The sequence below is a fragment of the Sorex araneus genome, chromosome 1 (assembly GCF_027595985.1).
Source record: "Sorex araneus isolate mSorAra2 chromosome 1, mSorAra2.pri, whole genome shotgun sequence".
In the NCBI taxonomy this organism is placed as follows: domain Eukaryota; kingdom Metazoa; phylum Chordata; class Mammalia; order Eulipotyphla; family Soricidae; genus Sorex; species Sorex araneus.
Window position 1 is genome coordinate 9,904,165 of NC_073302.1, and position 144,179 is coordinate 10,048,343.

The 144,179-nt window shown below is 38.5% G+C and overlaps 6 protein-coding genes and 1 non-coding gene across 7 annotated transcripts in view; 3 read left to right on the forward strand and 4 right to left on the reverse strand.

Annotated features, from left to right (window-relative positions):
* Positions 1 to 987: 987 nt before the first annotated feature.
* Positions 988 to 1,950, reverse strand: LOC129401910 (olfactory receptor 1J4-like). Its single transcript, XM_055125007.1, has one exon. The coding sequence runs from the start codon at positions 1,948 to 1,950 to the stop codon at positions 988 to 990; it is 963 nt and encodes a 320-aa protein (XP_054980982.1).
* A 7,738-nt stretch (positions 1,951 to 9,688) lies between these two features.
* On the reverse strand, positions 9,689 to 19,333 carry LOC129401919 (olfactory receptor 1J4-like). The gene is made up of 3 exons (XM_055125104.1): positions 18,839 to 19,333; positions 17,303 to 17,315; positions 9,689 to 10,632 (listed from the first exon to the last, which is right to left on the reverse strand). The coding sequence occupies exons 1-3, from the start codon at positions 19,331 to 19,333 to the stop codon at positions 9,689 to 9,691; spliced, it is 1,452 nt and encodes a 483-aa protein (XP_054981079.1).
* Positions 19,334 to 27,075: 7,742 nt separating this feature from the next.
* LOC129401927 (olfactory receptor 1J4-like) lies at positions 27,076 to 95,285 on the reverse strand. Its single transcript, XM_055125224.1, has 2 exons — positions 94,780 to 95,285; positions 27,076 to 28,030 (listed from the first exon to the last, which is right to left on the reverse strand). Exons 1-2 carry the CDS (start codon positions 95,283 to 95,285, stop codon positions 27,076 to 27,078), a joined length of 1,461 nt encoding a protein of 486 aa, XP_054981199.1.
* A 9,300-nt stretch (positions 95,286 to 104,585) lies between these two features.
* LOC101541623 (olfactory receptor 1J4-like) lies at positions 104,586 to 105,548 on the reverse strand. The gene has a single exon (XM_004613533.2). The coding sequence runs from the start codon at positions 105,546 to 105,548 to the stop codon at positions 104,586 to 104,588; it is 963 nt and encodes a 320-aa protein (XP_004613590.2).
* A 5,858-nt stretch (positions 105,549 to 111,406) lies between these two features.
* LOC129401322 (U6 spliceosomal RNA) lies at positions 111,407 to 111,515 on the forward strand. Its single transcript, XR_008628253.1, has one exon. It is a non-coding gene; the product is annotated as a U6 spliceosomal RNA (small nuclear RNA).
* Positions 111,516 to 119,237: 7,722 nt separating this feature from the next.
* Positions 119,238 to 120,185, forward strand: LOC101541886 (olfactory receptor 1J4-like). The gene has a single exon (XM_004613534.2). The coding sequence runs from the start codon at positions 119,238 to 119,240 to the stop codon at positions 120,183 to 120,185; it is 948 nt and encodes a 315-aa protein (XP_004613591.2).
* Positions 120,186 to 133,917: 13,732 nt separating this feature from the next.
* The window catches only part of LOC101542415 (olfactory receptor 1J4-like), a 12,876-nt gene continuing 2,614 nt past the window's right edge, over positions 133,918 to 144,179 (forward strand). Inside the window, exons 1-2 of the mRNA XM_004613536.3 lie at positions 133,918 to 134,412; positions 141,924 to 141,934. Of these exons, the coding sequence (XP_004613593.3) occupies positions 133,918 to 134,412; positions 141,924 to 141,934 (506 nt within the window). The remainder of the gene's footprint in view (positions 134,413 to 141,923; positions 141,935 to 144,179) is intronic.

Genomic DNA, 144,179 nt, shown 5'->3' on the forward strand with positions numbered 1-144,179 from the left:
AAAAACATTAATTTAGTGCATAAATTTCATGTGTAGAGTGTTGAATTTTTCTAAATGTAACTTTCTATATCATACCTCATCGATGAAGATGTTTAATATTCTAAAATTCCCAAAGAAATGGTTATTAGAAGAAAAGGATATGTTTAATAGAGAGTATATTTTCAAAACCTGCATAATTTATAGGGACCGGAACAATAGTACAGCAGGTAGAGTGTTAACCTGGGTTAAATCCCCGGCATCCCATATGTTTTCCCAAGCGTCATCAGGAGGAATTGCTGAGTGCTGAGCTAGAGTAACCCCTGAGCACTGCTGAGTGTGACTCCAAACGTAAAATAAATAAACAACTTGTATCATTAAATATTATTGAATGCAAGTAAATTTATGTGAACCCATAATTTTTAGAAAGTCTACCACAGCCAGTGCTAGGAGTGACCCCAGAGCCACTCCTTTAACTTTTGGCTAGAGGAGAGCCTAACTTTTAAATAAATGGGTCTGACAATTCTGAGCTACTCTGCCTCGAGATGAACCACACTTAGAAGGAAATGAAGTTAGGAGTCACTGAAAATTTACTACTAGGTATGAAAGAATTGAACATATTAGAAATCTAAATTATAAAAGCAGAAACTTTTTTCCACTTTCTTTCTTTGATAGTAAGAATCTGAATAAATTCGGTTGATCTCTCATGAAGCTGTAGATAAAGAGAAACTTCTTTTTCATTCCTGCCAGTTATCATCTTTACCACTTTCCCATTTCTAAACTCAACAAGCTGAAATACGGCACTATGAACTCTATGTATTGGTATGAACATCCCCCAGTATGTGAAATCTGATGGAGTAATGAAATCTGTCAGAGGAATGTCAGAATATGTGACATGAGAATCCCAACCAACCTGATATGTGGGTGAAGACAATTTCATCAGAACAGTCAGAACATCAGAGCTGAGAGAGTAACTTCCATGTTCATCTGACTGTATATTTGAAAACGCATTTATATTAAGTTATTTGAGCTACAAGATTTCATTCTGTTAACAAATAATTTGAGGGCCTGTTTTATATCTCTGTTTCTTAGGCTATAGATGAAAGGGTTCAGCATGGGGGTGACTATCATATACATCACAGAAGCAGCTATGTCTTTATTACTGGACATGGAGGAAGAGGAGAAAAAGTACACTTCTGCAATGGTTCCATAGAATAAAGACACAACGAGGAGATGTGAACCACAGGTAGAAAGGACTTTGAAGAATCTCTTAGCTGAAGGATCCTTCAGCACAGTGGCCCATATGCAAATATAAGAGCCCACAATAATGATAAAAGGCAGGAAAACAATTATTCCAGCCTCAATGAAGAGAAACCATTCATTGAGTGAGATATCAGAACAGCTCATCTTCAAGAGAACAGTGAGTTCACAGAAGAAGTGCCGGATGGTAATATCATCACAAAAGGACACTCGAACCAAGAGGAGGGTGTGCAGCAGAGAGCGGAGAGAACAGTAGATCCAGGATGCAGAAACTAATGAGACACATTTCTCTTGCCTCATGATAGTGGCATAGTGGAGAGGCTGACAGATGGCCACATACCTGTCATAGGCCATCAATGCAAGAAGTAAGTTGTCGACACAACCAAACCACATGAAAAAATACATCTGTGACATGCACCCTGAATAGGGGATGGATTTGTGAATGCTCTGCATGTCCACCAGCATTTTGGGCACAGTGACAGATGAGAAGGACACGTCAGTGAGAGCCAAGTGGCTGAGGAAGAAGTACATGGGGGTGTGGAGACGAGAGTCCATCCGGATGAGCAGGATGATGAGCAGGTTCCCCAGCACCGTGGCCAGGTACATGACCAGGAATAAGGTGAAGAACAAAGCCTGATGTTCTGGAGGTATGGGGAGTCCCAGAAGCAAAAATTCAGACACAGTGGTCTTATTATCTCTTTGTATGCTGCTCATGTTTCTGCTGGGAATGTAATAAAGAGATAAAGTCTGGAACTTTTATAGACATAACCTTATAATAATGCCATTTTTATATGAAAGTCTTACATTAAAACATGTCTCCTATCTATTGCTCATACCAGTGGTCGTATAAACCAGATTCTGTACCATTCAAATGTAAATGATATATCACTTCACTATGACAAACAAATTTCCTTCTTAAACAGGAGTATAATTTTCTTTTTCTCAGAAAACAAGCATCAAACTATATCTTTGTGTCCAGGTACTACATAAAGCTCTCTGAGCTTAACACGGTCTCAATGTTGAATGATTGTATACCTTGTGTCATGCTGGTCAAACTTAGCAATTCACTATGATAACATAAATATGGGTGGAGTGATAGCACAGTGGGTAGGGGATAATCCTTGAGTGTGGTCATCCCAGGTTCAATTCCTACATCCCCCTCGGAGAGCCTGGCAAGCTACCAAGACTACCTCACCAGCACAATATTCGATATTCCAAAAACATAATATCATTTCTTTCAACGGAGACATTTCTGGTATCCACTTGAGCAGCTCCATTATCAACTAGATTGCAGCGACATGACAGTGACAACATAAGTATATAGACATCCAGAAAGGTGGCACGTGTGGCATACTGATTTCAATCCCCAGGACCTCCGATGTCTCTCTGAACACTGCCAGGAGTAAACCCAGGCACAACAGGACAGGCCACAGAACAAAACAAAGCAAAATACCTGAACATCAGATGATAACTTTCATCAGTTACCATTAAAATAATGTGAAACTATGTTTGGATAGAATAACTACCATGAAAATTGTTAGATTTTCACTGGTCAAAGATATCCAGATAGTATTTTCTTTACCAAAAGTGACTATAGACATTAATAATAGATATTGACCTTCTATAGACACTAATGTAAAGATCATTCCAAGAGATTTATATCACTGTATCACTGTCATCCCGTTGCTTATCAATTTGTTCGAGATGGCACCAGTAATGACTTCATTTTGAGACTTGTTATTACTGTTTGGGGCATATTTTATATGCAATTTAATATATAAAACCTCAACAGAGCACAAAGAAGCAGCATTTAATACATTTTAATATCTGGGAACAATAGATATGTTATCTAAATGTGCAAAGTCACATCATTCATAAGTAAGATAGGTGAAAATATATCTTTTAGGGATAATCCATCTCCTTACCACTGTATATAATTCTTTGTGTTATGATGAAAAACATACTTTGTAATATCACTTCACATCTGAGGTGATCACATTTATCGATCATTTAATCCCCAGTGTTTTAAAAACTTTAATTTCAAATAAATATGTATTTTTGCTATATGATATATACGGCAACTTAAATGGTATATATAGCAGCATCATTTCAAAGATATGAACAACATGGTAATTTAGAAAAAATGGAAAAAACCTTTGACCACAGCTCTCTGATGGTGGACTCTAAACTCAATATTTCCTTAGAAGCTCTAAGTTAGAGCTTAGAATTGCCAAACACATAGTGCCAAGAATGAACCATACTGACCTTTGTATTCACGTATACCATAAGAAGGACAAGCCCACTAGGAATCATTATATTCCTTAGGGACACTGGATATCTTGGTTCATGTCCACCTGGGATGACAGTGACTTGAGCCTTCCATCAAGGCCAGGATGCTCATGGACATGTTCTGTGAATGTCCTCCCTGGAAGAAACTAGAAGAAAATTGGCAGACCATTGTGGGAGATTTGATGCAGGCAAAACCTCAGAAGACAGCACAGCACAAGGGGGAAATGTCAGGCTGTGTCCAAGATTGTGAGAAGGGCCTGTATAGGAGTTTTCTTAAATTCCTTAGCTTTTTAACCTATGTTTACTCAGACATTGATGAAATAAGAACCTTGATGGCAATAACACTGCAATTGGGGAGAGATAATGGTTATACTTCATCTTCTTTGAGAACTTATTGTATTTCAGACATGATACTAAATTACTTGTGTACATTTTTCATTTGAAGTTTGATATTGTATTATGATCAAATATTTACCCCTTAAAACTGGAAATTATTTCAGATACAGTTTGTAAGTATCAGTCTTCAGATAATATCCTAATATTACCTATTGAGGCACTGGCACAGTAGTTATAATGTAATACTTTCCTAGAGGTGGAAACACACATGAACATATTTAATCAGTGCAGTAATTTAATCACTATTGGTAGTCGAATAGATATGCACCGGTGAGATATGTCTTTCTTGTCATTCACTTACACCACCACTACTCTGACAAAGACATGAGCAAATACAAGCAATATAATAAATTAAATACTCAATAAGTCAATATTTAACATCTCACATCACGAAGTGTCTTGAGTCTTTTAAGTATTTTGAGTCTTTTTTCCCATGCTCGTTATTGACATATTTAGAATACTGCCCTCTGTAGCTACACACAAATTTGTCTGATCAGACACTTCAGTTTCATATTTAAATATTAGATCTGCACACAGAGGAGAACATGTAAATCACTGAAGGAGAACAGAGTAGGTTTTGTTCACACATCCCAAATCACACTCAGAACTTCTCTTCGTGTATTTAATGGAAATTTATTCTGCTCTGTGCTTTCTGATCTATGAGAGGAAAGTATCCAATCATGTATATCATGCATCTTCCACAGTCACTACATCCATGTCTCTTCTTATCTCCTGTTTTTCTCCACTTTTCTTTCTATATAAGGAGATATATCACACACATCCAACATAATTTTTGAAGAAATATACAAATATTCACATCACACCAACATGAATCAAGACACAGACTCACATGCCTATCACACAGCTTTCCAAACACACAGAGACACATCTTGCTCTCCTAGAATTCAACCTCACTCCTCATTCTGGACTCAGCACTCGTGGGTACCTCGTTTCTAAGTCACCACCTTCTATAATAGACATCAGAATAAAAAGAGTAGAAAGAAATATTCATGAGTCCCTCACCTCCTGAACTTTCTGTTCTGATACCCAGAACAATAAGAAGAGTACCACTTTGTAGATCTTATAGAGAAGATCAAGCAATTTTCCCTAAGCTCCTGGTTAAGAAAAGAAAGTAGAGTAATTGCCTCCAGTGCAATCAGACCTTGGGGAATAGCCCGTGCAGGGACTGGAGAGAATGAGCTGCTTTGGCCACCTGAGACAAGGCTCCAGGTACCAAGGACATCTGGGATGTTCCCTGCCTGCTTAATTTTGGCTGAAGCAGAAATCACTGAGCTGCTCCTACACCAGCCAGTTCATAGGTCAGCCAGGGCTGGATGAAGGATCCACCACTCATTCACCGTTTTTTGTTAATTTTATTGAATCACCATGACATAGTTACAAGCTTTCATGTTTGGGTTACAATCTCCCAATGATCAAACACCCATCCCTCCACCAGTGCACACTCCCCACCACCAATATGCTGGGTACACCCCCCGTTTTTCACCCTCCCTCTGCCTCTTTGTCGACAATATTCCCCATACTCTCTCTCTATTTTGGGCATTATAGCTTGCAACACAGACACTGAGCGGTCATCATGTTTGGTCCATTATCTACCTTTGGCATGCATCTCCCATCCCAACTGGTTCCTCCAGCATCATTTTCTTCGTGATTTCTTCTCTATACCATCTGTTTCTCCCCTCCGCTCATGAAGCAGTCTTCCAGCTATGGAGCAATCCCCCTGGAGCTTGTACCTACTGTCCTTGGTTATCAGCCTCATGTGACATTATTTTATACTCCACAAATGAGTGCAGTTCCTCTATGTTTGTTCCTCCCTTTCTGTCTCATTTCATTTAGCAACATAATCTCCATGTTTATCCATTTATTAACAAATTTCATGACTTCAACTCACCCAACGGCTGCATAGTTTTCTACTATGTAGATGTACCAAAGTTTCTCTAACCAGTCATCTGTTTTAGGGCACTCGGGTTGTTTCCATATTTTGGCTATTGTGAACAGTGCTGCAATGAATATATAGCTACAGATGTCATTTCTGATGGGAATGTATTTTATTATTTGTGCCTCCAAATAACATCCTCCAAATAACACCCTCAATTTTCTGGACTCACCTACTTTGCTAGGAAAGTCTACTCTGTTTCTTAGTTATCTCGGCGTCAAAGGAGCACAAAGGACCCAGACACAGCAGCTCACGGCTGCTCTCCACACGCTCAGGTGGAGCCTCACCCAGAAGGGAATCTATTTCTGGATATCTCATACTTTACACCACTAATATTCCAAGACTATCACATCACATTTTATGAGATTTAAAGTTGAACTCAACCAATCTTAGGATAATATATATATATATTATATATAATATATAATATCTATATACACATAAGGCTTAACCTTTAACAAAATGTTAGTTATCTCTTATAGAAGGAATTACTGACTTCTGGGTGAAATACAACAGTCTCTACATATCTTACTCTAAGAAACCTTTTTTGGATCATTTCTGTAGTGTATTATTCATAACAATACAAAATAAATTATTTTGGTTCTTTTTTGGGGTCAGGGGTTGGGGCTCAGGATGGAAACATCCAAAATATAGTGTTGGAAAGGTATAATGGTGGTGGGATTGGTGTTCGATATTAAATGTAATCAAATATTGTGAACTACTTTATAAAAATAAAATTAAATTAAAAAACAAAAGTCTTTCTTATTTTCCAGTATGTGAATTCATAGAAAGTGATTCCAAGTGTTCACGTGGTATATCATTCTTCATTTCACTGCCTTAAGAGGCAGTTTTAAGCAACCATTTATAAATTCTGTTAACTTCTATTGATCTTACAATAAGTAAAAACATGTTGAAACTTTTTTAACCCATGACTTTTTTGTTGTATGTTATTTAAGATTATATAGCCATCTTTAAACATTTATATCTATTTTAATTTTATTGTAGTCAGAGAGCAAACTCTGTGTGATTTATAATGTTTCAAACATGGGTGTGTTTTATGACTTTGGATGTAAACTAGCTTATAGAATATTTATTCTGAATATTATAGAAATATGTTCCCTGATCATGTTGAGTGAGTGTTAAATAAACACAATTAGGTCTATTCAGTTGATTCATTTTACTATTTTGATGTTTAGCTACATCCTCATGTTTTTTTTTATCTGATCGACCACTCAGTTATTGAGGGTAGAGTGTTAAAATCCTTAATTAACTGAGTTTTTGTCTACTTATCACCTTTATGTTAGATTTTGGTAGTCTGAGTTATGTGTATACACATTTATTGCATTTTCAAAATAAATCTTCCTTTTCATAGTATGTATGTCTATTTTTATCTTCCTGGTAGGCCAATATTGTCTGAAATTTAAGCCACTCTAGTTTTCTTGGTAAGTGTTTATGTGGGATATCTTTTCTTCATTTCTTTACTATTGTTTTATGGCAAAATATGTATAACAATTAACAATAGAACCACTTTAATATAATTTGTGTTTGGCTTGAAGCATTTTGACATTGTTTTGCAATGATTACCAAAGATTACTGAACGTTTTCATCATCCGGTGTTGATGTTTTGCATCATTTCAACAGTGATTTTCAGTCCCTGCTTCCCTCGCCTGGGAAATATTATGGCATTTTGATTGTAAAGATGACACATAGAAGTGCCATCAGAAATATTTGTGTTTTTGTGCTTGTCATATCTCACATATTGTGTTACTTTTAAGGTTTATAAACATTTTACACAAAAATAATTTGTGGGGAAAATAGTTATTCTCTTTAAATGTGTGGGATGCATATATATATATGTATATATATATATATATATATATATATGATAGCACTGAAGCACTGTAGCACTGTCTTCCTGTTGTACATCGATTTGCTCGAGAGAGCACCAGTAACGACTCCATTATGAGACTTGTTGTTACAGTTTTGGGCATATCAAACACACCATGGGTAGTTTGCCAGGCTCTGCCATGAGGGCAGATATTCTAGGTACCTTGCCTGCTCCCAAGAGAGGCAGAGGAATCGAACCTGGGTTGGTCACGTGCAAGGTAAATGTCCTACCTGCTGTTCTAAGAAAAAGGAATGGTAAATATGTGCCCACTGAAAATGAACCAATTGGCAATTGCCCGATATATACGATAGAAAAAAGAAGAGCAATAAAATCAGTTAGGGGCCCCAGAGAGACTACTATGGCTAGGGCACTTATTTTTCAGGCAGCTGATCCAGGTTCCATCCCTGGGACCTCATCTGGTTCTCCAAGTTGACCAGGATTCATCCCTGAGTGCAGAGCCAGGAGTAAGCCCTGGACAACCTTGGGTGTAGCCCCCAAAAAGACACCTAAAAAACAAAAGAATCAGATAAACTGTGAAGAAATGAGAGACAAACTGAGTGGAGAGGAAATAACACAGTAGAAAACATAAGAATCTCTCAGAATAATTTCATTTATTTAGTATATATTGATGAATCATACAAATATATGGCACTTATTTGTATTTACTTATGAACATGTTTATTTGTAAATATAACTAATAGCTAAGCATATATGACTCTTGTGTGTGTTATTTCTCATATGTAAAAAATCACGTTTGCTATAAACATAGTCACCAATCCATGTAATTATATAAACATACACAAACATGGTACCATAACCTTTTCAGTAAGACAGTCATAGTTTTTTGCAGTTCCTCTGACCTCTGTTTTCATACTATTGTACAAAAACATTAATTTAGTGCATAAATTTCAAGTGTAGGGTGTTGAATTTTTCTAAATGTAACTCTCTACATCATACTTCATGGATGAAGATGTAAAATATTCTAAAATTACCAAAGAAATGATTATTAGAAGAAAAGGATTTATTGCATAGAGACTATAGTTTCAAATCCTGTATAATTTATAGAGACTGGAACATTAGTATAGCAGGTAGAGTGTTTGCCTTGCACTTGGTCTATCTGGGTTTGAATCCCCGGCATCCCATATGGTTTCCCAAGCATCATCAGGAGTAATTGCTGAGTGCAGAACTAGACTAACCCCTGAGCACCGGTGAGTGTGACCCCAAATGTAAAATAAATAAATAAATAAATAACTTGTATCATTATATATTATTGAAAATAAATAACTTTTCATTATATATTATTTAATGCAAGTAAATTTATATGAACCCATAATTTTTAGAAAGTCTACCACAGCCAGTGCTGGGAGTGACCCCAGAGCCACTCCTTTAATTTTTGGTTACAGGTGAGCCTAACTTTTAAATGAATGGGTCTGACAATTCTGAGCTGCTCTGCCTCAATTTGAACCCATACTTATAAGGAAATGAAGTTAGGAGTCACTGAGAAGTTACTAGTAGGATGACAGAATTGAAAATACTAGAAATCTGACTTATGAAAGCAGTAACTTGTTCTGCCACCGTCTTTCTTTGATGCTTAAAATCTGAAGAAATTAAGGCTGGTCTCTCATGAACTGTGGAAAAAGAGAAATTTCTTTTTCATTTCTACCAGTTATTATCTTTACCACTGTCATTCTTAACCACAACAAGCTGAAATATGGCAGCATGAATTCTATCCATTGGTATGAAAATCCCTCAGTCAGTGAAATCTGTTGGAATAATGAAATCTGTCTGAGAAATATTAGCAGAGTGTGACATGAGTTCCCAACCACTCTGATATTGTGTGAAGACAGTTTCTATCAGAACACTCAGAATGTCAGAGCTAAGATAGTAGCTTCCATGTTTATCTGACTATATATTTGAAAACGCATTCATGTTATATTATTTGAGCTACAAGACTTCATTCTGTTAACAAATAATTTGAAGGCCTGTTTTATATCTCTGTTTCTCAGGCTGTAGATGAAAGGGTTCAGCATGGGGGTGACTATCATATACATCACAGAAGCAGCTATTTCTTTAGCACTGGACATGGATGGCGAGGAGAAAACGTATACTTCCGCAATGGATCCATAGAATAAAGACACAACGAGGAGATGGGAACCACAGGTAGAAAGGACTTTGAAGAATCTCTTAGCAGAAGGATCCTTCAGCACAGTGGCCCATATGCGGATATAAGAGCCCACAATAGCGATGAAAGGAAGGAAAGCATCTATTCCAACCTCAAAGAAGAGAACCCATTCATTGAGTGAGACATCCGAACAGCTCATCTTCAAAAGAACAGGGAGTTCACAGAAGAAGTGGGGGATGGTAATGTCATCACAAAAGGACACTCGAACCAAGAGGAGGGTGTGCAACAGAGATCTGAGAGAACCATAGACCCAGGATGCAGAAACTAATGAGACACATTTCTCTTGCCTCATGATAGTGGCATAGTGTAGCGGCTGACAGATGGCCACATACCTGTCATAGGCCATCAATGCAAGAAGTAAATTGTCGACACTGCCAAACCATATGAAAAAATACATCTGTGACATGCACCCTGCATAGGAGATGGATTTGTGAATGCTCTGCATGTCCTTCAACATTTTGGGCACAGTGACAGATGAGAAGGACACGTCAGTGATTGCCAAGTGGCTGAGGAAGAAGTACATGGGGGTGTGGAGACGAGAGTCCATCCGGATGAGCAGGATGATGAGCAGGTTCCCCAGCACCGTGGCCAGGTACATGACCAGGAATAAGGTGAAGAACAAACCCTGATGTTCTGGAGGTATAGGGAGTCCCATAAGCAAAAATTCAGACACACTACTCTTATTACCTCTTTTTATGCTGCTCATGTTTTCGCTGGGAATGAAATAAAGAGAGAAAAATCCGGAACTTTTATAGCCATAACCTTATAATAATGCCATTTTTATATGAAAGTCTTACATTCAAACAAGTCTCCTGTCTATTTCTCAAATCAGCGGATGCATAGAACAGAGTCTATACCATTCAGATGCCTATAGTATATCACTTCACTATGAAAAACATACTTCCTTCTTGAACAGGAGGATAATTTTCTTTTTCTCAGAAAAAAAAGCTTCAAACTATATCGTTGTGTCCCAGGTACTACATAAAGCTCTCTGAGCATAACGCGGTCTCAATGTTGAATGATTTTATACCTTGTATCATGCAGGTCAAACTTAGTAATTTACTATGATAATATAAATATGGGTTGGAGTGATAACACAGTGGATAGGGCGTAAGCGTTGTATGTGGTCAACCCAGGTTCAATTCCTACATCCCTCTTGGAGAGCCAGCAAGCTACCAGGAGTATCTTGCCTGCATAGTATTTGATATTCCAAAAACAGTAATAACATTTCTCACAATCTGACATTAATGGTGCCCACTTGAGCAACTCCATGAGCTACTGGATGGTATTGACATTACAGTGACAACATAAAGATATGGACATTCAGAGAGGTAGCATGTGTGTCATACTGATTTCAATCCCCAGGACCTCAGATTGCTCTCTGAACTCTGCCATGTGTAAACCCAGGCACAGCAGGATGTGCCACAGAACAAAACAAAGCAAAATGCCTGAGTATCAGAAGATAACTTTCATCAGTTACCATTAAAATAATGTGAAACTTCCTTGGGATAGAATAACTACCATAAAAATTATTGGATCTGCACTGGTCAGAGATATCCAGCTAGTATTTTCTTTACCAAAAGTGACTATCAACATTAATAATAGTGGCAAATATTGATCCTTTATAGACACTATGCAAAGATCATTGCAAGAGATTTATATCACTGTATCACTGTCATCCCATTGCTCATCGATTTCTTTGAGATGGCACCAGTAACGACTCTATTTTGAGACTTGTTTTCACTGTTTGGGGCGTATTTTATATGCAATTTAATTTATAAAACCTCAGCAGAGCATAAAAAAGCAGTATTTGATCCATTTTCAAAACTGGGAACAATAGATATGTTATCTAAATTTGGAAAGTTATGTCATTCATAAGTAAAATAGCTGAAAATATAACTTTTAGGGATAATCCATCACCTAGCCACTGTATATAATTGTCATTATTCTTTCTTATAATAAAAAGACATGCATTGTAATATCACTTCACATCTAAAGAAATTACACTTATAGATCATTTAATCCCCATTTTTTAAACAGTTTAATTTCAAATAAATATGCATTTGTGCTGTATGATATATACGGAAACTTAAATGGTATATATAGCAGCATCATTTCAAAGATATGAACAACCTGATAATTTAGAAGTAGTGGAAAAAACCTTTGACCACAGCTCTCTGATGGTAGACTCTAAATTCAATATTCCCTTAGAAACTCTAAGTTAGAAGTTAGAATTGCCAAACACATACTGTCAAGAATGAACCATACTGACCTTTGTATTCAGGTATAGGAGAAGAAGGACAAGTCCAATAGGAACTGTTATATTCCTTTGGGAAACTGGCTATCTTGGTTCATGTCCACCTTGGATGACAATGACTTGAGCCTTCCATCAAGCCCAGGATGCTCATGTAAATGTTCTGTGTATGTCCTGCCTGGAAGAAACTAGAAAAAAATTAGCAGGCCATTGTGGGAGATGTGATGCAGGCGAGTCCTCAGAAGACAGTTAACACAAGCAGGAAATGTCAGGCCATGTCCAAGATTGTGAGAAGGGCCTGTGTAGGAGTTTTCTTAAATTCCTTAGTTTTTTAACCTATGTTTACTCAGACATTGAAGAAATAAGAATCTTGATGTCAATAACACTACAATTGGGGAGAGATAATGGTTATACTGCATCTTTCTTTGAGAACTTATTGTATGTCAGACATGATACTAAATAACTTGTGTACATTTTTCATTTGATGTTTTGATATTGTATTATGATCAAATATTTACCCTATATAAGTAAAAACTATTTCAGATACAGATATGTAAGTATCAGTCTTCAGATAATATACTAATATTACCTATTGTGGCACTGGCACAGTAGGTATTATGTGATACTTTCCTAGAGGCGGAAACACACATGAACATATTTAATCAGTGCAGTAATGTAATCACTATTGATAGTGCACTAGATATGCACTGGTGAGATCGGTGCTTCCTAGTCATTCACTATCACCACCACTACTCTGACAAGGACATGAGCAAATACAAACATAATAACAAATGAAATACTCAATAAGTCAATATTCAACATTTCACATCACTAAGTGTTTTGAGTCTTTTGAGTATTTTGAGTCTTTTTTCCCATGCTCCATATTGACAAATTTAAAAAACTGCCCTCTGTAGCTGAACACAAATTTGTCTGATCAGACACTTCAGTCTCATATTTAAGTATTAGATCTGCACATAGAGGAGCATATGTAAGTCACTGAAGGAGAACAGATCAGGTTTTGACCACACATCCCAAATCACACTCAGTACTGCTCTTCATGTACTTAATGGAAATTTATTTGCCTCCGTGTTTTCTGACCAATGAGAGGAAAGAATCCAATCATGTATCTCATTCATTTTTCACAGTCACTACATCAATCTCTCTTCTTATCTCCTTCTGTTTTTCTCCATTTTTCTTTCTAAATAAGGAGATATATCACACACATCCAACACAATTTTTGGAGAAACATACAAATATTCACATCACACCAACAGGAATCAACACACAGACACACATGCCTATCACACAGCTTTCTAAACACACAGAGACACATCTTGCTCTCCTAGAATTCAACCTGACTCCTCACTCTGGCCTCAGCACTGGTGGGTAGCTCAGGCACCTTCCCATCTAGTTTCTGAGTCACCACCTTCTATCATAGGAGTCAGAATAAAAAGAGTAGAAAGAAGCATCCAAGAGTCCTTCACCTCCTGAACTTTCTGTTCTGATACCCAGAACAATAAGAAGAGCACCACTTTGTGGATCTTATAGAGAAGAGCAAGCAATTTTCCGTAAGCTCCTGGTTAGGAAAAGAAAGTAGATTAATTGCCTCAAGTGCAATCAGACCTTGGGGAACAGCCCGTGCAGGGACTGGAGAGAATGAGCTGCTCGGGCCACCTGAGAGAAGGTTCCAGGTATCAGGGGCATCTGGGCTGTTCCCTGCCTGCTCAATTCAGGCCAAAGCAGAAATCACTAGGCTGCTCCAACACCAGCCAGTGCATAGGTCAGCCAGGGCTGGATGCAGTATTCACCACTCATTCACTGTTTTTTTTTTTTTTTAAATTTTATTGAATCACCGTGAGATAGTTTTAAGCTTTCATGTTTGGGTTACAATCTCACAATGATCAAACAGTCATCCCTCCACCAGTGCACATTCCCCACCACCAATATCCCGGGTATACCCCCTCCCTTTATCACCCTGCCCCTACCTCTATGGCAAACAATATTCCCCATACTCTCTCTCTACTTTTGGGCTTTATAGCTTGCAACACAGACACTGAGAGGTCATCATGTTTGGTCCATTTTCTGCTTTGGCACACATCTCCCATCCCAACTGGTTCCTCCAGCCATCATTTTCTTAGTGATCCCTTCTCCATATCATCTGCCTTCTCTCCTCCGCTCACAAATCAGTCTTCCAGCTATGGGGCAACCCCCCTGGCCCTTGTATCTACTGTACTTGGTTGCCAGCCCCGTGTGACATTATTTTATACTTTTATACTCCACAAATGAGTGCAGTCCCTCTATGTCTGTCCCTCTCTTTCTGACTCATTTCACTTAGCATCATACTCTCCATATTTATCCATTTATTAACAAATTTCATGACTTCATCTCACCTAACAGCTGCATAGTTTTCCACTGTTTAGATGTACCAAAGTTTCTGGTTTAAGGCACTCGGGTTGTTTCCATTTTTTTGCTATTGTGAACAGTGCTGCAATGAATTTATAGGTACAGATGTTATTTGTGATGGGAATGTATTTTATTATTTGTGCCTCCAAATAACATCCTCCAAAAAACATCCTCAAGTTCCTCAAGTCACCCACTTTGCTTGGAAAGTCTACTCTGTTTCTTAGTTATCCGGGCATCAAAGAGCCCAAAGGACCCAGCTCAGCAGTTCACGGCTGCTCTTCACATGTTCAGGTGGAGCCCCACCCATGAGTGAATCTATTCCTGGACATCTCATACTTTACACCAGTAATATTCCAAGACTAGCACACCACATTTTATGAGGTTTAAAGTCGAAGGCAACCAATCTTAGGGGAATATATATATATATTATATGTAATATATATATGCACACAAGGCTTAACCTTTAACAAAATGTTAGTTATCTCTTATAGAAGGGATTACTGTCTTCTGGGAGAAATACAACAATCTTCACATATCTTCCTCTAAGAAACCTTTTTTGGATCATTTCTGTAGCGAATTATTCATAACAATACAAAATAAATTATTTTGGTTCTTCTTTGGGGAAGTGGTCGGAAGCATCCAAAATATGGTGTTGGAAACTTGTAATGGTGGTGGGATTGGTGTCAGATATTAAATGTAATCAAATATTGGGAACTACTTTATAAAAATAAAATTAAATTAAAAAACAAAAGTCTTTCTTATTTTCCAGTATGTGAATTCAAAGAAAGTGATTCCAAGTGTTCATGTGGTATATCATTCTTCATTTCACTGCCTTAAGAGGCAGTTGTAAGCAACCATTTATAAATTCTGTTAATTTTTATTGATCTTAAAATAAGTATAAACATGTTGAGACTTTTATTAAACCATGAATTTTTTGATGTATGTTATTTAAGATTTTACAGCCATCTTTAAACATTTATATCTAGTTTAATTTTATTGTAGTCAGAGAGCAAACTCTGTGTGATTTATAATATTTTAAACATGGGTGGTTTTATGACTTTGGATGTAAACAAGCTTATAGAATATTTATTCTGAATATGATAAACATGTTCCCTGATCTTGTTGGGTGAGTGTTTAATAAAGATAATTAGGTTTATCTAGTTTATTCATTTTACTATTTTGATGTTTAGCTACATCCTCATGGTTTTTTTTTTAATCAGATTAACCACTCAGTTATTGATGGTAGAATGTTAAAATCCTTAATCAAACTGAGTTTTTGTCTACTTATCACCTTTATCTTACTTTTTGGTAGTCTGAGTTATGTGTATACACATTTATTGCATTTTCAAAAAAAAAATCTTCCTTTTTATAGTATGCATCTCTAAGTATTTTTATCTTCCTGGTAGGCCAATATTGTCCGAAATTTAAGCCACTCTAGCTTTCTTGGTAAGTGTTTATGTGGGATACCTTTCCTTCATTTCTTTACTATTGTGTTATGGCAAAATATGTATAACATTTAACAACAGAACCACTCTACTGTAATTTGTGTTTGGCTTGAAGCGTTTTGACATTGTTTTGCAATGATTACCAAAGATTACGGAACCTTTTCATCATCCAGTATTGATGTTTTGCATCATTTCAACGGTGATTTCCACATCCTGCTTCCCTCTCACCTGGGAAATATTATGGCATTTTGTTTGTAAAGATGACACATAGAAGTGACATCTGTAATATTTGTGATTTTGTGCTTGGCATATCTCACATATTGTATTATCTTCAAGGTTCATAGACATTTTACACAGAAAAAATTTGTGGGGAAATGTTTATTCTCTTTAAATGTGAGGGAGTCGTGTATATATATATATATATACATACATATATATATATATATTAGCACTGTAGCACTGTCTTCCCATTGTATATTGATTTGCTTGAGTGGGCATCAATAATGACTCAATTGTGAGACTTCTTGTTACTATTTCGGGAATATCAAGTACACCATGGGTAGCTTGCCAGGCTCTGCCATTTGGGCAGGATACTCTCAGTAGCTTGCTGGCTCCCAAGAGGGGCGGAGGAATAGAAACTTGGTTGGCTGTGTGCAAGGTAAATGCCCTACCTGCTGTGCTAAGGAAAAGGAATGGGAAATATGTGCCCACTGAAAATGAACTAATTTACAATTGCCCTATATATATGATAAAAAAAGAAAAACAAAAAATCAGTTAGGGGCTCCAGAGAGATAATTCTATGGCTAGGGCACTTATTTTTCAGGCAGCCGATCCAGGTTTCATTCCTGGTACCTATTCTGGTTCTCCAAGTTGACCAGGATTCATCCCTGAGTGCAGAGCCAGGATTAAACCCTGGACAACCCATGGTGTAGCCCCCATAAAGAAACCAAAAAAAAAAACAAAACAAAAAGATAAAATGTGAAGAAATGAGAGAAAAATTGAGTGGAGAGGAAATAACACAGTAGAAAACATAAGAACATCTCATAGAATAATTTCATTTATTTAGTATATACAGAGGTGAATCATATAAACATATGGCACTTATTTGTATTTACTTATGGGCATGTATATATGTAAATAAAACTAATAGCTAAGCATATATGACTCTTGTGTGTCATTTCTCATATGCAAATATATCATATGTTTACTATAAACATAGTTACAGAACCATGTAATTATTTAACCATACACATACATGGCACCATAACCTTTCCAGGAAGACAGTCATAGTTTTTTGCAGTTCCTCTGACCTCCATTTTTATACTATTGTACAAAAACATTCATTTAGTGCATAAATTTCAGGTGTAGAGTGTTGAATTTTCGAAATGTAACTTTTTAAATCATATCTCATGGATGAAGATATAAAATATTCTAAAATTCCCAAAGAAATAATTATTAGAAGCAAAGGATATATTGAATAAAGAGTATATTTTCAAAACCTGTATAATTTGTAGGGACTGGAACAATAGTATAGCAGGTAGAGTGTTTGCCTTGTACGTGGTCAACCAGGGTTCAATCCCCGGCATTCCATATGGTTTCCCAATCATCATCAGGAGTAATTGCTGAGTGCAGAGCTAGAGTAACCCCTGAGCACTGCTGAGTGTGACCCCCAAATGCAAAATAAATCAACAAATAACTTTTACCATTATATATTACTGAATGCAATTAAATTTATGTGAACCCAAAATTTTTAGAAAGTCTACGACAACAAGTGCTTTGCGTGACTCCAGAGGCACTCCTGCAATTTTGGGTTAGGGTTGAGCCTAACATTTAAATGAATGGGTCTGACAAATGTGAGCTGCTCTGCCCCAAGATGAACCTATACTTGTAAGGAAATGAAGTTAAAAGTTACTGAAAAGTTACTACTAGGGATGACAGAATTGAAAATATTAGAAATCTGACTTATGTAAGCAGTAAGTTTTTCTGCCACCATTTTTCTTTGATGCTAAGAATCTGAAGAAATTAAGGCTGTTCTCACATGAAGCGGTGGAAAAAAGACAAACTTCTTTTTCATTCCTGCCAGTTATCATCTTTACCACTATCCCATTCCTCAACTCAACAAGCTGATATATGACACCATGAATTCTACTCAATGGTATGAAAATCCACCAGTCAGTGAAAATGGAGTAATGAAATCTCTCTGAGGAATGTCAGCAGAGTGTGACATGAGAATCCCAACTACTCTGATATTGGGTGAAGACAGTTTCATCAGAACACTAAGAGCTAAGATAATAGCTTCCATGTTCATCTGACTGTATATTTGAAAACGCATTCATATTAAGTTATTTGAGCTACAAGACTTCATTTTGTTAACAAATAATTTTAGGGCCTGTTTTATATCTCTGTTTCTCAGACTGTAGATGAAAGGGTTCAGCATGGGGGTGACTATCATATACATCACAGAAGCAGCTATTTCTTTAGCACTGGACACGGATGGCGAGGAGAAAACGTATACTTCTGCAACAGTTCCATAGAATAAAGACACAACGAGGAGATGGGAACCACAGGTAGAAAGGACTTTGAAGAATCTCTTAGCAGAAGGATCCTTCAGCACAGTGGCCCATATGTGAATATAAGAGCCCACAATAGCCATAAACGGTAAAAAAACATCTATTCCAACCTCAATGAAGAGAACCCATTCATTGAGTGAGACATCTGAACAGCTGATTTTCAAGAGAACAGGGAGTTCACAGAAGAAGTGTGGGATGGTATTGTTATCACAAAAGGAAACTCGAATCAAGAGGAGGGTGTGCAACAGAGATCGGAGAGAACAGTAGATCCAGGATGCAGTAACTAATGAGACACATTTCTCGTGCCTCATAATGGTGGTATAGTGGAGTGGCTGACAGATAGCCACATACCTGTCATAGGCCATCACTGCAAGAAGTATGTTGTCAACCGAACCAAACCACATGAAAAAGTACATCTGTGACATGCACCCTGCATAGGGGATGGACTTGTGAATGCTCTGCATGTCCTTCAACATTTTGGGCACAGTGACAGATGAGAAGGACACGTCAGTGAGAGCCAAGTGGCTGAGGAAGAAGTACATGGGGGTGTGGAGACGAGAGTCCATCCGGATGAGCAGGATGATGAGCAGGTTCCCCAGCACCGTGGCCATGTACATGACTAGGAATAAGGTGAAGAACAAATCCTGATGTTCTGTAGGTATGGGGAGTCCTAGTAGCAGAAATTCAGACACAGTGGTCTTATTATCTCTTTTCATGCTGCTCATGTTTCTCCTGGGAATGAAATAAAGAGAGAAAAGTCTGTAACTTTCATAGCAATAACCTTAAAATAAAGCCATTTTATATTAAACTGTTACATTGAAACAAGTCTCCTGTCTATTTCTCAAAATACCAGATGCATACACCATAGTCTGTACCGTTCAGATGCCAATGATATATCTCTCACTATGACTAACAGACAGCAGAGTGGGTAGGGCATCATTAGCCCTCCATGCAGCCAACCCAAGTTCAATTTCTACATCCATCTCAGAGAGCCCAGTAAGCTACTGGGAGTATCTCACCTACACAATACTCGATATGCCAAATGCAGTAACAAAATTTCTCACAATGAAAACGTTACTGGTGCCTGCTTGAGTAAATCCTTGAGCAACTGGATGGCAAGGACATGACAGTGACAAATTAAGATATGGAGATCCAGAGAGGTAGCACGTGTGTCACACTGATGTTCAATCCCCAGGACCCCAATGGCTCTCTGAACACTGCTAGGAGAAAGCCCGGGTACGGCAGGAGTTGCCACAGAACAAAACAAAGCAAAATACCAGAACAGGAGATAATTTTCATCATTTACCACTAAAATAATGTGAAACTATGTTGGGATAGAATAACTACCATGAAAATTGTTGGATCCTCACTGGTCAGAGATATCCAGATAGTATTTTCTTCACCAAAAGTGACAATCAACATTAACAATAGTGGCAGATATTTATCTTTTATAGACACTATGCACACATCATTCCAAGGGATTTATAACACTGTGTCACTGTCATACTGTTGCTCATCGATTTGCTCGAGTGGACACCAGTAACATCTGCATTGTGAGACTTGTTGTTACTGTTTGGGGCATATTTTATATGCAATTTCATTTATAAAACCTCAGCACAGCACAAAGAAGCAGCATTTAATCCATTTTAATAACTCAGAACAATAGATTTGTTATCTCAATGTGCAAAGTTACATCATTCATAAGTAAAATAGGTGAAAATATATCTTTAAGGGATAATCCATCACCTAACCACTGTATATAATTCTTCCTGTTATCATAAAAAGACATACATTGTAATATCACTTCACATCTAAAGAAATTACACTTATAGATAATTTAATCCCCATTGTTTTAAACACTTCAATTTCAAATAAATATGTATTTGGTGCTGTATGATATATACGGCAACTTAAATGGTATATATAGCAGCATCATTTTATTTTATTTTATTTTTTTTTCTTTTTGGGTCACACCCGGCGATGCACAGGGGTCACTCCTGGCTCATGCACTCAGGAATCACCCCTGGCGGTGCTCAGGGGACCATATGGGATGCTGGGATTCGAACCCGGGTCGGCCGCGTGCAAGGCAAACGCCCTACCCGCTGTGCTACCACTCCAGCCCCTAGCAGCATCATTTTAAAGATATGAATAACCTGGTAATTTAGAAGTAGTGGAAAAAACCTTTGACCCCAGCTCTCTGATGATAGACTCTAAATTCAATATTCCTTTAGAAGCTCTAAGTTAGAGCTTAGAATTGCCAAACACATACTGCCAAGAATGAACCATACTGACCTTTGTATTCAGGTATAGAAGAAGAAGAACAAGTCCAGTAGGAACTGTTATATTCCTTAGGGACACTGGTTATCTTGGTTCATGTCCACCTGGGATGACAATGACTTGAGCCTTCCATCAAGCTCAGGATGCTCATGGACATGTTCTGTGTATGTCCTGCCTGGAAGAAACTAGAAGAAAATTAGCAGACCGTTGTGGGAGATTTGATGCAGACAAGACCTCAGAAGACAGTTCAGCACAAGCAGGAAATGTCAGGCCATGTCCAAGATAGTGAGAAGGGCTTGTGTAGGAGTTTTCTTAAATTCCTGAGCTTTTTAACCTACATTTACTCAGTTATTGGAGAAATTAGAATCTTGATTACAACAAACTTCAATTAGGAAGAGATAATGGTTATACTTCATCTTCTTGGAGAAATTATTGTATGTCAGACATGACACTAAATAACTTGTGTACATTTTTCATTTTAAGTTTTATATTGTATTATTGTCCAATATTTACCCTTTATATGTGGAAATTATTTCAGATACAGATATGTAAGTATCAATCTTAAGATAATATCCTAATATTGACTTTTGAGGCACTGGCACAGTAGGTATTATGTGATAATTTCCTAGAGGTGGAAACACACATGAACATATTTAATCAGTGCAGTAATGTAATCACTATTGACAGTCCACTGAATATGCATTCGTGAGATTGGTGCTTCTTAGTCATTCACTTACACAACCACTACTTTGACAAAGACATGAGCAAATACAAACAGAATAATAAATGAAATACTCAATAAGTCAATATTCAACATCTCACATCACTAAATATTTTGAGTGTTTTGATTATTTTGAGTCTTTTTACCCATGTTGGTAATTGGCAAATTTAGAAAAACTGCCCTCTGTAGCTGGACACAAATTTGTCTGATCAGACACTTCAGTCTCATATTTAAATATTAGATCTGCATATAGAGGAGAATATGTAAGTTATTGAAGGAGAACAGAGTAGGTTTTGAGCACACATCTCAAATCACACTCAGAACTTCTCTTCATGTACTTAATGGAAATTTATTTGGCTCCGTGTTTTCTGACCAATGAGACGAAATATTCCAGTCATGTATAGCATGCATCTTCCACAGTCTCTACATTCATGTCTCTTCTTATCTCCTATTTTTCTCCATTTCCTTTCTATATAAGGAGATATATCATACACATCCAACACAATTTTTGAAGTAACATACAAATATTCACATCACATCAATAGGAATCATCGCACAGATTCACATGCCTATCACACAGCTTTCTAAACACACAGAGACACATCTTGCTCTCCTAGAATTCAACCTCACTCCTCACTCTTGCCTCAGCACTCATGGGTAGCTCAGGCACCTTCCCATCTAGTTTCTGAGTCACCACCTTCTATCATAGACATCAGAATAAAAAGAGTAGAAAGAAGCATTCATGAGTCCCTCACCTCCTGAACTTTCTGTTCTGATACCCAGAACAATAAGAAGAGCATCACTGTAGATCTTATAGAGAAGAGCAAGCAAATTTCCCTAATTTCCTGGTTAAGAAAAGAAAGTAGCGTAATTGCCTCAGTGCAAACAGACCTTGGGGAATAGACTGTGCAGGGATTGGAGAGACTGAGCTGCTTGGGCCACATGAGAGAAAGTCCCAGGTATCAGGTGCATCGGGCTGTTCCCTGCCTGATCAATTCTAACCAAAGCAGAAATCGCTGAGCTGCTCCAACACCATCTAATGCACAGGAGAGCCAGGGCTTGATGCAGGATCCGCCACTCATTCACTTTTTTTTTTAATTTTATTGAATCACTGTGAGATAGATACAAGCTTTCATGTTTGGGTTATAATCTCACAATGATCAAACACCCATCCCTCCACCAGTGCACATTCCCCACCACCAACATCCCGGGTATATTCCCCCTTTCCCACCTGCCTCTATGGCAGACAATATTCCCCATACTCTCTTTCTCTACTTTTTGGCGTTATAGCTTGCAACACAGACACTGAGAGGTCATCATATTTGGTCCATTATCTACTTTTGGCATGCATCTCCCATCCTAACTGGTTCCTCCAGCCATCATTTTCTTTGTGATCCCTTCTCTATTCCATCTGCCTTATCCCCTCCACTCATGAAGCAGTCTTCCAGCTATGGAGCAATCCCCCTGGCTCTTGTAACTACTGTCCTTGTTTGTCAGCCTCGTGTGGCATTATTTTATACTCCACAAATGAGTGCAGTCCCTCTATGTCTGTCCCTCTCTTTCTGACTCATTTCACTTAGCATCATATCCTCCATGTTTATCCTTTTATAAGAAAATTTCATGACTTCATCTCACCTAACAGCTGCATAGTTTTCCACTGTGTAGATGTACCAAAGTTTCTCTAACCAGTCATCTGGTTTAAGGGACTCGGTTTGTTTCCATATTTTGGCTGTTGTGAATCGTGCTGCAATGAATATATAGGTACAGATATCATTTCTGATGGTAATGTATTGTATTATTTGTGCCTCCAAATAACATCCTCCAAATAACATCGTCACGTTCCTCTAGTCAGTCACTTTGCTTGGAAAGTCTACTCTGTTTCTTAGCTATCTGGGTATCTAAGGACCCCAAAGGACCCAGCCCCAGGAGCTCACGGCTACTCTCCACACGCTCACGTGGAGCCTCACCCATGAGTGAATCTATTGCTGGAAATCTCATACTTTACACCACTAATATTCCAACACTCGCACACCACAATTTATGAGATTTAAAGTTGAACGTAACCAATCTTAGGGGAATATATATTATATATGTTATATATGTTACATATAATATATGTATGCAGACAAGGCTTAACCTTTAACAAAATGTTAGTTATCTCTTATAGAAGGGGTTAATGGCTTCTGGGTGAAATACAACAGTCTCTACATATCTTCCTCTAAGAAAACCTTTTTGGATTATTTCTTTAGCGGATTATTCATAACAATACAAAATGAATTATTTTAGTTCTGCTTTGGGGGCAGAGGTTGGGGATCTAAATGGAAACATCCAAAATATGGTGTTGGAAAGGTGTAATGCTGGTTGAATTGGTGTTCGATATTAAATGTAATCAAATATTGTGAACTACTTTATAAAAATAAAATTAAATTAAAATAACAAAAGTCTTTCTTATTTTCCAGTATGTGAATTCGAAGAAAGTGATTCCAAGTGTTCATGGGGTCTATCATTCTTCATTTCACTGCCTTAAGAGGCAGTTGTAAGCAATGTTTTTTTAATTCAGTTAATTTTTATTGATTTTAAAATAAGTAAAAACGTGTTAAGACTTTTTTTAAACCATGAGTTGTTTTGATGTATGTTATTTAAGATTTTACAGTCAGCCTTAAACATTTATATCTAGTTTAATTTTATTGTAGTCAGAGAGCAAACTCTGTGTTGTTTATAATATTTTAAACATGGGTGGTTTTCTGACATTGGATGTAAAATAGCTTATGGAATATTTATTCTGAATATGATAAAAATATGTTCCCTGATCTTTTTGGGTTAGTGTTTAATAAACATAATTTGTTCCATCCAATTGATTCATTTTACTATTTTGATGTTTAGCTACACCTGTATGTTTTATTTTTCTGATTGCCCACTCAGTTATTGATGGTAGAGTGTTAAAATCTTTAATCAAACTGAGTTTTTGTCTACTTATCACCTTTATGTTACATTTTGATAGTCTGAGTTATGTGTATACACATTTATTCCATTTTCAAAATAATTCTTCCTTTTTATAGTATGTATCTCTAAGTATTTTTATCTTCCTGTTAAGCCAACTTTGCCTGAAATTTAAGCCACTCTAGTTTCTTGGTAAGTGTTTATGAGGGATATCTTTTCTTCATTTCTTTACTATTGTTTTATGGCAAAATATGTATAACATTTAACAACAGAACCACTTTAATGTAATTTTTGTTTGGCTTGAAGCGTGCTGACATTGTTTTGCAATGATTACCAAAGATTACTGAACTTTTTTATCATCCAGTGTTGATGTTTTGCATCATTTCAACAGTGATTTCTACTTTCTGCTTCCCTCTCACCTGGGAAATATTATGGCATTTTGTTTGTAAAGATGACACATAGAAGTGACATCAGTAATATTTGTGTTTTTGTGCTTGGCATATCTCACCTATTGTGTTATATTCAAGGTTTATCAACATTTTACACAGAAAAAAATTTGTGGAAAAATGGTTATTCTCTTTAAATGTGAGGGATTCGTGTATATATAAATATATATAATAGCACTGTAGCACTATAGCACTGTCTTCCCGTTGTATATCGATTTGCCCACTGAGTGGGCACCAATAACGACTCCATTTTCAGACTTGTTGTTACTATTTCAGGCATATCAAGTACACTATGGGTAGCCTGCCAGGCTCTGCCATGCGGGCAGGATAGTCTCGGTATCTTGCCAGCTCCGAAGAGGGTCAGAGTAATTGAACGTGGATTGGCTGCGTGCAAGGTAAATGCCCTACCTGTTCTGCTAAGGAAAAGGAATGGGAAATATGTGCCCACTGAAAATGAAGTAATTGACAATTGCCCTATATATGTGATAAAAAAAAGAAAAACAAAAAAATCAGTTACGGGCCCCAGAGAGATAATAATATGGTTTGGGCACGTATTTTTCAGGCAGCTGACCCAGGTTCCATTCCTGGGACCTATTCTGGTTCTCCAAGTTGACGAGGATACATCTCTGAGTGCAGAGCCAGGAGTAAGCCCTGGACAACCCTGGGTGTAGCCCCCCAAAAGTCACCTAAAAAACAAAAGAATCAGATAAACTGTGAATAAATGAGGGAAAAAATTGAGTGGAGAGGAAATAACACAGTAGAAAACATAAGAACCTCTCATAGAATAATTTCATTTATTTAGTATATACAGATGAATCATATAAACATATGGCACTTATTTGTATTTACTTATAGACATGTATATATGTAACTATAACTAATAGCTGAGAATATATGACTCGTGTATGTTATTTCTCATATGCAAAAAAATCATATGTTTATAATAAACATAGTCACCAAACCATGTAATTACATAAACATACACAAACATGACACCATAACCTTTCCAGTAAGATAGTCATAGTTTTTTGCAGTTCCTCTGACCTCCGTCTTCAAGCTATTGTACAAAAACATTCATTTAGTGCATAAATTTGAAATGTAGAGTGTTGAATTTTTCTAAATGTAACTTTCTAAATCATACCTCACGAATGAAGATGTAAAATATACTAAAATTCCCAAATAAATAATTATTAGAAGCAAAGGATATATTGAATAGAGAGTATATTTTCAAAACCTGTATAATTTAAAGGGTCTGGAACAATAGTACAGCAGGTAGAGTGTTTGCCTTGCATTTGGTCAAACTGGGTTCAATCCCTGTCATCCCATATGGTTTCCCAAGCATCATCATCAGGAGTAATTGCTGAGTGCAGAGCTAGAGTAACCCCTAAGCACTGCTGAGTGAGACCCCAAATGTAAAATGAATAAATAAATAAACAAGTTGTATCATTATATATTATTGAATGCAAGTAAATTTATGTGAACCCAAAATTTTTAGAAAGTCTACCACAACCAGTGCTGGGAGTGACCCCAGGGGCACTCTGCAATTTTTGGTTAGAGTTGAGCTTAACATTTAAATGAATGGGTCTGACAATTCTGAGCTGCTCTGCCCCAAGATGAACCTATACTTGTAAGGAAATGAAGTTAGAACTCACTAAAAAGTTACTACTAGGGATGACAGAATTGAAAATATGACAAATCTGACTTATGTAAGCAGTAAGTTTTTCTGACACCTTCTTTCTTTGATGCTAAGAATGTGAAGAAATTAAAGCTGGTCTCACATGAAGCTGTGGAAAAAGAGAAACTTATTTTTCATTCCTGCCAGTTATCATCTTTACCACTATCCCATTCCTCAACTCAACAAGCTGATATATGACACCATGAATTCTATCCATTGGTATGAAAATCCCCAGTCCGTGAAATCTGATGGATTAATGAAATCTCTCTGAGGAATATCAGCAGAATGTGACACGAGAATCCCAACCACTCTGATATTGGGTGAAGACAGTTTCATCAGAATACTAAGAGCTGAAATAATAGCTTTCATGTTCATCTGACTATATATTTGAAAACGCATTCATATTAAGTTATTTGAGCTACATGACTTCATTCTGTTAACAAATAATTTTAGGGCCTGTTTTATATCTCTGTTTCTCAGACTGTAGATGAAAGGATTCAGCATGGGGGTGACTATCATATACATCACAGAAGCAGCTATTTCTTTAGCACTGGACACGGATGGCGAGGAGAAAACGTATACTTCTGTAATGGTTCCATAGAATAAAGACACAACAAGGAGATGGGAACCACAGGTAGAAAGGACTTTGAAGAATCTCTTCGCAGAAGGATCCTTCATAACAGTGGCCCATATGCGAATATATGAGCAAACAATAGTGATAAAAGGCAGGAAAACAAATGTTCCAACATCAATGAAGAGAAACCATTCATTGAGTGAGACATCTGAACAGCTCATCTTCAGGAGAACAGTGAGTTCACAGAAGAAGTGGGGGATGGTAATGTTATCACAAAAGGACACTCGAATCAAGAGGAGGGTGTGCAACAGAGAGCGGAGAGAACAGAAGACCCAGGATGCAGAAACTAATGAGACACATTTCTCTTGCCTCAGGATGGTGGCATAGTGGAGTGGCTGACAGATGGCCACATACCTGTCATAGGCCATCAATGCAAGAAGTATGTTGTCAACTGAACCAAACCACATGAAAAAATACATCTGTGACATGCACCCTGCATAGGGGATGGACTTGTGAATGCTCTGCATGTCCTTCAACATTTTGGGCACAGTGACAGATGAGAAGGACACGTCAGTGATTGCCAAGTGGCTGAGGAAGAAGTACATGGGGGTGTGGAGACGAGAGTCCATCCGGATGAGCAGGATGATGAGCAGGTTCCCCAGCACCGTGGCCAGGTACATGACCAGGAATAATGTGAAGAACAAACCCTGATGTTCTGGAGGTATGGGGAGTCCCAGAAGCAAAAATTCAGACACAGTGGTCTTATTATCTCTTTGTATGCTGCTCATGTTTCTTCTGGGAATGAAATAAAGAGAGAAAAGTCTGAAAAATTTATAGCCATAACCTTAGAATAATGCCATTTTATATGAAAGTGTTACATTGAAACTAGTCTCCTATTTCTCAAAGCAGCAGACGCATACACCATAGTCAGTACCGTTCAGATGCCAATGATATACCACTCACTATGACTAACAGATAGCACAGTGTGTAGGCATAAGCCTTGCATGCAGCCAACCCAGGTTCAATTTCTACACCCCTCTCGAGAGCCTGGCAAACTACCGGGAGTATCTCACCTGCACCATTTTCGATATGCCAAAAACAGTAACAACATTTCTCACAAGGGAGACGTTACTGGTGGCCGCTCGAGCAAATCCATGAGCAACTGGATGGCAGGGACATGACAGTGACAATACAAAGATATGGACATCCAGAGAGGTAGTACATGTGGCCTACTAATGTTCAATCTCCAGGACCCCGATGGCTCTCTGAACATTGCTAGGAGTAAGCCCGGGCACTGCAGGAGTCTCCATAGAACAAAACAAAGCAAAATACCTGAACAGGAGATAATTTTCATCATTTACCGTTAAAATAATGTGAAACTATGTTGGGTTAGAATAACTACCATGAAAATTGTTGGATCCTCACTGGTCAGAGATATCGAGATAGTATTTTCTTCACCAAAAGTGACAATCAACATTAATAATAGTGGCAGATATTTATCTTTTATAGACACTATGCACACATCATTCCAAGGGATTTACATCACTGTATCACTGTCATAATTTTGCTCATCGATTTGCTCGTGTGAACACCAGTAACATCTCCATTGTGAGACTTGTTACTGTTTTGGGCATATTTTATATATAATTTTATTTATTAAACCTCAGCAGAGCACAAAGAAGCAGCATTTAATCCATTTTAATAACTGAGGATAATAGATATATTATTTAAACGTGTAAAGTTACTTCATTCAAAAACAAAATTGGTCAAAATATATCTTTTAGGGATAATCGATCTCCAACCACTGTTTATAATTCTTTCTGTTATGATGAAAGACATGCTTTGTAATATCACACCATATCTAAAGTAATCACATTTATTGATCATAAATTCCCAGTGTTTTAAACCCTTTAATTTCATATAAATATGTATTTGATGCTTTATGATATATGGGAACTTAATTGGTATATATGGTAGCATCATTCAAAGATATGAACAACCAGATAGTTTAGACATAGTAGAAAAAAACTTTGACCATAGCTCTCTGATGGTAGACTCTAAATTCAATATTCCCTTAGGAGCTCTGAGTTAGAGGTTAGAATAGCCAAACACATACTGCCAAGAATGATCCATACTGACCTTTATATTCAGATTTAGTTGATGGACAAGTCCACTAGGAACCGTTATATTCCTTAGGGACACTGGCTATTCTGGTTCATGTCCACCTGGGATGACAATGACTTGAGCCTTCCATCCAGGCCAGGATGCTCATGGACATGTTCTGTGTATCCTCCCTGGAAGAAACTAGAAGAAAATTAGCAGACCATTGTGGGAGATTTGGTGCAGGCAACACCTCAGAAGACAGCTCAGCATGAGCTGGAAATGTCAGGCCATGTCCAAGATTTTAAGAATTGCCTGTGTAGGAGTTTTCTTAAATTCCTGAGATTTTTAAACTATGTTTACTCAGACATTGGAGAAATTAGAATCATGATTACAACGAACTTCAGTTGGGGAGAGATAATGTTTATACTTGATCTTCTTTGAGAACTTATTGTATGTCAGACATGATACTAAATAACTTGTGTGCATTTTTCATTTTAAGTATTGATATTGTATTATTATCAAATATTTACCCTTTATAAGTGAAAATTATTTCAGATACAGATATGTAAGTATCAGTCTTCAGATAATATACTAATATTACATGTTGAGGCACTGACACAGTAGGTATTATGTGATACTTTCCTAGAGGTGGAAACACACATGAACATATTAAATCAGTGCAGTAATGTAATCACTATTGACAGTTCACTGGATATGCATTAGTGAGATCAATGCTTCCTAGTCATTTACCTACACCACCACTACTTTGACAAAGACATAAGCAAATACAAACAGAATAATAAATGAAATACTCAATAAGTCAATGTTCAACATCTCACATCACTAAATATTTTGAGTTTTTTGATTATTTTGAGTCTTTTTACCCATGCTGGTTATTGGCAAATTTAGAAAACTGCGCTCAGTAGCTGGACACAAATTTGTCTGATCAGACACTTCAGTCTCATATTTAAATATTAGATCTGCACATAGAGGAGAATATGTAAGTAACTGAAGGAGAACAGAGCAGGTTTTGAGCACACATCCCAATTCACACTCAGAACTGCTCTTCATGTACTCAATGGAAATTTATTTGTCTCTGTGTTTCTGATAAATAAGAGAAAATATTCCAATCATGTATAGCATGCATCTCCCACAGTCTCTACATTCATGTCTCTTCTTATCTCCTATTTTTCTCCATTTCCTTTCTATATAAGCAGATATATCACATATCCAACACAATTTTTGAAGAAACATACAAATATTTACATCACATCAATAGGAATAAGCACACAGACTCACATGCCTATCACACAGCTTTCTAAACACACAGAGACACATCTTGCTCTCCTAGAATTGACACCTCACTGGTCACTCTGGCCTCAGCACTGGTGGGTAGCTCAGGCATCTTCTCATTTAATTTCTGAGTCACCACCTTCTATCATAGAAATCAGAATAAAAATAGTAGAAAGAAGCATCAATAATCCCATCACCTCCTGAACTTTCTGTTCTGATACTCAGAACAATAAGAAGAGCATCACTTTGTGGATCTTATAGAGAAGAGCAAGCAAATTTCCCTAAGCTCCTGGTTAAGAAAAGAAACTAGAGTAATTGACTCAGTGCAAACAGACCTTGGGGAATAGCCTGTGCAGGGATTGGAGAGAATGAGCTGCTTGGGCCACCTGAGAGAAAGTCCCAGGTATCAGGTGCATTGGGCTGTTCCCTGCCTGATCAATTCTAACCAAAGCAGAAATCGCTGAGCTGCTCCAACACCATCTAATGCACAGGAGAGCCAGGGCTTGATGCAGGATCCGCCACACATTCACTGTTTTGTTTTAATTTTATTGAATCACTGTGAGATAGTTACAAGCTTTCATGTTTGGGTTACAATCTCACAATGTTCAAGTACCCATCCCTCCACCAGTGCACATTCCCCACCACCAACATCCCTGGTATACCCACCCTTTCCCACTTTCCCCCTGTCAATATGGCAGACAATATTCCCCATACTCTCTCTCTACTCTGGGGCATTATGGATTACAACACAGACACTGAGCTGTCATCATGTTTGGTCCATTATCTACTTTTGGCATGCATCTCCCATCCCAACTGGTTCCTCCAGCCATCATTTTCTTAATGATCCCTTCCCTATACCATCTGCCTTCTGCCCTCCACTCATGAAGCAGTCTTCCAGCTATGGGGCAATCCCCCTGGCTCTTGTAACTACTGTCCTTGTTTGTCCGCTTCGTGTGACATTATTTTATACTCCACAAATTAATGCAGTTCCTCTATGTCTGTCCCTCTCTTTCTGACTCATTTCACTTAGCATCATACTCTCGATGTTTATCATTTATAAGCAAATTTCATGACTTCATCTCACCTAACAGCTGCATAGTTTTCCACTGTGTAGATGTACCAAAGTTTCTTTAACCAGTCATCTGTTTTAGGGTACTCGGGTTGTTTCCATATTTTGGCTATTGTGAACAGTGCTGCAATGAATATATAGGTACAGATGTCATTTCTACTGTGCTATTTTTTTATCCTCAGGATATGTTTCCAGAAGTGTTATTGTGGGGTCATATGGAAGCTCAATTTCTAGTTTTTGAAGGACTGTCCATATTGTTTTCCAGAAATGTTTGACCAGTCTGCATTCCCACCAACAGTGAAGGAGAGTCCCTTTTTCCCCATATCCACACCAGAACTGGTTGCCTTTGTAGTTTTGAATGTGTGCCAGTCTCTGTGGTGTGAGATGATATCTCATTGTTGTTTTTATTTGCATCTCTGTGATGACTAGCAATGTGGAGCATTTTTTCTAGTGCCTTTTGGCCATTTGTATTTCTTTTTTGAGGAAACATCTCTTTGTTTCTTCTCCCCATTTTTGATGGGGCTGGAGGTTTTTTTCTTATACAATTCTACAAGTGTCTTGTATATCCTGGATATTAATCCCCTACCAGATGGGTATTGAGTAAATATTCTTTCCCATTCTGTGGGCTCTTTCTTATTTTGGTCACTGTTTCTTTTGAAGTGCAGAAGCTTCTTAGTTTGACGTAGTCCCATTTGTTTATGTTTGCTTCCACTTGCATGGTCAGTGCTGTTCCGTACTTAAAGATGCTTTTAGCTTCAATGTCATGGAGAGTTCTGCCTACATATTCTTCTATGAACTTTAAAGATTCATGTCTGATATTGAGGTCTTTAATCCACTTTCACGTGATTTTTGTGCCTGGCATTAGACAGAAGTCAGAGTTCATTTTTTTTGTAGGTAGCTATCCAGTTTTCCCAGCACTACTTGTTGAAGAGGCTTTCTTTGTTCCACTTTGCATTTCTTGCTCCTTTGTCAAAGATTAAGTGGCCATATATTTGGGGGTATGTGACAATATATTCAGCTCTTTTCCATTGGTCTGCAGGTCTGTTTCTAGCCCAGTACCATGCCGTTTTAGTTACTACTGCTTTGTAGTAGAGTTTGACGTTGGGGAAGGTGACGCCACCCATCTTCTTTTTCCCAAGGATTGCTTTACTCTTCGTGGGGATTTATTGTTCTATATAAACTTCAGGAGTGTTTTTTCTATTTCTTTGAAAAATGTTATGGGTATCCTGATCAGGACTGCATTAAATTTGTGTAGAGCTTTGGGCAGTATTGCTATTTTGATACTGTTAATTCTGCCTATCCATGAGCAGTGGATGTGTCTCCATTTCCTAGTGTCCTCCTTTATTTATTTAAGTAGTGTTTTGTAATTTTCCTTGTATAGGTCCTTCGCCTCTTTGGTTAAGCTGATTCCAAGGTACTTGATTGCCTGCGGTACTATTGTGAATGGATTTTTTTTATTGTCTCTTTCCTCTCTTTCATTATTTGTATATAAGAAAGTCATGGACTTTTGAGTGTTGATTTTGTAGCCTTCCACTTTACTATATAAACTTATTGTATCTAGGAGCTTTTCTGTAGTCTTTAGGTTTTTCCAAGTATAGTATTATATCATCTGCAAATAGTGATAACTTGATCTCTTCCTTTCCTATCTGTATGTCCTTGATATTTTTTTCTTGTCTAACTGCTATGCCAGGACTTCCGGTACTATATTGAATAGGAGTGGCAAAGTCAGGCAACCTTGCTTTAGAGGGATCTTAGAGGGAAGGCTTTCAGTTTTTTCCCATTGAAAATGATACTTGCTGTATGCTTTTGGTAGATGCCTTTGACTATATTCAGGAAAGTTCCTCCGATGTCCATTCTGCTGAGAGTTTTCATCATAAATGGGTGCTGAATCTTGTCAAAAGCTTTCTCTGCATCTACTGATATGATTATATGGTTTTTATTATTTCTTTTATTAATATGATGAATTATGTTGATTGATTTGTGAATGTTAAACCATCCTTGCATCTCTGGAATGAATCCTACTTGGTCATGGTGTATGATATTTGATATTAAACATTAAATAAAAAGATTTACATTCAAAAAATTGATTTTTTTTTTGCTTTTTGGGTCACACCCAGCGATGCTCAGGGGTTACTCCTGGCTCTGCACTCAGGAATTACTCCTGGCAGTGCTTGGGGGACCATATGGGATGCCGGGGATCGAAGATCAAACCCGGGTTGGCCGCGTGCAAGGCAAAAGCCCTACCCGCTGTGCTATCGAATAAATCAGAATCTTTTTAAGTTCTATGAACTAATTTTAATTCCCCTATTGACAAAATCATACAATGACACTACTAAGATAGATAATTATTGGCCAATATCCCAAAAGACCATATATGCAAAATTCCTTAACAAAATCTTAACAAACAGAATAGAGCAGTGAAATTCATATAAAACTATTGTTTTTTTAAGGGACCAAGCCCAGGTGTACTTTGGGGCCTGGGCATTCCCAAAATTCTTGATTTGGGTGGGTTAAGTTCTTGGATCTAGCAATATGCAATCCACGGGCTACCATGACCACATACATGTAGGGAAATGAAGCTAGGATTAATTGAAATATTGTAACAGGAATGCCAGATTTTTTAAACTGGAAATCTGGTTAACATGACCAATTTTAAATGATAAAACTCATTTGAGTTGTCTCATTCCTTTAAGGAGAAGAATCTGAAAAATTAATGGAGGTCTACAGAGATTGTACATTGGGTAGGGTAATGGTCTTGCATGTGGCCAATCCAAGTTCAATCCATGTACCTGATACGTTCCCCTGAGCACTGCCAGGAGTGACCATTGAGCTCAGAGCCAGGAGTAAGCCATGATCACCATCGAATGTGGCCTAAAAATCATTGTACCAAAACAGAAAATATATAAAATTAAATAAAATGATATGGATTTACTTAGAGCTATTGGGATTAGAGGAGCTGACTTATTCACTGCTGCCAGTTGAAATCTTAACCACACCACACAGAGCCCAAATACCCCAAATTATTTCATGCAGACCTGAAATAAGGCATTATGGATGATAACCACTGATAAAAAATAATATCTGTCACTCAATATCAGTCTGGGTAATGAAAGCTGATAGCGTCACAGGAGAATTCCAACCTCATGAGATGTAAGGAGATAATTCCAATGGAATACTCAAAGTTCTGGAATAATTGTTATCTTGTTCATTTAAATATGCATACATATTAGCTAACACATTCACATTAAGTTGTTTGGCTTAAAGAACTTTAATTTTTTAAATTTTAGAACTTGTTTTATATCTTTGTTTCTCAGGCTGTAAATGAAAGGGTTCAGCATAGGGGTGACAATCATATACATGACTGAAGCAATTATATCTTTATTACTGGAGAGAGATGAAGAAGAGAAAATTAAACCTCTACAATGGTCCCATAGTACAAAGATACAACAAGGAGATGGGAAACACAGGTAGAAAGAACTTTGAAGAGTCTCTTAGCAGAGGGATTTCTTAGGACAGTGGCCCATATACAAATATAAGAGCCCACGACACTTATGACAGGTGGAAAACAACCACTATTCCCTCAGTGAAGACGGCCAGTTCATTGATTGAGACATCTGAACAGCTCATGTTCAGGAGGACCGTGAGTTCACAAGAGAAGTGGGACACGGCAATGTTGGGGTCAAGACATGTTGAAGGAAAACTTGAGAAAGATTGTGTGCATATAAGCTCTTCTCTGAAAAATCTTAATGGAGTCCACTTCCCTATAACTATAGATGCAGGTTAATATGTTATAGAAGGAGTGTTATTCTGACTGATATGCTGAATATTGCATCATATTGTTATGATATCTTGTGGGGACAGCTTAGGTTACTTTTAGGGGGTTTCATATAATGCTATCACTATCACTATCATCCTGCTGATCCATGATTTTCTCGAGCTGGCCCAGTAACATCTCCATTCGTCCTAACTGTGAGATTTTAACAGCCTCTCTTTATTCGTCCTTCCCAACAGTACAGCATTAGAGGCTTTTCAGGGTCAGGAGAATGAGACCCATCATTGTTACTGTATTTGGCATATGAATATACCATAGGGAGCTTGACAGGCTCTCCTACGGGGGCAGGAAAACTCTCTGTAGCTTGCCAGGTTCTCCGAGAGGGAGTACTATGCTATAAGATGTCGAGATTCCAGTAGCTTTGTTTTAAGGTCTCTGGATGTTGGCTGTTGATGGGATTCCACGGCGCTGGGGGCAATTTGCGGTTTTGACTGCCTAGCTAATGGAAAATGGGCGATCTGGGTGGAAGACGCCCAGTCCCAATCTGAGCAGGCTTGGAGATCTCAGCCCTTGGTCCGGCACACCTCGGTTCCTCTGCCGGTCCCTTCATTCATGAGGTTCGTCTGAACATGTGGGAGTGGCCTTGAGTATGACTGTGCTGGGTTCTGGAGTCTTGGCTTCTGGGGCTCTGCTTGGGGCGGGAAAATTCAACCCATCCACTCAGAGGAGCCCCGGTGAAGACAGCCAGGCACAGGAGGGAGAAGGCTCTCCGTCGCTCTCTTCTGGGAGCTTGTAGTCTCTGGATGTTGGCCGTTGATGATTCCACGGCGCTGGGGGGAGCGAGGGACGAGGAGGCAGTTTCTGGGTCTGACCGCCTAGCTACTGGAAAATGCGGGATCTGGGGGGAAGAGGCCTAGTCCCAATTCAAGCAGGCTTGGGAGATCTCAGCCCTGGGTCCCTGGGCAGGGGTGTGAGGAATTAAAAATAAAATAAAATGTTTATTAAAAACTGTCACAGTCAGTCATCCCCTTGCTCATCAATTCGCTCCAGCGGGATGTTTCTAGTGTGAGACTTGTCGTTTCTGTCTTTGGCATATCGAATCCACCACGGGTAGCTTTCCAGGCTCTGCCTTGCGGGCAAAATACTCTCAGTGGCTTGCCAGGCTCTCCGAGAGGGGCAGAAGAATCGAACCCCAGTAGGCTAGGAAATGCCTAAGTCTAAAAGACAAACTGTGATGTTCCGAAATTAACTGGCATCCTAGATGTTTTCTCTAACAAACTTCATAGCTGAACCTTATTCAACACTAATTCTCCTTTCAAATACCGACTGCTCTCAATGGTATTTGTATGAAAATTATTTTTTATTAAGAAATAAAAATTAATAGTCTGGTCAGTGGATGTTCCTCAAGGCATCCAGCTAGAGAAGAAGGCATTGCTTTATGTATACTGGCACCCTTAACAGAAGGACTCAAGAGACTGAAGATATAGTAGTATTTCTGTTAAAAGGAACACCTGTATGTGCTCAATTTCCTTCAACAAACTTAGTTTCAAAACACACTTTGGATCTTTAGAAGTAGTAACTTCTTTTTAAGCTTTAGGAAATTAATCAATAAAGTACCAAAAAAAATTTAAAAGTCGGGAACAAAATTTTTTTTTTTGGAGGGAAGTGTGGAATTGTCATACAGGATGTGCTCAGGGGACCATACAGGTCAAACTGATCAATTGGAAGGTCCTTCTCTGTTTCCAGGACACTGAGATTAAAAACTTCTATATCTATTAATGCTTATAAGTGTATTCATCTCTTGGTGTAATAAACTAAGTTAATGACACTCACAGTGGACATGCAATGTACACCTGTGTGCTTGAGCATTAATCATCTAAGTAAATGCTATCAAAGATTCAGTGGCATGCAAAAATAATTTGAGTTTTATAGCTTCAGAGACAAACCTGAGAGAAGTCACTTGACTTATTGAGAACCAAGAGTGAATGGCCGACAGACTCTGTCTGGAAAGGCATTGGCTGCCTTGAAGTTGGAGCATATCTCAGTATTCCTCCCTCCAGCTGGAACTCTGGGCAGGCAAACAGCTGCCAGGATACCCTGATACTTGGTCACTCTCAGGTGGCTTCACAGGCTCAGTGCCTCCAGTCCACACACAAGCTTCCTCCCAAGATCTCAGTGGACTGAGGCAATTATCCTACTTTTGTTCCTTAACCAGGAGCTTAGGGACCTTTCACTTAGCCTTCTCTATGTGTATAAAGTTCTATTCTTGTTTCTTTGGAGTCATGGATGGGCACATGAAGCCCAATCTTTTGTGGGTTCACAGAAGATTTCTTCTTGTTCTTTTTTTCCTGGTATATAGGACAGATACCAGGAGCTCGAGCAAACTGAAGATAAACAGGATGACAAGTGATATATGTGATAATTAATGGATATAATGTACATTTAAAGAATACAACACAATAATTTGGGCAGGAGCAATAGAACAGTGGGTAGGGCGTTTGCCTTGCAGGTGACCGACCTGGGTTTGATTCCTTCGTCCCTCTCGGAGAGCCTGATAAGCTATCCAGAGTATCTCGCCCAAATGGCAGAGCCTGGCAAGCTCCTGTGGAGTATTTGATATGCCAAAAAACAGTAACAAGTCTCACAATGGAGATGTTACCGGTGCCCGCTTGAGCAAATCGATGAGCAATGGGATGACAGTGATAGTTATCTAGGACAGAAACTGATCAGAATTTTAATAGGATGCAAGATCAGAGTTTGCTGAGCTTCCAAGATTTGCTGAAGCTGGAATGAGCTGGTTTCTAGGTGAGCAAAGTGTGTCTCATGTGCCTATAGGTCTGTACATGCTATGTGTTGATCCCTCCTGGGTGATGTGAATACAAAATGTTTCTTCAAAAGTTCTGTCTCCTCAACACCGCCTTATCACTTCTGGATAGATCAACAAGATCAAAACTCAGCAAGGAAACACTGGCCTTGAAGGAAGAAATAGAAGAGAGAGAGCTAATAGATATGTACAGGGCTTTGCATCCCCAAAAGAAAGAATACACATTCTTATCCAGTGCACATGGAACATTGTCCAAAATAGATCATGCACTGGGCCACAAGCATATATCCATAGAATCAGGAAGATAGAAGTTGTGTCATCTATCTTCTCACACATAAGACACACCGTAATACAATTAATAACCATTTTCCATAATTCCCGCACTATATTTGATAGGGTTCAAATATGGTGTGAACCATGGTAACACCTCTAAGGGTGATTGGAGACTGCCCTACAAGCCTCCATTCTTCTCGGAGAGCCTGGCAAGCTATTGAGGGTATCCCACCCAAAGGACAGAGCCTAGCAAGCTACCCATGGAATATTCGATATGACAAAACCAGTAACAACAATGAGCCTCGTTCACCTGACACAGAAAGAGCTCCCAACATGGCAGCGTTAAGAAAAATGAGCAAGGAGAGGCTGAAAAAATCTCAGGGATGAACTAGACTGCCAAAACAAAGAAAGACTAAAATGACTGTCTGCACTTTCAATGTACATATGCTGGTATCAGAAGCATCCATCGAGGACCTGATGGTGCAAGCACAGAAGATCAAGTTCGACATCATTGGTCTGACCCGAATGAGAAGACATCAATCACATCATGCCATTTTCAACTCTGGAAAAGAATTGTACCTCTGAACATGCAACAACAGAGGTGTCAGTGGCTTTGGTGTCCATGTAAACACGAACTTGGCCATGAGCATTGATTCATTCGAATACCTAACAACCCGATTCAGATGATTACGCTTGAATAGATATGGCTCACTGCCAGCAGTGTCTATCTTTGTCGTCTATGCACCAACATCCAACTACCATGAAGAAGAAATTTAGAAGTTCTATATAGAATTTGAGAGGTTCTATAAAGAAGACCACACCTTCTACAAGATCATCGTTGGTGATTTTAATGCCAAGATAGGACCGAGAAGGTCGCTCAAAGAACAGCCATGGCCTAGAATGGAAGGATCAGTCTGAGTTCATCATGTCGACCAAGACCATCCATGGTAACTCACAGTTCCAGAAGGCCAAATCTAAACGCTGGACATGGGAGTCTCCCAGTGGACAGTTCCACAATGAAATTGACCACATCATATTCAATCGAAGGTTTTGCCTGACCGATGTCGCTGTTGTTCCAAGATTCCAAACGGGATCGGACCACCATATCCTTTGTGCAAAATTATACTTCACAGAGCGGGAAGAAGCTCTGCAAAGTTTAAGTTTAAGAAAAGAACTCCCAGAATGACCATCAACTGGGAGCTCTTTGACATTATTGCAGTGACATGGGGAGATGCCATCCTTGACAACATCGACAAGGAATATGATCAACTGATTCAGCACCTCCATGACAGCGCGAAGAATGCTGAGGCTGAGAAAGCTACAAACAGTTCATGTGTCTTTGGAAACTCTTGAGCTCATTCATCAATGTGGTTTGCTGTGAGCCTCAGGCAACAACAAGCTAAGGTACGAGCTCCCAAAACTGTGGAGAGAAGCAATAAAGGAAGACCTGAAAGAGAGAAGAGCAGCAGTGTTGGACGATGCGGCAGAAGTCAAGAAAAGTATTCGCAATGCTCACCTGTCCTTCACAAACTACAAGACTAAGATGACTGCCCTCCAACATCCTGATGGATCTATTATATCTCCAGGAAGGTAATGGGGAGGATTGTTCACAACTTCTATTCGGATCTCTTTGACAGCCATGTCCACCTGCCCACATACCAAATTCCACAGGATGGATATGTCATTCCTAATGTCCTCCCTTCTGAAATCTGACATGCCATTTCTTTGGTAAAGACATGTACAGCACCTGGTCCGGACAAGGTCAGACCCAAACACCTGAAGAATCTGCCACCAGTACTCATCAATACACTGGCTTGGCTCTTCACATGCTACCTGTTTAAATGCAAGGTTCTGTCCCAGTGGAAAATCAGCAGGACTGTTCTGTTTACAAGAAGGGAGACATCCACGACATCGGCAACTATCACCCAATCTGCCTGCTGTCTGTCTTCTACAAGTTGTTCACTCATGTCATCCTGAATAGAATAGGCAGAACACTAGATGAAGAACAACCATGAGAGCAAGCCGGGTTCCTAAATGGATTCAGCATGACCGACCATATTCACACAGTTACCAAACTCATTGAAGTTTTCGCGCTAGTTCAAGATGCCACTCTCTCAAGCCTTCCTCGACTTAAAGAAGGCCTTTGATTCAGTTGAGACTGAAGCAGTCACAGAAGCCCTAGCTAAACAGGGCATTCAAACTCAGTACATGAGGATCCTCCGCGAGCTGTATTGCGGATTCACCACCAGTATTTCCCCATTCTACAAGGAAGTGATCATTGATGTAAAGAGAGGGGTTCGGCAGGGTGATACCATTTTACCGAAACTCTTCAGTGCCACTGAATTCAAGAATGTCATGTGATGACTTGAATGGGAAGGAATGGGAGTGAAGATAGACAGTTGGCAACTACACCACCTCTGTTTCACTGATGACATCTTTCTCATAACGCCAAACATTAGCCAAGTGGCACAAATGCTAGCCAACTTCAACCGGGAGCGTGGAAAGGTCGGACTGTAGCTGAACCTCAACAAGACGATGCTCATGAAAAACGAACTAGTCCCTGACGCTCTATTTTCTCTCAATGGAACGAAGATCTCCAAATGCAGCAGTTATGTGTTCCTGGGTCGAGAACTCAACATGAGGAATGACTTGGCACCAGAACTGCGCAGCTGGAAGATAGCAGCGTGGAACGCCTCCAAGAGCATAGAAGAAGTGGTTAACTCTGGACACATCTTTTTGAATCCACCATTCTTCCTGTGCTATCCTATGCCTCAGAGACCTGGGCCCTATGCAAACGAGGTGAGAATGCTATTTGGGTATCCCAAAGAGGAATACAAAGAGCTATGCTAGGAGTATCACATCTCACTCACGTGAGAGAAGGAATCCGGAGTTCCTACCTCCATCAATGATCAAGACTCAGGGACGCTGTCTCATTTGCCAGTGTCGAAAATCAGATGGGCCTGACACATAATGCGATTTAGAGACAACTGCTGTACTAGAGCTGTTACTGACTGGATTCCACAGGACGTCAAAAGACCGCGTGGCTGCCCACCTACAAGATGATCAGACTTCTTCGTCAAAACCCTAAATGAACCATTTGAGGCTCTTTCTGTTCCTGGAGTGAGCAGATATCATTGGGCTACATTAGCATGAGAAAGCATCAAATGGAGGTGTTACTGGCACCCACTCAAGCAAATCGAAGTTCAACAGGAAGACTAGTGATACAAGTGATCTTCCTACACCATGATGCACTGAAGATAGAAGTTAATCATGCAGAGATGCAGTGAACCAAATCATACACCTGGAAATTAAACAACTCAATGTTGAACAATGAGTGGAATAGGGAGGAAATCAAGAAAGAAATCAAAAGGTACCTGGAAAAAATGAGAATAAAGACACTAGTGGATTAAGGAAAGCCTCTTTAACAAATGGTGCTGACATCAGTGGACAGCTACATGCAAAAAAATGGGCTCAGACTTACACCTAACACCATGCACAAAAGTCAGATCAGAATGGATTAAAGCCCTCAACATTAGACCAGAATCCATAAGGTACATTGAAGACAAGGTCGGCAAACCCCTCCACGATATGAAACTACAGGTATCTTCAAAGAGGACTTGCCTCTGATCAGGCAAGTGGAAACAGATATAAACAAATGGGACTACCTTAAACTGAGGAGAAGCTTCTGTACCTCAAAAGATACAGCTACCAGAATACAAAGACAGTCTACAGAATGGGAAAGGATATTCACCCAATACCCAATTGATAAGGGGTTGATATCGAGGATTTACAAGATACATCTGATAAGGGGTTGATATCAAGGATTTACAAGGTACTGGTTGAACTCTACAAGAAGAAAACCAACCCCATTAGTAAATGGGGCAATGAAATAAACAGAAACTTTCTCAAGGAAGAAATTGGAATGACTAAAATACACATAAAATATGTTCCTCATCACTAATCATCAGGGTGATGCAGATCAAAACAACAATGAGATACCATCTCACACCACAAGAATTCTGGGAATGCCCAGGGCCTCAAAGTACATCTGGGGTTGGTCCCTTAAAAAAAACGATAGTTTCATATGAATTTCACTGCTCTATTCTGTTTGTTAAGTTTTTGTTGAGGAATTTTGCATATGTGGTCTTTGGGGATATTGACCTATAATTTTCTATCTTAGTAGTACCATTGTATGATTTTGTCATTAGGGGAATTAACATTAGCTTCATAGAATTTATTAAGATTCTAATTAATTCAATTTCTGTAAATGAAAATTCGTCACTGTCTCTGTCACTGTCATGTCATTGCTCATAGATTTTTTTGAGCGGGCACCAGTAAGAGACTTATTGTTACTGTTTTTGGCATATCCAATACGCCACGGGTAGCTTGCCAGGCACTGCCGTGTGGGCGCGATACTCTCAGTAGCTTGCCGGGCTCTCCAAGAGGGACGGAGGAATCTAACATGGGTCGGCTGCATGAAAGGCAAATGCCCTACCGCTGTGCTATCGCTCCAGCCAGTGAATGAAAATATTTTTATTTAATGGTTAGTATTTTTCATCTATATTCAATGGGAATTTAGTTTCTATGTTTTAAAAATAATATTTCTCATATTCTCACAAAAATCATATGTCTGCTTTTGTATTGGGGTAATTCAGACCTTAAAGGAAATATTAGGAAAGATTCCAGTTTTTACAAATTCTGGAAAAGCTTGCTTATTAAGGTAGTAAGTCTGTATTGAAGGTTCAGCAGCTCAAAACCCTAAAAAAGTAGCACTATTGTAATCATGTTACAGTAAACAATGGAAAAAAACATGTTACAAATGATTAGCCCTTGTTAAACTGTGGGTACCATACAGAGTGTACATGTTTGGAGAAGCAACAGTAAAATAATTTTGAGTGCATATTGACAAAAAAATAAAAAGAATTCCAAATCAATTGCACAGGGAATCCAAGTTGTTTCTGGCACTTCTCTCCCTGTTGAATTCTTCGGCAAAAAGAGATTGTGGTGGAAAAAGTTTAACAACCACGGGTTTAAGCCTTGTAGATTGATACCTCCAGTTCAAGTCTAATGCCATGTGGCTCCCTGAGCATCCCTGGAGCAGTCCTGAGGACACAGAGAACTCTCACTGTGGGTATGAAGGCATCTAAGCACAAGAGGAGTGCCCTGGCTAATCTCCAACACCACAGGGCCCGCATCTTTGGGTCGTCGAATTGAACTGACAGCCCTGATTAGCTATGATTTGCCATCAGGGACCATTGGCTCCCTTCCCAAGCACAAAATTGGAAACCCTCTCAAATTTAGAAGTTGAAACAAAAAAATTAATTAATTTTGTACTGCTCAAACACAATAAGTTTTATACTTTTCGGTGATAAAAGTTTGGATTCTTAGTACTACTGATAACAGGATGCATATTTTACAGGAAAAAGTATAAACCATTCTGCTATTATGTATGCCACAAGAAACTGAAATATAAATGAAAAAGGGAAACATGTATACTCTTCAGAAATAGTGCTGCATATGTTTTTATTTTTTATTTTTATTTCTTTATTCTTTTATTGAATCACCATGTGGAAAGTTACAAAGATTTCAGGTTTAAGTCTCAGTTACACAATGCTCAAACAACCAGCATATGTTTTTAAAGCAACAGAATACACACTCTTCTCGAGTAAACCTGGAAAATTCTGAAGAATAAATGTTATGTTGAGACAGGAAACAAATCTCAATAAATTTGAGAAAAAAATCATATCAATATTTAAGAAAAATTGTATGAAACTAGAAATTAATCAGAGAAATGCTTAACGAAATCACAAATATATGGAGAATAAGCAATATGGGCCTGAACAATAACTGTATCAATTAAAAACACAAACAATAAATGAAAAATGCCTGGAGACAAAGGAAATGAGATATAATGACCTCAAAAAACTTTTGGGATGCAGTAAATGTGAAAGTATGAGGCCCTTCCTCATAAAGAAAAATAAAAGCTTAAATAAGTTATCTAGATTTTTACTTAAAAAAAGTTCTTTAAATAAAAGCAAAAATCAACATCATAAAATAAAGATTTTTTTAAAACCCAATACAGGAAGTTTATTAAGAGATGGTTCTTTGAAATGACAAGTAAATTGACAAGTCTTTATCAGTAATCAAGAAAGAAGAGCACCTCCATCCAAAAGTTGTCTAGGAGATGACTTGAGGGTCTGGAGCACACGTTTCTTATGGAGGAGGTTCCTGTATACTTTCTAGAACTGCACAGTCCTCCAGGAACTTACAGGAGTGAATACCAACTACTGACCCAGGAGTATTTTCTAGGTATCACCACTTGTGCATCTATTACCCAAAATAAATAATAGTAGATTAGCCACTGGCAGTATAAAAATTGCTGTCCTGTAAGTCCTTTTAGTTCAGTTCCCTTTTGCACTTGGTACTAAGTTTCTGTCCAATACCAGCTCATCAGATTGCTGATCTCTTGCATTTTATGATCTCTGATTCTCCCCTTTCCTGATGTTATAGAAATGTTCCTTAGCTCAAATGTCCACAATTGTGACTTCTGTAGAGTTGAGATAATGGAAAAATCTTCTCATTCATTGAATATGGTGAACTTCTATGAATTTGTTCTTCATGATGCCTCACAGGATGTGGTGCAACCATTTAATGTTTATACGTTCTTTGTATTGATACCCTGGGAGCACTTACAAAACTGCTATTTTTGGACATCTTGACAATCTCTTTAAACTGTCTCTTTCTTCTCTTTCATTATTTGTATATAAGAAAGTCATGGATTTTGGGGTGTTGATTTTGTAGCCTGCCACTTTACTATGTTGACCTATTGATTCTAGGAGCTTTTCTGTAGAGTCTTTAGGGTTTTCTAAGTCATATCGCCTGCAAATAGTGATAATTTGACCTCTTCCTTTCCTATCTGTATGCCCTTGATATCTTTTTCTTTTCTAACTGCTATGCCAGGACTTCCAGTACTATATTGAATAGGAGTGGCCCAAGTGGGCTACCTTGTCTTGTGCCCAATCTTAGAGGGAAGGCTTTTAGTTTTTACCCATTGAGAATGATACCTGCCATGGGCTTATGGTAGATAGCTTTGACTATATTGAGGAAAGTTCTTCCAATGCCCAGTTTGAACTGAACATTTTTAATATCTGCAGCCTATTGTGTCAACTATGTTCAGATAAAGCTAGAAAGAAGAAATGGATGAGATAGTAGAGTTGAATAATCATAAACCAATAAAAGATATTTAATTAATTTTTATAAAGTAGATTTTAGACACAGATGCTTTCATGTATGAATTTTGACCATAATCCTAAGGGAAGAAATAGTACCAATTAACTGTGTCTAGAAATTTCTTGAAATTTTTTTTTTAGTACAAGTTTCCTATTTAGTTTTCAATTGTCTTTTGAAATTATTTTTAGATTTTCATTTCTAGACTTGGTTATGTGACTAAGCTATCTTTAAAAAATCAGTCTTGTCTACATAAATAAAGTGGGTCAAAAGCCTGAGCTAAAAAAAAACTTTAGTATTTATAAGTTATTTCTTTCCCTGGCTGAAAAGTTAAGAGAAGGTGAAAGAAGTGACACCTTTGGCAGGTATCAATATTGAGTTGACAGGGATGCTTGTGTACACTAAAAGAAACTTGCATAGACTAATAGAACCGGACCTCATGTGAACCTACTGACTTTCCAGGACTGTACTAAGCTCTGATAGGGGTATGAGAGAGAACAATCAGTTGCATATCCTCTGTGCTATTGGGAAATATTTTATTTTTGAGGTTGAGGGTACAAGAAACATATGCAAATGGTCTCTCATCAGTTAGTCTGAAAGTGGCCCAACCCCACTTCCAACATGTGGGATATGTGTCACTATATGTTAGATATAGATGAACTGTGTTAGATAAAGATGGCTGATTTTCTGAATACTTGTATCACAGAACTATATCTATTTGTAGGGATACTTAAATCTTTATTAATGAAGTAGGAGTTTGTAACTGAGGGAAATAATAACCAGTTGTCTGAGTGATTCAGTAACTCCAGTTGTTTAGCAATATCAAAGATCCTATATACATTGTTCTTTTGCTGGAATATACAAAGTGATAGAAACAGTGAACATGTGCTATGCATCTGAGTCCATAAGCATGATTGACCTCATTGACACTTAATAAAAACTTCATGATGATTTACTTATTACTCTCTGAATTTTATAACTGCTGGAACAAAGAATGGGGGAAGTAACTTTACCTATGTAGCATCAACAGTGAATGAGTTGTGGATCCTGCATCCAGCCCTGGCTGACCTATGCATTGGCTGGTGTTGGAGCAGCTCAGCCATTTCAGAATTGAGCAGGTAGGGAATAGTCCAGATTTCCCTGATACATGGGACCTTCTCTCAGGTGGCCCAAACAGCTCAGTCCCTCCAGCCCTTGCAGGAGCTATTCCCCAAGGTCTGAGTTCTCTGGAGCCAATTACTCTACTTTCTTACCTTAACCAGGAGCTTAGGGAGATTTGCTTGCTCTTCTCTATAAGATCCACAAAGTGGTGCTCTTCTTATTGTTCTGGGTATCAGAACAGAAAGTTCAGGAGGTGAGAGGCTTATTGATACTTCTTTCTACTTTTTTTATTCTGATATCTATGATAGAAGGTGGTGACTCAGAAACTAGATAGTAAGGTGCCTGAGCTATCCACGAGTGCTGAGGCCACAGTGAGGAGTGAGGTGTGAATTCTAGGAGAGCAAGATGTGTCTCTGTGTGTTTAGAAAGCTGTGTGATTTGTATGTGAGTCTGTGTGCTGATTCCTGTTAGTGTGATGTGAATATTTGTATATTTCTTCAAAAATTGTGTTGGATGTGTGTGATATATATCCTAATATTGAAAGGAAAATGGAGAAAAACAGAAGGAGAGAAGAAGAGATATGGATGTAGAGACTGTGGAAGATGCATGATATACATGATTGGATTCTTTCCTTTTATTGATCAGAAAACAGGGAGCCAAATAAATTTCCATTAATTACAAGAAGAGCAGTTCTGAGTGTGATTTGGGATGTTCGGTTAAAACCTGCTCTGTTCTCCTTCATTGACTTACATATTGTCCGATATTTGATATTGTAAACGTAATATTTAAATATGAGACTGAAGTGTCTGATCAGACAAATTTGTTTCCAACTACAGAGGGCAGTTTTCTAAATTTGCCAATAACCAGCATGGGGAAAAAAGGCTCAAAATACTTAGTGATGTGAGATCTTGAATATTGACTTATTGAGTATGTCATGCTTTTTTACACTGTTTGTATTTGCTCATGTCTTTGTAAAAGTAGTGGTGGTGTAAGTGTATGACTAGGAAGCACCGATCTCACCAGTGCATATCTAGTGGACTGTCAATAATTATTACATTACTGCACTGATTAAATATGATCATGTGTGTTTCCACCTCTAGGAAGGTATCACATAAAACCTACTGTGCCTGTGCCTCAATAGGTAATATTAGGATATTATTTGAAGACTAATTGTTACATATCTATATCTGAAATAGTTTCCAGTTACAAAGGGTAAATATTTGATCACAATACAATATGAAAACTTCAAATGAAAAATGAACACAAGTTATTTGTATCAAGTGTGGCATACAATAAATTCTAAAAGAAGATGACGAATAACCATGATCTCTCACCAAATAAAGTGTTACTGTCATCAAAATTCTTATTTCTCCAATATCTGAGTAAACATAGGTTAAATATCTAAGGAACTTAAGAAAACTCCTATACAGGCCCTTCTCACAATCTTGGACAGGGCCTTAACTTTCCCGCTTATGCTGAGCTGTCTTCTGAGGTCTTGCCTGTAACAAATCTCCCACAATGGTCTGCTAATTTTCTTCTAGTTTCTTCCAGGAAAGACATACAAGAACATGTCCATGAGCATCCTGACCTTGATGGAAGGCTCAAGTCATTGTCATCCCAGGTGGACATGAACCAAGACAGCCAGTGTCCCTTAGTAATATGATGGTTCCTAGTGGACTTGTCTATTTCTCCTATACCTCAAATACAAAGGTCAGTATGTTTCATTCTTGGCACTATATGTTTGGCAATTCTAACCTCTAACTTAGAGCTTCTAAGGGAATATTGATTTTGGAGCCTACCATTAGAGACCTGTGGGTCAAAGGTTTTTCCATTTATGTCTAAATTATCAGGTTTTTCATATCTTTGAAATGATGCTGCCATATATAACATTTAAGTTGCAGTATATATCATACTTAACCAAATACACATTATTTGAAATTAAAATGTTCAAAAACTGGGGATTATATGATCTATAAATATGATTACTTTAGATGTGAAGTGATATTACAAAGCATATATGGTTATGATAACAAAAATAATTATGAGAATTATATACATGGTTAGGAGATGGATTATCTCTAAAAGATATATTTTCACCTATTTTACTTAAGAATGATGTAACTTTGCACATTTAGATAACATATCTATTGTCCCAGTTATTAAAATGGATTAAATGCTGCTTCTTTGTTCTCTGCTGAGGTTTTATAAATAAAATTGGATATAAACTATGCCCAAAACAGTCACAAGTCTCACAATGGAGACGTTACTGGTGTCCAATCGAACAAATCAATGAGCAATGGGATGACAGTGATACAGTGGTATAAATTCTTTGGAATGATGTGTGCATAGTGTCTATAAAGGATCAATATCTGACACTATTATTAATGTTGATAGTCACTTTTGGTAAGGAAAATACTACCTAAATATCTCTGACCAGTGAGGATCCAACAAATTTCATGGAAGTAATTCTATCCCAATGTAGTTTCACATTATTTTAAAGGTATGTGATGAAAGGTAGCTCCTAATGTTCAGGTATTTTTTTTTTTTTGGCACATCCTGCTGTGCACGGACTTACTCCTGGCAGTGTTCAGAAAGCAATCTGAGGTCCTGGGGATTGAACATCAGTCTGCCACACATGCTACCCTTCCGGATATCCATATCTTTATGTTGTCACTGTCATGTCCCTGCCATCCAGTTGCTCATGGATTTGCTCAAGCGGTCACCAGTAATGTCTCCATTGTGAGAAATGTGTTACTGTTTTTGGAATATCGAATATTGTGAGGGCGAGATACTCTCGCTAGCTTGCCAGGCTCTCTGAGAGGGATGGAGGAATAAAACCCGGGTCAGCCGCATGCAAGATAAACGCCCTACCCGCTGTGCAATCATTCTAGCTCATTTTTATGTTATCATAGTAAATTACTAAGATTGATCAGGCATGACACAATGTATACGCTCATTCTACACTGAGACCGTGTTATGCACAAAGAGCTTTATGCAGTACCTGGGACACAAAGATAAAGTTTTATGCTTTTTTTCTGAGAAAAAAGAATATTATCCTCCCGTTCAAGAAGGAAATCTGTTAGTCATAGTGAAGTGATATATCATTGGCATCTGAATGGCACATACTCTGGTTTATGGATCCTCTAGTTAGAGAAATAGACAGGAGACTTGTATGAATATAAGACTTCCATACAAAAAGGCCATTATTATAAGTTTATGACTATAAAAGTTCAAGACTTTTCTATTTCATTTCCAGAGGAAACATGAGCAGTGTACAAAGAGATAATAAGACCACTGTGTCTGAATTTTTGCTTCTGGGACTCCCGATACCTCCAGAGCATCAGGGTTTGTTCTTCACCTTATTCCTGGTCATGTACCTGACCACGGTGCTGGGGAACCTGCTCATCATCCTGCTCATCCGGATGGACTCTCGTCTCCACACCCCCATGTACTTCTTTCTCAGCCACTTGGCTCTCACTGATGTGTCCTTCTCATCTGTCACTGTGCCCAAAATGTTGATGGACATGCAGAGCACTCACAAGTCCATCCCCTATGCAGGGTGCCTGTCACAGATATATTTTTTCATATGGTTTGGTAGTGTTGACATCTTAATTCTTGCAGTGATGGCCTATGACAGGTATGTGGCCATCTGTCAGCCACTCCACTATGCCACTATCATGAGGCAAGAGAAATGTGTCTCATTAGTTTCTGCATCCTGGATCTACTGTTCTCTCCGCTCTCTGTTGCACATCCTCCTCTTGGTTCGAGTGTCCTTTTGTGATGACATTACCATCCCCCACTTCTTCTGTGAACTGCCTGTTCTCTTGAAGATGAGCTGTTCAGACATCTCACTCAATGATTGGGTTCTCTTCATTGAGGGTGGATTAATTGTTGTCTTGCCTTTTATCACTATTGTGGGCTCTTATATTTGCATATGGGCCACTGTGCTGAAGGATCCTTCAGTTAAGAGATTCTTCAAAGTCCTTTCTACCTGTGGTTCCCATCTCCTCGTTGTGTCTTTGTTCTATGGAACCATTGCAGAAGTGTACTTTTTCTCCTCTCCATCCCTCTCCAGTAATAAAGACATAGCTGCTTCTGTGATGTATATGATAGTCACCCCCATGCTGAACCCGTTCATCTATAGCTTGAGAAATAGAGATATAAAACAGGCCCTAAAATTATTTGTTAACAGAATGAAGTCTTGTAGCTCCAGTAACTTAATATAAATGCATGTTCAAATATTCAGTCAGATGAACATGGAAGCTACTATCTCAGCTCTGGCATTCTGAGTGTTCTGATGAAACTGTCGTCACCCAATATCAGAGTGATTTGGATTCTCACGTCACATTCTTCTGACATTCCTCAGACAAATTTCATTACTAAGTCAGATTTCATTGACTGGGGGATTTTCATACCAATGGATACAATTCATGGTGCCGAATTTCAGCTTGTTGAGTTTAGGAATGGCAAAGAGTTAAAGATAAATGGCATGAATGAAAAAGAAGTTATTTTAAACTTCATAAAATGTGGTTTGCTAGTATTGGAATATTAGTGGTGTATAGCATGAGAGGTCCAGAAATAGATTCACTCATGGGTGAGGCTCTACCTGAGCGTGTGAAGAGTAGCCTCCAGCTGCTGGGGCTGGGTCCTCTGGGCTTCTTTGACAACCGGGTAACTAAGAAACAGAGTAGACTTTCAAAGCAAAGTGTGGTGACTCCAGGAACTTGAGAATGTTATTTGGAGGATGTTATTTGGAGGTACGAATCACAAAATACATTCCCATCAAAATCTGCAATTGAGATACCACTAAAGAAGATAATTGTGGTCTTGCTGTCCAGGGCACTAGAAGGAAAGAAAAATGTTGCTCATTTTATTTCTTAATTTTATTTTGGTTAAATCACCGTGATTTACAATTATTCGCAGTTGAGTTTTAGACATATTATGTTCCTGCTCTAACCCCATCCCCTATATCTCTACTCTTCCTTAGGTTTCCTTCCATTTCCCTCCTACACCTCCAGCCCTCCACCTAGGTGACAGGCATATTTTCAAGCATGTAAGTTTTAGTTTGGAGGTCTATTTTCAGAGTTGTCGTCTGTATGATACGGATATTTGGTTATACCATTTTTTTGAAGAGCAGCCCCTTGACCCTTTGCTGATTTCTATTGCTTCCCGTGAAGAACCACTCCCCTGTTTCAAGACTTAGCTTTGCTTAGCATCAGCACAGCCATTTCTGAAATCAACAGCTCTAACCAGCGCTCAGATGAACCTGCCTCACTCTGACAAACTTCAGTTGGACCAGACACTCTTTATGGGAATCAGATGAAATGGCAGAATTACCCTGCATGAATTCAAAGGCGATGACTACAGAACCGAGTCAGGAATAGTGTCACCAGGCTGTTGTATGAGATGATCAGGAAACCCGCTTGTCTTCTTAGAGCATAAAAGGACCCTGGAAACAGGGGAAGGGTCCCTCCTACTGGAGGGCATGGCCCACATGGGTCAGCTTTCTCAGCCTTCTCAGCTGTTTCAGCTTCTGAACTCAATGCTTTTTGACGTATAACGAATAAACTTTATACCGCAAAGCTTATTGTTTTGTGTGGTCTCTCAGAACCAGAACCCTAACACTTCTCATCTAGCTCTTCTCTTTGTTTTTTTCTACTTTGTTTCTTAGGTGAAAGAATGTATTGTACTCCAGAGTGCATGGAGAGTAGGAACAATGCTCAATCTAGGTTATATATATACATATTACATATGTATCTATGTAATAATATAGATTACATATTACAATGAAGGTGGTTCTGTGATAACGAATCTGGGGACCTTGAGGCCATTATATCTCCTGGCTATTTATCTGGTAATAATTATTTATTTTTTCCATTTCTTTCTATAACAGATATCATATTTAACAGGTTTGGGGGTTCTTTGGAAGAAAAAAGTCAAACAGGAAAAAAAGTACTAAGCTCTAATTATGTGTGTTGCAAACCATAATTCCCAAAAGTAGAGAGAGAGTCTGGGAGAAATTGTCTTCCATAGAGGTGGGGTGAGAGTTGGAATGGGGTTATAGTGGGGATACTAGTGGTAGAAGATGTGCACTGGTGCAGGGATAAGTGTATGATCATTATATGACTGAACTTTGAACATGAAATCTTTGTAACTGTATCTCACAGTGATCCAATGAAAAAATGAGCTACATAAAAAAGAAAAATAGAGAGCTAAGAAACATTTATTTATTCCTGCATACAAAACATTTTAGCCCATTTGCTGCTTCTTCAATGCAGTTTCTATAAAACCAGGGTGTGTGAGAGGTATTGCCATTGATCTATTCTCTCTGACAGGCCTGTGTCTTTAGAATCATATGTGGTGGTAATACCCATTAAGGTCATGGTTTCATGTCTAAAACAAATCAAATTGACCCTTTCAATCCCTGTACTGTGGGTCATTTGCAGGAATGAGACAGACAAACCACAGGGACTGTCCAAGCCTTAAGTCTCCTGGGAAGCCCATAGTGCTCTCATAGACTGTCCTTTATTCAGTACAATATCTCTCGATTCTCCGTCCCCTGAGCTGTTGTTGAAAGAGAGAAAAAAGGATAGTTGCTACACATATGAACATTCAATAGGTACATAAAGATCAGAGGCCGGGGTATTTTACTTAATGATAGAAGGCATCCTTACCATGTAAATTCTCAAGAGCTTCCTATTCCATTTTTGTCCATGATGTCACTCCATCTCTAAGACACCAAGAGTCACATTTTATACTTTCCTGGTACATTTCATGAAGCTTTTCCGCTATTCTATTCTTTCCTGTTATATTATTCTTTAAGGGGTTCATTTTTGCAACCTACTTGCATTCTAATAGCTAAAGGATCTTGTCTACCAGGGGTCATTTCCTTTTGGGCCTTATATTCTGCAATAAAGATAATGAAAGACTATCAAAGTAGGTAAAGATTATCCCTTTATCTACTTTCAACACTAAGTCCCTGTCCAAAATGATCATTCCCAACTTTTACTGTCATATTTGCCCTTTCTCTATCCAAACTTCCCTTCAAATCCCCCACTACCAGCCCATGCCCCCACCGATACCCCCTTCTTGTGGCAAGTTTGTGCAGGGAAACTTGACTGGCTTTTGGATTCATGTATTGGAGAAAGACAACAAGTATTTTAGTCCACAGAACTATGGACTGCTGAAGGCAGTGATACTCTCCATTAATGTCCTCTAAGGTAGACACTGTCTTATCATTGATTTGTGAATAGTGATAATAGCCTCACTGTGCGGAGGCTGAGAAACACAAAATCACTTAGTAGACTAAAGTAGACTATAGGCTGAACACGATGCCACTCAATACCTCTATTGAAAACTATAACATCATATGAGAGAAAACAAAAGGGAATGCCCTGTTGAAGAGGCAGTGTGGGGTGGTGGGGGTTTGGGTGGAGTGATGAGAGGGATACTGGGAACATTGGTGGAAGAGAATGGGCAATAGTGAAGGGATGAAAACCAAATGTAAACATGAAAGTTCATAATATTGTAACTGCACTACATAGTGATTCACTAATAAAAATTTTTTAAAAAGAGGTGATTCTTGAGTCAGATTCCTAGCAATGTTCAAGTGGATAGTGAGTAGGAGTGACTGAAGCAGGGCCATGCTCGGTGCCAGATAATCCTTTGCTGGAGTTCTGACACAGAGAAGCATGACCTTTGCTATGGGTAATCCAATTCCGGGTCAGAGCAGTAGTTTTTTAATTCTAGACACTTATATTAATAAATGAAGAGATTGTTAACCAATTCCTAATCATTCATTGGATTTACTTCACCTCAGTAGGAAGGATTTGACTTTATAATCCATTCAGATCAACACAATAGAATTGTGCCTTTTGGGTTATTTTGAAATAGGCAAATTTCTGTTGTTTCTCTGTTGGGAATTTTTCTCTTGAACAAAGTCTTTGAATAGAATTTTTTTTGGTTGTAACCCAAATATAAACACTATTTCCAGAAATTCTGAAACAATATTATATAAAAAAGAATTTTATGCCATTGATGCAGATTTCTGCATGTATAACCATGTCACCAAGAAAAGGGAAGATTTAGTTCAAAGTTTTCAAAACAAAGAATTTCAAAATACTTGTTTTTCTAGTGAAGTGTAAATTTCTCATAGAATTCTAAAACATAAATGCAGTACAAGGTTTTGATTTTCCTGATAAACTCTCTTTTACTCCATCCTGAAAAAAAATTTTCTGTTCCTCAATGCAATCATTCATTGCGATTTTTTCATTTTGGGTCACAGTTGGAGGTGCCTAGAACTTACTCCTGGCTCTGTGCTTAGGTATTACTCCTGAAAAGGTCAGGGGGCCATATAGGATGTGAGGGATTAAACAGGGGTCAATTGTGTGTGAGGCGAACACTGTACTGTCACTCCCATTCCTATTAATGGCATTTTATAACTGCTAAGAGAAGCCAGTTCACTTATTTAGAATCAATCATCAACAAAAACTTTGGGAAGAGCCTTACATCAAGTCTTATCTAACTTATGTATTGGCTACATTAGGTATTGGAGCATAACTCAGGTGTACCTACTTCCAGCTGGAACTCAGCATTTAGAGTATTCCATTGTGGCCCTGATACATGGGACACATCTCAGGTGGCTGCAGCATCTCAGTGCCTCCAGACCCTGATCCCCAAGGTCTGATTGGATTCAAAACAATTACCTTTCTTTCTTTCCTTAACCAGGAGCTTAGGGACTTTTTTTTTTGGTCGTCTCTGAGATGTATAAAGTGGTATTCTTCTTAAGTATTGTTTTGGTACTCAGGGACAGGTGCAGAAAGCTCAGGACAACTCACAGTCTTTCTTCCTGCTCTTGCTTTAATGATAAAAATTGAAGACCCAGAAACTGGATTAGAAGGAGCACGAGCTATAAAGGACTTTAGAGATCAGAATGAACTATGAGGGCAAGTGCACCTCTTGCCATAAAGGTCTGTACATGCATTCCATGTGGGCCTGTGTTCATTTCTTTCTTGGAACATCTGGGATTTGTATGTGCTTCTAAATTTGTGTTCAAGTCTAATTTGATCGCCACCATTGCATATGGACCTTGAAGCCTGCTTGGAGTTCCTGTGGAGAGAGTCAGGAGTTAAGCCCTAAGTACCACTGGGTGTAGCCCCCCAAATTTTTCAATTATTTTTTGAAAAAAATTTTCATCCTTTCCAAAAATTTTGTGTCTGTCTGTACCGTAAATATCTCTTGATATGTAGAGAAAGACAGAGAAGTGCAATGAGGCATAGACAAGAAAAAGACAAAGAGAGGTTAATGACTCATAGTGCTTATTTTCATCTCTTTGACCAGAAACCACAGTACAAACAGGCTCCTATTAAGCAATACAGAGCAGCTCTGAGTGTGATTTAGTCACATAATCAAATTTCTATCCCATTGTTTTTGAATCACTTCCTCATGCCTGTCATTGCATGGACATCACAATTAAATAATGCATTAGCAGAGTTTTAACAGACAGAGACAGTTTCCTGGTGTGGAGTAGACATTTCTTGAATTTATCCTTGATTATCAGAGGAGAGGAAGCATGGAATATTTACTCAAGCATATGGGTATTTGTGATTTTGTACTTTGTTTAGCATTTACATTTACATTTCACTTCAAGATTTGTTGTATTTGTGTGTGACTTTGTGATAGTAATTATCTTATTTGTTAGTGGTATTTTTGTGGGGTTACTTGTGAGAGAATGGGATACACATGCCATTCCCATAACAACCTAGAAGTTTTTCATGAGTTGCTGCATTACTGCATTGAACAAGCCAGTTGATGTGCACTTATATCAATAGGAAGGTTTTATGTACCAGTACCTCTAACCAATGTTTCAATTCATTATATTAGAGTCTATTTCTCAGCTAAGTAATTTTCTCTGAATTCAGTTTTTTTCTAGAGGGGAGCCATGCTGAATGAAGTAAGTCAAAAGGATAAGGAGAGATACAGAATGATCTCTCATATATAGGACATTAAGATTCCTAATATGGGAATAACAAATGGACAAAAGCACCAAAATCAGAGAACTGCTCTACATAACTGAGCTTACATGGTAAGGAAACTAGAGGGAGGGATTTGACTGGGGGAACGCTGAGACAATGATAGAAGGAAATGGACACTCTGATAGAGTATATAATATTAAAACGCTGTGGTAATGAAACCCTAAAAAAAAGAAATTCAGTTTTTTCACTGGTTGTTAATGGGTATTTAATCCTTGATCATAGTGTTGTATTTAATTAAGTTGGACAATATACAATTTTTTTTTGTTTTTTGTTTCTTTTGCTTTTTGGGTCACACCGGCCATGCACAGGGGTTACTCCTGGCTCTGCACTCAGGAATTACTTCTGGCGGGTTCTCAGGGGACCATATGGGATGCTGGGATTTGAACCCAGGTCAGCTGCATGCAAGGCAAATGCCCTACCCGCTGTGCTATCGCTCTAGCCCCAATATACAAAAATTGTTCAGCACTGTGCCTGACACGTAACGAGTATTCAGTAAAGAGTAAGCATTATTATCTTTCCCCAGGAAAGTGTATTTGTGACTGGAGATTGTTATTTATTCACTGTCTGAAGTATTACAGGTAGAGGCCTAAGAGAATCTGTCTGCACTGGCCCTTCCCACACTTTGTGAACACCGCCTTATCTCTTTTCTGAAGCTCATGCCTCGCTGTCTCACACAAAAGTTCCTGTTTGAATCAAGGTTCTCAGGTTGGTCATCACCTGTTTCTTTCATTTTGGTTTCTCAGTAAATGGCGAGTCAGCATATGTCAGTGAGTAACAAGGCCTTCAGAGGTGGGTCAGGTCACTGTTCTCCTTTTTGATCATGAATTGAGAGAATCAGTATCTCTGAGCAAGTTCTTGGTTCAAGTTCATGGTTCCTGAGGAGGACTTGCTGTACTTTGGGTTTTAAATGTGAATGTTGATCAAGATTGTCTCCTCAAAAGCACATTAAGAATCCTAAACTCTAACCTATCTTCCAAAGGAATACTGAATCTAGAGTCTACCTAGCACAGTGCTGGATCTCAGTTCTGTCATTTATGTTCTGAGGCCTAAGTTTTTCCACATCCACAAAGAACAGACACATATGTTGAGATATATCCACACAGTGGTTATTTACTTACTTGATATTTATTTATTTACTTACTTGACATTAAAAATAGTTGAACACACATAGTGATCTCCATGGTATTAAAACTGATAGCTTTTGGAGTTGTGGAGCAGTATCTTATCTTATCGCATGTCTTCTCATGTTAGCTAGTGAGAAGTATGATAACATGGTAATTAGGTGACAGACACTGTCCAGATAAATATTGTCTTACACTTTTAAAAATTTATGTATGCAGTACACATATATGCTTATATGAATAATGTGTTTATTGGTCCTCATAATTAAAGTGAATATAATACTAATTTTGTTGTACTTTCATGATGATTTAAGTAAATCTTATCTGCAATACATTGGAATATGCCCTGCTCAGTGTATGTTAATATGTACTTTGCATGATAATTATTATTTATGGACAATTTGGTGACAGAGAATATTAAATATCTGTGATCTCTTAGGATCCAGCCAGTTTTACTGTTATCTTGTCCTCGGTAAAGAGTTTCATGTCATTTTAAGGGAAAAATTATAGATATCTCTTAATGAATGTCTGTGTCTTTATGGTATTATAAAATTTATCAGGATGAAGAAGCATGATATAAAGGCTTACACATTTTAACATCAAGACTTTGATTTGTTTTGTCCTGTTTTGTACTTAGGGATTTGAGTTGAACTTGGGACAAAGCCATTGTTCAATTTATTTTTCTGGAGTAACAGAAAAATCCCTCCGGTGTCAGGAAAGAAACTCTAATTTATTGTGAGGCTGTGAATTCCAAAAAAGACTGTTATTCACACAATAAGTGAATATAAGAGCCCACAACACTGGTGAAAGGTAGGAAAACAGCCACTCTTCCCTCAGTGAAGATGGCCAGTTCATTGACTGAGATGTATGAACAGCTTGTTTTTCACACGATAAAATGAGTAGAAGTCTAGCTTAAACCTAACATTCTTAAATAAAAATGACAGTGTTTTCACTTTATGGATATTCAAGGCTCAGATTTTTCTAACTTTCATTCCCAGCAAACACATGAGCAACATGAAGAGAGATAATGAGACCAGCGTGTCCCAGTTCTTCCTCCGAGGACTCTCTGTAGCACCAGATCATCAGGGTTTGTTCTTCACCCTCTTCCTAGTGTCATACCTGGCCACGGTGCTTGGGAACCTGCTCATCATCCTGCTCATCAGAATGGACTCCCGCCTCCACACCCCCATGTACTTCTTCCTCAGCCACCTGGCTTTCACTGACGTGTCATTCTCATCTGTCACTATGCCCAAGATGTTGATGGACATGCAGACTAACGAAAAGTCCATCCCCTATGCAGGGTGTATTTCTCAGGTATTTTTTATAATATTTTGTGGGTGTATTGATGATTTCCTTCTTACAGTGATGGCGTATGACAGATATGTAGCCATCTGTCAGCCACTCCATTACACAACCATCATGAGGCAGGAGCGATGTGCCTTATTAGTAGGTTGGTCCTGGTTCCTCAGTTTTCTCCACGCTTTTTTACATGCTATTCTCTTGTCCCGGGTGTCATTTTGTTCCAACATTGTCGTGCCCCATTTCTCTTGTGAACTCACGGTCCTCCTTAACATGAGCTGTTCAGATATCTCTGTCAATGAACTGGCCATCTTCACAGAAGGAATAGTGGTTGTTTTCGTACCTTTCATAAGTGTCGTGGGCTCTTATGTTCGTATATGGGCCACTGTCCTAAGAAATCCCTCTGCTAAGAGACTCTTCAAAGTCCTTTCTACCTGTGGTTCCCATCTCCTTGTTGTATCTTTGTACTATGGGACCCTTGCAGAGGTTTATTTTTTCTCTTCTTCCTCTCTCTCCAGTAATAAAGATATAATTGCTTCCATCATGTATATGATTGTCACCCCTATGCTGAACCCTTTCATTTACAGTCTGAGAAACAAAGATATAAAACAGGCTCTAAAATTGTTTGTTAATAAGATGAAGTTCTTTAAGCCAAATAACTTAATGTGAATGTGTTAGCTAATATCTATGCATATTTAAATGAACAAGAAAACTAACATTCCAGAACTTTGAGATAGTTCCATTGGAACGATCTCCACACATCTCATGAGGTTGGAATTCTCCTGTGACATTATCAGTTTTCATTAACCAGACTGATGTTCAGGGAAAAATATTTATTTTTTACCAGTGATTATCTTCAATGATGCCTAATTTCAGCAAGTCTAGAACTTTGGGCTCTGCATGACGTAGTTAAGATTTCAACTGGCAGCAGTGAATACATTAGCTCCTCCAGTCCAAATAGCTCTAAGTAAATCCATTCCTTTTTATTTAATTTTATATATTTTCTGTTTTGGTTCATTGATTTTTAGGCCACATACAATGGTGATCATGTCTTACTCCTGCCTCTGAGCTCAGGGGTCACTCCTGGCAATGCTCAGGACCATATCAGGTACCAGGGATTGAACTTGGATTGTTTCATAAATTGTAGGTACCATACATAGTGTACATGTTGGGAGAAGCAACAGTAAAAGATTTCTGAGTGCATATTGACAAAAAAATGAATTCCAAATCAATTACACAGGGAATCCAAGGTGTTTGTGGCACTTGTCTCCCTATTGATTTCTTGGGCAAAAAGAACTTGTAATAGAAAAAGTTTAAGAACCATGAGTTTAAGGTTATGCATTGTAGATTGCTGCCTCCAGATCAATCCTAGTGCGTCGTGAATCCCTGAGCATCCCTGGGGAAGACCTGTGGGCCACAGAACACTGTCAGTGTAGGTATGAAGGCATCTAAGCACAAGTGGAGTGTCCTGGCTAATCTCCAACACCACAGGGCCAGCATCCTTGGGTCCTTGAATTTAACTGACAGCCCTGGTAAACTATGAATTGCCAGAAGGAACCCTTCGTTCCCTCTCCAAGCAGAAATTTGGAAACTCTCTCCAAATTTAGACGTTGAAACAAATAAATTAAATAATTTTGTTCTGCACAAACACTATAAATTTTATACTTTTTGGTAATAAAATTTTGGATTCTTACTACATTTGATAACAGTATGCATATCTTGCACAAATACAGTATAAACCATTCCACTACTATGTATACCACAAGATACTGAAATATAAATAAAAATGGGAAATATGTATACTCTTCTGAAATAGTGATGCATAAATTTATAAAGCAACAGAACACAGATTATTCTGGAGTTATCCTGGAAAATTCTGAAGAATAAATGTTATGTTGAGACAGGAAACAAATATCAATAAATTTAAGAAAAATTAAATCATATCAATATTTAAGCAAAATTGTATAAAACTAGAAATTAATCAGAGCAATGCTTAATGTAATCACAATTATATGGAGATTAAGCAATATGGTGCTGAACAATAACTCTATCTAAAGAAAAAAAACAGAGTAGGAATGCAAAAACCTAAAGACAAAGGAAGTGGAATATAATGACCTTCCTAAACTTCTGGACGCAGGAAATGTGAAAGTATGAGGTCCTTCCTCATAAAGAAAAATAAAAGCTTAAATACATGATCTAGCTTTTTACTTTAAAAGTTCTTTAAGTAAAAGCAAAAACCAACATTATAAAATAAAGATTTTTAGAAAACCCTATACAAGAAGTTTATTAAGAGATGGTTCTTTGAAATGACAACTAATATTGACAAGTGTTTAGCAATAGTCAAGAAAGAAGAGCACCTCCATCCATAAGGGGTCTAGGAGATGGCTTGAGGGTCTGGAGCACAAAATTCTTACACAGGAGGTTCGTGTACACTTTCTAGCACTACACAGTCCTCCAGGAACTTACAGGAGTGAATCTGAAATACTGTCACAGGAGTATTTTCTAAGTATCACCACTTGTGCATCTATTCTCCCAATTAAATAATAGTAGATTAGCCACTGGCAGCATAAAAATTGATGTCCTGTAATTCTTTTTATCTCAGTTCCCTTATGCCTTTGGTCAAACATTTCTGTCCAGTACCAGTTCATCAGATTGCTGATCTCTTGCATTTTATGATCTCTGATTCTCCCCTTTCCTGATGTTATAGAAATGTTTCTTAGCTCAAATGTGGTCAGTTGTGACTTCTGTAGAGTTGAGATAATGGAAAATCTTCTCATTCATTGAATATGGAGAACTTCTATGAATTTGCTCATCATGATGCTTCACAGGATGTTGTGCAACCATTTAATGTTTATATGTTCTTTGTGTAGATACTCCGGGAGCACTTACAAAACTGGTATCTTTGGCATTCCTGAGAAACTCTTCAAAATTAACATTTTAAATATCTGCAGCCTGTTGTGTCAACTATGTTCAGATAAAGCTAGAAAGAGGAAAGGGATGAGACAGTAAACTGGAATTATCCTAAATCAATAAAAGAAATAATTAATGTTTTTATAAAGTAGATTTCAGACACAGATGGTTTCATGTATGAATTTTGTCCATAATCATAAAGCAAAAAATAGTACCAATTAACTGTGACTAGAAATTTCTTGAACAATTATTTTGAGTTCTTGTTTTCCTATTTCTTTTTTCACTTATCTTTTCAAATTATTTTTAAATTATCATTTCTAGACTTGGTTATTTGACTAAACTATCTTTAACAAATCAACCTGTGTCTACATAAATAAAGTGGGTCAATACGGCTTGAACCAAGAAAAAGCTTTAGTATTTGTAAGTTCTCTCTTTCCCTGACTGAACAGTTAAAAGATGGTGAAAGAAGTGACGCCTTTGGCAGGTATCAATATTGAACCTACGGGGATGCTCGTATGCACAAAAAAAGAAGCTTATACAGACTAAAAGATCCTGATCAAATCTGAACCATACTGACTTTTCAGGACTGTGCTAGGCTATGATAGGTGTATGAGCACTGTGGCACTGTGCTTCCATTGTTCATCGATTTGCTCTAGCAGGCACCAGTAATGTCTCCATTTTGAGACATGTTGTTACTGTTTTTGGCATATCAAATATGCCACGGGTACCTGCCAGGCTCTGCTGTGTGGGGAGATACTCTGGAGAGCTAGCCAGGCTCTCCGAGAGGGGTGGAGGAATAGACCCTGGGTAGGCCACGTGCAAGGCAAACACCCTACCTGCTGTGCTATTGCTCCAGAGGTATGAGAGGGAAGAACAAGTTGTATATCTTCTGTGCTACTGGAAATGGGTTTTTTGGGAGGGAGGGGTACAAGATTCATATGCAAATGGTCTCTCTGCTGGGAATCTGAAAGTGGCCCAACCCCACCTCAAACATGAGGGATGTGTGGCACTATATGTTAGATATAGATGAACTATACTATACTATACTATACTATACTATACTATACTATACTATACTATACTATACTATACTATACTATATGCTAGATATAGATACAGATGGCTAATTTTCTGAATATTTGTATCACATAACTATGTCTATTTGTAGGCACAATTAAATCTTTATTAAGGAAGGAGGAGTTTGAAACTGACGGTGATAGTAACCAGTTGTCAGGGTGATTCAGTCACTCCGATTGTGTAGCAATATCAAGGATTTTATATGCATTATTCTTGTTTTGCAATATACAAAGTAATAGCAACAGTGAACATGTGTTATGCATCTGAGACCTTAAGCATGATTGACCTCATTCATACTTTATGAAAACTTCATGATGTTTTACTTTTCACTCTTTGCATTTTATAACTGCTGGAACAAAGGATGAGGGAAGTTACTTTACTTTTATAGGGTCAACAGTGAATGAGTGTCAGATCCTGCATCCAGCCCTGGCTGACCTATGCCTTGGCTGGCATTGAAGCAGCTTAGCAATTTCTGCTTCGGCCATAATTGAGCAGGCAGAGAGCAGACCAGATTTCTCTGATACCTTGTACCCTCTCTCTGGTGGCCCAAGCAGCTCAGTCCCTCCAGCCCCTGCATGGGCTATTCCCTAAGGTCTGATTGGACTGGAGGCAATTACGCTACTTTCTTGTCTTAACCAGGAGCTTAGGGAGATTTGCTTGCTCTTCTCTATAAGATCCACAAAGTGGTGCTCTTCTTATTGTTCTGGGTATCAGAACAGAAAGTTCAGAGGATTCAGGCTCGTGGATGCTTCTTTCTACTTTTTTTATTCTGATGTCTATGATAGAAGGTGGTGACTCAGAAACTGTTTGGGAAGGTGCCTGAGCTACCCACAAGTGCTGAGGCCAGAGTGAGGACTAAGGTGTGAATTCTAGGAGAGCAAGATGTGTCTCTGTGTGTTTAGAAAACTGTGTATTTTGCATATGAGTCTGTGTGCTGATTCCTGTTGGTGTGATGTGAATATTTGTATGTTTCTTCAAAAATTGTGTTGGATGTGTGTGATATATCTCCTTATATAGAAAGGAAAACAGACAATACAGGGGCAGTAAGGAAGAGACATGGCTGTAGAGACTGTGGAAGATGCATGATATGCATGACTGGATTCTTTCCTTTCATATTAGAGAACATGGAGCCAAATAAATTTACATTAAGTGTGCGAAGAGCAGTTCTGAGAATGATTTGTGTTGTATGGTCAAAACCTGCGCTGTACTCATTCAATGACTTTCATATTCTCCTCTGTGTACAGATATAATATTTAAATGTGAGACTGAGGTGTTTGATCAGAAAAATTTGTTTCCAGCTATGGATTGTGGTTTCCTAAATTTTCCAATAACCAGCATGGGGAAAAAGGCTCAAAATACTTAGTGATATGAGATCTTAAATATTGACATATTGAGTATTTCACTCTTTATTGCAATGTTTTCATTGGTTTGTGTCTTTTTAAATTAGTGGTTGTGTAATTGAGTGACTAGGAAGCACATCTCTCACCTATGAACATTTTGTGTGCTGTCAATAGTGATTACATTACTGCATTGATTAAGTATGTTCATGTGTGTTTCCACCTTTAGGAAGGTATCACATAATACCTACTCTGCCAGTGCCGCAATAGGTAATATTAGGATATTATCTGAAGACTGATACTTACATATCTGTATCTGAAATATTTTCCATTTATAAAGGGAAATATTTGATCACAATACAATATCAAAACTTCAAATAAAAATGTACACAAGTTATTTCGTATCATTTATTACATACAATAAGTTCTCCAAGAAGATGAAGTATAACCATTCTCTCTCCCGAATTGAAGTGTTATTGTCATCATGATTCTTATTTCTCCAATGTCTGAGTAAACATAGGTTAAAAAGCTAAGGAATCGAAGAAAACTCTTTTTTTTCTATTCTATTTATTTATTTATTCATTTATTTTATTAGACCCCCAGCACTGGTCCAAGTCTGTCTGGCACTATAGAGTCTGAGCAGCACCATACCCTTGGGTCCTTGTGCGGAATTAACAGTCCAGTTGACAAGAATCACTGTGGTGCTCTGGGACTTCCTGAGTTCCTCTTTTTTTTTTTCTTAAATTCTTTTATTAATTCACCATGTGGAAAGTTACAAAGCGTTCAGGTTAAAGTCTCAGTTATACAATGCTCAAACAACCATCCCTTCACCAGTGCACCTATTCCACCACCAAGAATCACGATATACCTCCCCCTTCCCCCCACCCCCCGACCCCCACCCCGCATGTGTAACTGGTAAATTTCACTTTACTTTCACTTTAATTACATTCAATATTTAAACAAAAAAAAATCACTGTTATTGATTTGTAGTTTCTCCCCCCTAAAGTCATTCTGCTGAAAAGAAAGCATTTGGTATTTTGTTTTCCATTGCTGAATGAAGAGCTATGAGGTCAGGAGACCGCACTAGCAGCAGCATAGTTTTGGATTTCTGTATTTTAGTATTTTAGTAACTAAGCCCAGAGAAATGTCTGCCAGGAATCGCAACATTGTAAGCTTGTACCTCTCAGCTACTTTATATTCCACATATGAGTGCGATCTTTCTATGTCTGTCTCTTTCTTTCTGACTCATTTTACTCAGCATGATACTTTCCATGTTGATCCACTTATATGCAAATTTCATGACTTCATGTTTTCTGACAGCTACGTAGTATTCCATTGTGTAAATATACCAGAGTTTCTTTAGCCAATCATCTGTTTTCAGGCACTCTGGTTTTTTCCATATTGTGGCTATTGTAAACAGAGCGGCAATGAGAATGGAAATGCAGATGTCATCTCTACTATACCTTTTTGCCTCTCCGGGATATATTCCCAGGAGTGGTATTGCTGGGTCAAATGGGAGCTCAATTTCTAACTTTTTGAGAATTGTCCATATTGTGTTCCAAAAGGGATGAACCAGTCGGCATTCCCACCAGCAGTGAAGGAGAGTCCCTTTCTCCCCACATTCACGCCAACACCGGTTGCTCTTGTTTTTTGGATGTGGGCCAGTCTCTATGGTGTGAGATGATATCTCATTGTTGTTTTGATCTGCATCTCCCTGATAATTAGTGATGTTGAACATTTTCTCATGTGCCTCTCAGCCATTCGGATTTCTTCTTTGGAAAAGTTTCTGTTCATTTCATCACCCCATTTTTTGATTGGGTTGGCAGTTTTCTTCTTGTGGAGTTCAACCAGTGCATTGTATACCCTTGTTATCAACCCTTTATCGGATGGGTACTGCATAAATATCCTTTCCCGTTTTGTAGATTGTCTTTGTATTTTGGTCACTGTTTCTTTTGAGTTGCAGAAGCTTCTTACTTTGATATAGTCTCATTTATTTACCTTTGTTTTCACGTGCTTGGCCAGTGGCGTGTCAGCTTTGAAGATACCTTTGGCTTCAATGTCGTGGAGGGTTTTGCCGACCTTATCTTCAATGTACCTTAGGGATTCTGGTCTGATGTTGAGGTCTTTAATCCACTTTGATCTGATTTTTGTACATGGTAATAGATGGAGGTCTAACCCATTTTTTTTTGCATGTAGCTGTCCAGTTTTGCCAGCACAATTTGTTAAACATGCTTTCCTTGCTTTATTTCACATTTCTTTCTCCCTTATCAAAGATTAGATGATCATATATTTGGGGGTGTATGTCAGAGTATTCTACCCTATTCCATTGGTCTGCAGCTCTGCCTTTGTTCCAATACCATGCTGTTTTAATGACTACCGCTTTGTAGTAGAGTTGGAAGTTGGGGAGGTTGATTCCTCCCATTTTCTTTTTCCCAAGGATTGCTTTAGCTATCCATGGGGGCTTATTGTTCCATATGAATTTCAGGAGCGCTTGCTCCATTTCTTTGAAGAATGTCAAGGGTATCCCTATAGGGATCGCATTGAATTTATACAATGCTTTGGGGAGAATTGCCATTTTGACAATATTAATTCTTCCAATCCATGAGCAGGAGATGTCTTTCAATTTCCTTTTATCCTCTTTTATTTCCTGAAGTAGTGTTTTATAGTTTTCATTATACAAGTCCTTTACCTTCTTTGTTAAGCTGATTCCGAGGTACTTGATTTTTTTGAGGCACAATTGTGAACGGGATTGCTTTTCTCAGGTCACTTTCTTCTCTCTCATTATTTGCATATAGGAAAGCAATGGACTTTTGGGTATTGATTCTATAGCCTGCAACTTTATTATACGACTCTATTGTTTCTAGGAGTTTCTTGGTAGAGGTTTTAGGGTTCTCTAGGTATAGTATCATCTGCGAATAGTGAGAGCTTCATTTCTTCCTTTCCTACCTGAATGCCCTTAATATCTTTATCTTGCCTAATCGCTATTGCAAGTACTTCCAGTACTATATTGAACAGACGTGGAGAGAGTGGGCATCCTTGTCTTGTCCCTGTTCTCAGAGGGAAGGCTCTTAGTTTTTCCCCATTGAGGACAATGCTTGCCATAGGCTTGTGATAAATGGCTTTGACTATATTGAGGAAGGTCCCTTCTATACCCATTTTGGCGAGTGTTTTCATCATAAACAGATGCTGGATCTTGTCAAATGCTTTCTCTGCATCTATTGATATGATTATATGATTTTTATCTTTTCTTTTGTTGATATGATGGATTATGTTGATTGATTTCCGGATGTTAAACCATACTTGCATCCCCGGGATGAATCCCACTTGGTCGTGGTGTGTGATCTTTTTGATGAGTTGTTGAATTCTATTCGCTAATATTTTGTTGAGGATCTTCGCATCTGTGTTCATCAGGGATATTGGCCTGTAGTTTTCTTTTTTTGTGGTGTCTTTGTTTGCTTTTGGTATTAGGGAGATATGAGCCTCATAGAAACTGTTTGGGAGGGTTTCTGTTTCTTCAATTTCCTTGAAAAGCTTGAGAAGGAATGGCAAAAGGTCCTCTTTAAATGTTTGGAAGAACTCGCTAGTGAATCCGTCTGGACCAGGGCTTTTGTTTTGGGGAATATTTTTGATTACCATTTCAATTTCTGTGATGTTAATTAGACTATTCAGGTACTCCAGGTCTTCTTGGTTCAGCCTTGGGAGATTATAGGAGTCGAGACATTTATCCATTTCTTCTAGGTTCTCTTGTTTTGTGGCATACAGATTTTCAAAGTAGTCTCTGATGATCTTTTGAATTTCATTGGTTTCTGTTGTGATGTCCCCCTTTTCATTTTTGATTCGTTTATAAGGGTTCTCTCTCTCTTTCTTTGTGAGTCTTGCTAGTGGTTTATCAATCTTGTTTATTTTCTCGAAGAACCAGCTCTTGGTTGCATTGATCTTTCGGATTGTCTTTTGGGTTTCCATGTCGTTAATTTCTGCTCTAAGTTTTATTATCTCTTTCCTTCTGCCTGGTTTGGGCTCCTTTTGTTGGTCCTTTTCTAACATCTTGAGCTGTGAAGTCAAGTTATTTATTAAGGCCCTTTCTTCCTTCCTGAGATATGCTTGCAGAGCTATAAATTTTCCCCTTAACAAGGCTTTAGCTGCAACCCGCGCTTTCCTCCCCTGCAGACTGCCGGCCAAGTGGCCAGCACGCAGACCCCAAGCGCCGCCGCCATTCTGTCTTGCGGCAAAGGTCCGATGCAGATTTCTGCATGAATAACCATGTCACCAAGAAAAGGGAAGATTTAGTTCAAAGATTTCAAAACAAAGAATTTCAAAATACTTGTTTTCCTAGTGAAATAGCAAATTTCTCATAGAATTCTAAAACATAAATGCAGTACAATGTTTTGATTTTCCTGATAAACTCTCTTTTACTCCATTCTGAAAAAAATTTTTTGTTCCTCAATGCAATCATTCATTGCAATTTTTTGGTTTTGGGTCACAGGTGGAGGTGCCTAGAACTTACTCCTGGCTCTGTGCTTAGGTATTACTCCTGAAAAGTTCAGGGGACCATATAGGATGCGAGGGATTAGACAGGGGTCATTTGTGTAAAAGGCAAACACTGTACTGTCACTCCCACTCCTATTAATGGCATTTTATAGCTGCTAAGAGAAGCCAGTTTACTTATTTAGGATCAACAATCATCATAAACTTTGCGAAGAGCCTTACATCAAGTCCTGTCTAACTTATGCATTGGCTACATTAGGTTTGGAGCATAACTCAGCTGTTCCTTCTTCCAGCTGGAACTCAGCATTTAGAGTATTCCATTGTGGCCCTGATACATGGGACACATCTCAGGTGGCTGCAGCATCTCAGTGCCTCCAGACCCTGATCCCCAAGGTCTGATTGGATTGAAAACAATTACCTTTCTTCCTTTCCTTAACCAGGAGCTTAGGGACTTTTTTTTGGTCGACTCTTAGATGTATAAAGTGGTATTCTTCTTAAGTATTGTTTTGGTACTCAGGGACAGGTGCAGAAAGCTCAGGACAACACACAGTCTTTCCTCCTGCTCTTGCATTAATGATAGAAATTGAGGACCCAGAAACTGGATTAGAAGGAACATGAGCTATAAAGGACTTTAGAGATCAGAAGGAACTATGAAGGCAAGTGCACCTCTTGCCTTAAAGGTCTGTACATGCATTCCATGTGGGCCTGTGTTCATTTCTTTCTTGGAATGTCTGGCTTTTTGTATGTATTTTTAAATTCGCATTCAAGTCTAATTTGATCCCCACCATTGCATATGGACCTTGAAGCCTGCCTGGAGTTCTTGTGGAGAGAGTCAGGAGTTAAGCCCTAAGTACCACTGGGTGTAGCCCCCAAAATTTTTCAATTATTTTTTGAAAAAAATTTTCATCCTTTCCAAAAATTTAGTGTCTGTCTGTACCGTAAATATCTCTTGATATGTAGAGAAAGACAGAGAAGTGCAATGATGCAGAGACAAGAAAGAGACAAAGAGAGGTTAATGACTCATAGTGCTTATTTTCATCTCTTTGACCAGAAACCACAGTAGAAACAGGCTCCCATTAAGCAATACAGAGCAGCTCTGAGTGTGATTTAGTCACATAATCAAATTTCTATCCCATTGTTTTTGAATCACTTCCACATGCCTGTCATTGCATGGACATCACAATTAAGTAATGCATTTGTAGAGTTTTAACAGACAGAGACAGTTTCCTGCTGTGGAGTAGATATTTCTTGAATTTATCCTTGATTATCAGAGGAGAGGAAGTATGGAATATTTACTCAAGCATATGGGTGTTTGCAATTTTGTACTTTGTTTAGCATTTACATTTACATTTCACTTCAAGATTTGTTGTGTTTGTGTGTGACTTCGTAATTATCTTATATGTTAGTGGTATTTTTGTGTGGTTACTTGTGAGAGAATGGGACACACATGCCGTTTCCTTAACAACCTAGAAGTTTCATGAGTTGCTGCATTACTGCATTGAACAAGCCAGTTGATGAGCACTTATATAAATAGGAAGGTTTTATGTACCAGTACCTCTAACCAATGTTTTACTTCATTATATTAGGGTCTATTTCTCAGCTAAGTAATTTTCTCTGAAATTCAGTTTTTTCTAGAGGGGAGCCATGCTGAATAAATTAAGTCAAAAGGATAAGGAGAGATACAGAATGATCTCTCATACATGGGACATTAAGAATCCTAATATGGGAGTAACAAATTGCCAAAAGCACCAAAATCAGAGAACTGCTCTACATAACTGAGCTTACATGGTAAGGAGACTGGAGGGAGGGATTTGACTGGGGGAACGCTGAGACAATGATAGAAGGAAATGGACACTCTGATAGAGTATATAATATTAAAACGCTGTGTTAATGAAACCCTAAAAAAAAAGAAATTCAGTTTTGTCACTGGTTGTTAATGGGTATTTAATCCTTGATCATAGTGCTGTATTTAATTAAGTTGGACAATATACAAATTTTTTTTTTTTATTTTTTGTTTCTTTTGCTTTTTGGGTCACACCCGGCCATGCACAGGGTTTACTGCTTGCTCTGTACTCAGGAATTACTCCTGGCGGGTTCTCAAGGGACCATATGGGATGCTGGGATTTGAACCCAGGTCAGCACATGCAAGGCAAATGCCCTACCTGCTGTGCTATCACTCCAGCTCCAATATACAAAAATTATTCAGCACTGTGCCTGACACGTAACGAGTACTCAGTAAAGAGTAAGCATTATTATCTTTCCCCAGGAAAGTGTATTTGTGACTGGAGATTGTTATTCATTCACTGTCTGAAGTACTGCAGGTAGAGGCCTAAGAAAATCTGTCTGCACTGGCCCTTCCCACACTTTGTGGACACTGCCTTATCTCTTTTCTGAAGCTCATGCCTCACTGTCTCACACACAAGTTCCTGTTTGAATCAAGGTTCTCAGGTTGGTCATCACCTGTTTCTTTCATTTTGATTTCTCAGTAAATGGCAAGTCAGTATATGTCAGTGAGTAACAAGGCCTTCAGAGGTGGGTCAGGTCACTGTTCTCCTTTTTGATCATGAATTGAGAGAATCAGTATCTCTGAGCAAGTTCTTGGTTCAAGTTCATGGTTCCTGAGGAGGACTTGCTGTACTTTTGGTTTTAAATGTGAATGTTGATCAAGATTTTCTCCTCACCAGTATGTTAAGAATCCTAACCTCTAACCTAACTTCCAAAAAAATATTGAACCTAGAGTCCACCTAGCACAGTGCTGGATCTCAGTTCTGTCATTTATGTTCTTAGGCCAAAGTTTCTCCAAGTCTACAAAGAGCAGACACATATGTTGAGATATATCCAAACAGTGGTTATTTACTTACTTGATATTTATTTATTTACTTACTTGACATTAAAAATAGTTGAACACACATAGTGAACTCCATGGTATTAAAACTGATAGCTTTTGGAGGTGTGGAGCAGTATCTTATCTTATGTCTACTCATGTTAGCTAGTGAGAAGTATGATAACATGATAATTAGGTGACAGATACTGGCCAGATAAATATTGTCTTACACTTTTAAAAATTTATGTATGAGGTACATATATATGCTTATATGAATAATGTGTTTATTGGTCCTCATAATTAAAATGAATATAATACTAATTTTGTTGCCCTTTCATGATGATTTAAATAAATCTTATCTGCAATACATTGGAATATGCCCTGCTCAGTGTATATTAGTAATTACTTTGCATGATAATTATTATTTATGGACAATTTGGTGACAGAGAATATTAAATATCTGTGATCTCTTAGGATCCAGACAGTTTTACCGTTATTCTAGTCCTTGGTAAAGAGTTTAATGTCATTTTAAGCTAAAAATTACTTATACCTCTTAATGAATGTCTGTGTCTTTATGGTATTATAAAATTTACCAGGATGAAGTAGCATGATATAAAGGCTTACACTTTTTAACATCAAGACTTTGATTTGTTTTGTCCTGTTTTGTACTTAGGGTTTTGACTTGTACTTGGGACAAAGCCATTGTTCAATTTATTTTTCTGGAGTAACAGAAAAGTACCCTCTGGTGTCAGGAAAGAAACTCTAATTTATTGTGAGGCTGTGAATTCCAAAAAAGACGGTTATTCACACAATAAGTGAATATAAGACGCCACAACACAGATGAAAGGTAGGAAAACAGCCACTCTTCTGTAAGTGAAGATGGCCAGTTCATTGACTGAGATGTATGAACAGTTTGTGTTTTACACGACAAAATGAGCAGAAGTCTAGCTTAAACCTAACATTCTTAAATAAAAATGACAGTGTTTTCACTTTATGGCTATTCAAGGCTCAGATTTTTCTTAATTTCATTCCCAGCAAACACATGAGCAACATGAAGAGAGATAATGAGACCAGCGTGTCCCAGTTCTTCCTCCGAGGACTCTCTGTAGCACCAGATCATCAGGGTTTGTTCTTCACCCTCTTCCTAGTGTCATACCTGGCCACGGTGCTGGGGAACCTGCTCATCATCCTGCTCATCAGAATGGACTCCCGCCTCCACACCCCCATGTACTTCTTCCTCAGCCACCTGGCCTTCAATGATGTGTCATTCTCATCTGTCACTATGCCCAAGATGTTGATGGACATGCAGACTAACGAAAAGTCCATCCCCTATGCAGGGTGTATTTCTCAGGTATTTTTTATAATATTTTGTGGGGGTATTGATAATTTCCTTCTTACAGTGATGGCGTATGACAGATATGTAGCCATCTGTCAGCCACTCCATTACACAACCATCATGAGGCAGGAGCGATGTGCCTTATTAGTAGGTTGGTCCTGGGTTTGCAGTTTTCTCCACGCTTTTTTACATGCTATTCTCTTGTCCCGGGTGTCATTTTGTTCCAACATTACTGTGCCCCACTTCTCTTGTGAACTCACGGTCCTCCTGAACATGTGCTGTTCAGATGTCTCAATCAATGAACTGGCCATCTTCACTGAAGGAATAGTGGTTGTTTTCGTACCTTTCATATGTGTCGTGGGATCTTATGTTCGTATATGGGCCACTGTCCTAAGAAATCCCTCTGCTAAGAGATTCTTCAAAGTCCTTTCTACCTGTGGTTCCCATCTCCTTGTTGTTTCTTTGTACTATGGGACCCTTGCAGAGGTTTATTTTTTCTCTTCATCTCTCTCCGGTAATAAAGATATAATTGCTTCCATCATGTATATGATTGTCACCCCTATGCTGAACCCTTTCATTTACAGTCTGAGAAACAAAGATATAAAACAGGCTCTAAAATTGTTTGTTAATAAGATGAAGTTCTTTAAGCCAAATAACTTAATGTGAATTTTTTAGCTAATATCTATGCATATTTAAATGAACAAGAAAACTAACATTCCAGAACTTTGAGATAGTTCCATTGGAACGATCTCCACACATCTCATGAAGTTGGAATTCTCCTGTGACATTATCAGCTTTCATTAACCAGACTGATGTTTAGTGATGGATACTTATGTTTTACCAGTGAATATCATCCATGATGCCTTATTTCAGCAAGTCTAGAACTTTGGACTCTGCAGGAAGTGGTTAAGTATTCAACTGGCAGCAGTGAATACATTAGCTCCTCCAGTCCCAATATCTCTAAGTAAATCCATTCTTTTTTATTTAATTTTATATATTTTCTGTTTTGGTACATTGATTTTTAGGCCACATACAATGGTGATCATGTCTTACTCCTGCCTCTGAGCTCAGGGGTAACTCCTGGCAATGCTCAGGACCATATCAGGTATTAGGGATTGAACTTGGATTGTTTCTTAAACTGTAGGTACCATACATAGTGTACATGTTGGGAGAAGCAACAGTAAAAGATTTCTGAGTGCATATTGACAAAAAAATGAATTCCAAATCAATTACACAGGGAATCCAAGGTGTTTCTGGCACTTGTCTCCCTGTTGAATTCTTGGGCAAAAAGAGCTTGTAATAGAAAAAGTTTAAGAACCATGAGTTTAAGGTTATGCATTGTAGATTGCTTCCTCCAGATCAATCCTAGTGCGTCGTGACTCCCTGAGCATCCCTGGGGAAGACCTGTGGGCCACAGAACACTGTCAGTGTAGGTATGAAGGCATGTAAGCACAAGTGGAGTGTCCTGGCTAATCTCCAAAACCACAGGGACAGCATCTTTGGGTCCTTGAATTTAACTGACAGCACTGGTAAACTATGAATTGCCAGGAGGAACCCTTCATTCCCTCTCCAAGCAGAAATTTGGAAACCCTCTCCAAGTTTAGAAGTTGAAACAAATAAATTAAATAATTTTGTTCTGCACAAACACTATAAGTTTTATACTTTTTGGTAATAAAATTTTGGATTCTTACTACATTTGATAACAGGATGTATATCTTGCACAAATACAGTATAAACCATTCCACTACTATGTATATCACAAGAAACTGAAATATCAATTAAAATGGGAAATATGTATACTCTTCTGAAATAGTGATTCATAAGTTTTTAAAGCAACAGAACACAGATTATTCTGTAGTTAACCTGGAAAATTCTGAAGAATAAATGTTATGTTGAGACAGGAAACAAATAACAATAAATGTATGAAAAATTAAATCATATCAATATTTAAGCAAAATTGTATAAAACTAGAAATTAATCAGAGCAATGCTTAATGTAATCACAAATATATGGAGATTAAGCAATATGGTGCTGAACAATAACTCTATTTAAAGAAAAAAAACATAGTAGGAATGAAAAAACCTAAAGACAAAGGAAGTGGAATATAATGACCTTCCTAAACTTCTGGACGCAGGAAATGTGAAAGTATGAGGTCCTTCCTCATAAAGAAAAATAAAAGCTTAAATACATGATCTAGCTTTTTACTTTAAAAGTTCTTTAAGTAAAAGCAAAAACCAACATTATAAAATAAAGACTTTTAGAAAACCCTATACAAGAAGTTTATTAAGAGATGGTTCTTTGAAATGACAACTAATATTGACAAGTGTTTAGCAATAGTCAAGAAAGAAGAGCACCTCCATCCATAAGGGGTCTAGGAGATGGCTTGAGGGTCTGGAGCACAAAATTCTTACACAGGAGGTTCGTGTACACTTTCTAGCACTACACAGTCCTCCAGGAACTTACAGGAGTGAATCCCAAATACTGTCACAGGAGTATTTTCTAAGCATCACCACTTGTGCATCTATTCCCCCAAATAAATAATAGTAGATTAGCCACTGGCAGTATAAAAATTGATGTCCAGTAATTCTTTTTATCTCAGTTCCCTTATGCCTTTGGTCAAACATTTCTGTCCAGTACCAGTTCATCAGATTGCTGATCTCTTGCATTTTATGATCTCTGATTCTCCCCTTTCCTGATGTTATAGAAATGTTCCTTAGCTCAAATGTGGACAGTTGTGACTTCTGTAGAGTTGAGGTAATGGAAAATCTTCTCATTCATTGAATATGGAGAACTTCATTGAATTTGCTCATCATGATGCTTCACAGGATATTGTGCAACCATTTAATGTTTATATGTTCTTTGTGTTGATACTCTGGGAGCACTTACAAAACTGGCATCTTTGGCAATCTTGAGAATCTCTTCAAAATTAACTTTTTTTTTGAAATCACAAGACCCAAACTTTAATGACCAAATTTAAAAAGGTGCTTGTCAAGAAGGCAGACTGGAGGTGTGGTGGGGATGCGTTTGTAGGAGAGGAACCTGGAAACACTGGTGGAGGGAGTTGATACTGGTAGAGGGATTAGTGCTGGAACATAGTACATCAAAAACCTAACGCTAACAGTGAATAACTTTGTAATTCTTGGTGTTTTAATAAAATAAAATTTTGAAAAAAAAAACAATGCTAGCAAAACATCTCCAGTGATTCCTTTTACTACAACCTCCTCCTCTTTGCAAATAAGGCATTTTAAAATCTGGTACCAACTCACCCCTCTAAATTTTTCATCTACAGGAGCCAGGAGATAGTACAGTGGGTAAAGCACTTGACTTACATGCATCTGCATGAATCTAGGGGCTTCAATCCCTACTACCCCATATGGTCCCCTGAACTGTGCCTGGAGTGATCCCTGAACAAATAGCAAAGAGCTAGCTCAATACAATACCAGGCATGTTCCCAAAACAGAAAAAATAAACTAAATCTCTCAGTTACAATTCTACTGTCTTTTATTATTAATGGCCTTTGCATATTTTTGGTGGGGAACACTCTGCAATGATGCTCAAGGGTTACTCCTGGCTCGGCATTCAGGAATTATTCCTGATGGTGCTTAGGAAAGCCCTGTGGAATGCCAAGGATCAAACCCTAGCGTGGTGGAAGGCAAATACCCTGGTACTATCGCTACAGCCCTGCCTTTGCATATTTTGTTTCCTCTGTTCAAATGATGTTATTTCTTTCATTAATGAACTGTGTTCATGATTTAGACTGATCTCTTTTTTTAATTTATTTTATTGAATCACCATGTGAAAAGTTACAAAGTTCTCAGGTTTATGTCTCAGTTATACAATGCTCAAACACCCGTCCCTTCACCAGTGCCCACATTCCACCACCAATAAAAAAATAAAAAATAAATAAAAAAATAAAAATAAAAAAAAAACAGTATACATCCCACCCCTCACCCCCCAAATGCCCCCCCTGCGTAACTGATAAATTTCACTTTCTTTTCTCTTTACCTTGATTGCATTCCATATTTCAACACAAAACTCACTATTGTTGTTGGAGTTTCAACACAGACTCACTATTTTTGTTGGGATTTATCTCCCAAGAATACAGCACCATTGACAAGGAAATATTTAATAATTAGTTTTCCACTGATGAGAATGAAGGATAAAAAGTCGCGCTGCCTCTGTAGCGGGTGTAGCGGTCGCGCGGTTTACAATTTCTGTATTTTAGTAATTAAGTCCAGGGAGATTTAAGTTGGAAATTGAATAATTTCCCTTCCTGGAGCAGCATGGAGCAAAACCTTAGTTCACAGTCTGGATACATGGTTGCAAGCACTCGCTGGAACTGCAAATAATATAGCTGGTTCTGGATCCTGCTCGTTCCGCAGCCACGCGGCTGTGCAAAGGCATGGCCACCCGGGTCCATTCTAGGCCGGAGCCTGAGCTCCGGCCCCACCCGAGACTTCCCAGGTGTCCAACCTTTTCAAGTTCAAAGCACACTTTTTTTTTCTGCGCCACAAAGTTCATACCTGCTCAAAGGACCCATAAAATGTCGGACACCACACCTCCTCCTCTGGGAGGGAAGAGAGACCAAGGAAGAAGGATATTTCCTTCCTTAGCTGGCGTGGGGCAAAAGCTTAGTTCACAGTCTGGATACATGGTTGCAAGCACTCGCTGGAACCCCAAGTCATATAGGTAACTCTGGCTCCTGCTCGTTCTGCAGCCACTCGGCTGTGCAAAGGCATGGCCACCCGGGTCGAATCTCGGCCGGAGCCCGAGCTCCGGCCCCGGCCCGAGACTCCAAAATTAACATTTTAAAATTCTGCAGCCTGTTGTGTCAACTATGATCAGATAAAGCTAGAAAGATGAAAGGGATGAGATAGTAAAATGTAATGATCCTAAATCAATAAAAGAAATTTAATTAATGTTTTTATAAAGTAGATTTCAAACACAGATGATTTCATGTATGAATTTTGTCCATAATCATAAAGGAAAAAAATAGTACCATTTAACTGTGACTAGAAATTTCTTGAACAATTATTTTGAGTTCTTGTTTTCCTATTTCTATTTTCACTTACCTTTAAAAATTATTTTTAGATTATCATTTCTAGACTTGGTTATTTGACTAAACTATCTTTAACAAATCAACCTGTGTCTACATAAATAAAGTGGGTCAATACAGCTTGAACTAGGAAAAAGCTTTAGTATTTGTAATTTCTCTCTTTCCCTGACTGAACAGTTAAAAGATGGTGAAAGAAGTGACGCCTTTGTCAGGTATCAACATTGAACCTACTGGGATGCTCGTATGCACTAAAAGAAGCTTATATAGACTAAAAGAACCTGATCAAATCTGAACCAAACTGACATTTCGGGGCTATGAGAGGGGTATGAGCACTGTAGCACTGCGCTTCCATTGTTCATTGATTTGCTCTAGCAGGCACCAGTAGTGTCTCCATTTTGAGACATGTTGTTACTGTTTTTGGCATATCAAATATGCCACGGGTACCTGCCAGGCTCTGCTGTGCCGGGAGATACTCTGGAGAGCTAGCCAGGCTCTCCAAAAGGGGTGGAGGAATAGAACCTGGGTAGGCCACGTGCAAGGCAAACACCCTACCTGCTGTGATTTTGCTCCAGAGGTATGAGAGGGAAGAACAAGTTGTATATCTTCTGTGCTACTGGAAATGTTTTTTTTGGGGGGTACAAGATTTATATGCAAATGGTCTCCCCCGGGATTCTGAAAGTGGCCCAACCCCACCTCCAACATGAGGGATGTGTGGGACTATATGTTAGATATAGATGAACTATACTATACTATACTATACTACACTATACTACACTACACTATTCTATACTATACTATATATTAGATATAGATACAGATGGCTGATTTTCTGAATATTTGTATCACATAACTATGTCTATTTGTAGGGAAAATTAAATCTTTATTAAGGAAGGAGGAGTTTGTAACTGACGGTGATAGTAACCAGTTGTCAGGGTGATTCAGTCACTCCAATTGTGTAGCAATATCAAGGATTCTATATGCATTATTCTTTTGTTGCAACATACAAAGTGATAGCAACAGTGAACATGTGTTATGCATCTGAGTCCTTAAGCATGATTGACCTCATTCATACTTCATGAAAACTTCATGATGATTTACTTTTCACTCTTTGCATTTTATAACTGCTGGAACAAAGGATGAGGGAAGTTACTTTACTTTTATAGGGTCAACAGTGAATGAGTGTCAGATCCTGCATACAGCACTGGCTGACCTATGCCTTGGCTGGCATTGAAGCAGCTCAACAATTTCTGCTTCAGCCATAATTGAGCAGGCAGAGAGCAGTCCAGATTTCTCTGATACCTCCTACCCTCTCTCAGGTGGCCCAAGCAGCTCAGTCCCTCCAGCCCCTGCACGGGCTATTCCCCAAGGTCTGATGGGACTGGAGGCAATTACTCTACTTTCTTTTCTTAACCAGGAGCTTAGGGAAATTTGCTTGCTCTTCTCTATAAGATCCACAAAGTGGTGCTCTTCTTATTGTTCTGGGTATCAGAACAGAAAGTTCAGAGGTGAAGGGCTCGTGGATGCTTCTTTCTACTTTTTTTATTGATGTCTATGATAGAAGGTGGTGACTCAGAAACTGTTTGGGAAGGTGCCTGAGCTACCCACAAGTGCTGAGGCCAGAGTGAGGACTAAGGTGTGAATTCTAGGAGAGCAAGATGTGTCCCTGTGTGTTTAGGAAACTGTGTATTTTGCATATGAGTCTGTGTTCTGATTCCTGTTGGTGTGATGTGAATATTTGTATATTTCTTCAAATATTGTGTTGGATGTGTGTGATATATCTCCTTATATAAAAAGGAAAACAGAAAATACAGGGGCAGTAAGGAAGTGACATGGCTTTAGAGACTGTGGAAGATGCATGATATGCATGATTGGATTCTTTCCTTTCATATTAGAGATCATGGAGCCAAATAAATTTACATTAAGTATTCAAAGAGCAGTTCTGAGAGTGATTTCTGTAGTATGGTCAAAACCTGCTCTGTACTCATTAAATGACTTCCATATTCTCCTCTATGTACAGATATAATATTTAAATGTGAGACTGAGGTTTTTAATAAGAAAAATTTATTTCCAGCTATGGATGGTGGTTTCCTAAATTTTCCAATAACCAGCATGGGAAAAAAGGCTCAAAATACTTAGTGAGATGAGATCTTGAATATTGACATGTTGAGTATTTCACTCTTTATTGCAATATTTTTATTGGTTTGTGTCTTTTTAAACGTAGTGGTTGTGTAATTAAGTGACTAGGAAGCACATCTCTCACCTATGAACATTTTGTGCACTGTCAATAGTGATTACATTACTGCATTGATTAAGTATGTTCATGTGTGTTTCCACCTTTAGGATGGTATCACATAATACCTACTTTGCCAGTGCCTCAATAGGTAATACTAGGATATTACCTGAAGACTGATACTTACATATCTGTATCTGAAATATTTTCCATTTATAAAGGGAAATATTTGATCACAATACAATATCAAAACTTCAAATAAAAATGTACACAAGTTATTTAGTATCATTTCTGACATACAATAAGTTCTCCAAGAAGATGAAGTATAACCATTCTCTCTCCCGAATTGAAGTGTTATTGTCATCATGATTCTTATTTCTCCAATGTCTGAGTAAACATAGGTTAAAAAGCTAAGGAATCGAAGAAAACTCCTATACAGGCCCTTCTCACGATCTTGGACACGGCCTGACATTTACACCTTATGCTGAGCTGTCTTCTGAGGTCTTGCCTGCATCAAATCTCCCACAACGGTCTGCTAATTTTCTTCTAGTTTCTTCCAGGGAGGACATACACAGAACATATTTATGAGCATCCTGGCTTTGATGGAAGGCTCAAGTCATTGTCATCCCAGGTGGACATGAACCAAGATAGCCAGTGTCTCTAAGTAATATAATGGTTCCTAGTGGACTTGTCCATCTTCTCCTATACTGGAATACAAAGGTCAGTATGGTTCATTCTTGGCAGTATGTGTTTGGCAATTATAACCTCTAACTTAGAGCTTCTAAGGGAATAATGAGTTTAGAGTCTACCATCAGAAACCTGTGGGTCAAAGGTTTTTCCACTCATGTCTAATTATCAGATTGTTCATACCTTTGAAATGAGGCTACAGTATATGCCAGTTAAATTTCTATATATATCATACAGAGTCAAATGAATATTTATTTGAAATTAAAGTGGTTAAAACACTGGGAACTATATGATCTATAAATATGATTACTTTAGATGTGAAATGATATTACAAGGCATATCTGATTATCAAACCAGAAATAATTATGACAATTATATACAGTGCTTAGGAGATGGATTATCCCTAAAAGATATATTTTCACCTATTTTCTTATGAATGATTTAACTTTGTGCATTTAGATAACATATCTATTGTCCCCAGTTATTAAAATGGATTAAATTCTGCTTCTTTGTGCTCTGCTGAGGTTTTATAAATAAACTGGATATAAAATATGCCCAAACCAGTAACAACAAATCATTCAATGGAGACTTTATTGGTGTCCACTTGAGCAAATCGATGAGCAATGGGATGACAGTGATACAGTGATATAAATCCCTTGGAATGATGTGTGCCTGCTATTTATAAAGTATCAATATCTGCCACTATTAATAATATTGATAGTCTCTTTTGGTAAGGGAAATACTATCTAGATCTCTGAACAATGATCATTCAGAAATTTTTAATGGTAGTTATTCTATCCCAATGTAGTTTCACATTATTTTAAAGGTAAATGATGAAAGCTATTTCCTGATGTTCATGTATTTGCTTTGTTTTGATTTGTGGCACATCCTGCTGTGACCAGGGATTACCTCTGGCTGTGTTCATAGAGCCATCTGTGGTCCTGGTATTGAACATCAGTATGTCACACATGCTACCTCTCTGGATGTCCATATCTTTATGTTATCATAGTAAATTACTAAGATTGACCAAGCATTACAAAAGGTATATGTTCATTCAACACTGAGACCGTGTTATGCTCAGAGAGCTTTATGTAGTACATGGGACACAAAGATATAGTTCAATAATTTTTTTCTGAGAAAAAGAAAATTATCCTTCTGTTCAAGAAGGAAATCTTGTTAGTCATAGTGAAGTGATATATCATTGGCATCTGAATGGTACAGAATATAGTTTATGCATCCTCTGGTTTGAGAAATAGACAGGCGGCTTGTTTCAGTGTAAGACTTTCATATAAAAATGGCATTATTATAACGTTATGGCTATAAAAGTTCCAGACTTATCTAACTTTATTCATTCCCAGAGAAAACATGAGCAGCATACAAAGAGATAATACGACCACTGTGTCTGAATTTCTGCTTCTGGGGCTCCCGATACCTCCAGAACATCAGGGTTTGTTCTTCACCTTATTCCTGGTCATGTACCTGGCCACAGTGCTGGGGAACCTGCTCATCATCCTGCTCATCCGGATGGACTCTCGTCTCCACACCCCCATGTACTTCTTCCTCAGCCACTTGGCTTTCACTGATGTCTCCTTCTCATCTGTCACTGTGCCCAAAATGTTAATGGATATGCAGAGCATTCACAAATCCATCCCCTATGCAGGGTGCATGTCACAGATGTATTTTTTTATATGGTTTGGTTGTGTCGACAACTTACTTCTTACAGTGATGGCCTATGACAGGTATGTGGCCATCTGTCAGCCACTCCACTATGCCACTATCATGAGGCAAGAGAAATGTGTCTCATTAGTTTCTGCATCCTGGATCTACTGTTCTCTCCGCTCTCTGCTGCACACCCTCCTCTTGGTTCGAGTGTCCTTTTGTGATAACAATACCATCCCCCACTTCTTCTGTGAACTCACTGTTCTTTTGAAGATGAGCTGTTCAGATGTCTCACTCAATGAATGGGTTCTCTTCATTGAGGCTGGAATAATTGTTTTCCTGCCTTTTATCACTATTGTGGGCTCTTATATTCGCATATGGGCCACTGTGCTGAAGGATCCTTCAGCTAAGAGATTCTTCAAAGTCCTTTCTACCTGTGGTTCCCATCTCCTCGTTGTGTCTTTATTCTATGGAACCATTGCAGAAGTGTACTTTTTTTCCTCTTCCTCCATCTCCAGTAATAAAGACATAGCTGCTTCTGTGATGTATATGATAGTCACCCCCATGCTGAACCCTTTTATCTACAGCTTAAGAAACAGAGATATAAAACAGGCCCTCAAATTATTTGTTAACAGAATGAAGTCATGTAGCTCAAATAACTTAATATGAATGAGTTTTCAAATATACAGTAAGATGATCATGGAAGTTACTGTCTCAGCTCTGATGTTCTGACTGTTCTGATGAAATTGTCTTCACCCACATATCAGGTTGGTTGGGATTCTCACGTCACATCTTCTGACATTCCTCAGACAGATTTCATTACTCCGTCAGATTTCACTTACTGGGTGATGTTCATACCAATGCATAGAGAAGTGGTAAAGATGAAAACTGGCAGGAATGAAAAAGAAGTTTCTCTTTATCTACAGCTTCATGAGAGCCCAACCTAATTTATTCAGATTCTTAACATCAAAGAAAGAAGGTGGAGAAAAATTTCTGCTTTTATAATTTAGATTTCTAATATATTCAATTCTGTCATCCCTAATAGTAACTTTTCAGTGACTCCTAATTTCATTTCCTTATAAGTATGGGCTCATCTTGGGGCAGAGCAGCTCAGAATTGTCGAACCCATTCATTTAAAAGTTAGGCTCACCTCTAACCAAAAATTACAGGAGTGGCTCTGGGGTCACTTCCAGCACATGTTGTGGTAGACAATCTGAAAATTATGAGTTCATATAAATTTACTTGCATTCAATGAATATATATCACATTACAATTTATTTATTTTGTGATTTTGAGTTTTGTTTCACACACAGTGGTGCTCAGGGATTACTCCAACTCTTCATTCAGGAATTATTCCTGACTATGCTTGGGGGACCATAGGAGATGCCGGAGATTAAACTCAGGTTGGCCATGTGCAAGGTAAACGCCCTACCTGCTGTACTATTGCTCCGTACCCTATAAATTATGCAGGTTTTGAAAATACACTCTCTATTCAATATTTCCTTTGCTTGTAATAATTATTTCTTTGACAACTTTAGAATGTTTTATATCTTCATCCATGAGGTTTGATTTAGAAAGATACATCTTGAAAAATTCAACATCTATGTTTGAAATTTATGCACTTAATTAATGTTTTTGTACCATCGTATGGAAATGGACATCAGAGGAACTGCAAGCAACTATGACTGTCTTACTGAAAGGTTATGGTGTCAAGTTTGTGTATGTTTGTATAATTACATGAATTGCTAACTGTGTTTATAGTAAATGTGACTTTTTTTACATATGAGAATGACACACACAAGAGTCATATATGCTTAGGTGTTAGTTACATATACATATAAACATGTACATAAGTAAATACAAATAAGTGCCATATATTTATGTGATTCATCTGTATATTCTAAATAAATAAAATTATTCTGAGAGGTTCTTATGTTTTCTACTGTGTTATACTCTCTCAACTCAATTTTTCTCTCATTTATTCACCCTTTAACTTATTCTTTTGTTTTTTAGGTTTCATTTTGGTCGGTACACTCAGGAGTGTCCATGGCTTCCTCCTGGCTTTGCTTAGAGAACCATATGCGGGCCCAGGCATGGAACCTGGGTCGGCTGCCTGAAAAATAAGTGCCCTAGTCACAGTATTATCTCTCTGGTCCGCTTACTGATTTTGTGGGTTTTTTTTATCATATATATTGGGCAATTGCCCAATTGGTTCATTTTCAGTGGGCACATATTTCCCATTCCTTTTCCTTAGCACAGCAGGTAGGGCTTTTGCTTTGAATGCTGCTGACCCAGGTTTGATTCCTCAGCCCCTCTCAGAGAGCTTGGCAAGCTATCGAGTGTATCTCGCCCGCACGGCAGAGCCTGGCAAGCTACCCATGGCGTATTTGATATGCCAAAACAGTAACAACAAGTCTCACAATGAAGATGTTATTGGTGCCTGTTCGAGCAAATTCAGGTACAATGGGACAACAGTGCTACAGTGCTATCATATATATACAAACCCTGTTAGGGGTTTAAAGAGAATAACCATTTTCCCCACAAATTATTTCTATGTAAGATGTTAATAACCTTGAAGATAACACAATATGTGAGATATGCCTAGCACAAAAACACAAATGTTACTGATGTCACTTCTATGTGTCATCTTTACAAACAAAATGCCATAATCTTTCCCAGGTGAGAGGGAAGCAGGAAGTGGAAATCACTGTTGAAATGATGCTAAGCATCAACACTGGATGATGAAAAAGTTCAGTAATCTTTGATAATCATTGCAAAACAATGTCAACACACTTAAAGTCAAACTCAAATTAAATTATAGTAGTTCTGTTGTTAAATGTTATACATAGTTTGCCATAAAACCATAGTAGAGAAATGAAGAAAAGATATCCCACATGAACACTTACCATGAAAGCTGGAGTGGCTTAAATTTCAGACAAAGTTGGCCTAAGAGGAAGATAAAAATACTTAGAGATACATACTATAAAAAGGAAGAGTTACTTAAAAAATACAATAAATGTGTATACACATGACTCAGACTATCAAAATCTAACATAAAGGTGATAGGTAGACAAAAATTCAGTTTGATTAAAGATTTTAGCACTCCAACATAAATAACTGATGTTCCAGCAGATAAAAACAAGGATGTAGCGAAACATCAATAGTAAAGTGTATCAACTGGATGGACCTAATTATGTTTATTAAATACTCACCCAAGAAGATCAGGGAGCATATTTTATCATATTAAGAACAAATATCCAAAGTCATAAAACACACCCATATTTAAAACATTATAAATCACACAGAGTTTGCTCTCTGACTACAGTAAAATTAAACTAGATATAAATGTTTAGACATTTGTATATTACATTGGCTGTAAAATATTAAATAATATACATCAAAGTAATACATGTGTTAAAGAAAGTCTCAATATCTTTTTACTTATTTTAAGATAATTAAAAATTAAAAGAATTTATAAACAGTTACTTACAACTGCCTCTCAAGGCAGTGAAATGGAGAATGATATAACACATGAAAACTTTGAACCAATTTCTTTGAATTCACATACTGAAAAATAAGAAAGAATTCTTTTTTTTAATTTAATTTTATTTTTATAAAGTAGTTCACAGTAGAACTTCTCCAGCTCCATGTAGAATTTCTCAATTTCTTCTTCACTGTAGTTGGATGTTGGTGCATAGACGATGAAGATAGAATCTGCCAGCAGTGAGCCACAGCTATTCAAGCATAATCACCCAATTCAGGTTGTTAGGCATTCGAATGAATCAATGTTAATAGCCAAGTTCTTGTTGACAAGGACTCCGACATGACTGACACCTCAATTGTCGCATGTTTCAAGGAACAGTTCTTCTCCAGTGTTGAAAATGGCATGATGTGATAGATGTCTTCTCGTCTTGGTCAGACCAGTGATGTTGTACTTGATCTTCTGCGTTTGCACCATCAGGTCCTCAATGGATGCTCCGATGCCAGTGTATGTGCACTGAAATTACAGACAATCATTGAGTCCCTCTTCTTTTTGACAGTCTAGTTAGTCCCTGAGATTTTATCACCCTCTCCTTGCTCATCCTTCTTAAAGCTGCCATACTGGGGACTCTTTCAGTGTCAGGGGAATGAGGCCCATTGTTGTTGCTGTTTTGGAATACACCACGGTTGCTTGCCAAGCTCTGTCATGTAGATGGGAAACCCTCGGTAGCTTGACGGGCTCTCTGAGAGGGATGGAGTCTTTTAAGGTGGCCTCCAATTGCCCTTACAGATGTCCCCATAGTTCACACCATATTTGAACCTCATCAAATATGGTGTGGTAATTATGAAAAATGTGTATTAAGTGTCTTATGATGTGTTGCGCAGCCACAGAGTGGCCGGATGGTCGAGAAAGTAGCTGGGTAGTGGAGGTAGTGGAAGTCAGCCAATGAGGTATTAATATGGCCCCAGTAGGGAAAGGGTTTCCTGGGTATGATCCCTCCCTAAGGTGCTGGAGATTAGCAGATGCAGGCAGTGGATCTCTGGTTTCCTGGACCAGTTGAGCCTGGAGACCAAGGTCACAAAGTTCTGCTTTACCTGGTTCTGTGGGGCTTTACTCATGCATGAAGTTTGGCCCAAGTGTCCAGAAAGTGACCTGGAGCCTGGCAGTGTCTGGGTAGTGGAGGTAGTGGTGGTTGGCCTATGAGGTATTTATCTGGCCCCGGTCTGGTGGGGTCATCTAGGTATGATCCTTGGGGCACCAGAGATTAGAGGAAGCACACAGTGGATCTCTGTTTCAGGGTGCCACTCTGTTTCAGGATCCCATTAAACCTGGAGACCAAGGTCACAAAGTTCTGCTTTACTTGGTTCTGTGGGGCTTAACTCATGCGTGAAGTTTAGCCCGAGTGTCTGAAAAGTTGCCTGGAGCGTGGCCACTTTCCAGTGTGGCTGGGTAAGTGGCGGTAGTGGAGGTTGGCTGATGAGGTATTTTTGTGGTCTAGAAAGAAGACCACACCTTCTACAAGATCATTATCGGTGATTTCAATGACAAGATAGTACCGAGAAGGTTGCACGAAGAACTCCAAATCGGGACCAATGGCCTAGAATGGAAGGAACAGGGTGAGAGACTGTCTGAGTTGATCATGTTGACCAAGATTATCCATGGTAACTCACAGTTCCAGAAGGCTGAATCTAAACGTTGTACATGGGAGTCTACTAGTGGACAGTTCCACAACAATATTGACCACATCATATTCAATCAATGGTTTTGCCTGACCAATGTCGCTGTTGTCCCAAAATTCCAAACAGAATTGTGCCACCGCCTCTTTCATGCAAAATTCTACTTCACAGAGTGGGAAGAAAGGACTGCAAAATTTAAGTTTAAGAAAAGAACTCCCAGAGTGACCACCAACTGGGAGCTTTTTGGCACTATTGTGACAATGTGGGAAGATGCTGTCATTGACAACATCGACGAGGAATATGATCGAGTGGTTCAGCACCACCATGACTGCACAAGGAATGCCAAGAGTGAGAAAGCCACTAACAGACGCCTGTCTTTGGAAACTCTCGAGCTCATTCATCAACCTGGTTTGGCACAAGCCTCAGGCAATCACAAGCTAACATCTGAGCTCGCAAAGCAGTGCAGAAAAGTGATAAAGGAAGATCTCAAAGAGAAAAGAGCAGCAGTGTTGGTCGATGTGGCAGAAGCTGGGAAAAGCATTCTCAACGCTCGTCTGTCCTTTGCCAACTACAAGACCAAGATGACTGCCCTCCGACTTCCTGATGGATCTATCACATCTTCCAGAAGGGCAATGGAGAGGATTATTCACGACTTCTACTTGGATCTCTTTGACAGCCACGTCCACCAGCCCACATACCAAAATCCGCAGGATGGATATGTCGTTCCAAATGTCCTCCCTTCCAAAATCCGATACACCATTTCATTGGTAAAGACATGTAGAGCACCCAGTCCAGTAATGTCAGACCAAACACCTGAAGAATCTGCTGCCAGTTCTCATCAATACACTGGCTAGGCTGTTCACATGCTACCTGTCTGAATGCAAGGTTTCATCCTAATAGAAAACCAGCAGGACCAGTCTGTTGTACAAGAAAAGAGACATTCATGACATCAGCAACTAGCACCAAATCTGCCTGTAGTTTGTTGTCTACAAGTTGTTCACTCTAGTCACCCTGAATAGAATAGGCAAAACACTAGATGAAGGACAACCATGTGAGCAAGCTGGGTTCCAAAAAGGATTTAGCATGATCGACCATATCCACACAGTGACCAAGATCATAAAAGTTTCTTGAGAGTTCAAGATGCCACTCTGTCTAACATCCATTGATTTAAAGGTGGCCTTAGATTCTGTTGAGACTGAAGCATTCATCGAAGCCCTAGCTAAACAGAGTGTTCAAAGTCAGTACATCAAGATCCTCTGTAAGCTGTATGACAGATTCACCACCAGGATCTCACCATTCTACAAGGAAGTAATTATTGACGTAAAGAGAGGGGTTTTGCAGGGTGGTGCCATTTCACTGAAACTCTTCAGTTCCACCCTCGAGAACGTCATGCGAAGACTGGGATGGGAAAGAATAGGTGAAGATAGACAGTTGGCAACTGAACCAACTCTGCTTCTCTGATGACATCGTTCTAATAACACCCAATATTAGCCAAACGGCATAAAGTCTGGCTGACTTTGACCATGAGTGTGGAAAGGTCGGACTACAGTTGAATCTCACCAAGACAATGTTCATGAAAAACAAGCTAGTCCCTGATGTTACATTTGCTCTCAATGGAACTAACATCTCCAAATGCAGCAGCTGTGTGTACCTGGGTCGAGAACTCAACATGAGTAATGTGACTTGGCAACAGAACTGTGCAGGAGGAAGAAAGCAGCATGGAACACCTTCAAGAGCGTCAAGGAAGTTGTTAAGAAAATTAAGAATATTCGGCTCCAGGCATATCTCTTCAACTCCACCATTCTTCCTGCACTAACATATGCCTCAAAGACCAGGGTCCTATGAAAAAAGGACAAGAATGCTATTTGGGTATCCAGAAGAGGAATAGAAAGACCTATATTTGGAGTATCATGTTTCACTCAAGTGAGAAAAGGAATCCAGAGTTCCGACCTCTATCAACAATCAAGAATCAGGGATTGTCAAAGTTTGCCAAAGTGTCGAAAATTAGATGGGCCTGACACATAATGCGATTTAGAGACGACAGCTGTACTAGAACTATTACCGACTGGATTCCATAGGACATCAAAAGACTGTGTGGCCGCCCACCTACGAGATGGTCAGACTTCTTCGTCAAAACCCTGAACTAATTGATGCTCTTGGTGCTCCTGGAGCAAGCAGATACCATTGGGCTACACTAGCTCAAGACAGGGATGAATGGAGATGTTATTGGCTCTTGCTCGAGCAAATGGAAGATCAACGGGATGACAAGTGATACACGTTTACAATATTTGATTACATTTGATTACATTTAATATTCGAATACCAATACCACCACCATTAAACCTTTCCAACAACATATTTTGGATGTTTCCATCCTGAACCCCAACCCCTGCCCCCAAGGCAGAACCAAAATAATTGATTTTGTATTGTTATGAATAATCCGCTAAAGAAACGATCCAAAAAAGGTTTCTTAGAGGAAGATATATGGAAATTGTTGTATTTCATCCAGAAGCCATTAATCCCTTCTATAAGAGATAACTAACATGTTGGTAAAGGTTGAGCCTTGTGTGCATATATTTATATATATATGTGCATATATATATAAGATATATATTCCCCTACAATTTCCCTTCTACTTTAAGCCTCAAAAATGTGGTGTGCTAGTCTTGGAATATTAGTGGTGTAAAGTATGAGATGTCCAGGAATAGATTCACTCATGGGTGAGGCTCCATCTGAGCGTGTGGAGAGCAGCCGTGAGCTGCTGGGGCGGGGTCCTTTGGGCTCCTTTGATGTACGGATAACTAAGAAACAGAGTAGACTTTCCAAGAAAAGTGGGTGACTTGAGGAACTTGAGGATGTTATTTGGAGGTACAAATAGTAAAATACATTCCCACAACTCCTGCAGTTACCGGGAGGTATGGTTACAATCTTATGAACTTATGAACTTTCATGTTTGCATTTTGTTTACATCCCTCCACCAGTGCCCGTTCTCCTCCACCAATGTCCCCAGTATCCCTCCCATCAACACACCCCAACCCCCACCACCCCAACCTGCTGCTGCAGCAGGGAATTCACTTTTGTTCCATCTCCTGAAAGATGTTATAGTTTGCAATAGAGGTATTGAGTGGCCATCGTATTCAATCTATAGTCTACTTTTGGCATGCAGCTTTCAACCTGAGTGGGTCCTCCCAACATTCTCTACTAGGTGTTCCCTTCTCAATCTCAGATGTATTTTCCCCCAGCATGTGAGGCCAGTTTCCAAGCTGTATGGCAGACCTCCTGGTTCTTATCTTTACTACACTTGGGTGTTAGTCTCCCATTCTGCTACTTTATATTCCACATATGAGTGCTATCTTTCTATGTCTGTCTCTTTCTTTCTGACTCATTTCACTCAACATGATACTTTCCATGTTCATCCACTTATATGCAAATGTCATGAGTTCATCTTTTCTAACAGCTGCATAGTATTCCATTGTGTAGATGTACCAAGTTTCTTTAACCAGTCATCTGTTTTTGGGAACTCCAGTTTTTTTTCCAGGTGTTGGCTATTGTAAACAGTGCTGTAGTGAACATACAAATACAGATGTCATTTTTACTATACCCTTTTGCCTCTCCGGGATATATTTCCAGGAGTTGTATTGTTGGGTCAAATGGGAGCTCAATTTTAAATTTTTTGAGAATCGTCCATATTGTTTTCCAAAAATGCTGAACGAGTCGGCATTCCCACCAGCAGTGAAGGAGAGTTTCTTTCTCCCCACATGAGCGCAAACACCAGTTGGTTTTGTTAACTCTTCCTTTTTATAGAATGTATCTCTAAGTATTTTTATCTTCCTCTTAGGCCAACTTTGTCTGAAATTTAAGCCACTCCAGCTTTCATGGTAAGTGTTCATGTGGGATATCTTTTCTTCATTTCTCTACTATGGTTTTATGGCAAACTATGTATAACATTTAACAACAGAACCACTTTAATTTAATTTGAGTTTGGCTTGAAGTGTGTTGACATTGTTTTGCAATGATTACCAAAGATTACTGAACTTTTCCATCATCCAGTGTTGATGCTTAGCATCATTTCAACAGTGATTTCCACTCCTTCTTCCCTCTCACCTGGGAAAGATTATGGCATTTTGTTTGTAAAGATGACACATAGAAATGACATCAGTAATATTTGTGTTTTTGTGCTAGGCATATCTCACATATTGTGTTATCTTCAAGGTTTATCGACAACTTACATAGAAATAATTTGTGGGGAAAATGGTTATTCTCTTTAAATGTGAGGGGTTCTTGCATATATATGATAGCACTGTAGCACTGTAGCACTGTCGTCCCATTGTACATGGATTAGCTAGAGCAGGCACCAATAACATCTTCATTGGGAGACTTGTTGTTACTGTTTTGGCATATCAAATACGCCATGGGTAGCTAGCCAGGCTCTGCCGGGCGGGCGAGACCACTTGGTAGCTTGCCAGGCTCTCCTGGAAGGGTGAAGGAATTGAACCTGGGTCAGCAGCATTCAAAGCAAACACCCTACCTGCTGTGCTAAGGAAAGGAATGGGAAATATGTGTCCACTGAAAATGAACCAATTGGGCAATTGCCCAATATATATGATAAAAAAACCCACAAAATCAGTTAGGGGAACAGAGAGATAATACTGTGACTAGGGCTTTTATTTTTCAGGCAGCCGACCCAGGTTCCATGCCTGGGACCCCATATGGTTCTCCAAGTACACCACAATTCATCCTTGAGTGCAGAGCCAGGAGTAAGCCCTGGACACCTCTGGGTGTAGCCCCCAAAAAGAAAACTAAAAAAAAGATTGAGTTAAAGTATGAATAAATGAGAGAAAAATTGAGTGGAGAGGAAATAACACAGTAGAAAACATAAGAACCTCTCATAGAATAATTTAATTTATTTAGTATATACAGATGAATCATATAAATATATGGCAATTATTTGTATTTACTTATTTACATGTTTATATGTATATATAACTAATACCTAAGCATATATAACTCTTGTGTGTGTTATTTCTCATATGTTAAAAATCACGTTTACTATAAACACAATCCCAATCCTTGTAATTATATAAGCATACACAAACATGACACCATAACCTTTCCAGTAAGACAGTTATAGTATTTTGCTGTTCCTTTGACATCCATTTTCATACTATTGTATCAAAACATTAATGTAGTGCATAAATTTCAGGTGTAGAGTGTTGAATTTTTCTAAATGTATCTTTCAAAATCATACTTCATGGATGAAGATCTAAACATTCTAAAATTTCTAAAGATATAATTCTTATAGTTAAAGGAAATATTAAATAGAGTGTATTTTCAAAAGCTGCATGATTTATAGGGACCAGAGCAATATTACAGCATGTAGGGTGTCTGCCTTGCATGTGGTGAACCTGGATTCAGCCTCTGGCATCCCATATAGTCCCCCAAGCTATGTAAGGAGTAATTCCTAGTGCAGAGCTGGTGTAACACCTAAGCACCGTGGTGTGACCGAAAACACAAAATAAATAAAAAATGAATAACTTTTATAGTAGTATATATTCATTGAACAAGTACATTTATATAAACCAGAATTTTTAAAATGTCTATCACAACCAGTGCAGAGAGTGACCCCAGAGTCACTCCTGTAATTTTTGATTTGTAATTTAAAAGTTAGGTGAACCTAACTTTTAAAAGAATAGGTCTGACAATTTTGAGCTGCTCTGCCCAAAGAAGAACCCATACTTATAAGGAAATGAAATTAGGAGTCACTGAAAACTTACTACTAGGGATGACAGAATTGAAAATATTAGAAATCTGACTTATATAAGCAGCATTTTTTTCTGCTACCTTCTTTATTTGATGCCAAGAATCTGAAGAAATTTAGGCTGGTCTCTCATGAAGCTGTGAAAACAGAGAAAATTCTTTTTCATTCCTGCCAGTTATCATCTTTACCACTATTCCATTCCTAAACTCAACAAGCTGAAATACGGCACCATGAACGCTATGCATTGGTATGAACATCCATCCCCCAGTCAGTGAAATCTGACGGAGTAATGAAATCTGTCTGAGGAATGTCAGCAGAATGTGACGTGAGAATCCCAACCACTGTGATACTTGGATGAAGAAGTTTCATCAGAACACTAAGAGCATCAGAGCTGAGATAGTAGCTTTCATCTTCATCTGACTGTATATTTAAAAACACATTCATATTAAGTTATTTGAGCTACAAGACTTCATTCTGTTCACAAATAATATTAGGGCCTGTTTTATATCTCTGTTTCTCAGGCTATAGATGAAAGGGTTCAACATGGGGGTGACTATCATATACATCACAGAAGCAGCTATTTCTTTAGCACTGGACACAGATGGTGAGGAGAAAACGTATACTTCTGCAATGGTTCCATAGAATAAAGACACAACAAGGAGATGGGAACCACAGGTGGAAAGGACTTTGAAGAATCTCTTAGCTGAAGGATCCTTCAGCACAGTGGCCCATATGCGAATATAAGAGCCCACAATAGTGATAAAAGGCAGGAACACAGCTATTCCAACCTCAATGAAGAGAACCCATTCATTGAGTGAGACATCTGAACAGCTCATCTTCAAGAGAACAGGGAGTTCACAGAAGAAGTGGGGGATGGTAATGTTATCACAAAAGGACACTCGAACCAAGAGGAGGGTGTGCAACAGAGAGCGGAGACAAGCGTAGACCCAGGATGCAGAAACTAATGAGGCACATTTCTTTTGCCTCATGATCGTGGTATAGTGTAGTGGCTGACAGATGGCCACATACCTGTCATAGGCCATCACTGCAAGAAGTAAGTTGTCGACACTACCAAACCATATGAAAAAATATACCTGTGACATGCACCCTGCATAGGGGATGGATTTGTGAATTCTCTGCATGTCCATCAACATTTTGGGCACAGTGACAGATGAGAAGGAGACATCAGTGAAAGCCAAGTGGCTGAGGAAGAAGTACATGGGGGTGTGGAGACGAGAGTCCATCCGGATGAGCAGGATGATGAGCAGGTTCCCCACCACTGTGGCCAGGTACATGACCAGGAATAAGGTGAAGAACAAACCCTGATGTTCTGGAGGTATAGGGAGTCCCATAAGCAGAAATTCAGACACAGTGGTCGTATTATTTCTTTGTATGCTGCTCATGTTTCTGCTGGGAATGAATAAAGAGAGAAAAGTCTGGAACTTTTACAGCCATAACATTATAATAATGCCATTTTATATGAAAGTGTTACATTTAACAATTCTCCTGTCTATTTCTCAAACCAGAGGTCGCATAAACCATAGTCTGTACCATTCAAACGCCAATGATATATCACTTAAATATCCCTAACAAGATTTCCTTCTTGAACAGAAGGATAATTTTCTTTTTCTCAAAAAAAAAAAATCATCAAACTGCATCTGTGTGTCCCAGCGACTACATAAAGTTCTCTGAGCTTAACATGGTCTCAGTATTGATTGAACATATACTTTGTGTCTTGCCTGGTCAATCTTAGTAATTTATGATGATAACATAAAGATGGGCTGGAGTGATAGCCAGTAGGTAGGGCGTTTGCCTTGCATGCGGCCGACCAGGGTTCAATTCCTCCGTTCCTCTCTGAGAACCCGGCAAGCTACTGAGAGTATCTCGTCCCCACAAAATTTGATATGCCAAAAATAGTAACATTTCTCACAACGGAGACATTACTGATGCCTACTCGAGCAACTCCATGAGCAACTGGATGGCAGTGACATGACAGTGACAACATAAAGATATGGAAATCCAGAGATGTAGTACATGTGGCATACTGATGTTCAATCCCCAGGACCACAGATGGCTCTCTGAACAATGCCAGGAGTAAGCTCAGGTACAGCAGGATGTGCCACAAAAAAGAAACACAAAGCAAAATACCTGAACATCAGGAGATAATTTCCACCATTTACCTTTAAAATAATGTGAAACTACATTGGGATAGAATAACTACCATGAAAATTGCTGGATGAGCACTGGTCAGAGATATCCCAATAGTATTTTCTTACCAAAAGTGACTACCAACATTAATAACAGTGGCAGATATTGATCCTTTATAGACACTATGCAAACATCATTCCAAGGGATCTATATCACTGTATCACTGTCATCCCGTTGTTCATTGATTTGCTCAAGCGGGCACTAGTAATGTCTCCATTGTGAGACTTGTTGTTACTGTTTGGGGCATATATTATGTCCAGTTTTATTTATAAAACCTCAGCAGAGCACAAAGAAGCAGCATTTAATCATTTTAATAACCTAGGAACAATAGATACGTTATCTAAATGGGCAAAGTTTTATTCATTCATAAGTAAAATAGGTGAAAATATATCTTTTAGGGATAATCCAACTCCTAACCACTGTATATTATTCTCATAATTCTTTTTGTTATGATAACCAGATATGCTTTGTAATATCACTTCTCATCTAAAGAATCATATTTATAGATCATATAATCCCATGTGTTTTGAATACTTTAATTTCAAATAAATATGAATTTGATGCGGTCTGATATACATGGCAACTTAAATGTTATATATGGCAGCATCATTTCAAAGATATGAAAAACCTGATAATTTAGACACAAGTGGAAAAACCTTTGACCCACAGGTCTCTGATGGTAGACTCCAAATTCAATATTCCCTTAGAAGCTCTAAGTTAGATCTTAGAATTGCCAAACACATATGGCCAAGAATGAACCATACTGACCTTTGTATTCAGGTACAGGAGAAGATGAACAAGTCCACTAGGAACCATTATATTCCTTAGGGACACTGGCTATTCTGGTTCATGTCCACCTGGAATGCCAATGACTTGAGCCTTCAATCAAGGCCAGGATGCTCATGGACATGTTCTGTGTATGTCCTCCCTGGAAGAAACTAGAAGAAAATTAGCAGACCGTTGTGGGAGATTTGATGCAGGCAAGATCTCAGAAGGCAACTCAGCATAAGGTGGAAATGTCAGGCTGTGTCCAAGATTGTAAGAAGGGCCTGTATAGGAGTTTTTTTAAAATTCCTCAGCTTTTAACCTATGTTTATACAGACATTGGAGAAATAAGAATCTTAATGACAATAACACTTTAATTGGAAGAGATTATGGTTATACTTCATATTTTTAGAACTTATTGTATGCCACACATGATACTAAATAACTTGTGTACGTTTTTCTTTTAGTTTTGATATTTTATTGTGATCATATATCTACCTTTTATAAGTGTAAACTATTTCAGATATAGATATGTAAGAATAAGTCTTAAGATCATATCCTAATATTACCTATTGAGGCACTGGCACAGTAGGTATTATGTGATACATTCCTAGAGGTAGAAAAACACATGATCATATTTAATCAGTGCAGTAATGTAATCACTATTGATAGTCCACTAGACATGCACTGGTGATGAGATCGGTGCTTCCTAGTCATTCACTTACACCACCACTACTTTTACAAAGACATGAGTAGATACAAACAGTATAATAAAGCATGAAATACTCAATAAGTCAATATTGATCTCACATCACTAAGTATTTTGAACCTTTTTTCCCATGTTGGTTATTGGAAAATTTAGAAAATTGCCCTCTGTAGCAGGACACAAATTTGTCTAATCAGACACTTCAGTCTCATATTTAAATATTAGATCTACAATATCTAATATTGGAGAATATGTAAGTCACTGAAGGAGAACAGAGCAGGTTTTGACCACACATCCCAAATCACACTCAGAACTCTACTTCGAGTACTTAATGGAAATTTATTTGGCTCCATGATTTCTGATCAATGAGAGGAAAGAGTAGAATCATGTATATCATGCATCTTCCACAGTCTCTACATTCATGTCTCATCTTAGCTCCTTGTGTTTTTCTCCATTTTCCTTTCTATATAAGGAGATATATCACACATATTAAACATAATTTTTGAGGAAATATACAAATATTCACATCATATCAGCAGGAATCAGCACACAGACTCACATACAAATCACACAGCTTTCTAAACACACAGAGACACATCTTGCTCTCCTAGAATTCACACCTCACTCCTCACTGTGGCCTCAGCACTCGTGGATAGCTCAGGCACCTTCCCATATAGTTTCTCAGTCACCACCTTCTATCATAGATATCAGAATAAAAAAAGTAGAAAGAAGTATCAATAAGCCTCTCACCTCCTGAACTTTCTGTTCTGATACCCAGAACAATAAGAAGAGCACCACTTTGTGGATCTTATAGAGAAGAGCAAGCAAATTTCCCTAAGCTCCTGGTTAAGAAGAGAAAGTAGAGTAATTGCCTCCAGTCCAATCGGACCTTGGGGAATAGCTCCTGCAGGGGCTGGAGGGACTGAGCTGCTTTGGCCACCTGAGAGAGAGCCCAAAGAATCAGGGAAATCTGGCTGCTCCCTGCCTGCCCAATTCTGGTGTAAGCAGAAATTGCTGATCTGCTCCAACACCAGCCATTGCATAGGTCAACCAGGGCTGGATGAGTGATCCAACAGTCATTCACTGTTGACACTACAAAAGTGAAGTAACTTCCCTCATCCTATGTTCCAGCAGTTATAAAATTCAAAGAGTGAAAAGTAAATCATTATGAAGCATTCATTAACTATGAATGAGGTCAATCATGCTTAAGGACTCAGATGCATAGCACATGTTCACTGTTGTTATCACTTTGTATATTGCAACAAAATAATAATGCATATAGAATCCTAGATATTGATACACAATTGGAGTGACTGAATCACTCAGACAACAGATCAGTATCGCCCTCAGTTACAAACTCCTACTTCCTTAATAAAGATCTAAGTGTCCCTACAAATAGACACAGTTATGTGATATAAATATTCAGAGAATCGGCCATCTGTATCTAACAGAGTTTCTCTATATCTAACATATAGTGCCACACATCCCTCATCTTGGAGGTGGAGTTGGGCCACTTTCAGACTCCCAGCAGAGAGACCATTTGCATATGATTCTTGTATCCCCCCAAAAAAACCATTTCCAATAGCACAGAAGATATACAACTTGTTTTTCCCTCTCATAGACCTGGAGCAATAGCTCAGCAGGTAGGGCGTTTGCCTTGCAGGTGGCCGACCCAGGTTCTATTCTTCCACCCCTCTCAGAGAGCTCGGCTAGCTCTCAAGAGTAACTCTCAAGCTCCCCGCACAGCAGAGCCTGGCAAGCTACCCGTGGCTATTTGATATGCCAAAAACAGTAACAACATGTCTCAAAATGGAGACACTACTGGTGCCTGCTAGAGCAAATCGATGAACAATGGAAGCACAGTGCTACAGTGCTCATACCCCTATCATAGCCTAGCACAGTCCTGAAAAGTCAGTAGGGTTCAGATTTGATCAGGATCTTTTAGTCTATATAAGCTTCTTTTAGTGCATACAAGCATCCCAGTAGGTTCAATATTGATACCTGCCAAAGGCGTCACTTCTTTCACCATCTTTTAACTGTTCAGTCAGGGAAAGAGAGAACTTACAAATACTAAAGCTTTTTCTTAGTTCAAGTGTATTGACACACTTTATGTATGTAGACACAGGTTGATTTGTTAAAGATAGTTTAGTCAAATAACCAAGTCTAGAAATGATAATCTAAAAATAATTTTAAAAGATAAGTGAAAATAGAAATAGGAAAACAAGAACTCAAAAAATTGTGCAAGAAATTTCTAGTCACAGTTAAGTGGTACTATTTCTTTCCTTAGATTATGGGCAAACTCATACATGAAACCATCTATGTCTAAAATCTACTTTATAAAAACATTAATTAAATTTCTTTTATTGGTTTAGGATCATTTCAGTTTACTATCTCATCCTTTTTCTCTTTCTAGCTTTATCTGAACATAGTTGACACAACAGGCTGTGGATATTTAAATTGTTCATTTTGAAGAGATTCTCAAGATGGCCAAAAATATCAGTTTTGTAAGTGTTCCTGGGGTATCAACACAAAGAACATATAAACATCAAATGGTTGCACAACATCCTGTGAGGCATCATGATGAGCAAATTCAATGAAGTTTTCCATATTCAAGGAATGAGAAGATTTTCCATTATCTCAACTCTACAGAAGTCAGAATTGTGGACATTTGACCTAAGGAACATTTCTAATATGTCAGGAAGGGGGAGTATCAGAGATCACAAAATGCAAGAGATCAGCAATCTGACGAGCTGGTACTGGACAGAAATGTTTGACCAAAGGCATAAGGGAACTGAGATAAAAGACTTAGAGGACATCAATCTTTACACTGCTAGTGGCTAATATAATATTATTTATTTGGGGGGTTTGATGCACAAGTGGTGATATTTACAAAATACTCCTGGGTCACTCCTGTAAGTTCCTGGAGCACTGTGCAGTGCTAGAAAGTGTACAGGAATCTCCTCCATAAGAAACGTGTGTTCCAGACCCTCAAGTCATTTCCTAGACAACTTTTGGATGGAGGTGCTCTTATTTCTTGACTATTGCTAAACACTTGTCAATATTAGTTGTCATTTCAAAGAACCATCTCTTAAACTTCCTGTATACAGGGTTTTTAAAAAATATTTATTTTATAATGCTGATTTTTGCTTTTACTTAAAGAACTTTTAAAGTAAACATCTAGATCATACATTTAAGCTTTTATTTTTTTATGAGGATGGGCCTCATACTTTCACATTTACTGCGACCCAGAAGTTTAGGAAGGTCATTATGTTCCATTTCCTATGTCTCCAGTTTATTTTCATTCCTCCTCTTTTTTTTATTGATCAGTTATTGTTCAGGACCATATAGCTTAATCTCCATATATTTGTGATTACATTAAGCATTTCTCTGATTAATTTTTAGTTTTATTCAATTTTCTTAAATATTGATATGATTTTATTTTTCTTAAATTTATTGATATTTGTTACCTATCTCAACATAACGTTTATTCTTCAGAATTTTCCAGGTTTCCTCGAGAAGAATGTGTATAATGTTGCTTTAAAAACTATGCAACACTATTTCAGAAGAGTATACATATTTCCCATTTTAATTTATATTTCAGTTTCTTTTTTTAAATTTTTTAAAATTTATTCTTTAATTAGTGAGTCACAATGAGGGTAATGATAGAGATTTACACATTTTTGAGCTTGCTTTACCCTCATACAATGTTCGCAAACATATCCCTCCACCAGTGCCCATTCTCCACCCAGTATCCCTGCCACCCCCCAATCCCATCTCGCCACCCCACCCCACCCTGCCTCTGTGGCAGGGCATTCCCTTTTGTTCTCTCTCTCCAATTGGGTGTTGTGGTTTGTAATAGGGGTATTGATTGGCCATTGTGTTCAGTCTCTAGTCTACTTTCAGCACACATCTCCCTTCCCGAGCGAGATCTCCAACCACATTTTACTTGGTGTTCCCTTCTCTATCTGAGCTGCCTTTTTCTCCAACATGTGAGACCAGCTTCCAAGCCATGGAGCCAAACTACTGGCACTTATTTCTATTATTCTTGCATATTAGTCTCCTACTCTGTTATTTTATATTCCACAGAATGAGTGCAATCTTTCTATGTCTGTCTCTCTCTTTCTGACTCATTTCACTCAGCATGATACTTTCCATGTTGATCCACTTATATGCAAAGCTCATGACTTCATTTTTTCTAATAGCTGCATAGTATTCCATTGTAGAGATATACCAAAGTTTCTTTAACTAGTCATCTGTTCTAGGGCACTCGGGATTTTTCCAGATTATGGCTATGGTAAACAGTGCTACAATGAACATATAAGTGCAGATGTCAGTTTGACTATACTCTTTTGCTTCTCTGGGGTGTATTCCCAACAGTGGTATTGCTGGGTCAAATGGGAACTCAATTTCTAATTTTTTAGAAGTGTCCATATTAATATAGAATAATAGACTAGGAGTCTAACACCCAAGAATATTAGAAATAAGTACTAGGAGGTTGACTTCATGGCTTGGAGTCTGGTCTCTCATTCTGGGCAACTCAGAGAAGGGAACACCAAGTAAAATGTGGTCGGAGGTCATGCAGGGGAGGGGTGACGCGTGCCGAATGTAGACTAGAGACTGAAGACAATGGCCGCTCAACATCTTTTTTGCAAACCACAACACCTAATCAGAGAGAGAGAGAACGAAAGGGAATACCCTGCCATAGTGGCAATTTGGGGTGGGGGGAGACCGGACTGGGGGGGATGGGAGGGACGCTGGGTTTACTGTTGGTGGAGAATGGGCACTGGTGAAGGGATGGGTTCTCGAACTTTGTATGGGGGAAACATGAGCACAAAAATGTATAAATCTGTAGCTGTACCCTCACAGCGATTCACTAATTAAAAATAAAAATTTTAAATTCTTAAAAAAAAAGAAGTGTCCATATTGTTTTCCAAAAGGGCGGAAACAGTCAGAATTCCCACCAGCAGTGTAGAAGCATCCCTTTCTCCCCACATCCTCTCCAACAGCAGTTGCTTTTGTTCTTTTGGATGTGTGCCATTCTCTGTGGTGTGAGGTGGTATCTCATGGTTGTTTTAATCTGCATTTCCCTGATGATTATTTCAGTCGTTTGTGTTATACATAATAGCAGAATGGTTTATACTGTTTTTATGTAAAATATGCATCCTGTTATCAGTTGTAAGAAGAATCCAAAATTTTATTACCAAAAAGTATAAAACTTATAGTGTTTGTGCAGAACAAAATTGATTCATTTATTTGTTTCAACTTCTAAATTTGGAGAGGGTTTCCAAATTGTGCCTGGAGAGGGAACGAAGGGTTCCTCCTGGCAAATCATAGCTAACCAGGCCTATCAGTTCAATTCAACGACCCAAGGATGCTGGCCCTGTGGTGTTGGAGATTAGCCAGGACACTCCCCTTGTGCTTAGATGCCTTTATACACAAACTGACAGTGTTCTGTCGCCCACAGGTCTTCCCCAGGGATGCTCAGGGAGCCACAACGCACTAGGCTGATCTGGAGGCAGCAATCTACAATGCATAACCTTAAACTCATGGCTATTAAACTTTTTCTATTACAAGGTCTTTTTGCCCAAGAATTCAACAGGGAGAGAAGTGCCAGAAACACCTTGGATTCCCTGTGCAATTGATTTGGGATTCTTTATTTTTTTGTCAATATGCACTCAGAAATGTTTTACTGTTGCTTATTCAAACATGTACACTCTGTATGGTACCCACAGTTTAGGAAACAAGGGCTAGTCATTTGTAACATATCTTTTTCCATTGTTTACTGTAACATGATTACAATAGTGCTACTTTTTTTGGGTTTTGGGCTGCTGAGCCTTCAATACAGACTTATTACCTTAATATGCAAGCTTTTCCAGAATTTTAAGAAATAGGAATATGTCCTAATATTTTCTATAAGGTCTGAATTACCAAGGCACAAAAGCAGACATATGATTTTTTGAGAAATATTATTTATTAATGATAGAAGCTAATATTCCCAATGAATATAAATGAAAATACTAACCATTAAATAAAAATATTTTCATTCATAAAAAATTGAATAAATCAGAATCCTAATTAATAAATTTTAGGAAGTCAATGTTAATTACCCTAATGACAAAATAATACAATGATACTACTAAGAAAGAAAATGATAGACCAATATCCCCAAAGACCATATATGCAAAATTCCTCAACAAAAACTTAACAAACAGAATAGAACAGTGAAATTCATATGAAACTATCATTTTTTAAGGGACCAACACCAGTTGTATTTTGAGGCCTGGGCATTACCAAAGTTCTTGATTTTTGGTGAGTTAAGTGCTTGGGACTAGCAATATCGCACTCCACCGGGCTACCAAGACCACATACATGTAAGGAAATGAAGTTAGGATTAATTGAAATATTGTAACAGAATTTTTAAAACCTGGAAATCTGATTAACATGACCAATTTTAAACTATAAAACTCATTTGAGTTGCCTCATTCCTTTAAGAAGAATCTGAAAAAATAATGGAGGTCTACAGAGATTGTACATTGGGTAGGGTACTGGCCTTGCATGTGGCCAATCCAAATTCAATCCATGTACCTGATATGGTCCCCTGAGCACTGCCAGAAGTTGCTCCTGAGCTCAGAGCCAGGAGTAAGCCATGACCACCATCGGATGTGGCCTAAAAATCAATGAACCAAAACAGAAAATATATTAAATTAAATAAAAAGAAATAGATTTACTTAGAGCTATTGGGACGGGAGTAGCTGACTTATTCACTGCTGCCAGTTGAAATCTTAACCACTTCCTGCAGAGCCCAAAGTTCTAGACTTGCTGAAATAAGGCAACATGGATGATATTCACCGGTAAAACATAAGTATCCATCACTAAACATCAGTCTGGGTAATGAAAGCTGATAATGTCACAGGAGAATTCCAACCTCATGAGATGTGTGTAGACATTTTCAATGGAATACTCAAATTTCTAGAATAATAGTTATCTCGTTCATTTAAATATACATAGATATTAGCTAAAACATTTACATTAAGTTGTTTGGCTTAAAGAACTTCATTTTATTAACAAACAATTTTAGAGCCTGTTTTATATCTTTGTTTCTCAGACTGTAAATGAAAGGGTTCAGCATAGGGGTGACAATCATATACATGATCGAAGCAATTATATCTTTATTACTGGAGAGAGATGAAGAAGAGAAAAAATAAACCTCTGCAATGGTCCCATAGTACAAAGATACTACAAGGAGATGGGAACCACAGGTAGAAAGGACTTTGAAGAATCTCTTAGCAGAGGGATTTCTTAGGACAGTGGCCCATATACGAACATAAGAGCCCACAACACTTATGAAAGGTAGGAAAACAACCACTATTCCCTCAGTGAAGACGGCCAGTTCATTGATTGAGACATCTGAACAGCTCATGTTCAGGAGGACCGTGAGCTCACAAGAGAAGTGGGGCACGGCAATGTTGGAACAAAATGACACCCGGGACAAGAGGAGGGCATGTAACAGAGCGTGGATAAAACTGAGGAACCAGGACCAACCTACTAATAAGGCACATCGCTCCTGCCTCATGATGGTTGTGTAATGGAGTGGCTGACAGATGGCTACGTATCTGTCATACGCCATCACTGTAAGAAGGAAATTGTCAATACACCCACAAAATATTATAAAAAACACCTGAGAAATACACCCTGCATAAGGGATGGACTTGTGGTTAGTCTGCATGTCCATCAACATCTTTGGCATAGTAACAGATAAGAAAGACACGTCATTGAAAGCCAAGTGGCTGAGGAAGAAGTACATGGGGGTGTGGAGGCGGGAGTCCATTCTGATGAGCAGGATGATGAGCAGGTTCCCCAGCACCGTGGTCAGGTATGACACTAGGAAGAGGGTGAAGAACAAACCCTGATGATCTGGTGGTACAGAGAGTCCTCGGAGGAAGAACTGGGACACGCTGGTCTCATTATCTCTCTTCATGTTGCTCATGTGTTTGCTGGGAATGAAAGTTAGAAAAACCTGAGCCTTGAATAGCCACTAAGAGAAAACACTGTCATTTTTACGTAAGAATGTTAGGTTTAACCTAGATTTCTGCTTATTTTATCATGTGAAACACAAGCTGTTCATACATGTCAGTCAATGAACTGGCTATCTTCACTGAGGCAGAGTGGCTGTTTTCTTATCTTTTTTATATTAATATTTAATATTAATTTTTTAAATTTATTTTTTATTGAATCACCATGTTGAAAGTTACAAAGCTTTAAGGCTTAAGTCTCAGTTACATAATGCTCAAACACCCATCCCTCCACCAGTGCTTGTATTCCACCACCAAGAACCACAGTAAACCTCCCACCCCACCCCGCCCCCCGCCCTGCCCCCCGGCCCCCCACCCCATCTGTGTAGTTGGTAAGTTACACTTTACTTTCTTTTTACCTTGATTGCATACAACAACAACAACAACAACAACAACAAAAACCTCACTATAATTGTTTGGAGTTTCCCCCCCAGAGTCGGACCTGCTGGAAAGGAAACATTTGATAATTTATTTTCCACTGCTGTGATTGAGGAGATATGAGGTCATGTGGCCACAGTAGCGGCTGTGAGGTTCTAGATTTCTGTATTTTAGTATTTTAGTGACTAAGTCCAGACGGCTTTCTGCCAGAGGTTGCATCTTTGCTAGACCATACCTCTCTGCTACTTTATATTCCACATATGAGTGCAATCTTTCTGTATCTGTCTCTTTCTTTCTGACTCATTTCACTCAACATGATACTTTCCATGTTGATCCACTTACATGCAAATTTCATGACTTCATGCTTTCTAACCGCTGCACAATGTTTTCTTACCTTTCATCTCTGTTGTGGGCTCTTATATTCACTTATTGTGTTAAGATCAGTCTTTTTTGGAATTCACAGCCTCAAAATTAATTAGAGTTTCTTTCCTGACACCAGAGGGTATTTTTCAGTTATTCCAGAAAAATATATTGAACAATGGCTTTTTCCCAAGTACAACTAAAAGCCCTACATACAAAATAGGACAAAAGAAATCGAAGTCTTGATGTTTAAAAAGTGTAATCATTTATATCATGACACTTCATCCCAGTAAATTATATAACACCATAAAGACACTGACATTCATTAAGAGGCATCAGTAATTTTTTGCTTAAAATGACATGAAACTCTTTACCAAGGACTAGAATATCAGTAAAACTGGCTGAAATACTAACTAGAGATATTTAATATTCTCTGTCACCAAAATGTCCAAAAATAATAATGATGATACAAAGGACTTATTAACATACACTGTGCAGGGCATATTCCAATGTATTGCAGATAAGATTTATTTACATCAGCAAGAAAGGACAACAAAATTAGTATTCTATCCATTTTAATTATGAGGACCAATAAATACATTATTTATATAAGCAGATATATGTCACTCATACATAAATTTTAAAAGTGTAAGACAATATGGCCAGAATATGTCACCTAATTACCATGTGTAGTTTTCATACTTCTCACTAACTAACATGAGAAGACATGTGATAAGATACTGCTCCACACCTCCAAAAGTTACCGGGTTTAATAACATGTAATTAACTATGTATTTTCAACTATTTTTAATTTCAAGTAAAACATATCTGACACCGTTTTGTTACATCTCAACTTACTGGCTTCTCTTTTTAGATGTGAAAAAACTTAGGCCTAAGAATATAGTGACAGAACTGAGATCCAGCACCGTGCTAGGTGGACTCTAGATTCAATATTCCTTTGGAAGTTAGGTTAGAAGTTAAGATTCTTAACATACTGGTGTGAGGAGGCAATCTTGATTAACATTCACATCCAAAAGCAAAAGTACAGCAAGTTTTCCTCAGGAACCATGAACATGAACCATGAACATGTTCAGAGGTACTGATTCTCTCAGTTCATGATCAAAAAGGAGAACAGTGACCTAACCTATCTCTGAAGGCCTTGTTACTCACTGACATATGCTGACATGCCATTTACTGAGAAACCAAAATGAAAGAAACAGGTGATGACCAACCTGAGAATCTTGATTCAAACAGGAACTTGTGTGTGAGACAGCGAGGCATGAGCTTTGCAAAAGAGAAAAGGCGGTGTTCAGAAAGTGTAAGAAGGACCTGTGCAGACAGATCCTCTTAGACATCTACCTGTAATACTTCAGACAGTGAATAAATAACAATCTCCTGTCAAAAATACACTTTCTTGGGGAAAGATAATAATGCTTTCTGTTTACTGAGTACTGGTTACGTGTCAGGCAAAGTGCTGAATAATTTTTGTACATTGTCCAACTTAATTCAATACAGCCCTATGATCAAGGATTAAATACCCATTAAATACCAGTGAGAAAACTGAATTTCAGAGAAAATTACTTAACTGAGAAATAGATTCTAATATAATGAATTGAGACATTGGTTAGAGATATTGGCACATAAAACCTTCCTATTGGTGTAACAGCACATCAACCAGCTTGCTCATTGCAGTAATGCAGCCCCTAATGAAATATTTCTAGGTTGTTATGGGAAAGGCATGTGTGTCTCATTCTCTCACAGGTAACCACACAAAACTACTACCAACAAATACAATATTTACTATCACACAGTCACAGAAACGCAACAAATCTTGAAGTGAAATACAAATTACAAAATTACACATACCCACGCCTTTGAGTAAATATTCCATACTTTCTCTCTTCTGATAATCAAGGACAAATTCAAGAAATGAGTACTCCTCAGCAGAAAACTGTCTCTGTCTGTTCAGACTCTGAAATCTCATTATTTAATTGTGATGTCCATGCAATGATACACATGTGGAAGTGATTCAAAAAGAATGGGATAGAAATTTGATTATGTGACTAAATCACACTCAGAGCTGCTCTGTATCTGCTTAATGGGGGCCTATTTGTTCTGTGGTTTCTGGTCAAAGAGATAAAAATAAGCATTATGAGTCATTGACCTCTCTTTGTCTCTGTCTTGTCTCTTCCCTCATTGAACTTCTCTGTTTTTCTCTACATATCAAGAGAAATTTCGGGTACAGACAGAGACAAAATGTTTGGAAAGGGTGAAAATTGTTTTAAAAAAAATTGAAAAATTTTGGGGGCTATACCCAGTGGTACTTAGGGCTTAACTCCTGACTCTCTCCTCAGGAATTCCAGGAATGCCTCAAGGCCCATATGAAATGGAGGGGACCAAATCAGAGTTGAACACAAATTTAGAAACACATATAAAACCCAGATGTTCTGAGAAAGAAATGAGCACAGGCCCACATGGAATGCTTGTACAGACCTCTAGGCAAGAGGTGTACTTGCACTCATAGTTCATTCTGATCCCTTAAGTCCTTTATAGCTCATGCTCCTACTAATCCAATTTCTGGGTCCTCAATTTCTGTCATTAATGCAAGAGCAGGAAGAAAGACTATGAGTTGTCCTGAGCTTTCTGCGTCTGTCCTTGAGTACCAAAACAATACTTAAGAAGAATACCACTTTATACATCTCAGAGTCGACCAAAAAATAAAGTCCCTAAGCTCCTGGTTAAGGAAAGAAAGGTAATTGTTTCTAGTCCAATCAGACCTTGGGGAACAGGGGCTGGAGGCACTGAGATGCTGCAGCCACCTGAGATGTGTCCCATGTATCGGGGCCACAATGGAATACTCTACGTGCTGAGTTCCAGCTGGAAGAAGGAACTGAGTTATGCTCCAAACCTAATGTAGCCAATGCATAAGTTAGACAGGACTTGATGTAAGGCTCTTCCAACAGTTTTTGTTAATTGTTTATCCTAAATAAGTAAACTGGCTTCTCTTAGCCGTTATAATGCCATTAATAGGAGTGGGAGTGACAGTACAGTGTTCTCCTTTTACAGAATTGACCCCTGTTTAATCCCTCACATCCTATATGGTCCCCTGAGCTTTCCAGGAGTAATACCTATGTACATAGCAAGGAGTAAGTTCTAAGTACCTCCAACTGTGACCCAAAATCAAAAAATTGCAATGAATTATTGCATTGAGGAAAAGAAATTTTTTTCAGGAGGGAGTAAAAGAGAGTTTATCAGGAAGATCAAAACCTTGTACTACATTTATGTTTTAGAATTCTATAAGAAATTTGCTACTTCACTAGAAAAGCAAGTATTTTGAAATTTTTGTTTTGAAAACTTTGAACTAAACCTTCCTTTTTCTTGGTGACAAGTTTATCCATGCAGAAATCAGCATCTATGGCAGAAAATTCTTTTTTATGAAATATTCTTTCAGAATTTCTGGGAATAGTGCATATATTTGGGTTACAACCAAAAATAATTCTATTCAAAGACTTTGTTCAAGAGAAAAATTTCCAACAGAGAATCAACAGAAATTTGCTTCTTTCAAAATAACTCAAAAGGTGCCATTCTGGTGCGTGTGTGTGTGTGTGTTTGTGTGTGTTTGTTTAATTTTATTGAATCACCGTGAGATAGTTTCAAGATTTTATGTTTGGGTTATAATCTCACAATGATCAAACACCCATCTCTCCACCAATGCACATTCTCCACCACCAATATCCCGGGTATACCCCTCCTTTCCCACCCTGTCCCTGCCTTTATGGCAGACAATATTCCCAAAGGTGCCATTCTAGTGTGTTGATCTGGATGGATTATAAAGTCAAATCCTTTCTACTGAGGTGAAGTAAATCCAAAGAATCAGTAGGAATTGGTCAACAATCTCTTCAAATATCAATATAAGCCTCTAAAATTAAAAAAACTACTGCTCTGACCCGAAAGTGGATTACCCAGAGCAAAGGTCATGCTGCTCTGTGTCAGGACTCCAGCAAAGGATGCCCTGTCCTGCTCCAGTCGCTCCAACTCAAGATCCACTTGAACATTGCTAGGAATCTGACTCAAGAACCACCTCTTTTTTAAAAACTTTTTATTAGTAAATCACTGTGGGTACAGTTACAAACTTATGAACTTTCACCTTTGTATTTGGTTTACATCCCTCCACCAATGCCCATTCTCCTCCACCAATGTTCCCAGTATCCTTCCCAACACCCCCACCCCAACCCCCTCCACCCCACCCTGCCTCTTCGGCAGGGAATTCCCTTTGGTTCTCTCTCCTGTTGGATGTTGAAGTTTGCCATAGAGGTATTGAGTGGCCATCCTGTTCGGTCTATAGTCCACTTTTGGTACGCATTTTTCAACCCGAGTGGGTCCTCCAAACATTCTCTACTAGGTTTTCCCTTCTCTGTCTCTCTCTGCTGCCTTTTCCCCCAGCATGTGAGGCCAGCCTCCAAGCTGTGGGGCAGACCTCCTGGTTCTAATCTCTACTACTCTTGGGTGTTAGTGTCTCATATATTCCACATATTAGTTCAATCTTTCTATGTCTGTCTCTCTCTTTCTGACTCATTTCACTGAACATAACACTCTCCATGTTTGCAAATTTCATGACTTCATCTTTTCTAACAGCTGCATAGTATTCCATTGCATAGATGTACCAAAGTTTCTTTAACCAGTCACCTGTTTTTGGGCACTCATTTTTTTTTCCAGATTTTGGCTATTGTAAATAGTGCTGCAATGAACATAGAAATGCAGATGTCATTTCTACTATACCTTTTTGCCTCTCCGTAGTATATTCCCAGGAGTCATATTGCTGGATCAAATGGGAGCTCAATTTCTAATTTTTGTGAGAATCGTCCATATTGTTTTCCAAAAGGACTGAACCAGTCGGCATTCCCACCAGCAGTGAAGGAGAGTACCTTTCTCCCCACATCCACGCCAACACCGATTGCTTTTGTTTTTTAGGATGTGGGCCAGTCTAGGTGATGTGAGATGATATCTCATTGTTGTTTTGGTCTGCATCTCCCTAATGATTAGTTATCGGCAGCACATATACTAAAATTGGAATGATACAGAGAAAATTAGCATGGCCCCTGTGCAAGGATGACATGCAAATTTGGGAAGCGTTCCATATTTTTAGCCTCATGTCTTCAATAGAGTCCCCACACAAGCTAAGGAAGAGCACCTGAGAGTAAGGCCCATAACAACATGAAGAAACAGCAAAAATCCCCATCACCAGGAGAGAAGGAAGAGAGGATCTCAAAAACCTCAACAGGGACTACCCACAAATACAACCTTCTCTCAGATCAAGAATTCAGAGAGGAAATCGTGAAGATGGTTGACAAACTCAAAGCAACTATGGAATGAACATCCAATAAATTTAGGGAGGATATGGATGCAGCATTGGAATGATCCACCAAGATAATATAGGAAGAAATGAGAGCAGAAATTTCAAAGCTACGAACAGAAGTGACACAATTAAGGGAATCGGCAGATGAAATAAAAAACTTAGTAGGTGCCCTCAACAGTAGAATGGCTGCAGAGGAAGACAAAATCAGTGAGCTTGAAGATGAGCTGCAGAAAACTTACAGGCAACAACAAATAATGGCAAAAGACCTCAAAATAGCTCTAAGGCAATCAGAGTGCTGGGGATGACCTCAAGATGAACAATATAAAAATCACTGAAGTACCAGAAGCACAGGGAAGTAACCCCAATGAAAAAAAACATAGTTAAAGAGATCATTGCTAGGAAATTCCCAGAGATAGAGAATGCGGGCTTCCAGATCCAAGGAGCCCGAAGGGTGCTAGCTAAAAGGGACCCAAATAAAAAATCCCCAAGGCTTATTATAATCAGAATGATGGATGCTATGGATAGAGACTCAATACTGCAACCACCTCTTTTTTTAAAAATTTTTATTAGTGACAGGTGAATTAGTGACTATGTGTACCTGGATCGAGAAGTCAACATGAGGAACAACTTAGTGCCAGAACTGCACAGGAGGAAGAGAGCAGCGTGGAATGCATTCAAGAGCGTCGACGAGGTGGTTAAGAGAACGAAGAACCTTCGACTCTGGGCACATCTTTTCGATTCTACCGTTCTTCCTGCACTAACATATGCCTCAGAGACCTGGGCCCTACGCAAATAGGATGAGAATGCTATTAGGGTATCCCAAAGAGGAATTAAAAGAGATATGCTGGGAATATCATGTCTCACTCAAGTGAGAGAAGGAATCCGGAGTTCTGACCTCCATCGATGGTCAAAAATCAGGGATGCTGTCTCATTTGCCAAGGCATCAAAAATCAGATGGGCCGGTCATGTAATGCAATTCAGAGACGACCGCCGGACTAGAGCTGGACTGACATCCCACTGGATTCCATGGGATGTCAGAAGACTTCATGGCCGCCCACGAACTAGATGGTCAGATTTCTTTGTCAAATCTCTGAATGAATTATTTTAGGCTCTTCCTGTTCCTGGAGCAATCAGATATCATTGGGCTGCACTAGCTCTTGACAGGGACAAATGGAGACATTACTGGCGCCCGCTCGAGCAAATTGAAGATCAACGGGACTACAAGTGATACAAGTGAAGTGATTTATTAGTGAATAGGGATGGAGCGATAGCACAGCAGTTGGGCTTCCGCCTTTCACACGGCCACCCCAGAGTTTGATTTCTCCGCCCCACTCGGAGAGCCCGGCAAGCTACTGAGAGTATTGCGCCCGCACTGCAGAGCCTGGCAGCTACCCATGTGTATTGGATATGCCGAAAACAGTAACAATAAGTCTCCAATGAGAGACATTATTGGTGACTGCTCAAGCAAATCTATGAGCAATGGGATGACAGTGACAGTGACAGTGATTAGTGAATCACTCTTAGGTAGAGTTACAAACTTCTGAACTTTCATGTTTGCATTTCGATTACACACCTCCACCAGTGCCCATTCTCCTTCACCAATGTTCCTAGTATCCTTTCTACAACCCCCCACAACCCCCACCCCGCCTCTTCTGCAGGCAGAGCATTCCCTTTTGTTCTCTCTCCTGTAGGATGTTATAGTTTGCAATAGAGGTATTGAGTGGCCATCGTGTTCAGTCTATAGTCTACTTTTGGCATGCAGCTTTCAACCTGAGTGGGTCCTCCCAACATTCTCTACTAGGTGTTCCCTTCTCAATCTCAGGAGCCTTTTTCCTCAGCATGTGAGGCCAGCTTCTAAGCTGTGGGGCAGACCTCCTGGTTCTTATCTCTACTACTCTTGGGTGTTAGTCTCCCATTCTGGTATTTTATATTACACAGATGTGTGCAATCTTTCTATGTCTGTCTCTTTCTTTATGATTCATTTCACTCAACATGATACTTTCCATGTTGATTCACTTATATGCAAATTTCACGAGTTCATCTTTTCTAACAGCTGCATATTATTCCATTGTGTAGATGAACCAAAGTTTCTTTAACCAGTAATTGTTTTGGGGCACTCCATTCTTTTCCAGATGTTGGCTATTGTAAACAGACCAGAATCAATAAGGTACATTGAAGACAAGGCTGGCAAATCCCTCCATGACATTGAAGCCAATGGTATCTTCAAAGATGACACACAATTGGCCAAGCAAGTGAAAATAGAGATAGATTAATGGGACTATCTTCAACTAAGAGACTTCTGCACCTCAAAAGAAACAGTGACCACAGTACAAAGACAGTCTACATAATGGGAAAGGATATTCACCCAATACCCATCAATAAGGGGTTTATATCAAGGATACACAAGGCACTAGTTGAACTCCACAAGAAGAAAACTGCTTACCTGATCAAAACAAGGGATGATGAAATGAATAGAAACTTTCCCAAAGAAGAAATCCAAATGGCTCAGAGGCACATGAGAAAATGCTCGACATCATTAATCATCTGGGAGATGCAGATCAAAACAACAATGAGATATCATCTCACACCACAGAGACTGGCCCACATCCAAAAATAAAACAAAAGCAACTGGTGTTGGCTCGAATTTGGGGAGAAAAGAACTATCCTTCACTGCTAGTAGTAAAGAACCATTTATTTTACCCCAGGTCAAGACTTCTTAGAACCCAGAGCCCCATCTTATCTCACACAGTACAACAGGTTTTTGTGAGATGATTTTGCAGCTTGCTGCTAGGCTGTGTTTTGTTGTTTCTAAGGGTTTTTCTGTGGGATCATTCAGGTCCTCTACATGCAATTTTATTTAATCTGAAAAAAGGGGATAATTTATTTCTTTTACAAATTATATTCTTTTGAATTATTTTTGTTGTATGGTTGCTACATCTAGAACTCGCAATATTATAGAGTATTGGAGATACTAGGGATATGGGGTGGAAATAGTGGGCATCCTTGCCTTCTCCCTGATCTCAGAGGGAGGTTTTTCACTATTGAGTATAATGCTAGCTGAGGGTTCATATGTGTAAATAAAGGGGACAAAGGCTTGAACTAAAGAAAATGTCTAGTTTCTCTGAGCTTCCTCTTCTCCTAGGCCAATAATGAAACAATGTAAAAGCAGTGACCTTGTAGGGCAAGGGGATAGTTAAATATTTTGCTTTGCATGTAGTCGATCCAGGTCAGTCCTTGGCACTAAACATGGTCCTCCAAACACCAGAAGTAATTATCCCTATCACAGAGCCAGGAGAAAGCCCTGAGCACTACTGGATGTGAAGGGAGAGGAAAGAAGAGAGGAGGGGAAGGAAGGATGGAGAGAGAAGGGAAGGTAAGGATCCAGTGCTAGACACTGAATGGGGAAAAGAGGAGAATTAACTGCACAAACTCTGCCCTAAGGTATGATTATGAAGAAGCCCGTGTCATACAAATGGCAGACTATATATGTGATATTAACTTGAGGGGAACACTGAGGGAGACAAGACATGTTGAAGGAAAACTTGAGAAGGACCTTGTGCATATAAACACTTCTCTGAAAAATCTTAATGTAGTCCAGTTCCCTCTAACTATTGAGGCATATTAATATGTAATAGAAGTAACATTATTCTGACTGATATGCTGAATATTGCATCACGTTGTTATCTTGTGGGGACAGCTTAGGTCACTTCCAGGAGGTTATAAATAAAACATTAATGAATTTTTCTGTATCTATTAATGCTTATAAACGTATTCATGTCTTGGAGTAATAAATAAAGTTAGTGACACTCATAGTGGACAGGCACTGTAGACCTGTGTGCTTGAGCATTAATGATCTAAGTAATTGCTATCAAAAATTCAATTGAGTGCAAAAATAATTTGAATTTTATAGTTCCAGAGACAATGCTAATATAAGTCACTTGACTTATTGAGAACCAAGGGTGAATGGCCGACAGAGGATGGCATCCAGTCTGTCTGGAAAGACATTGGCTGCTTTGAAGTTGGAGCATATCTCCGTATTCCTCCCTCCAGCTGGAACTCTGGGCAGCCATACAGCTGCCAGCATGCCCCTGATACCTGGTCACTCTCAGGTGGCTTCACAGGCTCAGTGCCTCCAGTCCACACACAAGTTCCCCAAGGTCTCACTGGACTGAGGCAATTATCCTACTTTCTTTCCTTAACTAGGAGCTTAGGGACCTTTCACTTAGCCTTCTCTATGTTTATAAAGTTCTATTCTTATTTCTTTGGAATCAAGAACAGACACAGAAAGCCCAGTGTATGGGTCCACAGATGCTTTCCTCTGTTCTTTTTTTCCTGGAATCTAGGAGAGAAGCTACTCAGAAGTTTAATTGGATACAAGATTAGACTTTGCTGAGCTACCAAGAATTGCTGAGGTTGGAATGAACTGAAATTCTAGGTGAGCAAAGTGTCTTCTTGTTATACAGGTTTGTACATGTGTTTAATGTCCAGCGCTATGTAAGGATCTCTTCCTTGGGTGACTTGGATACATGAATGTTTCTTCAAAAGTTGTGTCTCTATAAGTGTGACATCTGACTTACAGTATAGATTTTTTAAAGAGAGAATAAAGACGGAGGGACAGAGAAAGAAACTCATAAGACAGACACGTGCGTATAACTCATAATGTTTTCTCCCTCCATCAGAGCACATAGCACCAAATAAGCTACAATTAAGCAGATGCAGAGCAGTTCTGAGTGTGGTTTGGGTTCTTTTATCAACTATCAAAAACCTCACTCTCCTTTTATCACTTCCAGATTCTTTGTACACAAATACCAAAGTTAAGTAAAGACATTGTAGCGTCTGCGCAGACAGAGATGCCTGCTCACTATGGAGTAGAGGTTCCTTTAATACACCCATGACCAGCATAGGGGAAGAAGCTTGAAATCAAGCTTGAGGAAGTTTGTAATCCTTTGAGTAATCTCAGGGATGCTGGAATATGCGATATCACATTATGTTTCTGGGTTATCTTTATGTGTCACACTAAAATTGAAGTGTCTGTGAGTAATTTATGATGTCTCATTGGCAGGTAGTATTTTAGTTGTGGTGTCTGTGAACTAATGCAGGCTGTGCCTCTCTCACAACTACGTTAGGTGTCTGTCCGTAGTGGCTAATATATTGCACTAAGCATGTACATTTATATGCTTTTTCACCTCTAATAGGGTATCACACACTAATTCCCAGGACGCCAATGGTTCATTAGGTCAGTAGGGTTCTAATCACCAGCCTGTACTTGTTTGAATTTCCTGAGGTTCAGTTTCCTACTGGAGGAACTAATCCTTGATCACAATACATTTTGAGAATTAAATTCGACTATGTACAACATTATTAAACATCATACTTGTCATGTAATCAGTGCCCGGTATACGAGGGGTATTTTATAGTTTTTCTCCAGACCAAGTGTTTTTGTTATAGCTGTTCTTATTTCTCCTCTACCAAGTGTAGTCCAGGTAGAAGTCTAGAGAGTACAAGTGATCATGAACTGCCTCTCATACTTTGCTAATGTAGCTTGAGCTCCTACTCCTGGTCATGGACCAATCATCTTCTAAATTACGAATTTCCCTGGTGTGATTTTCTAGTTTTCTTCTAAGTGCTTTCTTTTTTCTCAGCCTTCACACAGTGATACTGTTATCTCTATTCATAAATCAGTGATAAGACAGTGTCCACCTTAGAGGACATTAATGGAGAGGATCAGTGTCCCTAGCAGTTCATAGTTCTTTGGACTAGAATTTTGTTGTCTTTCTCCAATACATGAATACAAAATCCAATCAAGGTTCCCTCCATAAAATTACCACAATAAGGGGGCATCAGTTGGGGGATGGGGTTGGGTGGGGTTGAAAGGCAGTTAGGATAGAGGAGGGACAAACATAACAATAATAGTTGGGAATGATCATTTGGACATGGACTGAGTGTTGAAAAAAGGTAAAGGGATACACCTGAGGGATAATCTTCCATTATTATTATTGCAAAACAGAAGATCCAAAAGTAAATGGTATAGGTCGAGAGGGAAACTCAGACCATTCATGGTACCACACACTTCCTACACACTGGTGAAGGGACAGGTGTTGGAACATTATATGACAGAAACCCAAGCATGTACAACTTTATAACTGTGTATATCATTGTGCTTTAGTAAAAAAGATTAGTTCCACAGCTGTATATTTCATAATCCCACCCTCAGACATAATTTCCAAAGCAATATTAAATTTAGAGCCTACATAACAACCCTACCACAACTTAAAATTAGTTTTTCACACCTATGACATGAAGAACCATCTAATATTGCATTTTTACCATAAAATCTCAAGGTGTATTCATTTTAAATAAGGTGTTTGAAAACACTTTTTGAATTGAACTTATTTAAGCTGGAACTTTTGGGAGACCTAGAGGGGTATCACACAGAGTTGTGGTTATCCTAAGTAATGAGGAGTGGGAAAGCCACACAAAGTTGAGACGGAGACAGATTCTTACTGAATACAAATTATAATTTTACCTGTTTTCATTATGAGTGATGCAACTTTGCACTTTTAGATTATGGATCTTTTGTTCTTCATTATTATAAAAAATCTAGTGCTGAATTCATACTTTGGTGAAGATTTTTCAGGTATATGTAATACCCACAAAATAGTGCCTGCTGTTGGGTAAGTTGATGGCCAATATTTTATATGATTTTGAAAGTTAATGGGCCAATGTTATCAGGAAATATAATACCTCTGATATATAAACACCAGAAATTTTCACTGAATTCTATATCCCAGGGTAGATAGTTTTAGCAGTTTAGAGGGGTAAGTTTTAGATGTGTCCTAATGCCCAAATTTCTATGAAATTATGCTAATCACTAGATTGATGTGACACAATGAAAGGTGAGCACTCCATTTACAGATACCTTTGATTCCTTATCAACTATTATAAACTCGTGCTTTGTGTAGCAACTGGAAAAAATTATGTTGTTCAAATCATTTTATATATTTTGGCTGAGTGACGATACAGTGGGTAGACATTTTGCCTTGCTCAAGACTGGCCTGGGTTTAATCCCTGTCATTCTATGTAGTCCTCTGAGCACTCAGGAGAAATTCCTGAGTGCAAAGCCAGTGCACTCAGTAACTCCTGAATGCAAAACCCATGAGCATTGCCCAAACAAAGCATGTTATGTATTGAAATCAATAACAATACATAAATTAGAATTTTAAAATAAAATAAAGTAAATCTTTAAAAAGGGAAAAAATGAAATTAAACCAAAAATAAAACCATTTTTTGTATTAACAAAAATATCTTCTTGTTTCAAAATGAAATCTTACTAGTGATGTTAGAGTGTAATGTACCATTGGAACCTGAGTGACACTAACTACAGTTCATTTGACCACATGTGTTTTCTTAAAACTTAGAACTCTCACTAGCCGGCTTTACTATGCTGTTACAGTATTCATTCTCCATACATTTCCCTCTTTCTTTCATCCCAAGTGAAGACAAAAGCAGCATGATGAGACAGAATGAGAGCAGAGTTCCTGAATTTCTCCTCCAGGGGCTCCCTATTCCACCAGAACATCAGGGTTACTACTTCATCCTCTTCCTGTTCATCTACCTGACCACAGTGTTCGGGAACCTGCTCATCATCCTGCTCATCCGGATGGACATTCGTCTCCACACGCCTATGTACTTCTTCCTCAGTGTCTTGGCATTCAATGATGTGTCGTTATCATCTGTCACTGTCCCAAAAATGTTGATGCACCTGAGGACAAATCACAAATCCATCCCCTACTCAGGGTGTATTTCTCAGGTTTGTTTTTTACTACTCTTTGGTTGTTTTGAAAACTTTCTTCTTACAGTGATGGCGTATGACAGGTATGTGGCCATCTGTCAGCCGCTCCACTACACCACCATCATGAGGCAGGAGATATGCATTACTCTAGTAGCAATATCTTGGATCTTCAGTTGCTTCCACTCTTTGTTAAACACCCTCCTTTTGGCCAGAGTTTCCTTCTGTGGTGACGTTACCATCCCCCACTTCTTCTGTGAACTCTTTCCAGTCCTGAAGACCAGCTGTTCAGACATTTCACTCAATGACGTGGTTGTTTTGATTGAGGGAGGGATTTTTTTTTATCTGCCATTCATCAGTATCTTGAGCACTTATATTTGCATATGGGCCACTGTCCTGAAGAAGTCCTCTGCTAAGAAATTCTTCAAAGTCCTTTCCACCTGTGGTTCCCATCTCCTTGTTGTGTCTTTATTCTATGGAACCATTCTTGAAGTTTACTTTTTACCTTCCTCATCTGCCACAAATAATAAAGATATAATTGCTTCTGTGATGTACATGATAATCACCCCCATGCTGAACCCTTTTATCTACAGCTTGAGAAATAGAGATATAAAACAAGCCCTAAATTTGCTCATTGACAGAGTCAAGTTATGTAGTCAAAAAACCTAATGTGAATATGTTAACTGATGTGCATACAAATGATCAGGACATTATTATCCTAAAGTATCTATTCTTTGTGTTCAGTTGAAATTGTGTTCACATACATGTCTGAGATTTTGACATATTTAGGTTTCACTCTGCTAACATACTCCAGTTTTATTCCCAGACTGACTTTCAGTGTCTGACATTTACTGGACAATGATTAGAAACTATGATGCCTTATTTCAGTATGCTTAGAACTTGGGATTTGGAGAGAAGTAAATATACCAAAAACAGGAATAAAGAAGAAAACTAACACAAGTCTACTAACTTTCCTAGTAATGACACATTTTTTTTCTTTATATTGTAAGGATGCAGGATATTATGTATCTAAAGATTGTCAGAAAAAAAAATTGCTTATATAAATCAGATTTTATGTTAAAAAATTCTGAAATTTCCATTCAAAAGTTTCAATGACTACTTTGGATGTACTTTTAAGTAAGGAATCATGCGAAGTTCAAATAATTCTGTTATTTCTAATAAATATACTATTTTTAAATGTTATAAGTGTTTTATATCTTGATCATATGGTAGTTACAATGGATAACTACAATGGTCATTGGATTTGTGTGAGTATGTGTGTGTGTGTGAAATGAATTCAACATGATACATACCTTCAATATTTTCACTTTGTTTATGTATTCACTTTGTTTATGATTACTCAGTACCATGAAAATTCAGATGGGATGAATAAAAAACCATATTATTCTGAGACTGGAAAGGTTATGTTACATGTGGGTGTTTGTGCAAAATTACATAATTTTTGCATATTTGTGGAAAATTTCATACCATGCCACATATATGATATATATAATTTTTAGTGAAGATAGTTTCATTTAAACCACGCTACTTAGAGAAACATGAGAGGAAATGAGAGAAAAGAGAGAGAGAGAGAGAGAGAGAGAGAGAGAGAGAGAGAGAGAGAGAGAGAGAGAGAGAGAGAGCTCCGTTAACAGATTACATGAGCTTCTCTAGGAAAAAAAAATAGAAAGGCTTTGGGTGAAGGGTAATCACAATAGCATTCCGTTATTTTATATTCCACAAATGAGTGCAATCTTTCTATGCCTGTTTCTCTCTTTCTGACTCTTTTTTTTTGCTTTTTGGGTCACACCCAGCGATGCTCAGGGGTTACTTTTGTGAGTGCAATCCTTCTATGCCTGTTTCTCTCTTTCTGACTCTTTTTTTTGCTTTTTGGGTCACACCCAGCGATGCTCAGGGGTTACTCCTGGCTTTGCACTCAGGAATTGCTCCTGGCAGTGCTCGGGGGACCATATGGGATGCTGGGGATCGAACCCGGGTCGGCCGCGTGCAAGGCAAACGCCCTACCCGCTGTGCTATCGCTTCGGCCCCCTCTTTCTGACTCTTTTCACTTAGCTTGATACTTCCCATGTTGATCCAATTATATGTAAAGTTTATGACTCCATCATTTCTAACAGCTGCATAGTATTCCATTGTGTAGATGAACCAAAGTTTCTTTAACCAGTCATCTGTTCTCGGGCACTCGAGTTATTTTCAAATTCTGGCGATTGTAAACAGTGCTGTGAGGAACATACAAGTGCAGATGTCATTTCGACTATACTTTTTTGCCTCTCTCTGTCTCTCACTTTCTTCTTTTGGTCATTATGGTTTGTGAAACAGGTACTGAGAGGTCATTAGGTTTGTTCCTTTACCTACTTTCAGGATACAGTTCTTATCCACAGTGATCATTTCTAACTATAATTGTCCTAGTATTTTTTTCTCTAACCCAAATACCTTCTTTCCTAGCACATGAGGCAGGCCTCCAACCATGGAACACTAAATTGTTGTATCTCACCATGGAGACATGAAGTCTCTTAGATTTCAGTCCCTTAGATTGTTACAGGTTAAGCCTTCCGTGTTTATGTTTTATATGTTATTAATTGAGATTGTTTGCCTTCCCCAATTGTCTCTGTCTCTGTGGGAGTCATGCCCACAAACTTGATCTTATGCCATTATATAACTCATCTACCGACCTTACCCCAGGAACACATAAGTAAATCTCAAAAAAGATCAATAAGCCACAGAAAATATTTTCAGAACTCACTTCTGGCTGAGTCATTAAGGGTACTCCAAGGAGTACACATTAATTTGTAGCACCTGCATCATGTCTTGGAGAAAATAATGGTTTATTAATGTTGTAAAGTTTGAGATGTTGGGAAGTTCAGTATTTTTATCATTAAGGTAAGCTGGAGTTGATTTTTTCACTGGGAGGTTTTTTTTGGGTGTAGACGTGAAGACTGAGGCTTCAGAAAGCACAGGGAAATGAATGAGGCAGCCCATCCAGACTCTGAGAAGGCATGGAGATTTCAGTATACCCGGCTTTTCGGCAGGTATTTGCACCCTCTGTAATATATCTCTGGCCCCTCTTAGACTATGTGAAAAAAATTTATTTGTATATTTTTTAAAGATGAGAGTTCAGTAATTTTATTAAAAGAGAATACACTGTGAAGTATAAAATAACAGAATAGGAGACTAATATCCAAGAATAGTAGAAATAAGTACCAGGTGGTTGGCTCCATGACTTGGAAGCTGCTCTCACATGCGGGGGTAAAGGCAGCTCAGATAGAGAAGGGAACACCAAGTAAAATGTGGTTGGAGATTCCCCCCCACCCCCGGGAAGGGACATTCGTGCTGAAAGTAGACTAGAGATTGAACACAATGGCCACTCAATACCCCTATTGCAAACCACAACACTCAATTGGAGAGAGAGATCAAAAGGGAATACCCTGCCACAAAGGCAGGGTGGGGTGGGAGGGAGATGGGATTGGGGGGTGGGAGATTACTGGGTATATTCGTGGTGGAGAATGGGCATTGGTGGAGGGATGTGTTTGCGAACATTGTATGAGGGAAAAACAAGCTCAAAAATGTGTGAATCTGTATCTGTACCCTCATGGTGACTCACTAATTAAAGAATAAAAAAAAAGAAAAGAAAATCAGGAAAAGTTCAATTTATGATGACTGATAAATTTTAACCTATGTGAATAAAGAAAATCAAATTATTCAATACAAAAGGAAAGCGAATGCACTGTACGGTTCTTTATATATTTTGGATACAAGTCCTTAATATCATTATTACTTAGAAGTATCCTCGAGCATGCCACCAGGACCTGAGCACCTCCCAGCCTCTTTAAACCCAAGTGCAGTCCTTCTAACACCGCAGGTTTGTCCCCCAGGTGTGTGGTCTCCTGACCTGCAGCCCAACAACACACACTGCCACCCAGACCGAGCATCTCCCAACCTCCCAGGACAGGCCGGCAGGGGGTCTGGCCTCCACAGCGGTGGGCGTGGCCTCGAACGGGGTGGGGGGGCGGTGAAACCTCAGTTATTGTCCCCTCCCAGAACTTTCTACTCACATCTCAATACCCAATACCTAATTCTGTGGAGAAATTCCTGGATATCTCAAACACAATAGGCTAATAGTCTAATAGCCTATTCCAATTTCACCAAAATACCGGTGAACACTAGAGGCTGTACAAGCCCAATATAAAAGAACACATCTTCTGAAGCTTCACTAGAGATTTAACATAACACACAGAGAAACACTGAGACGAAGGACGTATTCTAGAAGGGGAAAAGGGTGACCACCATCGACCAAGCTCATCTAGAACCCTTTCTCCCAGCAAGGGGAATAGTGTTAGTGAACTGAAAGGTCCCACCTCATACAACCACATCAACATGAAGAAACAGCGCAAATTCCCACCATGAGGAGAGGATGGAGAAAAGAATCCAGAAGGCTCGACAGGGATTACTCACAAATACAATTTCTCTGATAAAGAATTCAGTGTTGAAATGTTAAGTATGTTTAATGTACTCAAGGAAACAGTGGAGCAGGCATCCAGTAAATTAAAGGAGGACATGAAAGAAACAATGGAACAGATAGCCAAGAAAATAATGGAAGAAATGAGAGCAGAATAAGAAAGCTACTATCAGAAGTGTCACTAATAAAAGATTCGGTAGATGAAATAAAAATCTCAGTTGTTGCCCTCAACAGTAGAATGGCTATAGGTGAGACAGAATCAGTGAGCTTGAAGATGAGCTGCAGAAAGCTTACAGGCAACAATGAACAATGGGGAAAGACCTCAAAATAGCTCCAGGGTGAATCAGAGACCTAGGGGATGACTCTGAGAGGAGCAATAGAATCATTGGAGTACCAAAGGACAGGAAGGCAACCCCAATGAAAAAGCCACAGTTAAAGAAATCATTGCTGAAAAGTTTCCAGAGCTTCAGAATTCAGACATCCACATCCAAGGAGCTCGAAGGTTGCCAGTTAAAAGAGAGCCTAATAGAAAAATTCCAAGACATATCATAGCCAGAATGATGGATGCCATGGATAGGGACACAATACTGCAAGCAGCAAGGTCCAAAAGGAAATCGCATACATAGTAGCACCCCTTAGATTTACAGCAGACCTAACAGAGGAAACCATCGAAGCCCAAAGGCAATGGTGGGATATAGTGAAAAAAACTCAATGAAGTGAATGCCTTACCAAGAATACTCTACCCAGCAAAACTCTCACTCAACTTCGAAGGAACCATACACAATTTCATGGATTAAAAAAGACTCAAAATCAAAATTAAAAGAAGGACTAAAGGGGCTCCTATAAGGCAAGAAAAATCCCTACAAGTGAAACAACCCCCTACAGAAAGGTAGCACACACCCCATAACAGTAATATCTCTCAATGTCAATGATCTACATGCACCAATTTAGAGACAAGAGTGGCAGAATCGATTCAGAAACTGAACCCAACATTCTGCTGTCTAAAAGAAATACATCTGAACAATCAGAGCAAACACAGACTCAATGTCAAAGGATGGAAAACAACCCTACAAGCAATCAACTCCCTCAAAAATGCTTGGGTGGCTTTACTAGTATCCGACAATATAGATTTCAGGTTGAAAATATTAGAAGAGACATCCAAGGCCATTTTTTATTAATCAAGATATATGTAAAGGGTGCTGGAGTGATAGCACTGCAGGTAGGGTATTTGCCTTGGATGCAGGCAACCCAGGTTCGATTCCCAACATCCCATATGGTCCCCTGAGCGCAGCCAAGGCTCATTCCTGAGTGCAGAGCCAGTAGTAATCCCTGTGCATCACTGTGTGTGACCCAAAAAGCAAAACAAACAAACAAACAAATATGTTTTGAAAGATTCACTATTGAATCCATTTGGACCTGGGCTTTTGATTTGGGAAAGACTTTTGATTACAGTTTCAATATTTTGATAGTAATAGGTCTACTTAGGTATTCTAAATAATGGTTCAGTCTTGGGAGATTATGGGAATTCAGGGATTTATCCATTTCTTCTAGGTTCTCTTGTTTTCTGGCATAAAGACTTTCAAAGTAGTCTCTGATGATCTTTTGAATTTCTTTGGTTTCTATTGTGATGTCCCTCTTTTCATTTCTGATTCATTTATTAGTATTCTCTGTCTCTTCCTTTGTGAGTCTTGCTAGTGGTTTATCAGTCACTATATCACTGATATCCCATTGTTCATAAATTTGCTTGAGCGGGAGCTAGCAACGTCTCCATTCATCCTAGCACTGAGATTTTAGCAACCTCTCTTTATTCATCCTTCCCAACGGTGCCACATTGGAGACTCTTTCAGGGTCAGGGGAATGAGACCCATCATTGTTACTGTTTTTGGCATATCGAATACGCCACGGGGAGCCTGCCATGATATGCCATGTGGGCAGGATACTCTCAGTAGTTTTCCGGGTTCTCCGAGAGGGAGAACTAGACAATAAGAGGTCACACGGCCACATTCTCTTCGAGGAACTTTGTTTAATAAAATATACCTCAAAAAATAGTAATAGTCACACATCTTCCCATTCCCAAACCTAAATTTTTCTTTAACATGTTAGCTTGGCAAGTCTATTCAGCTCTTCACAGTCTATAGGCCAAAGCTTTTAATCCAAAACAGTTTTCTCAATACCAACTTCATTATGCACTAATCTGTTTAACATCATACAATACAACTTGCTTGAAAGCACTCTGGAAAATTCTAGTCAATTTAGCTAAAAGGATACTTAGGACATGATTTTTAAAAGTCTCAACACTTGAAATTGCCAATTTCTAAGAAAAATAGCAACAAAGTTCAGTTTACTCTTTGATAGCTGTGGTATCGTAATGATGTATGCATGAAAAGTATGATTTTAAAAAAAAGCCACCAGCAAGTTCAGACTAGAGTACATGGGAAACTCCAGAGTATATTTCCTTAGAAAACTATTGATGCCCAAAATTTAAAATAATGTCCAAATATTATCTGGAGAAAAATTTTAAATAATAAATCCAGGCATCTACCACAGTCCACACAACAAAATTAATTTCAAATGGGTCAAAGGATTTCATGGGAAAATATTAGAAGAGGGAATGGGTTTTTGTATAATCTCAGGGCACATTTGATAAAAACTACCTTTGACATGGTATCAATTCCAAAAGTTAAAAGTAAAGGATTAATAAAGTCATATGCTTCAATCTTGTTTATTTTTTCAAAGAAACAGCTCTTGGTTTCATTGATTTTTGTATTGTTTTTTTGGTTTCTATGTTGTTAATATCTGTTCTAAGTTTTATTACTTCTTTCCTTTTGCATGGTTTGGGCTCCTTTTTTTAGTCCTTTTCTAATATTCTGGGCTGTGAAGTCAAGTTACTTATGTGGGCCCTTTCTTCCTTCCTCAGGTAGGCTTGCAGAGCTACCAATTTTCCCACTGACATGGCTTTAGCTGCATCCCACAGGTTCTGGTAGCTTGTGTCTTCATTCTCATTTGTTTCCAGGTATCTTTTGATTTTTTTCCTTGATTTCCGCCCTGACCCACTCATTGTCCTACATTGAGTTGTTTAATTTCCAGGTGTTTGATTTGGTTCTCTGAATATTTTTGTGACTAACTTCTATCTTTAGTGCATAGTGGTCTGAAAAGATAGTTGATACAATTTCTATCTTCCTGATTCTACTGAGGTATGTTTTGTGAACCAGCACATGGTCTATGTTGGAAAATGTTCTGTGTACACTGGAAAAGAATGTGTATATATTTTATGGGGATGTAAAACCTTGTATAGATCTATTCACCCGCTCCCTTCTATTTCTTCCTTCAAACCCTGTGTTTTCTTGCTGAGTTTTAATCTTGTGGATATATCCAGAGTTCATAAGGCGGATTTGAAGTCTCGAACTCCTATTGTGTGGCTAGCAATATGCTACTTAAAATTTGTTAACAGTTGTTTTAAGTAATTAGCTGGTTCCTCACGGGGGTCATATACGTTTAGGAGTGTGATTTCTTCCTGCTTTACATATGTCTCTTTTTTATTTTTGGTGTTTAGGATACTGGGAACATTGGTGGCAGAGATGAGCACTCATGGAGGGATGGGTACTCGATCATTATATGACTGAAACGTAAGCACGTAAGTTTGTAAGTCTGTAACTGTACCTCAGGTGATTCATTAAAAATAAATTAAAAAAATAAATCAGAAATTTGTTACTTCCTTAGAAAAACAAGTATTTTGAAATTCTTTATTTTGAAAACTATGAACTAATTCTTCCTTTTTCTCGGTGACACAGCATTCATACAGAACTTGGCAGCCATGGTAGAAAATTCTTTTCCATAAGACTGTTTAGGAATATATGCGAATAGTTCATTTATTTGGGTTACAGCCAAAAATATTCTATTCGAAGTCTTTGTTCCAGAGAAAAATTCTCAACAGCGAAACAAGAGAAATTTCCTTATTTCAAAATAACCCAAAAGGCTCCATTCTACTGTGTTGATAAGGATGCATTAAAAAAAGTCATATCCTCCTTACTGAGGTAAAGTAAATCAAAGAATAGCAATTGGTCAACAATCTCTTCATTTATCAAAGTAAACCTCTGGATTTAAAACACAATAGCGCTCTGCCCTGAAGGTGGATTACCCAGAGCAAAGAGCAGACTGCGCTGTGTCAGGACACCAGCAGAGGATGTCTGGCTCCCAAAAATCTGACTCAAGTGCCACCACTTTTACCCAAGTCAAGAACTCTTCGAAGCACAAAAGGGAATTCCCTGCCATAGTGGCAGGGTGGGGTGGGGGGAGACGGGACTGGGGAGGGGGGGAGGGATGCTGGGTTTACTGGTGGTGGAGAATGGGCACTGGTGAAGGGATGGGTTATCGAACTTTGTATGGAGGAAACATGAGCACAAAGATGTATGGATCTGTAACTGTACCCTCACGATGACTCTCTAATTAAAAATAAAGTAATAAATAAAATAAAATAAAATAAAAAAGAACTCTTCGAAGCCCATAGCTCCATCTTATTTCATACAATATAACATGTCTTTGTGAATTGATTTTACAGCTTGCCCCTTGCTATGTTTTGTTGTTTCTAAGAGTCTTTAAATGGGATCCTTCATATTTTCTATGTACTACATAAATTTCATCTGAAAAAATATGAGGATAATTAATTTATTTTAAATTTAGAATTTTAACTTATTTTTGCTACATAATTGTTGCATCTAGTACTCTCAATTTTATGGAGTATTGGAGATACTATGAATATGGAGTGGAAATAGTAGGCATCCTTGCCTTCTGCTTGAACTCAGAGGGAGTCTTTTAACCATTGAATATAATATTAGCTGTGGGAGTGGAGAGGAGGGGAGGGTCCAGTACTAGTTTCTGAATGGGGTAGGAGAGGAGAATTAAATGCACAAACTCTGTATGGTTATATATATATAAAAAAACTATGTCATACAAATGGCAGAATCACTTGTATTTACTACTCATCCCTTGCTCATTGATTTGCTCGAGTGGGTGCTAGGAACATCTTTATTTGTCCCTGTAGCGTGCTAGTGTAGCCCAGTGGTGTCTGCTCACTCCAGGAACAGGAAGAGCATCAAGCCATTCATTTAGGGTCTTGAGGAAGAAGTACAACCATTTCGGTGGTGGGCACCCAGGCATTCATTTGACATCTGGTGGAATCAGTCAGTAATGGCTCTAGTCCAGAGAAATATATATGGCAGAACATATATGTCATATTAACTTGAGGTGAAGCTTGAGGGGGAAAAGACATGTTAAAGAAAACATAGTGGAGGATAGTATGCATATAAGCTCTTCTCTTAAAAGTCTTTTTTTTTCTATTTGGGTCACACCCGGGGATGCACAGGGGTCACTCCTGGCTCATGCACTCAACTTATTCTTGGCGGTGCTCAAGGGACCATATGGGATGCTGGGAATCGAACCCAGGTCGGCTGTATGCAAGGCAAATGCCCTACCCACTGTACTATTGCTCCATCCCCTTCCCTGAAAAATCTTAATGGAGTCCAGTTCCCTATAACTATAGATGCATGTTAATATATTATAGAAGGAACATTATTCTAACTGATATACTGAATACTGCATCACATTATTGTGATATCTTGTTGGGACAGTTTAGGTAGATTCGGGATTACAAATAATACATTAATAAATTATGCTGTGATTATAAATGCTTATAAATTATTCTATTAATGCTTATAAATGTATTCATCACTTGATGTAATAAACAAAGTTAATGACACTCACAGTGGACATGCATTATACACCTGTGTGCATGAGCATGAATCATCTAAGCAAATGCTATCAAAGATTCAATGACATGCAAAAATAATTTGAATTTTATAGCTCCAGAGACAAAACTTAGAGAAGTCACTTGACTTATTGAGAACCAAGGGTGAATGGCCAACAGAGTCTGGCATCCAGTCCTGTCTGGAAACACATTGGCTGCATTGAATTTGGAGCATATCTCAGTCATTCCTCCCTCCAGTTGGAACTCTGGACAGCCAAACAGCTGCCAGGATGCCCCTGATACCTCGGTCATCTCAGGTGGCTTCACAGGCTCAGTGTCTCCAGTCCACACAGAAGCCTCTCCTCAAGATCTCACTGGACTGAGGCAATTATCCACTTTCTCCTTAACTAGGAGCTTAGGGACCTTTCACTTAGCCTTCTCTATGTTTATAAAGTTCTATTCTTATTTCTTGGAGTCAAGGACGGGAACAGATAGACCAGGTGTTTATGGGTTCACAGATATTTTCCTCTTGTTCATTTTTTCCTGGGTTCTAGGACAGAAGCTGATCAGAATTTAAATCGGATACACAATCAGAATTTGCTGAGCTACCAAGAATTGCTGAGGTTGGAATGAGCTTGTTTCTAGGTGAGCAAAGTGTCTCATGTGCTTAGAGGTCTATACATGCATTTACTGTTCAGCGCTATGTGTGGATCCCTTTTTGAGTTATGTGGATACATAAATATTTCTTCAAAAGTTGTGTGTCTATATGTGTGACATCTAACATAAAATATAGATTTTAAAAAGAGAGAGGAGTTATAGAGTGAAAGAGAGAATGAGACAGAAGACAGGTTTGTGCGAATGACTTATAATGATTGTCCCTCCAATTAGATCACATGCACCAAATAAACTACCATTAAGCAGATGCAGAGCAGTTCCTAGTGTGGTTTGGGGTCTCATCATCAACTATCAGTGATCTCACTCTCCTTTAATCACTTCCAAATTCTGATCTTCGTACACAAATAACAGAGTTTAGTGAAGACATTGCAGCATCTGAACAGACAGATGTGTGCTCACTCTGAAGTAAAATTTCTGTAATAGACCCATGACCAGCATAGGAGAAGAAGCTTGAAATCAGGCTTAAGGAAGTTTGGAATCCCTCGAGTAATCTCAGGGATGCTTCAATATGCAATATTTCATTTTGTTTATGGGTTATCTTCATGTGTAACACTATGGTTAATGTGTTTGTGAGTAATATATGATGTCTTATTGGCAGGTAGTATGTTAATTGTGGTCTGTGAACTAAATGCGGACTGTGTGCCTCATCCACAGCTACCTTAAGACTCTGTCAGTAGTGGCTATTATATTGCATTGAGCATATGGTCTTATGTGCTTTTTTACCTGTGATAGCGTATCACACACTAATTCCTAGGACAACAATGTCTCAGTTCATCAGGAGAGGTCTAAACATCAGCATGAACACCTGTTTGAATTTCCTAAGGTTCGGTTTCCAACTGGTAAAGAAAGAGGAACTAATCCTTGATCACAATGCTATTCTGAGAATTAAATTGGACACTGCCAACATTAATAAGCGCCATACTTGTCATGTAATCAATGGTCAGTAAACAAGGGGTATTTTATTGTGTTTCTCCAAACCAAGTGTTTTCACATAGATGTTCTTATTTCTCCACTACCAAATGCAGTCTAGGTAGAAGTCTAAGAGTACAAGCCAACATGAACTCCCTCTCATACTTTGCTACTACAGCTTGAACCCCTGCTCCTGGGTCATGGACCAATTATCTTTTAAATTAGATGTGAAGGGTGATTTGCTAGGCTTCTTCTAAGTGCTTTCTTATTTCTCAGCCTCCACACAATGATACTGTATCACAATTCATGAATCAATGATAAGAAAGTGCGCACCTTAGGGTTCATTAAAGGAGAGGATCAGGGCCCCTAGTAATTAATCGATCTTTGAACTAGAATGTTTGTTGTTTTCCTCCAATACATGAATACAAAATGCAGTAAATATTCCCTCCATAAACTGCCACAAGAAAGGACCACTATTTGGGGATGGGGGAGGGGTGCGTTGAAGGGCAATTAGGATAGAGAAGGGACGAACATGACAATAATAGTTGGGAATGATCATTTTGGACAGGGACTGAGTGTTGAAAGTAGGTAGAAGCATAATCTTTACCTGCTTTGATAATCTTTCATTATCTTTATTGCATAACCTAAGGCCCAATAAGTAATGATGTAGGTTGGGAGGGACATTCCGACCATTAATAGTCCTACACTATACCTCCACACTGCTGAAGGGACTGGTGTTGGAACATTATATTACAGAAACCAAATCATGAGCAACTTTATAACTGTCTATATCACTGTTCTTCAATTAAAAAATATTACCTCCACAGCAGTATGTTTTATAATCCCACCCTCAGACTAAATTTCCAAAGAAATATTAAACATTGAGTCTACATAACAAACCTACATGACCCCAATTTGAAATTATTTTTCATACCTGTAATAGGAAGAGCAATATAACATGCCATGTAAACCATAAAATCTCAAAATGTATTTATTTCAAATAAAGTGTTTGAAAGCACTGCATGAATTGAAGTTATCTAAGCTAATACTTTTGGAAATCTAGAGTGATATCACATACATATGTGGTTATCCTAAATGACGAGTTGAGAAGTGACACATAATGTGTAGGAACAGATTTTTACTGTGTATAAATTGCAATTTTACCTGTTTTATTTATGAGTGATGATACTCTGCAACTTTAGATAATTTATCTTTTGTTCTTCATACTTAGAAAAAATAATATAGTGCTGAATTCATACTTTGGTGAAGATTTTTAAGGTATATGTAATGCCCACAATATAATACCTGATATTGGGTAAGTTGATGGCCAATATTTTATATGATTTTGAAAGTTAATGGGCCACTGTTATCAGGAGATATAATATCTTTGATAGACAGCACTGTAGCATTGCCATCCCTGTGTCATTGATTTGTTCGAGCAGGCACCAGTAACGTCTCTATTGTGAGACTTGTTACTTTTTTGGCATATAGATTATACCACAGGTAGCTCTCCCAGCTCTGCCATGCAGGAGAGATTCTCTTGGTAGCTTGCCGGGCTCTCTGAAAGGGACAGAGGAATCGAACTCAGGCAGGCCGCATGCAACACAAAGGCCTTACCCGCTGTGCTATTTGATAAATAATTTGATGAAGAAATTTTCACTGTATTCTATTCCAGTGTAAATAGTTTTAGCAGTTCAAGGGGAAAGTTTTAGATGTGTTCTAATGCCCAAATTTCCATAAAATCATGGGAAAAGACTAGAATACCATGACATAATACAAAGGTGAGCACTTCTCTTACACTGAGAACTTTCATTCCTATTGAACTACTATAAACTTAGTGCTTTGTGTAGCATCCTAAAAAATTATGTTTTTCTAAGTATTTTATATATTGGGTATGAGTGACAGTATAATGGGTAGACCTTTTGCCTTGCTCAACTAAGGCCTGGGTTTAATCCCTGTCATCCCATATGGTCTCCTGACCATCAACAGGAGAAATTCCTGTGTGCAAAGCCAGCGCACTCAGTAACTCCTGAATGCAAACCCCCTGAGTATTACCCAAACAAAACATTTTATGTATTGAAATTAATAAAAGTACATCAATTAAAACTTGTAAATAAAATAAAATAAATCTTTAAAAAGAGGAAAAAATGAAATTAAACCAAAAAACTCTTAATGAACCACAATAAGGTCAAGTTACAGACTTACAAACTTTCATGATTATGTATCAGTCCTACAATGATCGAGTACCCAACCCTCCACCAGTGCCCATTCTCCACCACTAATGTTCTTAGTATCCCTCCTACCACCCCCTCCCAATTCTTCCCCACACCTGCCTCTGTCAGGAAATTTTCCTTTTACTCTCTCTCCTATTCAGTGTTACGGTTTTCAATACAGGAACTAGGTGGCCATCAACTTTAGTCTATGGTGTACTCTCAGCACATATCTCTCATCCGGAATAAGAACTGTGGTTCATATAACCACATGTGATTCATTAAAATTTAATACTCTCACATATAGTTGGCTCTACTAAGACGTTACAATACTCACTCTCCATACATTATTTCCCTCTTTCTTTTATCTCTAGAAAAAACAAAAGCAGAATGATGAGAAAGAATGAGACCAGAGTTTCTGAATTTCTTCTCCAGGGGCTCCCTCTTCCACCAGAACATCAGGGTTTGTTCTTTATCCTATTCCTGCTCATGTACCTGACCACAGTGTTGGGGAACCTGCTCATAATCCTGCTCATCCGGATCGACATTCGCCTCCACACGCCCATGTACTTCTTCCTCAGTGTCTTGGCCTTTGATGATGTGATTTTCTCATCTGTCACTGCCCCCAAAATGTTGATGGATATGAAGACGAGTCACAAATCTATCCCCTATGCAGGGTGCATTTCTCAGGTGTTTTTTTTAATACTCGTTGGTTGTTTTGAAAACTTCCTTCTTACAGTGATGGCGTATGACAGATATGTGGCCATCTGTCAGCCACTCCACTACACCACCATCATGAGGCAGGAGCGATGCATTGCTCTATTAGCAACATCCTGGATCCTCAGTTTCTTCTACTCATTGTTGCAGGCCCTCCTTTTGGCCAGAGTTTCCTTCTGCACCAATGTTACCATCCCCCACTTCTTCTGTGAAATCATTCCCATCCTGGAGATAAGCTGTTCGGACGTTTCACTCAATCACCAGGTCATTTACATTCTGGGAGGGATATATTTTTATCTGCCATTCATCAGTATTTTGGGCACTTATATCCGCATATGGACCGTTGGCTTGAGGAATCCCTCTGCTAAGAAATTCTTCAAGGTCCTTTCCACCTGTGGTTCCCATCTCCTTGTTGTGTCTATATTCTATGGAACCATTCTTAAAGTTTATTTTTTATCCTCCTCCTCTTCCTCAAATAATAAAGATATAATTGCTTCTGTGATGTACATGATAGTCACCCCCATGCTGAACCCTTTTATCTACAGCTTGAGAAACAGAGATATAAAACAAGCCCTTAATTTGCTGGCTAACAGAGTCAAGTTCTGTAGTCAAAAATCTTAATATGAGTATATTAACTAGTGTGCATTCAAATAACCAAGGAAACTACCGTCTTAAAAGATCTATTCTTTGCATTCAGTTGAAATAGTGTTTATAAACATCTCTGAGATATTGACATGTTTATGCTTCACTATGCTAACATTCACTAGTTTTATTCCCCAGACTGACTTTTAGGGACTGACATTTACTGGACAATGATCAGAAACTATGATGCCTTACTTCAGTATGTGTAGAACTTGGAATTTGGAGAATAGTAAAGTTACCAGAAACAGGAATAAAGAAGAAAACTAACCTAAGTCTACTAACTCTCCTAGCAGTGCCACGTTTTTTTTTCCCTTTATATTGTAAGGATGCAGGAAATTATGTATCTAAAGATTGTCAGAAAAAACTAATTGCTTATATAAATCAGATTTACTGTTAAAAAATTTTGAAATTCCCATTCAAATCTTTCAATGACTACTTTGGATGTACTTTTAAGTAAGGAATCATGCCAAGTTCAAATAGTTCTGTTATTTCTAATAAATATATTATTTTTAAATGTTAGAAGTGTTTTATATCTTGATGCATATGGTAGTTACAATGAAAAACTACAATGGTCATGACAATGGATATATGTGAGTATGTGTAGAGTTAGTGTGTGTGAAATAAGTTCAACATGACACACACCTTCAATGTTTTCACTTTGTCTATGTATTCTCTTCGTTTATGATTACTCAGTACTATGAAAATTCATGTGGAAGGAATGAAAAACCATATTATTTGAGACTGGAAAAGTTATGTGTCATGTGGGTGTTTGTGTAAAATTACATATATTTTTTTATTTGTGCAAATTTCTTACTATACCTTATATATGATATATATATATTTATTGAACAAAGTTTCATTTAAACCAGGCTACTTATAGAAACATAAGGGGGGAAAAGAGAAGAGTAAGGAAGCGAGAAAGAGAGAGAGAGAGATTGAAGGAGAGAGAGAGCTGTGTTAGTAGATTACATGAGCTTCTCCAGAGAAAAAATAAAAGCAGAGAAAGGCTTTGCGTGAAGTTAATCTCAATTTTTCCAAATTGTCTTGACCTTGGAAACATTCCTCATTTTATAAGAACATGTTGCTTTGAAAATATAATACAACACACATAGGTCAACACATAGGTCAACATGTGTCAACACACGGATAGATATAAACTAAATTTATACCTTAACACGAAAAATACATCTGAAAAATGTCATATTTATATCATTGTATCACGTGTATCACCTGTTATCCTGTTGATCTTCAATTTGATAGAGCAGGCACCAGTAACTACTCCACTCATCCCAGTCTTGTGCTAGTGTAGCCCAATAGCATCTGCTTGCTCCAGGAAGAGGAAGGGCCTCAAACCATTCATTCAGTGTTTGACTAAAATGTATGACCATCTCGTAGGTGAGTGGCTACTCGGTCTTTTGACATCCCATGGAATCCAGTCGGTAACAGCTCTAGTCCACTGGTCGTCTTTGAATCACATCACGTGTTCAACCCATATGATTTTTTTGATGCCTTGGCAAATGAGACAGTGTCCCTGATTATTGATCATTGATAGAGGTTGGAACTCTGGATTCCTTCTGTCACTTGAGTGAAACATGATACTCCAAGCATAGCTCTTTTGATTCCTCTTTGGGAGACCCGAATAGCCTTCTCATCCTATTTTCACAGGCCCCAGGTCTCTGAGGCGTATGTTAGTGCAGGGAGAACGATGGAGTCGAACAGATGTGCTTGAAGGCAGAGGTTCTTTGTCCTCTTAACCACTTTTTTGATGCTCTTGAAGGCTTTCCACCCTGCTCTCTTCCTCCTGCGCAGTTCTGGTGCCAAGTAGATCCTCATGTTGAGTTCTTGACCCAGGTACACATAGCTGCAGCAGATGTTTGTTCCATTGAGAGAAAATGGAAATTCAGAGACTTTTTCATTTTTCATGAACATTGTTTTGGTGAGATTCAGCTGCAGCCCGACCTTTCCACATTCGCGGTCAGAGTCGGTTGGCATTTGTGCAGCTTGGCTAATGTTTGGTGTTATTAGAATGATATCATCAGTGAAGTGGAGGTGGTGTAGTTGCCGAATGTCTATCTTCTCTCCTATTTCTTCCCATTCCAGTCATCACATGATGTTCTCGTGGGTGGCACTGAAGAGTTTCGGTGAAATGGTATCACCCTGCCGAACCCCTCTCTTTATGTCAATGATCACTTCCTCGTAGAATGGGGAGATCCTGGTGGTGAATCCATCATACAGCTCACAGAGCGTCTTGATGTAATGAGTCTGAATGCCCTTTTGGCTAGGGCTTGATGACAGCTTCAGTCTCATCATAACCAAAGGCCTTCTTAAATCGATAAAGGTTAGACAAAGCGGCATCTTGAACTCTCGCGAAAATTCAATGAGCTTGGTTACTATGTGGATATGTTCGATCGTGCTGAATCCTTTTCGGAACCCGGCTTGCTCGCTTGGTTGTCCTTCATCTAGTGTTCTGCCTATTCTATTCAGAACTACACAAGTGAAAAACTTGTAGACAGGACAACAGGCGGATAGACCTTAGTTGCCATGTCTTGGATGTATCCCTTCTTGTACAACAGAACGGTCCTGCTGGTTTTCCACTGGGACGGAACCTTGCATATGGACAGGTAGCATGTGAAGAGCTTAGCCACTGTATTGATGAGTACTGGTGGCAGATTATTCAGGTGTTCGGGTTTGACCTTATCCCAACACGGTGCTTACCAATGAAATGGCGAGTCAGATTTCAGAAGGGAGGACATTGGGAATGACATATCCATCCTGCAGAATTTGGTTTGCTGGCAGGTGGATATGGCTGTCAAAGAGATCCGAGTAGAAATCATGAATAGTACTCTTCATTAGCCTCCTGGAAAATATGATAGATCCATAATGGTGTTGGAGGGGAGTAATCTTGGTCTTGTAGTTGACTAAGGACAAGCGAGCATTGGGACTATTTATCCGGCTTCTGCCACATTGGCCAAACTGTTGTTCTCTCTTTGAGGTCTTCCTTTATCGCTTTTGTGCACAGCTTTGTGAGCTTGGACCTTTGCTTGTGGTTGCATGTGGTTCACGCAAACTACATTGGCAAATGAGCTCGAGAGTTTGCGGAGACAGGCATCTATTTGTGCCTTTCCCACTCTCGGCATTCTTCACGCAGTAATGTAAGTGCTGAACCAGTTTATCGTATTCTTCATTGATGTTGTCAATGACGGCATCTTCCCACGTGCCCCAGTGGTGCCAAAGAACTCCGAGTTGGTCCAAAAAAATGGACTAACACCATGCACAAAAGTCAGACAAAATGGATTAAAGACCTCAACATCAGACCTGAGCCCATAAGGTACACTGAAGACAAGGTCGGCAAAAACCTTCAAGACACCGAAACTAAAGGTATCTTCAAAGATAACTCGCCACTGACCACATGGAAACAGAGATAAACAAATGGGACTATCTTAAACTAAGAAGCTTCTGTATCACTAGATATTTTAAATTTCGTTTATTTTTTTATTGAATCACCGTGTAGAAAGTTACAAAGCATTCAGGCTTAAATCTCAGTTATGCAATGACTGAACACTCATTCCTTCACCAGTGCACATATTCCACCACCAAGAACCCCAGTATACTTCCACTCCCACCCCCGCCCCCTTCCCTCTGTGTTGCTGATAACTTTCACTTTACTTTCTCTTTACTTTGATTACATTCAATATTTCCACAAAAAAACTCATTATTATTGTTTGGAGTTTCCCTCCCAAAATCAGACCTGCTAAAAAGGAAACATTTGATAATTTGTTTTCCATTGCTTAGAATGAAAAGATATGAGGTTTTAGATTTCTGTATTTTAATATTTTAGTAACTAAGTCCAGGGAAATTTCTGCAGAATATCTGATTTATTTATTTATCTATTTATAATGAATCACCTGAGGTACAGTTACAGATTTACAAACTTACGACGTGCTTACATTTCAACCATACAATAATCAAGTACCCATCCTTCCACCAGTGCCCATCTCCAACACCAATGTTCCCAGTATCCCTCCCACCACCCCCACCCCATCCCTGTGCCTCTGTGGTAGTGCGCACTGCATTTTACTCTTTCTTTCCTTTTGGGTGTTGTGGTTCGCAATACAGTTATTAAATGGCAATCATATTCATTATATAGTCTACTTTAGCACACATCTCTCATCCCGAGCGGACCCTCCAATCATCCTTTACTTGGTGTTCCCTTCTCTATGTCAGCTGCATTTTCCCCCACTATCTGAGGCTGGCTTCCATGCCATGGAGCAACACTCCTGGTCCTAATCTCTACTATCCTTGGGTGTTAGTCTCTCTTTTGTTATTTTATATTCCACAAGTGGGTGCAGTTCTTCTCTGTCTGTCCCTTACTTACTGACTCATTTCACTTAGCATAATACTCTCTATGTTAACCACTTATACACAAATTTCATGACTTATTTCTAACAGCTGCATAGTATTCAATTGTGTAGATGTACCAAAGTTTCTCCCACACACCGCTAGCCCCCCCCACACCCCTAGCCCTCCCCACCACCCCTAGCCCCCCCTTGCCTGTGTAACTGTTAAATTTCACTTTACTTTCACTTTGATTGTATTCAATATTTCAACAAAAGTCACTATTATTGTTTGGATGGTCTCCTCCCTAAAGTTGGACCTGCTGAAAAGGAAGCATTTGATAATTCGTTTTCCATTGCTGAGAATGAAGAGATATGAGGTCGAGTGACCGCACCTAGTGGCCTTACGGTTTTGGGTTTCTGTATTTTAGTATTTTAGTATCTAGGTCCAGAGAAATATCTGCCAGGAATTGCATCATTGCAAACTTGCACTATTCAATTATATTATATTCCACATATGAATGCAATCTTTCTATGTCTCTCTCTTTCTTTCTGACTCATTTCACACAACATGATACTTTCCATGTTGATCCATTTATATGCAAATTTCATGACTTCCTGTTTTCTGACAGCTACATAGTATTCCATTGTGTAGATGTACCAGAGTTTCTTTAACCAGTCATCTGTTTTGGGCCCTCTGTTTTTTTTCCAGATTCTGGATATTGTAAACAGTGCTGCAAATGAACATAGTAATGCAGATGCCATGGCTCCATCTTATCTCACCCAATATAACATGTTTTTGTGAATTGATTTTACAGATTGTCGCTTGCTGTGTTTTGCTGTTTTTAAGAGTTTTTAAATGGGATCCTTCATATTTTCTACATACTATATTATTTCATCTGAAAAATTAGGATAATTTATTTATTTTAAATTTACAATTTTTAATTTATTTTTGCTGCATAATTGTTGCATCTAGTACTCCCAATTTTATGGAGTATTGGAGATACTGTGGATATTGAGTGGAAATTGTGGGCATCCTTGCCTTCTTTTGATCTCAGAAAGAATCTTTTAACCATTGAACATAATATTAGCTATGGGAGGGGAGTGATAGGGAGGGCCCAGTGCTAGTCTCTGAGTGGGGGAGGAGAGGAGAATTAAATGCACACACTCTGCCCTAAAGTATGGTCATGAAAAACAATGTGGGTCATAAAAAGGCAGAATCTCTTATATCTCTACTCATACCCTTGCTCATCATTTTGCTCGAGCGGGCATCAGTAATGTCTCCATTCATCCCTGTAGCACGCTAGTGTAGCCCAATGGTGTCTGCTCACTCCAGGAACATGAAGAGCATCAAACCATTCGTTTAGGGTCTTGCGGAAGAAGTACGAACATATCGTAGGTGTGCAGCCAGGCGTTCCTTTGACATCTTGTGGAATCAGTAGGTAATGGCTCTAGTCCAGAGAAATATATATGGCAGAATATGTATGTAATATCAATTTGAGGGGAAGATTGAGTGGTACAAGAAATGTTAAAGGAAAACTTATGAAAGACAGTGTGCATATAAGCTCTTCTCTGAAATCTCTTAATGGAGTCCAGTTCCCTATAAATATAGGTGCATGCTAATATGTTATAGAAGAAATATTCTTCTGACTGACATACTGAAAACTGCATCACAATATTGTGATGTCTTGTTTGAACAATTTAGGTACGTTTGTGATAATAAATAACCAATGTCACTGTCATCCCATTGCTCATCGATTTGTTCGAGTGGGCACCAGTAACGTCTCTAATTGAAAAACTTATTGTTATTGTTTTTGGCATATCCAATTGCACGGGTAGCTTTCCAGGCTCTGCCGTGTGGTCTCCATACTCTCAGTAGCTTGCTGGGCTCTCCGAGAGGGGCAGAGGAATCAAAAACGGGTTAGAACGTGAAAAGCGAAAGCCCAACCACTGTGCTATCGCTCCAGCCCAATTATAAATAATATATTAATAAAGTATCCTGTGCCTATAAATGCTTATAATTTATCCAATTAATACTTATAAATGTATTCTTCACTTGGTGTAATAAATAAAATTAATGACACACAGTGGACATGCATTGAATATCTGTGTGTGTGACATGAATCATCTAAGTAAATTCTATCAAAGATTCAATGGCATGCAAAATTAATTTGAATTTTATAGCTTCAGAGACAGAGCTGAGAGAAGTCACTTGACTTATTGAGAACCAGGAGTAAATGGCCAACAGAATCTGGCATCCAGTCCTGTCTGGAAAGACATTGCCTGCATTGAAGTTGGAGCATATCTCAGTATTCCTCCCTCCAGCTGGAACTCTGGGCAGGCAAACAACTGCCAGGATGCCCCTGATACCTCGGTCACTCTCAGGTGGCTTCACAGGCTCAGAGTCTCCAGTCCACACAGAAGTCTCTCCCCAAAGTCTCACTGGACTGGCGCAATTATCCTACTTTCTCCTTAACTAGGAGCTTAGGGACCTTTCACTTAGCCTTCTCTATGTTTATAAAGTACTATTCTTATTTCTTGGAGTCAAGGACCGGCACAGATAGACCAGGTGTTTATGGATTCACAGATGCTTACCTCTTGTTCATTTTTTCCTGGGTTCTAGGACAGAAGCTGATCAGAATTTTAATTGGATACAAGGTCAGAATTTGCTAAGCTAACAAGAATTGCTGAGGTTGGAATGAGCTGGTTTCAAGGTGAGCAAAGTGTGTCTCATGTGCTTAGAGGTCTGTAAATGCATTTACTGTTCAGCGCTATGTGTGGATCCCTCCATGGGCAATGTGGATATATGAATATTTCTTCAAAGTTGGTGTCTCTATATGTGTGACATTTAACTTACAATATAGATCTTTAAAAGAGATAAGAGAGATAGAGGGAGAGAGAGAGACTTAGAAGACAGAGATGTGCAAAGGACTTATAATGATTGTCCCTCCAATCAGACCACATGTACCATATAAACTACCATTATGAAGATGCAGAGCAGTTCCTAGTGTGGTTTGGGGTCTCATCATCAACTATCAAAAATATTACTCTCCTTTAATCACTTCCATATTCTGTTCTTTTACACAAATAACAGAGTTTAGTGAAGACATTGCAGCATCAGAGTAGACAGATGTGTGCTCACTATGAAGTAAAATTTATTTAATAGACCCATGACCAGCATAGGGGAAGAAACTTGAAATCAAGCTTGAGGAAGTTTGGAATCCCTTGAGTAATCTGAGGGATGCTGCAATATGCAATATTTCATTTTGTTTATTGATTATCTTCATGTGTAACACTATGGTTAATGTGTTTGTGAGTAATATATGATGTCTTATTGGCAGGTAGTATGTTAATTGTGGTCTGTGAACTAAAGGCAGACTGTGTGCCTCATCCACAGCTACCTTAAGACTCTGTCAGTAGTGGCTATTATATTGCATTGAGCATATGGTCTTATGTGCTTTTTTACCTGTGATAGCGTATCACACACTAATTCCTAGGACACCAATGGCTCAGTTCATCAGGAGAGGTCTAAACATCAGCATGAACACCTGTTTGAATTTCCTAAGGTTCGGTTTCCTACTGGTAACGAAAGAGGAACTAATCCTTGATCACAATGCTATTTGAGAATAAAATTGTACTATGTACAACATCAGTACACACCAGACTTGTCAGGTAATCAGTGTAATCAAGACATATTTTATTGTGTTTCTTTAAATCAAGTGTTTTTACTTAGACATTCTTATTTCTCCTCTACCAAGTGCAGTCCAGGTAGAAGTCTAGAGAGTACAAGCCAACATGAACTCCCTTTCATATTTTGCTACTACAGCTTGAACCCCAGCTTCTGGTCATTGACCAATTATCTTTTAAATTTCGTGTGAGTTAAGTTTCTTGGGTGATTTGCTAGTCCTTTATCTGATTTCTTTTTTCTTAGCCTCTACACAATGATACTGTATCATAATTCATAAATCAATGATAAGATAGTACACACTTTAGAGTTCATTAAAAGAGAGGATCCATGCCCCTAGCAATTCATAGATCTTTGGAGTAGAATATTTGTTGTCTTTCCCCAGTACATGAATACAAAAGGCAGTCAAGATTCCTCCATAAACTTGCCACAAGAAAGGGCCATCTTTGGGGGATGGCATGGGGGTTGTTGTAGAGCAGTTAGGATAGAGAAGAGACAAACATGACAATTATAGTTGGGAATGATCATTTTGGAAAGGAACTGAGAGCGGAAAGTAGGTAAAGGCATAATCTTTACCTACTTTGATAATTTCATTATCTTTACTGCAGAACCTACGACCCAAAAGGAAATGGTGTAGGTTGGAAGGGAAACTCAGACCATAGGAGAAAGAGTCCTACACTCTTCTTCCACACTGCTGAAGGGACTGGTGTTGGAACTTTAAATGACAGAAAGCAAATCATGAACAACTTTATAACTGTCTATATAACCGTTCTTCAATTTTTAAAAAAAGATTACCTCCACAACACTGTTTCATAATCCCACTCTTAGACTAGATTTCCAAAGAAATATTAAACCTAGAGTCTATGTGACAAACCTAAATGACCCAAATTTGAAATTACTTTTTCACACCTGTGATAATAAGGGCAATACAATATGCCATGTAAACCATAAAGTCTCAAAATGTATTTATTGGAAATAAAGTGTTTGAAACACTGCATGAATTGAAGTTATCTAAGCTGATATGTTTTGAAATCTAAAGTGATATCATACACAATTGTGGTCATCCTAAATAATGACGAGTTGAAAAGCTACACAAATGAGTAGGATAAAGCTTCTCACTGAATATAAATTGAAATTTTACCTGTTCTATTTATGAGTAATGGAACAAAGCAACTTTAGATAATTTATCTTTTGTTATTCATAATTAGGAAAATAATATAGTGCTGAATTCATACTTTGGAGAAATTTTTAAAATATATGTAATACCTTCAAAA

Excerpts from the sequence above, each read along its gene's own strand:
- LOC129401910 (XM_055125007.1), bottom strand. The coding sequence starts at position 1,950 with ATGAGCAGCATACAAAGAGATAATAAGACCACTGTGTCTGAATTTTTG.
- LOC129401919 (XM_055125104.1), bottom strand. The coding sequence starts at position 19,333 with ATGAAAAGAGATAATAAGACCACTGTGTCTGAATTTCTGCTACTAGGA.
- LOC129401927 (XM_055125224.1), bottom strand. The coding sequence starts at position 95,285 with ATGAGCAGCATACAAAGAAATAATACGACCACTGTGTCTGAATTTCTG. Across the intron at positions 28,031-94,779 it reads ACCCTCCTCTTGGTTCGAGT|CATACAAAGAGATAATAAGA; the intron begins GTCCTTTTGTGA and ends AAACATGAGCAG.
- LOC101541623 (XM_004613533.2), bottom strand. The coding sequence starts at position 105,548 with ATGAGCAACATGAAGAGAGATAATGAGACCAGCGTGTCCCAGTTCTTC.
- LOC101541886 (XM_004613534.2), top strand. The coding sequence starts at position 119,238 with ATGATGAGACAGAATGAGAGCAGAGTTCCTGAATTTCTCCTCCAGGGG.